Below are 144179 nucleotides of genomic sequence, written 5' to 3' on the forward strand. Positions count from 1 at the left end.
CTGCTGTAAGTTATAATTCTATTATCACTTTGCAACATACTAAATTGATTACACAATAGTGTTTCTATTTTTTCCCCACTCTCTCAACCATACTCAAAGGTGTTTTAACAGTCAATAAAGCAGCAACAGAAGTGGCCACAGCTTGTTGCTGCTAGACAACATTTTGAATAGGATTAATTTCACCTTCAGTGGAAAGGAACAGGGTGATGCATCCACTACTGTGAAAATTTTCCTGCCAGGGTTAAGGGTATGGAAAGGCTGACAATCTTAGTTTGGTTACATTTTCTTTTTCTCAAGCGAAAAAAGCTGGGATCAGTTACAAGTGGGTTGCACAAGAAGTTTTTTCTATGTGTCCACTCCAATTAACATGAATTACACTTTAAGCCTTGGCCAGCATGAGCTTAAAAAAAAAAAAAAAAAAAAAACCCACAAAATTTATTCTTATACGAGACAGACAACTGATAGCTCCTTACTTTTCTAATTGAGCATTAACCAACCATACTCTGTCATAAAACTTAAATTTCCTCAAAGACAATCAGAATGGGTCATGAAACCAATTTTTACTTCAGAATTGGAAGTTACTTTCCCTACAGTTTAAAACCAAAGGTGATTGAACCACTGAAAAAATCTAACAAAAGGGAAGCCCTTTCTTTATTTTTACAAAGACCTCACGTCTCAAACTCCATTTGGTAAAATCATGTATATTAACAGTTTAAGGTTTTATTTAAGAAATCATTTTTTTTACCATTCATAAACAGTAGAAAGGAGGCCTAGAATAAAAAAATAAGAATGAAAACTCTGATTGGAACAATAGAATTATAGAATCATAGAGTAGTTAGGGTTGGAAAGGACCTCAAGATCACCTAGTTCCAACCCCCCTGCCACAGGCAGGGACACCTCACACTAAACTGTCCCACCCAAGGCTTCATCCAACCTGGCCTTGAGCACTGCTAGGGATGGAGCACTCACAATCTCCCTGGGCAACCGATTCCAGTGTCTCACCACCCTAACAGGAAAGAATTTCCTCCTTATCTCCAATCTAAACTTCCCCTGTTTAAGTTTTAACCCATTACCCCTTGTCCTGTCACTACAGTCCCTGACGAAGAGTCCCTCCCCAGCATCCCTATAGGCCCCCTTCAGGTACTGGAAGGCTGCTATGAGGTCTCCACGCAGCCTTCTCTTCTCCAGGCTGAACAGCCCCAACTTCCTCAGCCTGTCTTCATACGGAAGGTGCTCCAGTACTCTGATCATCCTCGTGGCCCTCCTCTGGACTTGTTCCAACAGTTCCATGTCCTTTTTATGTTGAGGACACCAGAACTGCACACAATACTCCAAGTGAGGTCTCACAAGAGCAGAGTAGAGGGGCAGGATCACCTCTTTCGACCTGCTGGTCACGTTCCTTTTGATGCAGCCCAGGATATGGTTGGCTTTCTGGGCTGCAAGCGCACACTGAAGCCGGCTCATGTTCATTTTCCCATCGACCAGCACCCCCAAGTCCTTCCCTGCAGGGCCGCTCTGAATCTCTTCTTTGCCCAGTCTGTAGCCGTGCCTGGGATTGCTCCGACCCAGGTGTAGGACCTTGCACTTGTCATGGTTGAACTTCATGAGGTTGGCATCAGCCCACCTCACAAGCAAGTCAGCTCAGAGTCAGCTGTCTCTCTGCTTCTGCCCACCTCTGTTCTATTTTTAGACAGTATCTTAGGTTGGTCTCATTGTGTCGTGGTTTAAACAAAGTCAGCCATAAATCACTCAGTCTCTCTCTCACTCCCCTCCTTCTTGCCCTCCCCCTACTCCTGGAGGGACGGAGAGGAGAATAGAAAAGAATGCAACTCCCACAGGTTGAGATAAGAACAGTTTAGTAACTAAGGTATAACACAAACCACTACTGCTACCACCAATAATAATAATGATAAAGGAAATAACAAGGGAAGAGAATACAAGACCTCAGCACCAGCCAACTGATAACTCTCCCAACCCCACCCCACCGAGCACAGACCTGTACCTCCTCCAACCCTGCAGTCCCTAGCCCTTCCGGGTAACAATAAACTGAGCATAGTATATTCAACAACTGAGAAAAATGGATTATATATTTTCTACTTTGATAACCATAACTTTAGCAAATAGGGATTAACAAGGTGATTAATGGGATGTGCAATGAAGGCAGAGTAACAAACCCTTAGAAAAGAGTAGGATTGAGAGGTGTTTGATTTTAAAACGGGGGTGAGCAGAGCGGAGAGAAAGATTCCGAAATGAATATTTTTATTTTTAATGATTTTTTTTTTTTTTACTTTTTTACCTAAAAAAATAAATAAATTCTTGGAGACTTTTGTATGTGGAATGTTTTCTACCAGTGAAACATACCATATGTCTGCCTGAAGCTTTACTTGAGAAATATGTGAATTGCACTGAAAATGTCAAAGGACACCTCAAGATTTTGACTTTTGCTGGCTTCTGCCCTCTGGACTTATGCTGGCATCTACTCAAAATGGATATTCCTTTGCATTGCAAAGATAGACAGCCACCATGTACTACCCATCCATGCACACACATGCCAGCTGCTGAGGTATTTCTGAGATAAACTGATGGATCCCCTAGGTGGGAAAAAAAAAAAATAGAAAAAAATAAAATAAAATAAAATAAAATAAAATAAAATAAAATAAAATAAAATAAAATAAAATAAAATAAAATATATAAAAGGCAGCTCTCAGCTCTCCAGACATGCAACCAGTAGGGATACTTACATAATATTCTGCTTAGAAATCCAAATTGCCTTAACACAGCCCTAAAATGCCAAACAGCTTTTTTACTAACTTGCTGCTTCCACAATATTCAAGAAACCAAGCACTTTTACTATAGGAAAGCATAGACTTTCTTCTTTCATATTATTGGATAATGGCAATAACACTACAAATGTTTCCCATTTTAAAAGAAAAGAATTTCTGACATTTTGTTATTGCAATTGGCCAATTAGTCATCAGTATAGGAGTGCATCTGTTACTTTGCTACTTACACATCTTTAAAGTGGAAAACAATTTAATGAAAAAATACTTGGCAACTCAGACAACAATCTCATCAACTCTCCTTTTGCAGTGAGAAAAAATAGTCTATAAATGCCATTGTATTGTACAGGAAACAAAAGTAATAAAACCAGAAATGTTGTAAAAGGTTCATAAGATTGCTAAAGAAAGTATAAAATATAATAGCAACCATTCACTGCCTATACTGTCATATGATTTTCCACAATCCTGAATTCAGCACCTTCATTGTTCCTCCAAAGGACTACACATTTTCAAAAGAACAATAATTATTAACTGTGTTTAAGACTAATAATTTAAAAAGTGATTAAAAAATAGCCAAATTTTCACCACCAAGATTCCACAGAATAGGGTTTCTACTCTTTTTTATTTTTTGCAATGAAAGCTTTCTGAAAAAGAAAGAAGAAAAAAAATAATTTAAAAATAAAAAAATAATTTAAAATAATTTAAAAAGAAAAAAAATAATTTAGCAGTGAGTGTATGTTTTTCAGGAGTCTAACATGTCTGCCACCTCACCACAGAGACAGACCTGAAGCTGGAAGCAAGGGCACCAAGGTGAGAAGTACAGGCCATTCAGTCTCACCTCAGTGACCAGAAGGTCATGGAGCAGATCCTCCTGGAAACCATGCTAAGGCACATCACCCATAGAGGGTGATTGGTGACAGCCAACATGGCTTCACTAAGGGCAAATTGTGCCTGGCAAATCTGGTGGCCTTCTACAGTGGTGTCACAACATCGGTGGATAATGGAAGAGTGACCGATGTCATCTACCTGGACTTGTACTTGGCATTTGACATGGCCTGGTACAGAATCCTTGTCTCAGAATTGGAGTGGCATGGATTTGATGGATGGGTCACCTAGTGGACAAGCAATTGGCTGGACGGTCACATGCAAAGAGTTGTGGTCAATGGCTGGATATCCAAATGGAAGTCAGTGATGGGTGGTGCTCCTTAGGGGGCAGCATTGAGACCAACTCTGTCTGACATCCTTGTCAGTGACATGGACAGGGGGATCCAGTGTAACCTCAGTAAGTTTGCCAGCAAGCAACACCAAGTTGTGTGGTGCAGTCAACATGCTGGGGGGAAGGGATGACATGACATCCAGAGGGACCTTGACATGCTTGTAAGGTGGGCCAGTGCCAACTTCATGCAGTTCAATAACCATGACAAGTGCAAGGTCTTACACCCGAGTCAGGGCAATCCCAAACACAAATACAGGCTGGGCAGACACTTGGTTGAGAGCAGCCCTGAAGAGAGGACTTGGGAGTGTTGGCTGATGAAAATCTCAGCATAAGCCCAGAAAGCAACCATATGTTGGGCTGCATCAAAAGGAGCATAGCCAGTAGGTCAAGGCAGGTGATTTTCCCCCTCTGCTTTCATGAGACCCCACCTGGAGTACTGCGCTCAGCTCTATGGCCCCCAGTACAAGAGGGGTGTGGACCTGTTGAAAAACAGATTGTTACTATCCTGTTATTTAAAATGAACAGACCTGACTCACTTTCTGCTGTAAGTTCACTGTAATTTTTGCTCACTTAACACTTGTGCATAGAGTCCACAATCCTCTAATAGTACTTTCAGTACTTGCTTCTTGCAATCTGACTTAGAACATCAGCTGCTTCTTGGAAGACAGATACTAAGTCCTGCCCCGTGTATTACCAGACTGCATTAGACCTCTTTTTCAGAAAAAGAAAGGAAATGTGACATAGTAATGGGCTCTTTTCCCAATTCTTAGAAAATACCAGTATTGCACTCTGAAAGGCGTGCTCTGTTAAGTGTGTCTGCTTTCAACAGTGACTTATCAGAAAATGTGTTCTCTTTTCTACATCATAGCACTAGAGTGCCAGTATATTTTGGGGGTTTGGAGATGGACACAAGAGTTACTTCTTTCAACAAGTTCTTTGTACTTGCTGAACTTCATATACATCTTGTACCCAAAGATGCAGGTTGCATTGTCACACTGTTCCACTCTCAGATCAAAACCAACACATTTTTTAGCTAAGCTTATATAACCTCTTTTTCTGTTAAAGCTGTATACCCAATCAGATGCAGATTTACGGCATTACTCTTTCTGAGTTTCCTTCTGACACACTGGAGCTTGGCTGTAGCTCCTTTATTGACTGAAGGTACTCCTTAGTCTTTACTCCATCAAATGGCAGCTCCTGAATTGATGACACATCTTATATGTTGACTGTTCAGTTTAAGCTGAGTAGAAGACAGTATTTACTTTTTCATTATAGAGATGTATGCCCCACAAAAGACCTTTTATTTTATCACAGTGTTGCAGATGTTCATGAAGTTTTTGATAAATAGGTAGACTGACGCCACAGTCATCAAAAGCCTAATGATTAGGGGACTTTTATAAGAAAATCTATGTTCATACCTGTGTTATACTTAAAATTGTGCCTTCTGAAATCCAGCTGGACATGTACTTGAGCCCTGTGTACCAGAGCACATGTCACCCCAGTTGGCTTCTATAGGTTTGGCTGCAGATCCTGGGCCACCTCGAAGAGAGTGCAGTGGGTGACCTTGGGGACAGCTGCTGGCCTTGGGGACAGCTGCTGTGAAGAATCCTAGAACAAGCCTTAGCAATGCCTGAACTGCTCTCTTAGGAGCTGCTTTTAAGATAAGGCTTTTGCCCTTGCCCCCCACCTGAGCTCTCTATCAGGGGTCAGTGCAAGATGCCTTCTTTCTAAGGCTGGGGTGCTGGGAGTCTCACATGAGAGCAAGGCAGGCAGAGGCTGGGTCCTCATCAGCAAGAGCCCCATCTCATCATATGAGAGCCAGGAGAGCCTGGCAAACCTTGTTAAAGCCCATGTTTCAAAGGAAAGTTTAGATGGCAATGAACTGGCATTTTCCAACAAAAAAGAATAATTATTAAAGTCTCTTGAACAATTCCTGACCACTCCTATTCATAGATTTTTGATAGATCTGAATCTGGCATGACAACTAGCTATCATTAGACATTAATAGACTCCCACAACATCCATTGATGTGGGCATATTTTTATATGAAAGAAAAGATAAAGAACAGCTTTAGTTAGTAAACATCTGACATAAGGGACTTCCATTTTTGACAGCTTCAGTTTGTTTTTATTCCACCCCACGATTTCTCCCCAAACACTCATCTAGAAGTTGTCATAAACTAGCATCTTTTCATTCTTGGTCCTGGACTAACTCTTCCTTAATTTCAGTCAGATGCTACTACAAAAGAAATAGTTTTCCACTCTGAGAAGTTAGGTAGTTGTACTCTGTTAACACTTAACTTTTGCAGCTTGTATTTCAGTCCTGGTCTTCTCAATGGCTAGTTGTTTGAATCTTCATTCAAATTTACACAAACTCTCATGTCAGCTGAAATATTTTTATGTCCTTTCCAGGTGTGCTGAATTCAAAAGTTGAGCTTTTGTATGGGTTACTAGAGGATTTTTTTTTGCACAAACTCCTCCAGGACAAGTGACTGGAAATGCTAATTTGACATCAGATTGTCTCACTGTTGCAAGTCTTTACTGATTACAATACAGTATGGGGCCTGCAGCTCATATTCTTTGGTCATATGTTATTGTCAACAGTTTATATTTTGCTCCTAACTGTTTTACTAAAAACTCTAAAGACTATATATCACTTTTGAAATCTCTTGACTGTCTGTACCTTACCTCCCCAGTTCTCAGATTTTTATTGCAAAACATCAGCATTTTTTTAATCTAAAAGGTTTATTAGCATTGCTAGGATTGCATTACAGCTTTCTCTGAAATCCTGCTCAAATGAAATATTTCAATTACATATATCTGAAACTATTGCAGAGTTGTAAATATGGCCAGTGAAAAGCTGCCAGCCTCTTAAATGTGTTCAGTCTACCTGTTCAGCTTATGGAATATTTTTTTCTTCATTTTGGACATAAAAACTTAATGTGCAAATGCAAAGCAGCTATGTCATTATCACAGAAGATTATGCTATTTTCTAGTTCATGTATGCTACTGTTAGTAACTTCCATTCTAAGTTCTTAGGGTGGACTTTTGTCCTTTGAGTCTGAACAGGTTTTCTGTTCTTGTTAACTAAAAAACAAGATGTTAGCCTCACCAGACTGCCCATTATCACCACATTTTATTTAATATGCGAAGTAAGTAGCATGATGTCATGGTTTAAACCGATCCACACAGCTCGTACACTCCCCCCACCCCCCCCCAGCCCCGACCCTCCCCGCTCCTGGAGGGATGGAGAGGAGAATCAAGAGAATGTAACTCCCACAGGTTGAGATAAGAACAACCCAGTAACTAAGGTATAACACAAATCACTGCTGCTACCACCAATGATAATATTGATAAGAGAAAATAACAAGAGAATACCATACCACTGCCGAACAAGTTCGACCCCCACCCCCCACCCCGAAGAGAGACCGTGCCCTCCCGGGTAACTCCCAGTTACCTCCCTGGGCATGACGTGCTGTGGTATGGAATATCTCTTTGGCTAGTTTGGGTCAGGTGTCCTGTCTCTGTCCTGTCTCTGCTTCCTCCCAGCCTCCCCTCGTCCCCGGCAGAGCATGAGACTCACAAAGTCTTTGGCTAGAATAAACATTACTGAGCAACAATTAAAAGCAATCAGTGTTACCAGCTCTCTGCCCAGGCTGGAAGTCAAAACACAGAGAGTTACTAAGAAGGAGCAAAACGGCTCCTGGTAAACCCAGGGCACATGAATAGACTCCAGGAAGTAGAATAATGGTAGAGAATGTAAACTCACCGACATAAGCATTGCAGCTGTCACTGCCTTTCTAGTTTTGAGTGTAGAGACTGATTCCTTGAGAAGCTAATTAAAAGGAAAGAAAAGAGGATTGGGGGTGTGGGAAGAGAGGCGCGGTCAGGGAAATAAGGGGAAAAACGACCACAAGAAAAATGCATTTTGGATGATATCTCATAATGTCCTGCATAAACACATACCAGTTCCCTTAAGAGGAAGTGTACAGTACATGGTAGTGAGGAGAAAGTAGAAGAAAAAGGAGTATTCTGGAGATAAATGTTTCAGTAAAATGCATACCTGCTATTACTTCCAAGAGACAGTACCAATCTTAAAGTGTCCAAATTTCCAGTATTATTTGGTTCATCTGTTTTTTAATGGATCATTCTGTGAATCAATGCTTTTTGTTGTTGCTGTTGTTGTTGTTGTTGTTATTTAGGGAGCAATTAAAGCTAGGTTATAGTGAAATGAAGTGCTAGGGCATGAGACTAATGAAAACAATGGTAACATAACTTACTGAGATGTCATGACATACTACACTGCTCATACATAATGGTAATGCTTTCATTAGGAAACATCAGTTCTATACAGCACTTCATAACATTAACATTTCCGTCCTGTGAGAGAAGAAATAATTTGTATTATATTGTAAATACAGGTCTATCAACTGTAATTCACAACATTTTGTCTTCCCTCCTTCACAGTATTATATCTGATGTCTCCCATCTCTGGCTGGGGATCATGATTAAGATACACAAGAAGCAAATAAAAAGTTATACTTGCTCTTTCCAGTGCTGACTTTGACTTTAGATGTTTGATAAAACATCGTTTAAATTGTGAAAATTCTACACTAGTGCCATCTGTAATCATATTTAAAAAAAATAAAATCCAAGATGAGCTGTGTAGTGTTTCAGAGGTGTTTTTCATGATACTGGGTGTGTTTGCTTTCTAGCAATAAAATGCTGTCAAGAAGAAAAAAAAGTAAGTGTATTCACAGACATAATTTCAGGACATAAACAGATGACCAGCTGGAATCAGGAAGGAATTTGTCCCTATAGTGTATTATTGCAAAATTAGGTACATAATGTAGGGTTTATTACCTTCTCCAAAGCTTTTGTCATTGACCTCTGGCCAGCCGGATGGACCTACTGGCTTCTTCTGCTGTAGCAGTTGCTGTGTGCATCTACATGTAGAATGAGCTATAGGATGCAAAAACATCATCTGTAGCCAAATGTCCATCATCCTGCCCTCTAATGCAGGTGCAGGACCTGTTGACCATATTTTCCTTTTGTGCATTCCCAGTATTAATTCCACCAGCTCAGACAAAATACAGCAATATTAATCCAGTCTCACATCATGCTTCTAGACCTATAATTGCTAAAAGATAAGTCAGAGACATTCTGCAATTTGCCTGTGTTCACATTCACAAAGGACTATCTAACACCTAAGCTGTGATTCAGAGTCTGTTTACCCACTAACTGAATTTATAACATAAAGGATTTAGAAACAGTTTGCAAAGCTTGGCAACTTCTATATGAGGTCAAAACCCAATTATGTTTAGATCAGTATGGAACTCCCAGAAACTTTCCTATGTAATAAGCAACTAGCATCTGTATGTTAGGAGCATATCTGAATGGTGCAATACACTGCTGCATAAAAACTTCTGAGCTAGATAAGGTTCCAGCAGAAATACAGAACTATTATGGCATAGCTTTGCAAGGACTAATTAACTTAGGCTATGCTATACTGAAATACAAAATAATGTATTAGTATCTTGCCTGTCATCCAGAAACAACAAGAGGAATATGGCCTAGAAGTGTAAGCAAATCCTGTTTTGACACAATGTAAGGTGGCATTCCTTACGTCAGAAGTTAGGCAATTACCATTTAGAAGATAACTTCATCCTGTACTTATATTGCAAAACTTTTTCTATCTACAAGTTTTAAAAGTTTTAAATATTTTTTGAGGAAGCTTTGCTATCAGTTTTGTTGTTTTGTTGTTTGTTGGTTGTTTTTTTTTTTTTTTGTCTTGTGTCTTTTTTACGTGGAGTAGGTTATAAAGCAATGTGAGAAAAGGTTATTGCTCTGCTCTAAGGGTTTTAGAAATTCCATTCTGATATGCTCTATGTGGGAGAAGTTTTAATTACCTCTGGTCTTGAAGGTCCCATGTATTGTCTTATTCAGACTTCCCTTGAAACCGTAGCACTTACTGCCCTAGGTAGTTTATACTTCAGAATAAGGAATACTTTTTTTTTTTCTGCTGCAGAAGAGTGCAATGTTAATTTCTAATGGGACCTACTCTCTGTCTTTCCTTTTTTTACTTGAACATAGCTCTGGTTTCAGGGAAAGAAGAGAAGGTGACACGAGTAAAAACAAATTCAGAAGGAAAATAGTGTAGCCATCAATCAAGTAATATCTGCAGCTATCTCCTAAGGGTAAAACTGGTGTGGTTCGGTTATATCTCATTTCAGTAACGGCTGGCATAAAAAGGGGCTAAAAGGAACCTAGAAGACATGAGAGAGAGGGGGGGGAAAGAGAGGGGAAGAGAGATATTTAATCAGACTGACTGACAAAGTTAATATATATTCTCTATGAAAGAGGAGTCTCCAGGGTCATGGTTTCAGTGTTGAACAAGAACTCCAGAAAGTTTAGAGAGCTGGATTGAGTCAGAATTGATTTTTCTCTGTTTACTACATTCCCCAGGTGAAAAGTTAATGAACCAAGGCTAAAGCATAAAAAAGGAATAGGTTACTTGGAGGGCTGTGATAAAAATATCATCCAGGTAGATCGGGGATGAATGTTCATGCTCCAGAGAAGGCATATCACTAACCACAGAAAGGAGAAAGGAAAAATCTATTGACAAAGCAAAGCACTCTCTGTGATGATATGCTGTTCCAACCAGAAAATGGCAATCTCAACAGTGTAAGCACTTAAGGTTACCTCTTTACCTGTAATAAGCAGGTATTTGACTGCATCCTTTTGACTGGTCCATGAAGCCTGAGGTAAAGGATTTAATATCAGAACTACAATTTATAGAGAGAAATGCCAGGAGTCAGAAGCCTGGGCAGTTAATTAGGAGTGAAAATGAAAGACTCAGGGCTCTGAATTCACTAGCTCTGTGAAATCTGTTTCCGTAGTATAATATAATGCTTTCCTCCCACCATTGCCTCTTCTTACTTGTCCCCAACAGAGACACCACATGAAAAGACATGTGTCTGTCAGTCCCAGTATTTCATATTTAGTCTTCACCGTACCAAGCAGCTAGTAAGGCTCGGACCCGGCATTGCATCATGTTTATGGAACCCTTTTTTGTTCCTTTTCCAGCAAAGAACCTGGAACAAAACAGCTGACTTCTTTTACTGTTTCACTCTTGCATTACAAAAACTCCAACATTTTATCTCAGAGTTTTATGGATCCAGGAAGAGTGAAGAAATTGGTGCTGGAAGATCAAACTTGACAGGGCTAATTTTGGGTGCTGGAAATAAGCACTGAAAAAGTTGCTGACCAGGTATGGTAAAGACTTTTCCAAGTTTCATTTTACTTCTGCAGAATTGTACAATGTATTGATGAACACTTTGTTGGAAGATTTTTCATTATCAGTGTCAAAACTAGAGAACATGAACAGACCAAGCTCTGCCCCAGCTCGTGTTGAATTATACTAGTGGGTTAAGTGATTAAAAAGAGGCACAGGCTCCAAAGCCTTATAGTTAAGACATTAATGCATGATACCCAATACACCTTATCCTCTGAGTACTGAGATCTTAGCACAGAGTACTGAGATGTTAGAGTGATTTTGAGCATGGCCTGTCACTTTGTCTCACATATTCTTCAAAAACACTTCAGCAGATTCACTTCCATACTTGGGCTAAACTGAAAACTATTTTTTTTTCTGCAAAAATCTCAAAATCATATGTTGGATTATAAAGTTGTTTGAATTTGAGGTTCCCTTTGAATTTAGAAAAAAAATGCAGTGCTAACATTTTTACCTTGAACAGGTAAATGATAGGAGGGAGAGGGCAAATAAGTAAATCCTAAGTATTTCTTCTGTTGCCTCTGGTATTCATATTCCTTTGATTTGTCACTGGCTGGTGCAGTCCACTTAAAATGCTTTTAGGATACCCATAAAAATTTCAGGGATTGGCTACAGGAAAGAATTACAAAGCTTCTCAGAATAGAAGAACAAGAAGCAATAACAGGACTCTAATGATGATATGTCTGCCCATACGAAATACATGCGATCAACAATATGAATCTATTAACAATATTTGCTTAAAATAAGGAGACAGGCAGGCAGGAGACTGAAGTGAGTCAAACAGAAGTTCTGCACTGAAGCTGGACAGAGGATTTAAGAGATAGTGTCTTCCTTTATACTAATACTTCTTTTTTCTTTTGTGAAAAAAAAACAAACAAGAAACAAGCAAATCTTCTATATAATGTCATAGGACATATGCAAGGAACAGTTAAACACTTGAAAAGTGGTGACGTATGGAGCAGCTAATGCTATTTGACACCTTCAGATTGAGCCAGGAGGGTAGTGGTAGCGACAGGGGTAGCAATTTTGAGCACTATGGTTTGGGAATTGGAAACCCAGTGTAGGAATTCAGAAGTACATTGGAAGACATCATCAAATATTAATCTGCCAGTGCACTGAGCTCTCATGTTACGGAGAAATGGTAAAAGCAGTCAGCTAGAATGAGCCTACATGGTCTTTGACGGAAAGCAGATAAAAGCTAGACCCACAGGAAATATTCTGCCCTCAAAAAAGACCACACAGGTCTAACATACATCTATTTTATTTATATATTTATTTAATTTCATTTTATTTTATTTTTTCACTTCAGCAAAATGACCTGCAAAGGCTTACAATGGGAACCTTACTGGCCAGTAGATATGTCTAACCATACAAAAGACATGTGAGACGCAGGATGCTCACAGGATACCACTCTTTTTTAAATGAGCCAACCTTATTTTTTTAAATAATTCTTAAGTCTCTGTCGTGACAGTTTGCTTTATGATGTCATGCCTGGGCAATTATAGAGCCATAATTGCATAGCTATGACTCATTGCAAACCAATCAGTGCAGTCAGTTTTCTAATGCTATTTTTTACTATAACATTGTTATTGTAAATGCAGGAATTCTTTAATCATCAAATTGAATGACTGCCAAGAGCTCATTTTATTGACCATTAAACATGCTTCTGTTTAGAAGAAATGCTACAGCATCACTGTTTCCAATAGTGGATTTTTTTCTGCAGTGTTTTTTCACAAGACAATCTGCAACCATACAATAGTTGAAAAAAAAAAATGTTTATCATCTGCAAATGTACAGATCACAAATGAAAATCCTAATCCAAACAGTATTAATGTCTCTAGAAAAACTTACTTTTTTTAAAAAATATTGTATCAGACCCCATGCAAGTAAACAACAAAACACATATTTTCATTGACAAACACTAAAAATTCTCAAAGATGACTGTTCCAAAAAATAAAATTATGTCTGCACCTGAACACCACTGCTGCCTGTCTTTTGATTTTTGGCACCTCTTGGTAATTCAAGTGTAATTTTCAGTAAGGTCACAGTTTTAGAAAAGTGAAAGGAAACTGGTAAATCCACTACTGAATCATGGGAACATTTTTTAATGACAATATTACAGTTTCCTCTCACTGTCAAAGGATTCCATAGGAGGCACAGCATGATGTTGTTTTATTCAGAGTATAATTTTCCACCTGCTGGAAAGAGGTATCTTGTTGGCAGATACTTCAATGATCTGAAAATTGAGACGAAATAAAAATATATATGTAGTCATACTCACTTTAGCGGCAGAAAGGTGGGTTGGTTCACAATTTTTGGCAAACCTGTACAAAACCTTATGCCAGTACATAAATATTTCTACAGCTTTAATTTCTGAGAATACTTGCAACCCCATTCAGAAAAAAAATACCCTATTTACAAAAATACATTCTCTTTGGACAGTTAGACAGTGAAAAAAATCCCATGAAATTATATTACCTTTTCTCTTTAAACACACAACGAATCTAAAGTCTACAGGAATAATCTCACTGCATTGACCTGCCAGTACCAACTAATGATTTCCTACTGTTTGCCTTTTTTTTTTTTGTTCTGTTTACAAAGAAAAATGTGCAGAGAACAAAACCAAAATAAAGCCTTTTTCTAAGGCAGTAAAAAAATCGAATACTCTTTTACAGCTCCGTAAACATCAGTAGAATCATTATAATATTTGTCACTAAATAACCAATTCAATCAATGATAAAGAAGGGGGAAACAGTGCAGTCTAGTAATGTACTTAAAAAAAAAAATAGGATGTGCTTTCACAACAAGAGAAATCTGATTATGTGAGCGGAGGTTTTGTTCTTTACCAATTAGCAAGCTGAAATACCCTTTTAACTGTCATGAAAAGTAAAATAAATATTATTAGCAATAAGGAAACACAAGAGAAAACAGTAAGAAAACCAAGAAAAGACCATTTACATGCTGGAAAAGAAAAGAAGGGTGTAAGACATGGCAAAAGAAGGGTGCGTCTGTGGCATATATGTTCTGAGAAATGCATCCACATTTTAGTGCAGACATGTTGCATGACGACAAACCAAGAAGCAAGTCTGATATATTTCAGTGAGTAATCCAGTATTTTGGAATGAAAGTATCAAAAGGCAAACCATTTTGGTCAGTTCATGCTGCAGGTTAGGTATTACCTGGTAAAAGAACTAGTATTTATGGACCAACAACTCACTGCTGAAACTATTAAATGATGCTGAAAGTGGGGTTTTTGTTTGCTTGCTCTTCAGTGAAGGCAGCAGGACACAGGTGTCTCCATGGAACACTCGCTGGTGCTTTATACCATTTCTCTTTCTTATTTCCCCTCTCCAGGAAAGCATAAAGCGGATAATGCTTTTGATCACAGGGGATAAGCCAGTACTGTCTCCTAAACCATCTTGATGTTGTCCTCAAAGCCAGAATCAATATCTGGCAGATATCAATATTTAAAATCCCAAAAGGATACAGCTCTCCTCTCTAAGTGTACCCAGTGCCTTAGTAACCCAGTGCTTTTTTATCATAGCAGACAACCGTCAGCTGAGTGCCAGAATGCAGATGAAGAGCTTGGTGTTTGCTATTAGTCATAGGCCATGCTAGGTTACCCAGAGCATTTAAAGAATCCATTCACACCAGTTCAATTGGATTTTGCTATATGACATCCAATTTTCCGTACTTTCACCCATGTGAATTTGGGAAAACACACTTTGATATAAAGATGTATCTAAAAGCAATTGTGTCACATCAGTCTCTGCTACAGGAATCCAGGGTACCTCACTGAGTTAGGACTAGTAAAACTCTATCTCTTTTGCAATGTTGAAGTTCTCTGCTTGCATTTCAAGCCCACAGACAGCTGTCATTTGGACACAAAGAAAACTGCAGATATTAAGTTAAACATTTGAAGGAAAAATTTCACAAATGCAGAAATAATGTTGTCACACTAGTGACTGGAGCAGAAACTGAATGAGCAGCATGGACAATTATATAGCTCTGCTTCTTGCAGCAATTTTCAATGCTAATCTTTCATGAAAGACACCAATAAAGGAACTGGGCATTGCCAATATTCTTCAGAAAAAAAGTTTATTTATTAGCACACAAAAAACCTGACAAATAAAAAAAGACACTTTCCAATACCTGTTGTTCTCCCAGAGTGGTTGGTTACCCTTTCAACTAATGTCATCCAATCATCACGTCTTTATTTAATTCACATAGATATTTTATAAATATTTTTAGTTTAAGGTCTTGTATAAACTTAAAATTATGTACTCAGTTTTGGACATTCGAATAAATATTTTGCAAAGTTGCTAGCCTCACTTTGAATTTACGGTGATCTAATGATAAAAGGGTAACATCAAGAGACTTGTCACCAAAGTGTATAAAAAATCAAAATACAAGTCTACAAAAATGCTACCCCCAGCACAATACCCTAGACACTCCACATTGTAGTAGGTTTCTTATTGCAGGAATGGCATGGTCTAGTTTCTAAAGCTTGCACTGAAAGGACAGAGGAAAAGATTCTGTGAATGAACAGTAGAAAACAGAAAAAGCTCTATATCACCTAGAACTTCATCTGAAATTTTGAAGAAGTTTGCGACATTACCAGAAAATAAAAATTTCCTCGTTGAAATTTTTTCTAATCTTAGCTATAAAATCTTAAAAATTAGCAAAAATCTGTACTGTAGGAGACCCACAATTACTAAGTTGTTAATTTATTTTACCCAATTTCAGGCAAACACTTAAAGACATACTTTTATGATTTTTAATAAAAACCTGCAGGCTTTCTAAAAAAAAAAATACTGCAAACTTTCATCTGGGCACAGTTGTATAATTATGTAAGCATCTAAAGCTGTGCACAAGCTGGAAGAGTCAGTATCCAGCCATTCAATTTTAACAGGAAAATACTGCTAAACACGTATTTTAAGATAGGCCAGAGTCAAACCGCAAATGCAGGCTTTTTGAACGCCTGCAAAGCAATGTTTAGAAAGCTGGTGAGTCCTGCTCTTTCACACCTACAAAGTGAGCTGGACTTCCTCTTTATTAGTAACATCAGTTGTTGCTATTTCATTCCTCCTTTGCAGCTTCCCCACAGATTCTGTAGCATGATTTGGGAAAAGTTTTTCTTCTGTGTTATCGCAAAAATTTCAGACTTCACCAATCACCCAAAGGATGTTTTCTTCCTAATCTGCCATTATTCAGCGAGGACAGTCCTTTGGGATGTTTTTCAGCAGGGTAAGCAGTACCTGGGACTGCCAGAAAAGTGACCATGAAAAAATGGGCATTATGTCTCGCCTGGTAATCAGAAGTCATTAGTAATGGTTCTGTTATACAGCTGAAGAAAGAACCATTTGATTCGATGAATGCAAATTGAATTGATGGTCATTCCTGTTTGATGTCTCAAAGGTCTGTACTGGTCTTTGCTCATATGAATTAAAATATGTTTTATTGCTTAAAAAGTGTATTTAACACCAAACACACTCCAAAAGCTAAATTGGCATTTATTAACAATACTAAGTTGTCTTTGAGAGAACAAATAAACCTTTAGAAGCCTTGCAACCAGCAACCTTTTTCTAGCCTCCTTCCTACTTATACCCTGTCTGTGCTCAGCCTGACACACAATTTCGTGGAAATGAAAACACATGGGGGAAAGATATGCTCACCTATCCACTGTTGCCAAAAGGCCAATAAGGAAGCCAGGAATTAGTAAACAAGGTGTTGACAGGTATTTCTTTTCCTATACTGAACTTCATCAGCTCCTACCTCCTTCCTCAAAAGTCCTTTGTAATTCATTGTCAGATTTCAAGTCAGAGCTCACTAACTGTAAAGTTTTTAATTATGTTCATTATTTATCTAGTGAATCTCTGTTCAGTACAACCAGCTGAATTCAGGGAGATTCCTTTTGTCTTCTCCCTCTTTCCCAATGCTCTGCTTTTCAAAGCAACCAAGCTTGGTCCATTTTTCTAAACCTTTTCAGGCTGCCGAGGAGCTTGAACCTTCATATTGCCATCCTGAGGAAGTGTCTAATGACCTCTGGGTTAGACAAATAAGAAGGGGAAAATATGAAAATCTCTGTGTGACAACAAAGGTCTGAAGCCTTAAGTCTAAAAGGCAATTCACCAAAAATAATTGTCCAGTCCTATTGTACAAAAATACTCTGTCATCCTGAGTGTCTTTTAAAGTTTTGGGTAACCACACATTTCTCCATTGTAGAGATGAAGATACAAAGTTTGATTTAATTATTTCTTTTCTGCTTACTGCTAAAAACTAGGAAAAACCTGTAAAGTTCCCTTGCATTTCAATTACCTCAATGCATTAGGTAAAACTCAGACAATTTGCCTTTTAAACCATTAGTATATGTAACAGAGTTTTTGACTCATATTTTTATTATATTTCTGTTGCTTACAGAGTAGCAATATATTTACAGATCTCCTACCCATCACCATTTTCTTTTAAAAAAGCTTAGTAAACAGGCACATCATCTTCAAAGTCGCAAAAAAATGAATGTAGTAACTCACATCATATTAAAAACATCTTAGAAAACAGAGTATGTATAAATACAAATTAGGAAAAAATCACTGTGAAACATAGCAGTGGAAGATAAATACTACCCTGAGAACAGACGCCCCTATTATGTTCTTTGCAGAATAGATCAATGCATGTTTGATGCAAACACAATGCTTAGTTACAAAAGCATAAGTCCTGCAGTTGACTTCCATAGACAAATTCAGCTGCCCTCTTGAAGCATCATTGACTTCAACTGACTCCCACGCAGAGTCAGTTGCAGAATCAGAGACTCTGGTAATGACCATGCTATAAGGCCTGAGTCCTTGTCCATTAAACTCAGTGTGAGATTTTTCAGTTGGCTTAGTGGATTTCAAATCTGAGAGTAAATGCAGATGGATAAGAAAGTGTAAGTAGTTTGAATGCATTTCTGAATTAAAAGACTTTCTTTCAGCCACTGCATATAAACGTTAAACTCAGCAGCATACATCCTTTAAAAGTTCATTCATCTCTGTTACGAGAAAGTAAATAAAAAGGAATGCAAGGAAAGCTTACATCCTAACTGTTTGAATTAACCTGAAAAAGGGTGAAGGTCTTATTTTTTTCTCAATTTTCACAGCATTCAAACTCTTCTCTTCTACTACCATGGCTATGTGCAGTGCATTTCACCTTAAAAATATCCAATAATTTTCATTGATAGTTTTGTACATTTACAGTATAACTCAATGTTAATTAAAGTCAGTCAGTGCAAGTGAAACAATTATAGGCTCTCTTTTGGATTTTAATGTTCCACCACTCAACAATTACAATTAAATGTAATTAATTTTTCTGTTTACATGGGCTACAATTTTTGACATTATAATTTTAATGGCTTTACAGTGGAAGGGGAAAAACCACCATAATCCCCAGATTTCCTCGTATGTTTTTATCCTATGTTACTTTCACAATAAGAAACACTGATGAAAATGCTTTCCTTAGTAAGAGCTAAGAGTCTTACTCTGCATTTCTTACCTTACAGATGCTGAAATCTGCTGTCAGTGAGCCTGGGTCCCATCAGAAGAATTATCTATTTCAAAAGCTTATTGACACTAATTCTTTCCTTTAAGTAAGCAAAAGAGGCAGATTTTTTAAAGTTAAGAACAATAAAGGAATGTAAAAAAAAATACGATAGATATTTGGGTTTCTTGTGTTACTCCAAATAAATTTTTCATTTTTGTGTTTGTAAATTGCCAATTTTTTCAGACAAATGAGGCAAGATCATTACTTTTTCCTACATTTGCTTCATGCAATAAATACAAAATATAAATTTATAAATAAAAGATAATACTGTAAATGTTGGATATTCATACTGACTGTTTTTAGATTACTGCATTCCAGAAGTGTTACTGTCTCTTACAACTCACACTACTATAAAACAAAATTAAGGACATCTATCTTCAGTAGATAGACCATAATATAAAATTAATGCATTTATGTACTAGCAGGCACCTTTAAAATAGTATTTGAAAGCATCATCTACAGTATTCAGTTGCTGGAGATGAAACACTGTCATTCATATAAGCAATGTAACTGGCCCTGCCTGATGGAGAAATTGACCAAAACCTCTAATGCCACAACTTTGTTTCTTTTAATTTTGCTAATTGACTTGTAGGCGAATTTCTCATGCTATCCACGCTAGCCATTTTGTGAGGTGGTCCGGAACCATGTGAGCAATTTTGTTTGAATATTAAGGTGTGTGTTGAGTTACTTTTAGCTAAATCCACATAACTTCTTTTTTCAGCTCTGGAATGATGTGGAGAATTTTCAAAAATGTGGTTTTATTAAAATTTTGGGATGAGTCCTGCTATTATGAATGGAACAATAATGCTATGAACAAATAAGCCTTGTCTCCTTGCAAATTGCATGGGAGTTACTAACCAATCCAGACAGTGGAGGACCACATTAATGATGCGTAGGCTCCCTGGATTCCAGCAGTTCCTAATATCTAAATGTTTGACTTTGCAACTTGAACAATGATTAGTGCAACAGTTTGCTATGCTGCATTTGTAATGCACCATCGTTGTGAAGTCTGAATGCATTACGGAGATTAAAATTATCAGTTATTGTCAGTGGCACAAATCAAACTTCTCCGACTACTAATCTCAAATGGAACAGACATAGTCCATCCTTCCTAAGCCCTCCCTCATGTTTTTAGGTGGAAGGTTTTATTTGCTTGCTGCCTCTATTGCATACAATATACTCTTGGAAATTCAGGTTGCAAATATATGTTCTATATCAACAACAGGAAAAACTTTGTCATGCATTTTCACTCGCAATTGAACTCTCTGGACAATATGAGATCAAAATAAATTGAAAGAAATCATAAAAATGCTGTCACACATCAACACCCTGGTAATACATGGAAGTTGTCAAAGATGAATGCAACTTCAATGTCAATGGAAAGAAGGGAAGATGAGGGGTGGCACAGCTGGTACACACAATTCAAACTGTGCTCCATAGAGTCTAGACTAGTGAAGGTTATTTCTTCATGTCCCTTTCATTTAAATCTGCCTTGTTCTTGTGCTTGTCTCTGAGGTTAGGATAAAGAAACTGAGTGGGCTCCCCTAGACGAGTGTAAAAAGGGACTGCTTAAAAATACATTAAGGAAAAGTAAAAAGGGTTTTGCCAACAACTCTAAAATTCCAAGCTGGGCTCAGAAAAATAGAAATGCATTATCATCTGGAAAAAGAGAGACACCTGGCTGAGCATTGGAGTAAGTTGCCGAGACAGGCTGAGGGGTCTCCTTCCCTAGAGTTATTCAAGAGCTGTCTGAAAACAGCCCTGAGTAATGTACTCTATGTGACCCTGTGTAAGCAGGGAGGTTGGACTAGATGACCTCCAGTGGTCCCTTCCAACCCCTACCATTCTGTGATCTTACATTTTAGCAAAAAAGTAAAGATATATTTTTGTCTGGGAGTGGTGAAAATAGGATAACTATAATGCTTTTGCTAACCATTTGAAATTTTATTTTTAAAAGGTGCATACAAAGACATAGAAAAAGACATAAATATATAGATAGACAAATGTAAGCTGTTCTAGATGAAGTTGGAGTAGAAGAAAACTTCAGCATGGCTGTGAAAGATTTATAGACACTTTTCACAAAATATTTGTTCTGTGTACTAATGGGTGTCTGTAGTCCACCTCTAATGCTATCAGCTTTGGCCATTTATCAGCATATAGACTACAAAATCAATCAAAATAATAAAAGATAATTGCCATGATTATCAAGGCATTATAACCAGGGTCAGAGGGAATGCTGGCTCATTTTTTTTAAAGATTTTGCGTTCAGATTTTGAGGGCAGCTCTGTTTATTTAACTCAACATAAGAATTTTATCCAGTGAGCTATATGATTTTTTTGGAAAATAAGCGTAAGCTACAAATATAATTGTAACTTTGAAGAACTCTGTGGGTTGTAAAAGGTATACACATTTTCTGGATCTGATATCTCATACGTGTTTTTTTCTAACCACACAATTACTTCAAGACAATAGTGTTAGTGCTTCTACTGAAAAAATAGACTTATTGCTATACTAGAAATATGAAAGAAAGATACTTTCTGGATTATGTAACTTCCACTTTTATTCCCTCTTCCAAAACAGCCAAAAAGTGTCAAGTGTCAGCTAAGATATTCTCATCCATTAGCTCTTGGGGTTCAGAGCAGAATGGACTTCAAGAAAGGACAGTTAGGAAATAGGTATTGACAAAGTACAATTTTAACCTAGTGTAGCTAACGTCTTTAGGCTCTGTCTATAGTCAGTGGAGTAAGATAGTCTCCTATAGAGGATGATTCAGAGAAGAAACCTAATTTAGCTTGTCTGACTCACCATCCTCAGAATGAATCAGCAGGCACTCTTCACCAACATTACGCCTGAAAATTGAAAATGCATTTCCTCTAGCTGAGCACATATGACGCACTATTCCCAACCAGAAAGAAATACATATCTCTACAGTACCTACTGTAACCCAGTTAAAATCATGCTTTCCTCTGGAAAACACTAGAAAGAAAAAAGAATCAAGAAATGAACAGAAGAACAAGACAGTTAAATAGTTGGTCAAAGCAACCTAAGTCCTTATAGCCACAGCTGATACAGCAAAAATACAATCATGGAATCATGGAATCATAGAATAGTTAGGGTTGGAAAGGACCTTAACAGCATCTAGTTCCAACCCCCTGACATAGGCAGGAACACCTCACACTAAACCATGTCACCCAAGGCTTTGTCCAACCTGGCCTTAAACACTGACAGAGATGGAGCATTCACCACTTCTTTGGGCAACCTGTTCCAGTGCCTCACCACCCCTGAAGTAAAGAACTTCATCCTTATATCTAACCTGAACTTCCCCTGTTTAAACTTAAACCCATCACCTCTTGTCCTATCACTACAGTCCCTGATGAAGAGACTGTTTCCAGCATCTTTGTAGGTCCCCCTCAGATACTGGAAGGCTGCCATGAGGTCTCCACGCAGCCTTCTCTTCTCCAAGCTGAACAGCCCCGACTTTCTCAGCCTGGATTCATACAGGAGGTGCTCCAGCCCACTATCATACTCATGGGCCTCCTCTGGACTTGTTCCAACAGTTCCATGTCCCTTTTATGTTGAGGACACCAGAACTGCACACAATACCCCAAGTGAGGTCTTGTGAGAGCAGAACAGAGGGGCAGGATCACCTCCTCATCAAGTATAAATTTATTTCAAGTTATAGGGTCTATTCAATATGAAGTGGTAACATCCCTAGCCTACAGTATCCTTTTGGGGGTAAATCTGTGATTTCCTTTGTAAACTTGGGCAGTGCTTGATACAGTACAAACTTGACTGAAAGATGAACCTTGTTCAGGATGTTAATTTCAAGTGGAAAAGTCAGATACAACAGATTGGCAGAAGCAAAGGTGACAGAGAAAAAAATACCCACAGGTATCCACTTTCCTTACGTTCATATTCATAAGTATTTTTTTCCAAGCAGAAGGAATGGAAAGAGATATTCTTGAAGTGTACAAAAAGGCAAGAGTTACCAAGGATATTATACATTTTTAGGCTTTAATGATTCACAGTTATATCAACCACCTATGAAAACTGCATGTTAATTAGAACTCATAACGTTGGGAAAACTCAACTGAGTAGGCAGATTTCTCTGAAAGAAAGAAAATATTCTTCAAGTTGACTAGAGTTGTAATACCAGAAAGCAAGATTCTTTGATAATTCACTTATGCAGTTTTTCAGATATATTCCAGTATATATTCAAAAGGGCAATTTTCTTTAAAGATTTTGTTTTATCAATATTAGCATTCATAAAATGTATAAATATTCTGATTTGACAGAATTTTATTTTGTTAACTTTTAGAGTAGACATTAACATTTATGCAAAGCATTTCCATCAGGATTTTTTTATCTAATCTGCAAAGAGTGTCACAGGTCCATTCACACAACAGCGTTACAAAAACTGATCTTAGGGAACATTTTACAATAGTGTTTTATCAGCTAGCTGTTGCCATATTTGTCCAAGTGACTTTGATTATGAACAAGTCTACATACTTTACACCTACAGAGTAGCAGTAATATTACGTTATGCTCACTATAGCTGAGCTAGCTTTAAACCAGCTTGGCTGCTGCTCTCCGGCTAGCAATAGCCTGAAGGCTCTAGATAGACAATAATTCCAAATATCTGCTTTGCACATTAGCAGTGTAAGTATAATTCACTGGCAGCAGAAACTGCAATCAAGATGTTCTTGGATAAAGCTCTTGTTGGAAAGGGGGCATAGTTATTTTAGCATTTTTAATATGCTATGTTTTCTATTTCAATTATATTCTTTAGCATCCAGCAGTTATTGACAGTCATTTCAACACATATTTATACATATACCAGCCACCTGTTAAGGGTCCTCTGCTTTTTAGTTCTCTCTGTTCTCTGTCACTGTCACATCACTCTCCGGGCAACGTGCTCAGCATGAAACATGAGTGATACCTTTCGGGTTTATCTTATAGGGAGAGGGGAAGGACTGTAGCTGTACATTGCTGAATCATAACATTTGTATATATGCCTCATAGCATCTCATCAGGTGATGACATTGCATTTTTGCGTCATGCAGTCACATTCAGATGCACATCATCACACCATGATACTGCATTTCAATGCAGATTCACCTCAGGAGGCCTGAAATAAAACGGTGGTGCTTCTAAGATGTCCTGAAGCCTAGAAAATTGAAAAACTTGCTATAGAGCTTAAAAAATTGGGAGTGCACTGCAAGTATTAAGAAGTTCATTGATCTTGTAACCATTGTTATTTTATACAGTGAACAAATCGGCCAACAGCAGTGTATGGGAGTTCACTGTTAGTTTAGGGAATAATATTTTGCTTGCTTGCTTGCTTTTGGCTCACTAGCTGTCATGAGCTTAACAAAATAAACCAAACTATTGAGCAAGCAACAGTCAGCTTAAACACTCTGAATGACTTGTTTACCACAAATCCATTATCTAGCTAATGGTTAAAGCTTTGTTTCTACTTTAATGTCAGACTAGGCATAAAAGGTTAAAGCTTTGTTTCTACTTTAATGTCAGACTAGGCATAAAATCATCATGGTAGAGGCTTATTCCAGGTGTTTTGTGTTGTTGAATTGAATCCTTATCAGTTTATTTTTGTTTCTACCATATTAGCCTCACAGAGGTGTTACAGATCATGCCCAATGTGGCATAGAGACATCTTCGTGTTATAAGACAGACAAGATTCCAAACACTTTGGAAATGGATTAGCAAAACACAATATAGGATCTAGCCATGTGTTTAAAGAAGCTGAAGAAAAGATACCTCTATGCTCACTATATAGGATTTCCTTAAACGACATTACACTTATTTTTCACACCAGATTTACACATGGAGGTGGGACAGGGAGACCTTTGCAGGGACCCTGGACAGTTCATGGAAGACTGTACGAAACCAAATGCCTTTGAAACTACACTAAGATTGTTTTAGACATAGCTTTAAATAGCTTTAATCATGTCATTTAAACAGCCCCATTGTAAGTTATGCACACTGTGACTTCCTGACAAATGTTCCTGGTTAGGTTCCTGTAATCCAGGGCAAGAAAAAGGGCAGTGAAAGGCATGTTCTCCTTCTGCATTAGTGTCTTCTCTATTCTGTAAAAAAAAAGGGAGTTACAGTGCTTTCTTCCAAATGAAATCATTTTTACACTGGGAAAGTAATCTTAGCTCTGTGCTAAATGGTTCTGTAACCTGGGACTATATGATAGAAGTGACCTATTAGCATGGATACTGACCAGTCCTGTAGATGGTTCACATTAAATGTCTTTATTACTAAGCACATCTAAGACGTTTAAGCACAACCAGACATTCAAGTTTAGCAGGTGTTTTAGTTTTTCTTGTAAACAGAAACTGAAAAGGATTGCTTTTCCTGCAGTTTTAAAATCTGCAAAAGCAGACGGTCCCACATATACCAGCAGAAATAGCTAATGCTTAGAAACAGACACCAAAGGGAGCTGAAAGTGTAGAAAGGTTTGTGTATGCACAGAAACTGAAAAGACTAATAGACTTATGTTCTTACTCATCATAAGGTCAAAAAAGATGTTTGCCTCATTCTTCTTTTTTGTTGTTGTTTTTAGTTTTGTTTTCTTTTTGATAAAAATTCTGAAAACAGCTAGGGTCAGAGACAGGTTATTGGAAAAGAAGTCTGCTTTGCAGTGATCAGTCCTGCTCTGCAATCTTACCAGTAAGTGAGAAAAAGAAAAAGCAGAGGTAGAAGTATTTTAAAGTTACACCCAACTTGTTTATGGCTGTGGAACACAGGGCTGTATAACTTACAAAGTCTTCACACTTCCTTTTTGGGTTACACAGCTTTCAACATATGTTAAAGTCTATTTCTTCTCTACGATATGTTGCATGAAAGTGTCAGAAGCAGGTATTCAGGCACTGAAATTTACATTAAGAAGCTGCTATGCTCGTATGTGTTTAAAATTCGAGCACAAAGAGTTCAAGTTATTCAGTTGAGAAAAGACACAAAAGAAAGAAAGGACAGAAAAGAAATCTTCCCACTGGTTTGTTCAGTTTTCCTTTTGGGTGATACAATCACCAAAGCAACCTAGGTAGTGATGAACAACCTCTGGGGACACTATGTGGCAGCACAGAGATGGTCATCATTTACAACCAAATTATGTACACAGAGATGACACCACTCCAGGAATATGTCAAATGCAAGGTCCTACACCTGGGTCAGAGCAATCCCAGGCACAGCTACAGGTTGGGCAGAGAAGAGATTCAGAGCAGCCCTGCAGAGAAGGACTTGGGGGTGTTGGTCAATGAGAAAATGAGCATGAGCCAGCTTCAGTGTGCACTCGCATCCCAGAAAGCCAAGGTCGAAGGAGGTGATCCTGCCCCTCTACTGTGCTCTCCTGAGACCTCACCTGGAGTATTGTTTACAGTTCTGGTGTCCTCAACATAAAAAGGACATGGAACTGTTGGAACAAGTCCAGAGGAGGGCCACGAGGATGATCAGGGGACTGGAGCACCTCCAGTATGAAGCCAGGCTGAGGAAGTTGGGGCTGTTCAGCCTGGAGAAGAGAAGGCTCCGTGGAGACCTCATGGCAGCCTTCCAGTATCTGAAGGGGGCCTATAAGGATGCTGGGGAGGGACTCTTCGTCAGGGACTGTAGTGACAGGACAAGGGATAATGGGTTAAAACTTAAACGGGGGAGTTTAGATTGGGTATAAGGAAATGAACATCCCTGGCAGTGTTCAAGGCCAGGCTGGACAAAGCCTTGGGTAACATGGTTTAGTTGGAGGTGTCCCTGCCCATGGCAGGGGGGTTGGAACTAGATGATCTGAAGGTCCTTTCCAACCCTAACTATTCTATGATTCCAAGATTCTATGAATGTGACTGAAGAAAGAAGGTAAAAACCAGACTGGAGTATATTATAGCAGCTGCTGTCCTCAGTGCAGACTCTGGTTTACACAACTTAACTAATATGAACTGCTGGAGAAGCCATATATAATCTTCTTGGAAGCCATAATTTTCAATTTTTCTATTTGTTTAGAAACAGGAGAAGAAGGAGATGGGATTCAGTAAGGATTTCTTTCTTTTACAGCACCATCAATTCAAGGCAATCATTCTAGACCCATTCCTTTTCACACTTGTCTTTTCTCAGCAGCAACCCCTCTTCCAAAGCTCCCACTAGGACTGTTTCTCTGATTCTTAAATTGTTTCACTACTGCTTGAAAAAAAGGTCAGGGATTATTTTTTCCCCAGTACCACAATTATAATTGGCAGCTGCTGTTCTCATCATACTCTGAACAAAGATTATATATGCTGCATAAAATCAAACATGCATTTAAAGAGTGGAATTCGCTTTGTAGTCAACTCAAAAAAAAAAAAAAAAAGAAAAAAAAGAAAACCAACCAAAAAAACCTGTCATGATGTTTGGTCTAAATGTTTTCTCCTGACGGTGCTAGTATCTCCAAGTTGTACCTAATTGTCACTGACCAGTAGGTCAGACCATCTCCCTAATATTCTGGATCTTTAAAGCAAGCATGGTGAGCTTGCCGCACTTACATGGCATGCTGATGTAGTACTCTGACTCATGCTAAGCAAGTGGGTCAAAAGAAAATATTCTTCTATGCTCACATGAGGTTATGGTCACTGCCTGTCAGATGGGCATCTCCCATTACAGCTCTGGATCTCATGAAGTCACAGCACTGTATGGACTTCTGCAGTTATTAAAATGCTCACTGCCCAGGAGGAATACCTAAATCTGCTATTAATGTAGGTCATTCTGAGAGCCCACATTCCCACTCCCAATTACATTTGAATGGGATGAGAATCGGTATAATTAGCTGACCTAGTAGGCTAACAAATACTTTCTCCTTACTTCCCTAAATGATGCCCCCCCACAATGTTCAAGCTCACATTTTTATTTCATGAGGCTATTTGCAAGATCACTGCCCTTCATCCTGAGATTGTTAGTACATGTGGTTTCATTTTAATTGGTTAACATGTGCACATTAGAATCCCCATCACCCTCCAACTCTGCTGCAAATATGCCTCATCTATTTTCAGGGTCTTTATTTGCTACACTATTCATCATCCATTATGCTTCTGAAGTCTGTGCGCATGTTGCAAATAATATAATGCCTCTATTATGGCAAAACAGCAGAGACATTTTGGAGCACATGTCCAGTAGCTCTAATTTCTTGAGACAGTGGAGAGAGAATACAATGATGAGTGTCGTATTCAGCATTGTACTCTCGTTCACTGCAGCTTTCTTTTTTTAGACTTTGCTGCAGTTCCTGTAAGGAGCTGTGTGACTTTCCCACCTCATGTTCATTTGAACTCATTCAAAAAAGCAGTCATTAACTGTCTTGTATCCAAATCATGCAGGCTTAAAAATAAATAAATAAAGAAGAAAAAAAAAAGTAAAAGAAATCATGAAAGAAAAAAAAACAGTATTTTTATCTTTTTACCATATGCAAAAGAAACAATGGGAAGACAGACATTTTGTACTGCATTCAACACAAAAAAGACTGATTTTTTGTACACTAAGCCATATTTTACAATGATAAGCAATGACTGGACAGTGGCTGAGATTTGAACATTGCAGCAGTATCAATCATGCATCAGATAAACACATTTCAAAGTGTATATTAAATACAGGCTTGAGCTCATGCAGACTGACATACAGTATTTCATTCTCAATGTGTTCTTTTCCTACCAGCAGAGACTTCTTTGTTCTTCAGCTCTGTTGCTTAAACTGTTTTCTTTCTGCAAAGCAATTTTTGAATTTCAGAATAATTTCTCTTAAACCTATTTTTGAAAGTTGAAGTTTAGGTCAAATGCAAATATGTATATAGTTTTATCTTGCATGCATGATTTGTAGTGTGTATGAAACTGACTCATCTGTCTTCTGTATCTGGCACTCATATGATGAGCTCTCCTGCTAAGAGTGACCTATTCATCCTTCAAATAAACATCCACAGAGGAAGAAAAACAATATGTACAGTTCCAAATAAGGAACGACATATTGTGCTTCATGTGATCTACTCATGTCAGTTCTGTCTATAGTATTTTGAATTAAGAATCTCTTATTCAGAAAACATTTAGAGGTACTGGGTAGTATCTTCTGCACTTGAGCAAATCAAAACTCAGAAATATCTGAATTTAACTGTTGATGAGGCATGGGCACTTAAGACAACCTCTTGGCTTAGTGATCTTAAGCTGAATGCTTTGGATAATTAAGGTTTGCAGAAATTTTGCAATCTGAGGAGTTATGGGCTATTGCTGCCTTGAATGAGTGAAGTATTTGCAACTTAACAAATATTTTTAATAATTATTTTACATATATGACCAACCCAATGTAGCAAAAGTGTCAGCTGACATTTTATATACAAGACTTAACTGTTTGACTAATATGCTTCCTTCTGTTAGTATTTAAGATTTTTTTAACTTGATTAGCAACAAGAATCTTATTACACCCAGTCAAAGACTAATATTAAGAGTATTCACATATTATGTGCACATAACACAGAATTAGAACTTCATATGTTTTAAGTAACCATCCAGAGACCAGACTTCTAGAAATCTGACTGCCACAAACAAATGAAAGTTGTTCGCTCGTCTGGAAGTTGAGTGTATTTTTTAAAAAAATTGTTAACCTGTTGAGAAGTTCTAATCAGAAAATTAGAAAATATTAAGAAAACTTGCAGTCTGTAGATGATTATAAGAAAACTTTTAAGTTAGCATCTAGGAAAAAAGATGTTTTCAGTAGAATAAAAAAAACTATATGCAGGAATTATTGACCCCAAGAAGTAATCTATTAACATTCATACAAACTGCACTTTTACCTGATAAATATAGGTGATAAAAACGAAGACATGTTTTCTTTAATTTTTGGCTCTGATAAGTTACTATTTCAAGGTAAATAGATTTACATTTCTTTTTCCTTTACAAATGAGCCCTGAATCAAGTGGTCAGGAATGGTTTGTTTTATCATCTATTTTACACCTGAGCACAGTTGTCTGCATGAAATCACTGACTGCATTCACACAACCCATCAGACTTCTGACTATACCCTCCTTAGATGGTAAACCCACAAGGGTTTATGTTATCACAAAGGTGCTACTAAGAGCATAATAAAAATACGAAAGATTGTAGAGGTGTCCCGATAGACCTATTCTGGCCAGCAGCACCTGCATTACTAATAATGTTGAATGCAATATCTAAACCAAAATCAAAACAAAATCTTGGCTTAACTCCCAAATCTAGGGAGTGCTCACAGGGCTGGCTACTGGTGGGGTAAAAATAACAGTATTTTCTTTCTTCAGCTGACAAACAGAACAAATTTTAGCTGGAAATCAGTAGGAAAATGGATATAGAACCCATAATGTAATTTTTATTTTATCATTTTATAGGGTGGAACTAGCAGGCTCAGGTTTTGACAGGTTGTTTTTTGTCACTTAGCACATTGTGAAAAATTGTTTTACAGACAGGCACAGTCAAAGAAACTAGTTTACTAGACTGGAAATTTAGCAAAGCACACTTAACACTGCAATTAATTAGATCTTAAAATTTGTCTGTTTTTTCTGGGTTTCCTTTGCAGACAACCTCCAGCAGTTGTCATGGCATTGCTGGAGGTCTCATGTTTTCTTTTGTTTTGGGAATTGTAACATCACATCCCACCTCCCAGTCTCACTGAAACATCTTCCTCTGAAATTGCTTCTATTTCCTCACCCATTCGATTTAATTTAAAACAAAACAACACAACAAAACAACAGAAATATAGAGTGTGATTTAGATGACTAATGAGAAGAAGGGTCAAGGAAAAGGGCTGATGATATCTCTATTCTTTTTAATAAGGTTGTCAAAGGAGAAAGAGAAAGAACAGAATAATGAGTAGTAAAACTTCATCTCTGTGGTTTGTTTGGAAATGAAGTATTTTCTCTCATCAGAAATCAAAAGTGTCTATTAATACAAATATGAAATGCTTTGCAAGAATAACTCCTAAATTGCTATTTCTAATTCTGTGTTTGATGTGTAGTTATATCACTGTCTGTGTAGTCTATAGTAGAGAAAACTCTCTTGAAACATGAGAAGGTAGGTCAGATGGAAGCCAAAAAGAACATTCTTATATTGTTCCTGGCACATACTGAGGAGGCTGTTTAATGGGGCATTGACTGCACAGCCCAGACTAGAAAACAGCTCAAAGTAATGTGTGCTGCATTGACCATGATACTACCAATACAAAAAGTATTGTGTTATGAAGGAATCCAGTGTGAAAATTTAAAAGCACAGGGACACTGACTTTTTAAACAAACTATACACCAAATTATAAATCTAAACCAGAAATTGTTCTTAAAAGACACTAGTTGTTAACTGTTGTTGTCAGCATCAAGATTACTACAATATGACAACTGTAGCTAATGATTTGGAGGAGTCTAGGAGCAAAATATTCTCAATTTTTTGGGCAAGGGGAAAAATTTTTTTTTTGTTAATGAGCTCCTTTAGCAAATGACACATACATTACGCAGATAGAAAGTCTAACTTAAAGAATTAGTCAAACCCAGGAGAGTCACATAAAGAGCACAATAATTTGTTGATGTAGCACTGTGACAATCAGCTTGTATTGCACTGTGATTTATGGGGAGAAATGCTCCACTTCTGCTGGGGTGTTCCTGTGCTATTGGTTCAGCAGGAGCTCAGATCTTTTCTCTCTTTCAGGTTATTCACAATGTCTTGCTTCACTGATCAGGATGGACCATGGATGAACTGGATGTTAGATGTCCCAGCCGTTGATCCTCCTAAGCAGTGCTTGCAGCTGAACTGGAGTCAACAACTTCCAACCATATGCAGTTGCATGCCAGTCACAGAGGTTGCTATACTTAAGTAAATGCATGATGTATACATAATCTTGATATCCGGAGGCCTCAACAGTTAGTTACCTATCAGATTTAGACTATGATAGCCAATGATAAACCAAACACAGGATTTTAAAGCTCTAATTTTAGACTTGCATGCCTGATATGTTTGTGAATCAATTTAGAAAGATAGTTAAGTGTCTCTTTTCCAAGTCCTTCTCATATGTCAGGTCTTGACATGTCTGATCCCTCTGCACTCCCTCTGCAGGGGCTTGTAGCAGTGGCAGGCCCCAGAACTGTGTGTGTGTGTTTACCAATACAGCTAAGATAGGAGGATACATGTGCTAGAAGGTACTCTTTGTCTGGAAATAATTCCTTGGGTTGGTTTATTGTCCCCTTTTCCTATATAGTAGCTTTTTCTTCTCTTTTCTGTTTATTGAAGTGAGGAAACTAGAGTCTGCTCTCAATCTGTAATCCACATGGCAGCTACAGCAGCTAGGAATCTTTGTCTTTCTGGGAATGGGGGCAAAGAGATATCTAGAAATATTGTTATAATTTTCTTCATCTTACCAAATAATCTTTTATATTTTCACCTTTACTACTACTTCATTTTTTCTGCTTTTCTAAAACATTCTTGGACACTGCTGCACTGAGGTTCATTATTATGCATTTATTAGAATCATAGAATAGTTAGGGTTGGAAAGGACCTCAAGATCATCTAGTTCCAACCCCCCTGCCATGGGCAGGGACACCTCACACTAAACCATCCCACATAAGGCTTCGTCCAACCTGGCCTTGAACACCGCCAGGGATGGAGCACTCACAACCTCCCTGGGCAACCCATTCCAGTGTCTCACCACCCTAACAGGAAAGAATTTCCTCCTTATATCCAATCTAAACTCCCCCTGTTTAAGTTTTAACCCATTACCCCTTGTCCTGTCACTACGGTCCCTGATGAAGAGTCCCTCCCCAGCATCCCTATAGGCCCCCTTCAGGTACTGGAAGGCTGCTATGAGGTCTCCATGAAGCCTTCTCTTCTCCAGGCTGAACAGCCCCAACTTCCTCAGCCTGTCTTCATATGGGAGGTGCTCCAGTCCCCTGATCATCCTCGGGGCCCTCCTCTGGACTTGTTCCAACAGTTCCATGTCCTTTTTATGTTGAGGACACCAGAACTGCACACAATACTCCAGGTGAGGTCTCACGAGAACAGAGCAGAGGGGCAGGATCACCTTCGACCTGCTGGTCACGCTCCTTTTGATGCAGCCCAGGATACGGTTGGCTTTCTGGGCTGCGAGCGCACACTGCCGGCCCATGTTCATTTTCTCATCGACCAGCACCCCCAAGTCCTTCTCTGCAGGGCCGCTCTCAATCTATTCTCTGCCCAACCTGTAGCTGTGCCTGGGATTGCTCCAACCCAGGTGTAGGACCTTGCACTTGTCATGGTTGAACTTCATAAGGTTGGCATCAGCCCACCTTACAAGTGTATCAAGGTCCCTCTGGACGGCATACCTTCCCTCCAGCGTATCAACCGGACCACACAGCTTGGTGTCATCAGCAAACTTGCTGAGTGTGCACTCAATCCCACTGTCTGTGTCAGCGATGAAGATGTTAAACAAGACCAGTCCCAACACCGATCCCTGGGGGACACCACTCGTTAGCGGTCTCCAGCCGGACATTGAGCCATTGACCACAACTCTTTGTGTGTAGCCATCCAGCCAGTTCTTTATCCACCGAGTGGTCCATCCATCAAATTGATATCTCTCCAATTTAGAGAAGGATGTTGTGTGGGACAGTGCCAAACGCTTTGCACAAGTCCAGGTAGATGACATCAACTGCTTTACCCTTGTCCATCAGTTCTGTAGCCCCATCATAGAAGGCCACCAAATTGGTCAGGCAGGATTTCCCCTTAGTGAAGCCATGCTGGCTGTCACCAAGCACCTTGTTGTTTTTCATGTGCCTTAGCATGCCTTCCAGGAGAATGTGCTCCAAGATTTTGCCAGGCACAGAGGTGAGACTGACTGGTCTGTAATTCCCTGGGTCTTCCATTTTCCCCTTCTTGAAAATGGGGGTTATATTTCCCTTTTTCCAGTCGTCAGGATCTTCACCTGACTGCCATGATTTTTCAAATACAATTGCCAGCGGCTTAAAAACTTCATTTGCCAGCTCCTTCAGGACCCGCGGATGGATTCCATCAGGTCCCATGGACTTGTGCACATTCAGATTTTTAAGATGGTCTTGAACCAGATCCTCTCCTACAGTGGGCCCAAGGTCTTCATTCTCACAGTCCCTGCGTCTACCTTCTAAGACCTGGGTGGTTCAGTCAGAGCCTTTGCTGGCGAAGACCGAGGCAAAGAAGTCATTCAGAACTTCAGTCTTCTCCAAACCCTGCGTAACCAGTTCTCCCGAAAGCTTCCTCAGGGGGCCTGTGTTGTCCCTAGTCTGTTTTTTGTTTGCTACGTACCTGTAGAATCCCTTCCTGTTATCCTTAACATCCCTGGCTAGGTTTAATTCTAATTAGGCCTTAGCCTTCCTAACCTGGTCCCTAGCTTCCCGGACAACATCCCTGTACTCTACCCAGGCCGCCTGTCCTTGCTTCCATTTTTTTTAAGCCTCTTTTTTCCTTCGAATTTTCCTTATCCATCCAAGGAGGTCTCCTGGCCCTTCTGCCGCACTTCCTTCTAGTTGGGATGCAGCACTCCTGAGCTTGTAACATTGTATTGCTATGGTGCTGTAAATAGCTCCTCTTCCTTATTCAGCTTATGCTCTAGCCTATATCTTTCAGTCATTTCTTTACAAGCGGTATTTAAAAAACATCTAAAGATTGTTTTTCTGTTGTTTATGCAGACATTAGAAGCTCATGGTGTTTCAGCTACCGGGGCATTGTGAACCTTTTCCACCTGTTGCAAGCAGATCCTTAGTGTCAACTTTACTTGACCCTGCTGATTGTTCCCTGCTTATAGGATATGAGGCAAATCCTGAAAGAGGTAGAGCACAGCACAACACTGAAGACTGCATGAGACCCTTACTGAACCCTGCAAACAGCAATCAGAAATGTAACCTAGGGACCAGTAAACGGAGGTGACAAGCAGATGCTGGAAAAGGAAGTGAAAGAGATGAACCATGTGAATGATAGCAACATTTTTTAAAAAAGTCCTCTTTTCCACAAACTCTTAAAATACCTGTTAGTCTGAATGAGTAACTTGGTAAAGAAATAGATAGAATTTAGATGTAATAAATATTTCTAAATGCTATACTATTGTTATTTCTTTATCTAGCCTCCAAAAGATGTAGTAGGCATCTGACACCTACAGTTATAATGCTGTGGTTCTCAGAAGTAACTGGCAAAATGTTATATACATTTTTGCTTCTGTCTTTTACAAATAAATGTAAAACAGCTGCAAGGGCATTTAACAACTGAGTTTATAGGTGGTTATGCTTAACAGAACAATATACTTCCTCTGTGTGACTATTAACTTTATTCATTATGCCTGACAGTGGATCATGCCATACAGCAAAGGGTTAGGTTATGCCAGTCTTCTATGTTTACATAAAGTTCTGGCAGCTATTTTAGAATGCCTGCCTGCTCTGAACATTCTTATCCTGGAGTTATAGATTGACAGCAGGGTAAAAGGGGACTCCTATGGTGAAAATATCCACACAGATAGACCTGTTTCCTGAACCTTATTCTGTTTGCTCATTTTTTATTCTAATTAATTCACCAATTAATTCCCAGCAGTGTCTCAGCATTTCATGCATAAGACTCAGCTAGTGCATCAGTGGTCTGAAGCTAAACACCTGAAGATGGCAGCTTGAAGAAAATATTGATTTTCAATGCCAGGAATTTATTTAATTCAGCATTAGCTTTATAACCATTCCTTCCTTATCAGTATGGGACCACAGGATGCTTGTCTGGTTTAGGTAGTCTGAAAAACCAAGTGAGTAAATTCATAGGAGCAGCTTGCTCCCTAAGTAGGCAGGAAGAAAGAAGATGAAAGGACTCCACCTGCAGCTGTGGGTAACAGTACAGCCTCTTTCTTCCACAGACCACTCTCATGAGTGCAAAGCAGAAAGAATGGGACGGACCAGCTGCATGATGCATCCAAATATGGGAATTCTGCAAAGGATGATCTCTACTTGTAGCACTTCACAGCATCCTTCCTTGATGTAATGTAGCTCACCTACGCCTATAGTGATAACAATTGTCAGGGACAACATGCTAACATTTATTTTTCTAGGTGATTTCATAATAGCTGTGGAGATATTATACAAGGTGAATTTGCTGTACCAGGGATTACAGAAAAAAGAAAACAGAAAAAATCCTCATTGGTGAAGAAGCAAAGGAACTGCTGCACACATTAAATAAGAAACAAGATAGAGATGCATTTGTCAAAGAATAAAAATACAGCTGGGAACTTTGACTTCTCTAAGACAATGTCTGCGCCATCAAATTACAAAATGATAGCAATCATTTGATTGTGCACCTAACTGCATGAAGGACATCACAAATCATATGTCCTATAGAGAAAACCCTGTGAATAAAAAAGAAAAAAAAGAAAAAAAATATTTTTTTACAGAGACTTTTCCTTATGAGTTTATTCATTGTGTATGCATTACAGTGTTCCATAAAGTTCAACCATCCACATTATTTTCCCAAATAAGCTATTACAGAGTTTGAATAATGAGAGTTCAAGTGTGATTCTTCACCACCCACATGTAAATCTTCATCTATACAAACTAAGTGGAAGGAAAAATCAAATCCAAAAAAGTGGGAAATATTGGATTTTACCACTGGATCTGCACAGTGAGTTCTAGAAAAGATGCCATGGTGTATGTAGACCCTGATTCTTTTCATGAAGCACTATAAAGTAATCTGTAAAGAACTTTTGTGAATGTTTCAACTCTAAAAATAAGCATAGTCTGGAGTAATGAATTTGAAGTTTGCAGTGACATAATTAAGATTCAGTGCAAGCCACTATGAAATCTTGTCCTAAATAGTACCACCAGGAGCAAAGACAAAAACAAAAAAAAATCCAAATTGATCTCCAGAAAAGAGTATGCACAGTAATGTGACAGTGATACCAGAATTTTCATAGCCGTATCACACTGGTGGTATAATAAATCCAGTATTTAATCTGTGCTTTTTCAAAGAAAAATGTAAGAAATCCAGAGAAGGATTATTCTTCCCCTAGGAAAAAATATCTTCACAATGAAAACCAGATCTCTGTTCTGAAGCTTAGGGGTCATGCTTCATCTTTTAAGGCAAAAGAAAGTGTGATCATACAATCATTCTAATGAGCTAGGGAAACTACAGAAGTTCTCATTATCTATTAAAATGGATAATTATTCTTTGAATTCCACTGAGCCTGGTAGTGTCTTATGGCAGTTAATTCTACAGATTCATTTTATATTGACTTACTCTACTTTTTAATAAAATCAGACAATAAATAAGGAAATCAATACTCCTCATGTAAGAGTGTTAAAAAAAAATCCAAGGGTTAACCCTGAAAACTCATTAACTTGGCTGCTATTCAGAACAGCACAATTAAAGACAGGACAGAAGAAAAAGAGAGGAAAAAAACATTCCTAAATGTTGGTAATGATCTTTAGCTATCGGTTCCCTTTAAATAATAATCAACGTACTTTAAAATATTTAGATATTTTTCTGTGTTTTTTTAGACTGAAAGGGATTTCTGCTTCTGGTTTGTCTTTATTGCCGTTAGGTCTTCCTTTTCTAATAAATTCTAATTCACAAAATGCTTAATGTATCAAATTGATCGTACGCATTTCCAAGTAAATATGCTTTGTTACTTCCACTGAGTAGGGCATCTCAGACTTTCTCAGTGGGTTTTTTAACTTCTTTAAGCAACCCTGCCTGTGACAGCCTCCCTCACCTCTGCATTTTTTTTGTTCCTTGTCCTACTAAATAATCAATCGCTGCATAAAGGTTTAGCACCAAACCACTAAGTTCAAAATAGAATGAGCAACAGATCAATAAAACACGAAGTTTTCTCCCACTTTCAGATTTAACAAAACAGTTATTTCAATAACTAACCTTGCAGCCAATATTATTACATTGCTGTTTCTAAGGCCAGAAAGGTTTCTAGATTGAGAAAGATACAACAGTTCAGTCTTGGTAATAAATGAGAAGATTTAAGTCCCACAAGATTGACACTTCTACTGAGTAACAAACTTCTCCCACAAAGTCTGATTTCCTCTCACACTGCACAAGAGAAAAAATGAGAAGCACTGGCTAAATTGGCACACTCCCTAATTTAAACTACAGGAACAAACGTCATGTATGAAGCAGCTTTTCCATAGTATTAATTTCACACAACAGATACATGTCTCAGCAGATATTCCTGCGTCTTCTCCCTTCAAACTGGGGATATTCATCATTGGCAGCAGTGCCTCAAACCTTGGCATAGACAAATAAAATTCACAGAGAAAACATGTCCCCATTGAGATGGTCTACACTTCTTGCAAAAGCGGCAGAAAGAAAGACATCAATTTGTGTAGCAAAGGCTGACTACTGGTACTTAGGAAATAGGGAGATTTAAGACTCAGTCCCATACTACAAGGCTGCTTTTTCACTGGTAAACAGTGGGATCAAGGACGTACCTGATCATGGTGAACTTAGGATCCGTGTTCTTCTACCTCATATTGCTCGGGTGTGTGGAGACAAGAAAAAAATCCCAAGAAAACACACGAAACATTGTACTTAGGGAAAGCTGACCTAAGGATACCTTCAGGTAGACAAGGGAAACTGTTCCTAACTTCAAAATTTAAGTCTCCACATGTGCTAAAAACATGTTGAAGCTCTACGCCTCCAGAGTGCTGCTGACCATAGGGAAGATCAATACTGACCATCCTGCACAAACAGATGCAGTGGTCAGCAATGTGAATAGTTACCAGATTCGATCTTCAGAACAAGCTTATATTAACATAAACCCATCCATATCTGTAGTTCATGTAATTACTGATCCCACAAACGTAAGTATTAACATCTGTAAGCAGTTCACTAACTGTCCAAGAGTAGGATTGTGCAGAAGCTAAACACCTTCAACAGTTACTGTAGGATCACAGATGCTGAAATTTACCATTTCTCTAGTAGTAAAAGTCCAATTGCAATGTTTATTATCTGCTTCACAGGGGGTCAGGAAGATAAATCTATGAATATTCGATAGCTGTAAACAGAAATAGCTGTATCTGTGCATGGTATCATTACTATATTCCCTCAGTGGTGTGAGAAGCATCATTATAATGATTTGCATTCCAAAGGAAAAATCCCTTTTTGAAGATTTACTTGCATTCCAGAAGATGAATTCACTCTCAGAAAAATCAAAGAAAAAGAAGCAACAGAGTTTCTGAGCACACCTTTGTACAAGGCTGAATTTCTTCTCTTCAGAGGCTTTTTTTTTTTATTATTATTATTATTATTGGCTGTATGGAGGGCTGAATCTGTGGGATGGGTCCTCTTTTCATTCTCATTTATAAAGTCTTACTGACAACAATAGATTTAACAATTCATGAAACCAGAAGGTGAAAACAACAGTCCTCTTGCCGTGAAAAACTTTGCCCTTTGAACTACTTTTTCTCTTCATATTTTTCCCCATTCCAACTAGTTTTCAAGTCCACCTTCTCATCATGTGGTATTGTAAGGTTATTCTCAGTTTTTTCAGTCAAACATAGTGGCTATTTCTTCTTTTTAAAAAATAATTTTTGCGACACAGTGAAACAAATGGTTTCCTGCTACTTCAGCCCAGGCAGTATCTGGTGCAAACTAGATATATATACAGGCTTTGGACCAGTGACTGAATGAGAGTTGTATGCACAAACTGCTATGGTCCTTATGCTAGTTTACCTGGTTGCATTAAGTAGGATTCTTATGTGACCCACCGGAGCAAGAGTTTTGGCCATCCCAGTATCCCACATATTCTGGAGACATTCCCTGGCCATGTTTCACTGTCCATACCACCTGCAAATGGGGATTGGGGTAGCTTTAAATGGCAGTACATACCTACACTCTTCCCTGTCCCAACTCAGACAAAGCTGCTGTTCTTGACTTCAAAATAAAAGCTGGACTCAGCGAAACCTCTCCTTTATACCACCATTAGTTGCTTCTACATTTTTCAGCATCTGCTAAAAAAATTCTCACCCAGCTGTGCTGTTACTTCTCTGCTGAAATCATCTGAACTATTTCAGTGGAGGCTGACAACTGAACAGGGATTTCCCTTACAAAGGCAGACCACAGCTGCAGGTATAGCACCACAGCATCAGAGAATTGACATGGGAATAATTTAAGCACTAAGACTAACACACATCATCCACTAAAGATGAGTAAATGAGGGTTTGTCTGATTTCCTTCTTATGTGTATGGTTCTTTTGTGCGGAAGAGACTGGTAATCTCATGGCCTGGGCAAAAGATTTGACTCTGCTCAAGGAGAGGTACGAGGTGAAGATAAGAAGTAAAACACATACATTGCTCCAACCACAAATGATACAGACTACTTAGATGGTCACTCTCAAAGATTATGATTTCCCCAGAGCTCCCACTCATAGTCCTGGAGGCTTTCTGCACTCAGCATAGCTCCTAGGGAGTTAGCTCCACAGAAATTGGCCTTGCACAGGATACTTCTGTCTCTGAATCTTCTAAGCTTTTCATTGTGTGACTTTGCTACTTTAACGCTATTTTAAAAGGAGTATTTTACAGCTTGTATATTCATCTCAATAGATAAGCCCATCTGCCTCACACCTTTAAGCCTTGGCCTCCTGTTCTTCAGGACTTTCTCCTTTCTCTCCCATTTTCCAGTCTCAGTCTCCCAAGATCAAAATTTGTCCAGCAAGTGCAGTCAGGTGCCAGCTGTTCTCCAAGCTTCATCACCTTTTTTTCTCTCTCCTTATCAGTATTGTATCCAAATTCAACATTTACCATAGCTTATTTTCACTCTCCTGCTAAGTCCCACCTTCTCCCCTGTCCCATCTCAGCTTTGGTTTTGAATCATTTGATTCCTACTACAACAGAAATTCATGTACTAATTAATTACTTAGCCTTAAATACATTACATCTTCTAAGGATGAATGAGATTTTTTTTCCAGTTCAAAAATATACACTGTAAGAGACTGTTAAAACTTCTCAAAAATCTTGGCTAATAATCTCAGTTCATCTTTTGGGAGAAACTAGCTGTTAACTTCCCTTCTGTGTGTGTCTCTTTCTATCTTCCTATATACCACAGATGCTTACATCGTGTTCATCAGTATGCTTACATCGACTCATTGCTATGCGATTTTGTAATTATAGTTGGCATAGATATCACATTCTTCCCACTATAAGACATTTTCTTCAATTGCTTAAAACTTTGTAAAATTTTAGCAATTGCAGGTGCTTTCAAGAAGTTACTTTTTTTTCTGAGATTATTATTTAAACCACACACACATGTACACATGCACACTCATAACTAAAAAATATGGGGTTTGGAGCAGGGAAGTGCAAACTTGTGACGAGTGATCTTTCCACTGGTGATGTTTCCTTTTCCATACTTTAGCTGTTTTTCTCAAATCTCCTAAATAGTGTACTTAAATGTTAGCAACTCAATCAACAGAGATTGCTTAAAGTAAGGCCAATGAATATTTGACAATTCCACCAAAACCAGATAGCATGCAACCTAGCAGGACTTCCCTTCAGATTCTGGCTGCTCAAAAGTCAAGACCTGCCATTTTCTCAAAGAGAAGGCTTGAGAACATCTCTCTTGTGCTGGTAGTGTAACACTGTACTTGCCATTCCTGGGCAGAAGGAAGAAAGCGGGAAGTTCTCTACTATAATTTGGAAACATAGGGATCTGTGTAAGGCAGCAAGATGTGTGAACTGTGAGAAGAGAATGAGGGTGATTGACTGTGGAAAATTTGAGAAAAAAAAAAAGAGGGGGTGGGATAAGAAGAAGGACTGGGGTCCCTGGTATCAGTTTGATACAGAGAGTTGAAGGATGCAGGAAAAAGGATTGTCACTGGAATCACCTCTGAACATTGCTAAGTCATTCTTGCACCATCACACCTTGGTCTGTGCAGAGCAGACATCAGTTACTGGAGGAAGACTGAAGAGCAGGATGGAGAGTTCAAGACTCAAAAACCACAGCTTTTTAAGGCTGGATATTTCCACATATATTTCATATTCAATGGCTTGTCTAGTTAGATCTGTTTCCCCTTTCCATCTTCTGCATTTCATCACACCAGTTCCCAAACCCTAACCTGCCTGTATAACCATTTTACCCTTCAATGCATTATTTTCAGAGACTGAACTTAGTGAAAGAACTAGGGAGGCTAGAGCCTCTATTACCACCACCAGATACAAAACATGTCTACTTGATGAGTGAAAAGTTGCATTGTTTTTCTTTCCCCACTTTAGGTGCACCCAGAATCACTGTTGATCCTCATGTTTGCTAAAGCATTTAAAAAAGATTTGACAATATCTTTGTATAGTATAGGCAGATCATATTTACTGAATGGATACCTATTCCATATTCATGCCTACCCTCTTCTGCTGATGTGTGACTTTGGGTGTCATGTTGTTGCACTCTGAGGTATATTGAAATCCAGCTGTCAGTATTGATCCCTGAATTCCTCTGTCCTGTGAATTTCAGAACAGCCTGGGATTAAAATGCTTTTCATTCGCTAACAAGCCAAGATCTTTACCCCATAACTCTTACATCACAGAGAGTGGATTCTGAGAAAAAATGCACAGGGTTTAGTCTGAAATTCTCATTAATGACACTGTTAGGTTTATGTTCAAATGGCATTGGTTTATTTCAGTCAAGAACAGATTCAGTAGGTCAGGAACAGCTTTCCATCCAGTCCTACTCCCAAGAACAGCAGCTCTCCCTTCAGCCCTATGCCACGTGGCAGCTGCCTCCTCCGCTGCACAGCTCTGAGTCCTCCCCAGGACATGGTCCGTCCTGGGGAAAAAAAATAGCACGAGATTATGTAACAAAAGACAGGCTCACAATGTGCATGCACAAGAGGGCAAAATTAAGGTCATGCAGGCAGTTCTGTATGATTTCTGATTGCTTAATTTCCCCTCAGCACCTACCCTGCTCCTACCAAAAGGCCCTGTTCCCCCTCCCCCAGCCTCCACTATTTTGTTTCCTCAGCTTCCTCCTTCTTACCTATCCTTTCCCGTTTACAGAATCATGTTTCTATCTCTGTTTCTATCTCTTGCCCCTATTTTGATACTTTCTGTACATATGGCTCTCACTCTCCCATTTCTCACTGCTGTTCAAACAAACAGTTCACTGCCTAAGGCTGCTGTCTCCTGACAAATACAACGTCTTCCTCTCCACACTGTCCTCATGTCTGACTCTACCTTCTCTCAGACTCTAAGACAAAATACTTTCAGATGTACAGAAGACTTTCTGATTTAATTTCCTCTCCAGACACAGAGGGGAATTATTTGAAAAATCCTGATTAGACATGATCTGAATCAACTGAGCCAATACAATGTACACATAGTAGTAATCATACTGAACATTTATACAGAATATTTAGCCATGAAAGTGCTTTACAAACACTGAGTGATCTTTCAGAGGTCCTGCGCACTCGTTGCTCAGTAGCTTTAGCACATTTTTGTAATTGCGCAATGGTTCTGAAAATGAGAACCCGTCTTATTAATGTTTTAGTATTGCTAAAAAAATAATCTTTCTAGCTATCATTTCTAGTAGAAATATAAAGAGCACCACATGCATCAAACCAGGGTGTAGGACTGCCTTTTTATTTTATGTTTGGACACCAAAGACCTGGGGCTCTATACAGAGAAGGGCTCAGCTCTCAAACTGATACACTAGGTGTCTACATCCATAAAGTTTCTTGAAATCTAAGTTTCTGGGGATGTAGTTACCTAGATTTCTTACATTTTTACAAGAGTCAAAAAAAGTCAAAACTGGTTGTTAGTTTTGAGCCTTACAGAGTGGAGAAGTAAGACGAATATGAAAACGAGTGTCTGCTTTTAGTCAATAATTCAATGGTTAGAGTGCTCACCTGGATTGTGATTTATTTTAGTTTATTCTGAGGTTTGGCATCTAGCAGAGAGTATAACAAAAACATTAAGATATTTAGCCTCACAGGTGAAGAAACCAATTCCAAAGAGGGATCTAAACCCGGGTCTTCTAACTTCATACAAGAACACTCCTAACTAGGTTAGATATTTTTGTATGTTGTTTTACATGAACAAAAAAGGCTGTTCTAGTTTACTTGTATCAGGAAAGTAAACTGGAACAGGGAAAGGTTTCACACACAGTCTCAAGGGAGGGAGACTCCCTTTTCCCTTTGCAATCTGGTGTAGGACTTTTTGCAATGTCCCAACTTCTTCTCATAATTTCCTGCTGATTGGCTTCAGCAGTGCTCAATTTATTTAATTGCTTTCCTCTTCTCCCCTTTTAAACATTAAGCTCTTCCTATACATAGTGAAGAACCTGCAGAGCCATCCCGTTTTAGGCACTCTCCTTGTAATGCCTACAGCCCACATGGATTTAGCCCTTGATATCTAAGCAACACCATAAACAGAAAATATCAACAACTCAAAGTTCCTATCTCCAAAAGCCACTTAAATGAAGTTAAGTGGATACAACTCCAAAGTTCACTTAAGAGTTGGTGCAGTTCAGTCCACATAATTTAGATTTCTTTTATTCAACAACCATTCTCTGAAAAAAAGGGCATATTCTCTATTATTTAGAGTGAAAGGTTTTCAGATGAGTGAGTCAAGGATTTATAAAGATTACTAACATCTGATAAAACATTCCAATCTAATCCTGGTCAGTTGATATGGGTAGCCCTGAGGCAGCTAACAGTAATTTTATACTTGCAGCTCTTGACTGTGATGATTTGGAAGTCCACTATCAGGAAACCTTGAGTGAAGTCACCTAAACCTGTAGATTTCACATCATTGATTTCCTACATCAAAAACCTTGGGAAGTAGTACAATTTCAAGTAACTACACAATTGCAGTTTCTGACATTTTCAGCCCAATGTAAAGCCTTATGTAGCATGATCATGTAGTGGTGCTGTGCATTCTCATAGGATATGTTAGAGATAGTCTCTCGATCCTCTCTTTTAAGTATGCCTGACTGGCTTTGTGATTCAGCCCAGTGGTCCTGCTTTTCTTGAATGGTACATCAGGTTGAACTTGATATGTAGAACTTAGTTGGTATCTCCCAGGAACTTTGAATTTTTCCTTGATTCTAGTATTTAGAAGGGTGTTCAATAGCTTAAAAAATGAGACTTCCCTTCCCCCAGCACCAACCCTCCCCGCCCCGCGCTGTCTCTTAGTTCAATTACTTTGTTTTTCAGACTTGCAAGAGATCCTAAGCCACAGCAACTTCCTTTGCAATTCCAGTAACTCCTGCTCAGAGAAGCAGATCTCACTGACGGGGCTCAAGCACCTTGTAAAAAAGAAAGAAAATTATCATAAAGCCCAGGTTGAAAGCTCTGATGGACAGCTTGTCACAGGAAGGACAGAATATTGTCAGTTTTGAGAAATGAGCTTAGACTGCGAAGAGACTGAGCAGTGCAGTGGTTCTTTATTTTGCTGTATGGTACTAGGAGTCTTGTTTGTTAAAAAAAACTTGGCAAAAGAAGGCAAAGCTGAAGACAGTGCATATGCATATATTACAGTTCATTTCTTTAATTTTGATAGCAATTAATACCTTTGAATTGTTGTTTCTTATGTAGTCCTGTGTTTTTATGGGTGTGCATGCATATGCATGGATATGGATATTTTAATATATATACGTGTTTAAGAATGATTTTCAAAAATAAAAAATAGTTTTGAAGTTCTTATATAAATTCCCATTCTTTGAAGATCTTATGGGAAATTTTCATGCTTGGCAAATCCTTGGAAGAAGGTCTTTTTTTTGGTTTTCATAAGTAACTTAAAATTATTTTACAAGTAAAGCTAACATCAGAACTCAATTTGCCCAAATTCACCTTTCGTAGAATTAACAACCTACCTACACCAGCATCTAAATACACAATCTAACACTGCACTTTACTCATTAAAATTTTCAGAATGAATATATGGTACTTTTACATAAATATAGTTTCCTTTATGTTCATGACAGTTTTATGGCTCCCTGCCTTATCTGAAATTGCCTCACCTCAGATTCATTGTGAAGCTGCTTTATTATGACATCATGGCAACTTTCACCAACCATTTCAGTTTATCAAGATACTTTTAAATCTGCAGGAAGCTGATTAAAACCCCATCACCCTTTTGATTTCTGGAAGTAGTCTGCACTTGCATCCCAACAATTTCCATGAGAAAAATGTCCATTTCGATGTAATGAAGCTTTGAGATAAAATAGATACAACATTACATTCTCCAGCATAACTGTCTCCAGCCTCAAAAGTTTGGGCTTTATTCTGGTTATAGCAAGACCTTTGTCCTTTAATGGAAAGCAACACTGACAAAGAAATTAATTCTGACATTATGATGCAAACCCAATACAACAACATATTTCCCAAATTCAACAACGATTTCCCAGCACTGGACACTTTCAGGATTCAGCGGGGCAGGATGCTGGGATATCTAGTCTAGGTCATGCTTGCCTGGAAATGTTGGACCAGATGATCCTTGAGGTCCCTCACAAGCTGGTATTCTATGATTCTATGAATATACATGTATAATGTGTATACTACATATATATGTAAAAGAGCGCATATTTTTCTTCCTCGATGGTAGAAAATCAATTATTTCCTAGAACACCTGACATTTCCAGTAATATCTTATATAACAGCTACTGTCTTTAAAAATACATTATTTCCTATCATATGCTATCAAATGTAATATATAATAGTGGGGGAAATCCCCAGCAAAACAACGTTGCCATAATTCACAACCGGTTTGCTAGTGGCTTAACTGCTTTCAGCTTTGCCTTGGGCCATTAACTAACAAACCAACCATTAACTGCTAGTAATGACCATTTTTTCGCAGAGATTATTGCTTAATTGAGCTCCTGTGCTGCGTTGGTTATTTTCATGCCATCTCACAATGACTATGCATTACTGCATCTTCCTAGTATATCAAGCACCTACTGAAATAAACAAGATAAGTGTTGGAGAATTGGATCTTCCACTGTGTACACTATTTAAAATACATTACTTTAATGAACAGCTTTGATGTAGCAGACGTGCTTTTTCATTTTTCCTGTTCTCCAGAGCATATGCATCAAGTAAGTTAGACGCAGAATTAATGCATGCTGCTGTTCAGTAATGTATACATTGTCAAGGCGCTGTATTAGTAAGATGTGTTATATATTCATTTGAGTAAGACATATTTGATTATTAGCATTCTGTTCTTCAGCAACACGCCACATGTGCTGTCTGTTGCCATGGCAATAAATTAGGAAGGATAACCTGACTACTTATCAATTTTTATTAGTGCAATCATCCTACCTGCTTAACCCCTCAGTAACAGTAGCATATTTAAATACCACTGATAAAATAAATGCAACTCTGGGGGTGGGTGTGAGATAAGCTAACAGGGTGGGGAGGAAGCCAAGGTGCTGTGGAGATGGGGAGTGAAATACTGACTTATAATGTGATGCTGATGTGATTCATTAATATTGCAGGATCAAAAATGTAAATGTTTCTGAGGACCTTAGCACAGTGAGGCAAGATGAAAATAAATGCAAAAACTTAAGACATAAAATGAAAAGTGCTTCCATACTGCTGTGTTTCAAGCAGTATGTACAAAAGTATATGTTAAACTATAATAAATGGAATCAAAACATGTACTTGCCCAATGTTAGAAGCATCATATACTACTAAAGATATCCTTTAAAGTAGAAGAGAATGAACTTATAAGAACATCAGCATGGTTTTCTGTGAAATATTAAAATTATACCATTGGTCTGTAACCTTCAAGACTACTGCTAACACCCTTTCAATTATCACCTGTAGAAAAATCAATTATTCTGTAGTACTCAGAAATAAGAATAAGCTTCCTATTCATTCCAAGATTGTCCTGGGATCAAAAGAAAAGTTACAACAGATTTATTCTTATTCTGAAGTACCTCATTTTGATCTAAAGATCTTACTGTTCCTACCGAGCTAAGCATCTTTAATCCGTGTTTGACTGCTGTAAGGCTGACTATTTAAATTTCAATATTAGCATTAATGTTATTGCTGGGTTTGCACACCACCAAAAAAAAAAAAAAAAAAAAAAAAGCTTTGCAAATCTTGTTTGCTTTAATGAAACATTGCATCCCACTACTCTGAATGCAGGGTGTGAATAGACAGCAGAGCAGCGAAGCCTTGTGATGGACCTCTTTGGGTGTGCTCTGTATGCATATCTGTCCTGGGTTCAGCAGTAGCAGTCATTTTTCTCTTTCTTAGTAGCTGGTGCAGTGCTGTGGTTTTGACTTTCAGCCTGGGAACAGCGCTGACAACACAGATGTTTTCAGTTGCTGCTCAGTAATGTTTACTCTGACCAAGGACTTTGTGAGTCTCATGCTCTGCCAGGGAGGAGGGGAAGCCGGGAGGAAGCAGAGACGGGAAACCTGACCCAAACTAGCCATACCACAGCACGTCGTGCCCACTATATAAACTGGGGGCAGTTACTCTGAAGGGCTAGACCACTGCTCAGATCTGGCTGGGTATTGGTCAGCAGGTAGTGAGTGGTTGTATTCTCTTCCCTTGTTATTTCCCTTATCATTCTTATTATTGGTGGTAGCAGCAGTGATTTGTGTTATACCTTAGTTACTGGACTGTTCTTATCTCAACCCGTGGGAGTTACATTCTTTTGATTCTCCTCCCCAACCCTCCGGTGGCAGAGGGAGAAGTGGGGGGAGGGAGTGAGCATCTGCATGTTTCTGAGTTGCTGGCTGGGCTTAAACCACAACAATATCCTTGCTGGGACAAGACATGGTCTGATTTGCTTTTGGCATCCAGGATGAACCCACCCATCTCCTCAGTCTTACTGTCATCCTTTCACTGTCCACAGGATCTGAGTTGTCAAATTCAACTGTACATCTGTGGGCACAGCATTATTAGGTTAGTGAAAGGTTGACAATTCAAAACTTTTCCAAAGCCTTAAAAGAAAAGGAAATATTCAACACAAATAACTCTTTACTTCAGCTGGGAAGTGTTAACAAAACATTTTCCAAAACACCTAAACCCTTAACTTAGAATGGTGCCAACTCTCATCTTTTTAAGAGCCATGGAGGAATCTGAAGAGTGTCTGATGGGTGCTAAACCTTGTCCCCTGGAGGAAGGAGCAGCTCTGGCATGCCAGAGGAAAAGCCCCATCTCCTAGGATTAAGAGGTTTCTCCACGGGAGAGGAAGACCTTTTTCCTCATCCCTTTGCTGGCAGCTGCTGTTCTTGTTGGGACAGACAGGGGGCTGCCATGGGCAGGCTAAATTTTATTTCCCACCAGGAGCTCGCTTCACTTACCTCAGTGAATGAAAAATACCTCCCAGGAGTGGCAAAGCTGCTGATGGGGCAGACATGATGTGGAAATCACACTGACAGGAAAGGTCTGAGTCAGAGGCTAAAGAGAAGCCAGGACAGGGAGCAAGTGAGAGCCCAGGAGTTTGAAGTAGGTATCACTGCTGGGAGAGGAGCGAGCAGATGTGGCATTTGAAGCAGCCTGAGCTTTGGCAAAATAGGACATCTGGAAGGACTAACACCTCTTTTTTTATAACTCATCCCTACATGAACTGTCAAAGAAAGTTAAAATAGGTCACAGTTAAAACCAGTGCACATTTCAAAAGCATTTGAAGTCTTTTAATCTGGGGGCAAGTTGGACAAACTGGGGTTTAAGTTTCTTCCTAAAATGATGCACAGTCTTCCACATCATTTAGGTACTTAAAAATACTGAGTTATATAAGCATAAAGTCTGTGCACTTTCAATGATAACAAGACTCTTAAAGTGTGTTTGACAAGAAGTCTCAGGGTCAGAATATTTTTCCCTGCAACATTTTAAATGTTATAAGAAGCTTGTGCCTTGTGAAGCAATTTGTTTTAGAAGGGATGGTTAAAGTTCTCTTTACAATCCCCAGTAAGCTTCTAATCAGATATGCCAAATTTTTTCTCCAAAATGCCAAACTACCAGCCAGACACCAGTCAAGGCCAGCTGATAGTTCAGAAGTATGAATATATAAAAGAATAGAGTATCCACTGGTCATAAGCTCTGTGCATGTGTGTGTTTATGCATTCAGTAACAACAGGATTCGGTAAATCTGGGAGTGTTCTCACTGTGCCTCCTGTTCTTTGCAAGATTCTCAGCTTTCTGAAGGACAAACTTCAGATTGTCACTATGCTTTTCATACGTGAGAAGATGTTAAGATGATCCATTTCATTTCCATAGCTGAAGATGTGTTTTCAGTGCAACCTGGCAGTGGTGCCCAATGTCAAAGTTCAGAATGAATTGATGGTTTATTTACCCTGTTCCACTCCAGTCATGGTTTGTAAAGGAAACAAGGCTTTGCTATAAATGCCTGCTTATTGACAGATTTCCAGACATGCTGTTTCTGCAGACCTCTCTGGAATGAATCCTGTGTGCAAACAGACCTTCTCCAGTTGGAAGCTGAACAAATCCCAAGACTTGTTATCTCTCAAAAAGCTCAAACTTCCCTGTTGGTACATCACTAGGAAGAGGAGTTTTAAAACTCTGTATCTACCCAGACTGTTTCCAGTAAACTGTAACGTTAGTGTGCATCAAAATAATATACCCAGGAGCATTCATAAATGTTGGGTTTTGAGCATAAATCTATTGTCAATAGCAATTATCACTTTAACAACTCAAATTTTCACAATCTACACATCAAGTTATACTGATTGGACTAAAATGGGATTAGAACAACAACAGAAGTTTATTCAAGCTACAGAGTCTCGGCATCACACTGGTGTCCAGTATGACGTTCTCATGGGTTTGGCACAGTCTGTGAGAAGGCATATAGCTCATCACAAGCTGGGATTCACATGCAAATCAAAGAAATCACAAAAATAGATACCAGGATACCATTAGGTGCTGTAGAAGAGTTCTGTATTTATGTTTAAGCAGGGAACAAATGCTTTTGATAACAGAATCTCAGACAAAGGACACAATATTGTAATCCTGAATATTGCAGGTAAGGCTGTTTTGAAGACAAGTTCTTCAAAACTGGAAGGGGAAAGAACAATTTCTCTAAAAATCCCCAGTTTTCTGTCATCTTAAATTGACATCTGAAGATATAATTCATAATCCAAAATAACATTGATGCAGAGAAAAGTGAAGAAAAGAAGCTAATCACGTAAAGGTAAGACTGCAAAATAAATAAATATGGGCCATGCAGTGGCTCACCTGTGCATGAATGAAAGAAGCAAAGCTTTATTTTGCTTCCCAGTCCCTGCTATTTTCAGACTCAGCAGCGAATTGTAGTGGGTATCTTTTTCATATGAGTACAAGACCATGCAAAATGCGGACCTTCTCTCCCTGCTTCCTTCGTACAGCTAGGAAAACAGTTCCTGTTGAAGATATTGCTCTGGCACCATAGCAGATGACTCCTGCCTTAGCAATAAATCAGGCAAGCAGCTGTGAGTGACATTCTGTTCCAATCTCCTTCTGGGACCAACAAGCATTCCTAAGAAGGTAATAAAAGGATAATTTCTCTCTCTATAAATAAATTAAAAAAAAAATGTTGTGATAAGTGTCTATCGTGTTTCTTGGTTTTCATCTTCTGTTTCCAGGATAATTCCACATTTGCTGAAGAGCTTAACTGAGCAAACTATATCCCTGAGACAGGAGCTGAACAGAGTCAGGAGAGAGAAAGATATTGTAGAGAATAAAATGTTTTCAAAGGAAGATATAAGTACTAGAAACATATATATGTATAGATATAAATACCCCATAACATTTCTGTAGTTTCTCTAGGAAGCATTAAAAGTTCAGTCCTCAGTCCATTGTATACAACTCACCTGTAAGAGGCAGTTGAACTTTCCTAGTGTCTGGTTTACAGTAAAAAATAGAAAGCTTAATAAGAGAAATAAGAAAAGCAAAAACACAAGAAACACTGAGAGTTACAACCAGTGAGCAAAAACCCAAATCCCTGCCCAGATAACACCAGTGCAACTAAAATACAACAGATAAAAATGCTTGTTTATTTGAACTTTGTTTCCCTTCTCTAACAAAAGCACACGATGTGGTAGAAGAAGTCAGAGATACAGGTAAAATTTTTCAGTAATGACAGTTCAAACATTTTTTTAACAAATGACTAACACACAGAGCAGCGTGCACACTTTCTAGCTGATCTAAAAGTCTTGCTTGCCTCGCTCAGTGGCTTGTACTTTACCATAGCCACTCCATAGCCTTTAACTGTTTTCCCAAGTAAAAGCTTTGCTAATGACCAAGCCTGGGGAAAAGGATATAGCCACAGCATTCTCCAGAGGCACAAAACCTCATGAGTTTGACAGATGGTTTTATTCATTTCTACTTCTCTGTTTGTACTGTACAATTGTGATTCTTCTTTACTGTTCCTTTTGCACTATTGTCAACCACATTCTGCACCTTAAATAAATCCTCAGCTAAACCTCCAAATGTAAAGACCACACATTTTTTCCTCTGAACTGTAAGTATTTTAAGTATATCTGTAATGCTTTTAGTTCTACAAGACCCTTTACTTTTCTGTTTTTAATTTATACAGTTCCTCCAGAGGAAACATCAGGTGCACAAGCAAGCAGCCAGATGTGGAAGTTGTAATTTTGTATAAGTATTAGATAAAATATAATTGAATATTTAGACTAAAAAATAGCAAGAACTCAAGAGAGACATACCTACATGATGTGAGAGCTGAATACTTAGTCAAACATTTAAGACATACAGTTTTGCTTAGTTCAAACACAGTTTACAAAGTGGCTCCCCAAGCTCCAAGAATATGGAAACTAAGTTTCTTATGGATGTCAAGAGTCTAAGAAAATATACTCTATTCTTGAAACTTTTCCAAGGTTGAACATTCATAAAGTATTTCTCATGAACATGAAGTCTTTTGTGTCTCATAAAGGCTGAATTCACAGTGCAGTTTTTCCCACAGTTGGAAGGGAATTGATACCCACCTGCCCCCAGTTTATATAGTGGGCATAATGTGCTGTGGTATGGAATACCTCTTTGGTTAGTTTGGGTCAGGTGTCATGTCTCTGCTTCCTCACAGCTTCCCCTTCTCCCTGGCAGAGCATGAGACTCACAAAGTCCTTGGTCAGAGTAAACATTACTGAGCAGCAACTAAAAACATCGGTGTTATCAGCACTGTTCCCAGGCTGAAAGTCAAAACCACAGCACTGCACCAGCTACTAAGGCGAAAAAATGACTGCTACTGCTGAACCCAGGACACCTCCTTTCACAAAATCCTACAGGAGCTTGATAATCTGTGTAAACTTTACGTTTCAGTCAACTAACTCAAAAATTGTTTTGTAGGTGTGGGGCACAAATGGACAGACAGTTTTGATATGTGCATGCAGTTGCATGTAGCCACACACAGCATAACCATACAAGCCTTGTATTCTTATGAAACTGGATTATAAAATAAATGAATATTTGACAAATTGGACTTAATAGTTTCTGTACCTGTCAACAACTGCTTTTTTTTCCTTGAGACTGGGCAAATAAGAAATATAAACTTTGTGGTGGGCAATGCTAATAAACTGTGAGGGGTGAAAGACAATCCAGGAAGGGAATACACTTCAAGGTTCAAGTCTCCTTTGCTTTTACACGAGGGCACCACTAACGTCTAATTTTTACTGAGGGAACTTCAGTCTAGGTCCCTCAGTTCTGCAAAGCTGTGGAAGTGTCAAGTTGGCCAAGGGTTACATTTCAAAACAGTACCTAAGTGCTGAAGGTTTTATAATGTAAGAACAAAACCTGGAGATGTGCTTTCTGAAACCAATAACCCTGTATTCTCACTTTCAAATGAGAACATTTGAATTCAGTAACATGAATACCATACTCAATATTGTCAGTATCCAAAGGACCTGGGAAATCACTGAACGTTGTGTGAGAGACAGTGCGAAGATATCAGATGAGTTGCGTGCATCTCAGAAGAAACAGGAAGACTATTCAGAAGGAAGATTAAATAAATAAGGTAAAAAAGCTTGAGCTTTTTAGCTTAATGAAGCAAATACTAAGCAGGGCCACGGCTACAATACATAACTGTACCAAGATGGACAGATATTTAAATTGAAGGACAATGTCAATGCAAGGATATCGGTCCATGAATAAAATAAAGTTTGCTGTTTTCCAGCTTTAAGAACACTGAGATTCTCTTTGGCTTCCCTGTATATATAGTGTTTTTTTAAAGGTCAGCTTTTATTTGGCAGTTGATCTGTTTATGAGATTTTGTGACATCCTTGCATGAAAAGAGACTGAATGTGAAGATGTGGGTGATGTTCACCAGTCTTATCTTCCTGTGAAATCATATGGACTTTTGCATTACCAGTACCTAAATGCAGCAGTCTGAAGAAATGTCAAGGGATAAATTATCTGAGTATTGCAGTATTTCAGTAAACAAAATATTATTTTCTACTTTGAGATCAAGAGGAAGGTTAAAAGTCCCCTCCTCACTCTGCCTGTAACTCTGTGTTGCAAGCAATCAACATCTCCGCAAAAGAGATACAAATATGACCTCATCCAGCTCTTCAGAGAGGTTCTCTGTTTCAGCACTATAATTTCCCTTTCACATGGTTTGATCTTTTAAAAAACATCTGCAGCTGTGGTTGCTTTTTATTATTATTCCAAAGAATGCTGCTAACTATCAACACTTCATAGAATTATAGAATCATAGGATGGTTGGGTTGGAAGGGACCTGAAAGGCCACCTACTTGCAACCCCTCTGCCATGGGTGGGGACACCTTCCACTGGACCAGGTTCTCAAGGCTCCATCAAACCTGGCCTTGAACACTGCCAGGGATGGGGCAACCACAACTTCTCTGAGCAACCTGTTCAGTGTCTCACCATCCTTTTAGTGAAGAACTAATATCCAGTTTAAATCTACCTTCTTTCAGTTTAAAGCCATTCCCCTTGTCCTCTCACTAAATGCCCTTGTAAAAAGTCCTCTCTGGATTTCTAGTCTGTCTGTATGCTCACTTTTGTTATTTTACCAAGCAACTTTGCTCCAGTTACTGTCCTAAAAACCTCAATAAATTCATAATACATTCACTGTGAAAATTAAAATCCTACTGCTTGCAAAAATGTTATGTTTAGTGTTTGTGAGCCTGATCTTTGCAGAGCAGTACAAGGAACTCTGTGAAGTCAAGAAGTATATTTCCCAGCTCAAAGGCAGAATCAATTATACTCCATTTTTGCTATGACTGATGAGCTTTACATTCTCAATTCCCGAATTTTGATCCTATCCAACTAGTAAGTTGCAATCATCATGCTGACATGAATTTCTACAAGTTAAACATATATTTAAACAAATTATTTCATTTGTAAGCATTAAAGCTCTTCTGATGATTGCTAAATCAATATTTAAAAAGCTGGAAACATTTAAGTTCCAACCACCAGATCTGAAAGTTAAAGTATTCTGTTATAGTAGTCATAGATTTAAATTTATCCATTGTAATTAATAATTTTAAGACATAGAACATTGTTTAGCCCAGGTATACAGTTTTATTATCCTTTCAGACTCCTCAATAGTGCAGAGATACACAGTTGTCTATTTTTAAATGAAAGGTTAAACTCTTGGCCTTTTAGCTGTGTGTGTCCATGGCTGTTTGAAGAAGTGTGAACTAAATAGCCTGCTGAAATATTGTATTTCAAAAGCCCAGGAATGGGCAGAATTGGTGAGAGTCCTTATTATACATGAACTAGATGAGCACTCCAGCTGCATTCTGCTTTCAATTACTTTTGAATAATCCCTAATCCCTGGAACTAAAATGTGATTTAGAGAGGAAAACACAGTTTGAATTCTGCATTTAGGTAAGACAGAGAAAAGTCAACATATAGAAAAACAATGTTAAAAAGGCGTTTTTAGATTAAGTATTACTCTTAGACTGAAGCAAGAGCATCTTTCATGTCCCAGGCTAACATTATGAGATGTCTGACTGAGCTTTTTCATAATAACAATGTTGTGAACCTGGACTTTCTTAAAAATAGAAGTTTGTTCTTTTTTCAAGAAAACAATGAACTGTTTTGGAACAGATGTACAGGATTCAGGGAGATGACTCATCAGCTGCTCAGTTACTGTGGCTTTATCTGTAAATGCATATAGACGAAAAGCCACTCAAGAGAGTTAGTAAAAGAACAGCTGATCTACTGAGAGCTAATCACACTGGGCTATTCTTGGAGGAACACAGTGTTTGTATGTAATGCCAACAGTTACCAATTACTGCCTCTTCTTGGAAGACTTAATAGATATGTGCAGTTATTTAATGGTACTCTCTGCAAAGACCCTATTTAAAGTATCCGAACCTGCAATTGTCTAACACTGACCTGATCCAGCAGCTGAGCACTCTGAAGTGTGAAGGCATATCTGCTTAGTTTAAGCTCTATTTCTCCAGAGGAGACATCCAGTGGCTGGCATACTAAGATGCGTATTATAATATGTTATTTGCATAAGGTTGCATTAAAAGCAGGAAAATGAATTAAAATCTGCATTTTAATGCCAAATATTTACATGATTTGTCTACCTTATGAAGAAATGATAGATTTCAACTGATGTTAATAAATGACACCAACCCTAAACATAAGGAGTGTAGCGGTGAGTCATACCTTTATAACCGAAATAAGCATTACAGTCTTATTCCATCTCATCTACAAATTAAGAGCAATTTTGTGTAGAAAGTTTTGTTTCACAAGTGAATACTGGCAACATAAAAAAGAACAAAATGGAATATCTTTTCTAGCAAATCCATAACTTCATTTTCAAATCCAAAAATTCTGCTGTTAGCTAAAATAACTCTTTCATGATAATTATTGAAAAGTTGGGGCATCACCTTTAAAGTCTTTCAAAGTCAGCTGCTGTACATAAAAAAGGCATTATGTGCCTTTTTTAACAGATGTAAAACAAATTATATGGATTTGAAGGAGGACATATGGTAAAAGGCAGGCAAAGAAATTTGTATGATTTATTCATATAATTTTGAAGTAGCATATTTAAAATCTCGTCCCATTAACATCCATTGCCCGCCTAATTACTGTAAGTAATTGACAGCTCTCATTAGGAAAAGACAAAACTAAAGGGAATTAAGGTCTTGATCTTGCAATTGGATTTCCATGATCTGATGCCTTCATTGTGTGGAGCCTCTTTGGCATATGTGGGCTCGATCTGGATGCAGGAGTCCATCTGTGCAAATGTGATTGCAAGATCAGGCCCTAAGTGATATCATGGGAATTAAGCAGATTCTGTTATTTGGAACAGATCTGCTCCAAATTACATAGTAAGTTAAAAGTTATGAATTGGTCATGAAACAGAATAAATGGATGATAGTTCATTACCTGAATTTGGAAAGTACTGCGAAGGATGCATTCTGTTAAACCAAATCTGAAAACAGAAGAGAAAATAATTTTGTAAACTTGTTCTTTACATTTTCTATGCCATTACTGTGACTTTAAAAAGTATTGTTGTTATTGAGAGCTTTTAAATGCTATTTGGGGAGATAAATACCAATTTCATGTTGACAATAATAAGATTTATTCATTGAATTGCCCACATAATTCTTTGCAAATTTACACCTCAAGCTTTAATCAAGCATTTGGGGAATAATATTTTTTTTTATTCATAGCCAGTTTTAAGATCAAATGTACTGTATCATACCAATACAAAACAAGTTAACTCCTAATTTACCTATGTCCAGCTGGGTGGATGCTGTGGGCCAAATTTACCTACAAACTCAGCAAGTGTAAATGCCAGTGGAGTGCTGTGACTAAGCAGTAGAGCATGTTACATGTGGCAATAAATTGCTAGGGAAAGAAATGAAAGTGCTGTGCCAGAGGAAATACATACATAAGATAAAGTAGTATGAAGAATGTGTGCAAGGAGAAGCTATAAAACAATCAAAGATAAAAGTACGTTTAATCTGGTTCCTGGCAGAGTAACTGACCCCACACACTTCTGCAAGCACTCCTGTCTTGCAATGTTCCCTTTTAGAATCATCCCCTTTACACTTTCTCCCTTACTTTCATAGTATGTACAACCTATACACTAAAGAGATGTGCAAATTGATGCAAAATTAATTTTGATAGATTTGTTTTTATACCTAATATTTTACTGATGGTGATACCAGTATTTAACTGAAGATTCTTACATCTGAAATAACAGAGTTTTGTTTGATCAGGCAGGCAGCTGAACTCATGAAGTTTGTGGTTTTGTACCTTACTACAGCAATCTCAGGTTAAGGACAGTCTGCCCTGTCCCGTGCCTACCCAGCTGCAGCTTTTGCACCATTCCACTAGACTTTTACTTCTTCATCTGCACCCTTCCACTAGACTTTTACTTCTTCATCTGCATATCAGACATAACACAGCCTCCCCATTTGTTCACAGCTTCATCTGATGAGCCCTACCCGTTTGATATTCAGCCGGAGATGTGCAAGTATTGATTGGCAGGTGACAATCACCATGATGCACATAACAACTGGGAAAGTGGTTCTTTTTCTCTGGAGCAGTTAGGTATTATGTTCAGCTTGCATTTTCCTCTCATGGGGCTTTGCTTCAGGCCTGTCTTCTCTACTCAGCCCGTGTAGCACAGACAGAGGACACAACCTCACAGGCATTGTTTCCTTTCCAAAAAGATCAAAATGTTCCCTGAAACAGTGCAAAACTGGGGGGAACATGGTCTCTGAAACTTCTTTTTTTAAAAAAAAGCCCCATAAAGGTCATATTTTACTCTTTATAAGTTTCCCAGTCTTGTGTTTGAAAAGGAGAAAGCAACTCCCAGAAAATAAATAGTGTGGAATTTCTATTGTCCATTCTGTAAAGCCACTGCAGACTGGGTAGCCAGCTAAAAAGAAAAAAAAAAGGGGGGGGGGGGGCAAAAAACACTTTTCCAACACTCTATGTGTAGGCCATGAGCAACAATAGGCTGAATCATGAATACCTTCTTTGCAGCTGGGAGTGGAGAAGAGAGCTTACTGACTGAGAAGAAAGGAGTTTATTATATTGCACGAAATATGCAAGAAAATCAGATTTTGAAGCAAGACGATGATACTCACTGCAAAAGCTCTATGAATAACTGCTTTGGAGTTTGCTGGCAGAACTGAAAAATAAAATGCTCAACTCTCATGAAAAGAGATGCTTAATTCTTGGTGAAATTGATGACCATTTCACATTATTTTTTTTATAAATCAAGCACTAAAACTCAATCATAGCATTTAGCTTAAATCATGTTAGTCCAGATAGCCTTCACTTTTTATCCTGAGTATTAATTTTGTTGTAAATAGCAGTTGAGATAACTGCTATGTACACTGACATACATAAAAAAAATCCTGTAGTCAGATACCATTACTATTGAATATATATTAATAAAAATAGTAAATATATATATTACTAAAAGAGTTCATTTGCCGGGGAAAAGATAGAAAGAAATTTTAAAATTTTTAAAATGGAAAAAAATCATACACAATGTTTTTCAAATCTTGGCTAGGAATTGCCACTTATTGCAAGACAAATTGCTAGCAGGTTAAAGAAAAGAGGTCTTGATCCCTTGCTGAATGGCACTGCTATTGTGAATTTGACTGAGAGGGTTACCATTATCTCTTCTAAATCAGAAGCCAGAAGTGCAAAACAGGACTTCTGACCTCCCTAGCCCTGTTTTAACATTCAATTTAACAGGTCAAACATAGCAGTCAGAACTGTAAGAAAGATATTTTAGTCTGGCATCAGATTTTTCTCTTCCCTTACTTTCTTACTATTCTTTTAAATCTTTGATAATAGAGGGAGTCCAGCAAATATGTTTCAATTATAAGAGAAATCCACAGCAACATGAAAATCCATAGCTTCCAGAAGTTAAGTGTTCTTGGATGAGACTCCTCAGGCTTCCCAAAGGGGAGACAGATGCAGCAAAGTAAACAGCTGGGAGGCCTCCTTCAATAAAGCCTTTCTGTATTCTGTACCTCGAAGTAACTGCCTCATCTCTCCCCATACTTAGGCTGTGTTTCTCTCTTTTTTCAGTTGAAGCACCTGAGCCAACCTGGGATCAGTGGGAGTGCTGGGGAAAAAGTGTGGGGCTGCCAGGCTGCACATGGGGGTAGGAGGGCAAAGCCTACTCCAGTGTGTTGGCAGGGATCAGCACAGAATGCAGGGATGCAATGAGTAACAGATTAATTATATGTTCCTATCTCTTCCTTGGCTGGGAAGTCTGTATCATACCACTTTCAACATAGCCCAGAAAACAGCATCACTGGGGTGTGGGACGGAGAAGAGATCTTCAGTAATTCTCACAATTTTTTAAGACTAAACACGACTAAATAAAACCTGTTTTTTTTGTAACACACTGATTTCAGAATTCACTCACTGAGTAAAAATGTCTTTTACTGTACACAAAATTTAATGTACTGCATATGTTCCATTATACTCACACATATATGTTTACCTCTCTGTAGCATGCTCTCTATCACTCTCTCTACGTATACCTTACAAAATCAGTATATATTTAAAATAAGTTCATACTGCAGAGTTCTGACATTCTCCATAATCTGCCAATGTGAGCAAGTAACAGGTTCCAGTTCAGGTCTCAACCCTGTCCTAACACCCACGTTTCATTTTTCAGTGTGCAATATCATTACCTTAATATACTTCAGGGATTAGGATAATTTAGAATGTTACTTCAGGTATGCTATGTCCCATGCAAAAGTTTAGGAATCTGGCCTACCATGGCATTATAATTTCAAAGAGTTTACACCAACATAAATCAAGAGTCATCATGCTGTGACTATATAAATATATATTCATTCCTATGAATGCAAAATGGGTTCAATCTGTAGGCATATGCACATCTGTTAAATGAAATGGCAATCCTTTTCTCTGCAAAAGTACAAAATGAGTGAAAAACACATATACGCATAAGAAAACTTAATGGTTAACTGTGTTCTATCTACTGTCTGCATAAATCCACTACATTTTCTAATGAATATGGCATGATATTTACCATTCACACAAGAATGAAGCAAGACATAGCTTTAATAGTGTTTGCGAAGTGATATATAAGTGCAAATGATTGATAAAGCCAGTGAATGGCAAAGAGCCAAAGAATATTTAGACTGAGAAGGGATTAATCCAGCAACCTTTAGGGAAAATGCTTCACTTCAAGCTTTTTCATAATTCACAAATAAGGAATTGTTGAGCAAAAGTAGCTTTTTCATATTCTTAGATATTGAGAAAATGGAATAATTTATCAGCATGTAGTTTATGTATTTCCCTATCATTTGAGATACAATAAGGAGATAGACATGTGATCAGTAACTATTACACAGCAAATTCACTAGATTTTTCCCTCTTTCTATTAATTGATGGTCTCTTTTCTTTGACTACATCCTGTGGGCTTGTACTATTTAGTGACATTTAATACTGCAACATTTCCCTCACTTCTCAAATGTCTCAAATCAAGAAATTCCTGGTTAATAAAATAAATTTATATAGCATGAGATAAGTCAAAGAGGGTTTTTCTTAAAAGAAGATAACACAGAAAAATTGGTAATTCCAGAGTTAAATATAACTTTCTTTGATCCAGTAACATCTTTAGAATTCAAGGGCTTTAAAAATTGCTTAATGTAATTTATAGTCACAGCAGCAAATTCTCTCAAAGGATTTGTTTTCAGAAAGCTCTAACTGTGTAAACTTTATCACCCACACAAAATCACACTGGCTTTCAGGAAGCTGCTGTTTCAGTGTGGAAGATACTTTTTGCCTTTTGTGTTTCACACAGTTTTGTGTATTTTGAGTACATGCAGCTTTCACTGCAAGGATTGCTAAATAAGGATTCTTTTCAGAAGCTTGATTGGGATTTAATCCACTAATTTTGTCTCTGTGGTACAGCTTGCCACCTAGTTTGAAAATGCTCTTAAAAGGTAATTATGGAATAGAATCACCTATACCTGATTAAGCAGTTTTCCACAAGGCAAACTTACAAGTTTGAGGAGTGGCAGGAGGCAAGGGGGAAGAACAAAGAAGAGGGGCTAAGTCATTCTTGACATGATAGGAAATACATATTAACACATCCACATCTATCATGGTGAAAACTCTGCTGCCTGCCACTGTGTAGATACTTTGCAGCCATCATTGAAAGAATGATTGTCACTAGCAGTTAAACCAAGACTGCAGTTCTTCCATAGTAAGGATTTTGGTGAGAGGCAAAGATAACATGAGAAGAACACTTACTTAGAATGCAGAAGAATAAAAGATTAAATCACTTCCCCACTGGTTCTGCAGAAAAAATTGAAGCAGGTTTCTTTCCAGAAGTAAGTGCTTTGGAGTGTAGTGACATCTCTCTTCCCAGGACAACATAATGACCAGTCAATTATTAAATGAGATGGGATAGTGCCAACCTAATATTTTAGAAGGCTGCCTTTACAGGCTGGTGCTCACAGCACAGGGATGTAGAAAAGCCAGTGTGGGACAAAACTGAGCCCAGAAATCTTCAGATGATTTGGTAAAATTGAATTTTTGTTTTCTGGCCAGCCTAAATAACACACACGGTAGTGTCTCATGTCGTATTTAATCTAACTCACCCGTTCAAAACATTTTCATGTGTCTTATACACATTTAAGCCGTGCCAGCTTAATAGCTAATCATTTGTTTATGACAACCACCGTGAAAGGACCTTTAAAGCCTAGGAAAATGAAAACTTTTTTTACTTTTGGTCTGAGATTCAGATTTTATCTAAAAGGTGAAAATCACAACAATTTTTTTTTGTTATAATAATAATATGCCACCATTACTAATTACTATCAGCAGCTACTATTACTAACTTAGAGATGACAAGAATAAAAAAGGAACCATAAATCGTAATGTCTTAGGGAATAGATAAACTCAATATAAAGTAAGAGTAGAGTATGAAAGATCTCAAGATGTGAGTAGCATCTTCAGATGAAGAGTCATTACAAGAGAAAACACTTAAGATTACCTTTGAAGAGGAACATGGAGATTACAGGGGTTCAGTTTCATTTTTGCCAGGATTATTTTATGTACATATGTGAGCTGTATATGTACAAGGATCCTCAAACATAATAAAAGAAGGAAAGAAGTTTCTACAAAGCTCTGAGTATACGGATTCTTGGCCTCAATGACTGCAGATCAAATATCTGTAGGACATTAATCAAACTTTTCCATAGCTTTCAAGCTGACAGTTTAATACAGGTAGTGCTCCTTTTCAAACAGAAATTTTGGCATAGGTTAAGCCTATTAGCAATGATTGTCAATCACTTTGCAAACTTCTTTCAGCTAAACACATTCCAGAGACTTTAAATACACTTAAGACTCATGTTACACCCAAGGTTATTTTAATCAAGCATCTAAATAGGACCTTTAGTATTATAGATCTCAGTGCCAGGAACGTGTCCTTCTGTTGTGGGCTTAGGACAGGGCAAGAGCACAGTAGCCTACATCCGTCAAGCCTTTTCTGAAGTGTGCAGTGGAAGCATGCCACCACACACAAATTAGTGGTTACCTTCACCAAAAAACAGAAACAATTTTAGAAGTAGACAGGGTTGGGTTTTCCTCTCCCTCCTGAATTCCGATCTTGCTGGAAATGTCTCTCTGTGCAAAGTGAGTATTATTCATCAAAGCACAGAGCTAGCAGAACAGCTCAGGAGTGATTGCACAACATACTCTATATTTCCAAAGTGGGCACAGGCACTCCTCAGATAAATCACAGTTGCAGCAGTGACAGGAAAAATATACAGAAGCATAAACGGTATTGTTAAAGGTTTTAGTAAATCATGAGAGCCTTAAAGTTGTTTGGGGATTTTTGCTCAGTGCTGTTAATGGCTGCTGACTCTTCTGTAATTAAATAGAAAGCACAGGGCAAATTCAGTAGCTGGATGCTTGTGGGCAGGTTCTAGTCTGGCCAATTGCACACATATTTATGCTTTCTAGGGAAGGTTTTGTCTCCAAAGGAGCTGCCAAAATCAGTGTGATTCTTCAGCTGGATCACTGGAAATTCAAAGGTCTCCCTGTGTGACCAGCAACAGAAATTATAATTGTGTGAAAATAATTTAAAATTCGGTTCTAAGACAATTTTTTAAGAGCAAAACCCCTAACTACACTTCCAACTCCATGGCACTCAGACAAAAATAGAGAACAATCATCCCCAAACAACAATTCCCATCTTACTCCACCAGGCTTAGATGGATCAGCTAATAATATGGGAAATATGGTGGTGTTTTCCCTTTTTTTATACTCAAATACATGAAAAAACCCACAAACAAACAAAGAACAAACCTGGATTTCAAAAAAATGCAGCAGGGTTCAGAAAAACACTTCAAGAATATGCAGTAAGAACACACATTTTGAGAATTATAAATTTAAATAACATGATGATAAGTGAAGAGTTTATTTTTTGAGACCCTTGTTTCATTCATGTATTAGACATAGCCACAAAAATGGGATTGCTGCCCATTCATAGCCCTATCTGTCAGAGTGTAAGTACTGGAAGTCAGTTTTGGTTGCTTTGGAAATGCTGATCTGGATGAGACTTGGCTATTGTTGACAACCTTGCATACGATCAGGTTGGACTTACTGAGACACTTCCTACAACTTTGTAAGGTGTAATGAAGCAGACCATTCCCCATTTTCTCACAAGAGGTACTGTACATCCAAAACATATGCTGCCTTATGTCATCACTAGTCTTTGCCCACCAAAGTGAGGCAGCTTGACATCCTAGAAAGCTGTATGCAAAAGACTAAATTCTTCAAAATCCTTAATATACAGTATATACAAAATTACCTAATGTACTATACTGCTGAAGTTCACCAGTGTCACTGTGGGTTAGAGGTTTCACATGAGTTGTATTAGACAGCAAGACAGAACTGTTTTCGATGCAATCTTCAGGGAATCCTTCAGGAAAGTGGAAACAATGACTCTGAAGGTTCATTTCAGTGCCAGCTAGCAGGAATCTTAAAGATTATTCAATGTTACACATATTGCATTGCACAGCTGATTTGAATGCTAAAAATGTGCAAGAGTAATACCCTCCAAAACAGTTTTATTAATAAAAAGTAGAAATGCATTTCAAATGGGCTGATAAATTGAATGAAATATATGTGCTATGTATATTGAAACAGGGAAAACCTATGTACTAAAAACAGACTAACAAGTTTTGATTAGGCTATTTGATAAGCTCATCTTCAGCATTCAGTACCTGTGTAACTGCTTTAAGACAACAAATGGAAAGGAAGTGCACTGTTGTTTAATCTTGAGAGTAACTATCTGGTCACAGCTTTAACAAAAGGTCTTAAAGAATTTGTCTAGGTTACTAACAAATAGAACTTTATTCCCAAATACTGTTATAATTTAATATGAAATAATTTCTAACATTGATTAAAAAATCTTTCCATAAAAACATACAGAAAAGCTACAATTGTCAAAGCATGGTTACACAAAAGGACTACAGAACACTTTCTACTTTGCTACTGAATAGGGAAGTTATTTTCTTCTGGATAAATACTACCAGTTTCTTTCACACATGCTGGCCTATGAACATGATCTCCACAGCTCTAATCACAGATCACGGTGTTTGCAGGCAACATCCAGCTATGCAGCCCATTCATTGCATAAAATACAGAATAAAACAAAACTATGGAAAAGGAAAAACCTTCATGGGCTGTATTAGTTGCAAGGGTATTTTTGAATCCATATGGCATTTGTAACCTGCAGATCTGTAACATTTACAAAGTCATTAACCAAGCATCTCTCTCTTTCTGCCTCTTTCCTCTATCACCAGTCTGCTTTAAATCTCCCTGAGACAGTTCTCTGGAGAACCCCATCATGTACCTCAGGTTTACATCATAAAGTAAATTCTTTTTCCCAGTGTGCACCTGCCTGCCTGAATTGATTCAGGGCTATCACAGTTTGGCCCTTCTGCAGCCGCAGATGGACCTTCTGGATTCAATCCTCAGATCTGAAGCCAAAAGAGGAATGACACACATTTGATTTTCTGTCTTTTTACATTTAAAATGGTATATTTCTTTTTGATGGAGAATTAGCACTCTGTTCCAAGGCTGTATATATTTGTGAAGTCTGCTTGATCTAGATCACGTTCAAGGTTTAATGATAATTTTGAATTATAGATGCATTTCTATGCTGTGTTCCTCCTGTCAGCTTTACACCTGTAAGGGTACTTCAGAGAAGAGAAATAATGCTTAGCACACACTGCATAATATATTTTCTACAAGAAAAGCATATAATCATTTTGGTTTTCTTCTTTTTCTTCTGTCACACAAACTTACAATTGCCTTATATTTCTGGCTGATACTTTGGAACAAAGTTAGATAATAAAGATTTTCTTAAGTGTGTCATCAGTCTCAGTGTCACTAGCACTGTTATGCAGGGCTGTTTGAAAGAGGTTTATGAGCTGAGGGGGGAAATACAGCCTTTGCAGAAAGTGCATGTGGATCTATCCTTCTCCTGTAGGATTTTGCCTATTCTGATGAGCTGGGTAAGCTGAATGACTCCTATAAATAGACAGCTTGCCAAAAACTGTGCTTCTATTATTAGCTGTTAGATAGATGACAACTAATCAGCATTCACTTATCTAATTGCACTGCATCTGGGTTCTTGAGTCCTCTGTAATTGTGTCTTTTAGGAGAGGAAAAATGGGAAACGAAAGCTCTGGCAGTCTTATTTGCACGTCTTTGCCAAAATCATGATTTAATAGCAATAAAATTTTCAACAGCAAGGCAATTTTTCCCTGTTTTTGTCCCAAAGTCATATCAAGTGAACCTGAATCAATGATAAATGTCTACGTTAAAACCATCATTGCTAATAGTATTCTATATCATTCGTCTTTTGTTCAGTGTGACCAAATTACAATCAGCACATGACTATAGCTACTTGTGATTAATGATGGTTTTACTTAGTAACTGACAGTGAAGCTTCTGGGAGGAAAATTGTAACATATTTCAAAATTTCAGGCTATAAAATTTTTTTGGAAAAAACTCTATTTTCAAAGCTGTTAATGTATCTGTTGCTGTTTTTACCACTGTCAAACAGAAGGGTTCAATGTTGCTTAAATTTTGAAGGGATTATTCCCCTCTTCTCATTGTAGGAGTTTTTGCTTAGGGGTTCTTAAATCCTTTACTGACTATACACAATATTTCAGAAGAACTAGAGAGTATGCAGGGAAGAGTGTTGCAACTACTCAGACAAGAAAAAAAGATAAAATTAATGACGTGGCATAAAGTCTCTCTGAGAGCATGGCAAATTAAAAAATTATAGATAACCTTTATGAATGAATTAGAGAGTAGACTTTGTGAAACACTGGGGGAAAGCTGTAAAAAGCTTTCACTTGGGAAACGCTGATCTTGATAAGGTCAGAAGTGGCTAAAAGGCTTTCTACCATCTGATGGCCACTCAGCAGCTTTAGGCTGCTGTTTCTTAGTCTTGCACAGATGTTCACATGAAAACAAGCACTCCTACTGACAATCTCAAGAGTCTGAACAAGCAAGGAGACTTCCCAAGCCTCTTGCCTGCAATTATTCTGATACAGAGCAGCTGGGCAATGTATGAAAGACCTGTGTTGCCATTGCCAAAACTATTATAAGATTGAGAAACCTCTGTTTGTTGAAACATTATTCTGTTGAGTTGTGCCAAAGCTGTAATTATACAAAATTGCGAATGAAGTAAAAAACAGGTATGTGTTTTAGGTGGGACATTCTACAACATTTATCAAAGACTGAGGGTTACTTTCTACCCCTTGAAGGAAACGGCAAAATCCATCTCTGCCCCACTGGCAGCAGAGTTCTGACTCAGAGAAACTTTTTGGAAAGCCATATGAAGAACTTTCTGAAAAGCCTACTTTGAAGGCAAAACCCTGGTGCTAAAAGAAGTCACCAGCAAAACTCCAATGGGCTTCAGCCAGTTTATCATTGTACCCTAAATCTCCCTATGCAAGAAAAGAAAGCTTGCTTTTTTCCATCTTATTCACAAACTTCAGAATACATGCAGAGCTAGGAGAAGAGCATATTAACTGCCTCTGTGGTCTTTTCCTCAAATAATTTTTCCATCTCCATTTTCTGATAAGTTAATTTGGGATAACTGCATTTACCCTGGTTCATGTAACTGCATTAACAATTTTATGTTCACAACATCAGCATGCAACCTAAATATGTGACTGCTCATACTGGGTTTTCTTTTCCTATGGATCATCTATATAAATCTATAAAAACATGTATTCTTCTCTCTCCCCTTCCTTCCCTTCCTCTCTCTCTCTCTCTTTCTCTTTCTGTCCCTTTCTGTTTACCTCCACACACATTATTAAGAAGTAGAACTGGAAAGCATGAATACTTTTTCCATTTCTGAGCAAATGAAAATATCATTATCCACTGGTCTTTCACAACATTTGGCCTTTCTTTTGGAGTTCTTGACAGCCAATACAATCAATGAGCTAAAGAAGTATTACTTTCAATTTGTGGCATTTTGCTTACATTTAAATTGTACTGGGAGGATAATTGATATCCGCTTTTACATGAATGCTATGAGTAACATGTAACTAAAGAAATATAATTTCTGAAATCAATCATCAGATCTTTTAAAGTTAAATCCTATTGTGCTTAGAAAATGACATCCAGGAGTTCTGGGAAGCTGCTGAATAGTACAGAAGACATTTTGGTGCCATTTTCCTTTTGTAAATGGTAAAGTCACCCGGGATCTGTGCATCAATCCAACAATTTTTTGCATGTGGACAATCACTGTTATTCTAACTCCACTAAATTACGTTACTAGGCATGTACAAAAGAAGCTGGGTTGTCTGTTTAATACACTTGAGTCACCACTAATGCTGATGAAAATCACAGCACACCTTACTTTTTCAAATCTCAGGAAGAGTTTAAAACTACAGAAATGCAGTCATACTAATTAGTAAGACATTCCTGTAAACTGAGCAGATTTGATCTGCAGATTATTGAAACACTTTTGTATCACAAAACTCCTCAGAGTAAAATTGCTTCAGTTAATCCTGTTTCCTTTAAAAATTAAAAGCATCTTTACCCTACGTTGCTAAGTTCCAAAACTGTCACATAGTAACACAAATATGACATTGTTAAAAATAGATATTTTGCTATTAGGACTATTTACATAACGTTTATTTTTAATTTATAAATTCATTTCTTTTTACTATAATTTTGATGAGATAAAAATCAACAATGTAAGCTAGTGCATAAAAAAACTATAGATGTTGCCTGCAACTATTTTTATGAAGATAATAAATACTTAATGACATTCAGACCTTAATGCAAATCCATAGAAAGTGACCTTTGCAATGATTCACAGAAATTTAAAACTCCAAGCTAAATAATTGAAGTTTACACCTATTTACTTATTCTGATTCTCCCATTGAAAGTTTTACATGCAATAGAATATGTGAAAAGCACACTCTTCTCCTTCTGATGGAGCTATTCACAATGATTTTGTTTCACCTTTTTGTAGCAATGACATATTAGAGCATCTTAGGAGGCAAAGCTTTTTCTCTGGGATTAGTTAGACAATAAACTCCATGGTGATTAGGTCAGAATCTCAATTTAGCACATCTGAAAAATTGTACCAGCTTTATTTTCGCACCTTCAGACATCTAATATACTTCAATTCTGCAAGTATTTTTCTTCTCCCAATTAACCTAGTGGGATCTTAATCATGTAGTTTGTCAAGATCAGTCTGACTTTTCAGTTTACTGCTATATTAATTCTCTGATTTTTAATACTTTTCTGAAGAATAAAAAATAGGTTATAATAATTGTGTAAAGTTATTTGGTAAATATTAAATGATCATCATTAGTTAATATAATACAATGCCAGCTAAACAGTCTATCACAAGATAACATACTCAAACATTGTAAGATTTGGCTTCCAGATTAGCTATCAAGCACATAACCAAAACAGCAGTTTATAGTCTGATAAGAAAAAGAAAGGGAATATAATTAGCTTGCGTCTGCATTGCTTCAATAGTTAAGTTGTGGAAAAAACTGAAAAATGTCATAAAACATTAGCAATTATCCAGAGTTTGAGGATTTTTTTTTAAATATTGTCTTCTTCATGATTTCTTTTATTTTGTTTTTCTTGCCAAAACTGAGGCAGAAATATTGCCTTCATTACTACATCTAGAATTGCTCTGCTATTACAGATTAAAGATTAAGATCATGAATTGAAATCAATGTTAATGAATTGCTGTTTCTTTGCTATGCTATTTTTTTTATAACTTTCATTTTCATCAGATCTACATCTGTTAGCAGTTTCAGAGCTTTCATACTTGCTCCTAAAAAATGTCTTCAAAACACCCATTACTTATAACTGTAGTTGGAATATAAAAATTTTTACTGTGAGGTGAGTTAATTTAACCTGAGGTCTTATTTTATCAGGTTTTTTGGTCTCAGCTTCCTGATACCAATGCCGTCAGCTTCTTTACTGCTTTCAATTGAGAAAACACATATTCTTGTGACTAAATATAATTACCTTGTACAGATATAATAAACTGTTAAGTTATGCCACATGTATGCAAAAAAATGACAGCTGATCTCAATTTACTAGTCCTCATTCATGGTAGAAGATGCACAAAATGTATAACTCCTAAATGCCAGTCTTGTAAAGCATTAAAGAAAATTAAGTGTGTAAGTATCCTCACTGAAGGCAATGGAGGTCACTTATGTCAACAGCACTACTGAGTGCTTAAAAGGCAGATAAACGAGTTTGTCAGTTTGGGGAAAATGGAAAAAAAGTGACACCTATTTAAGCTCCATGCATCTGAGGCCTACTTAATAAAAATGAGTCACAGAGCAGCTTAACCATCTTCCTCCACTGGGACAGAGGCGGTGATAGACAAACTACAATGTAGAACATTTATGCTTAGAAACTGTCACCTCAGCAGCAATAGGACACTGTTCCTCTGCAATAGGAAAATCAGTAGACAAAAATAGTAGTTATCACAGTGATTTAAAAGAGCAAGAATTATATTTTCTCTTCTGTGTGTGTGTGTGGACAAAAGCTGTGTTTTCATCCCTAAACAATTTCTAATTTCTTCACATTCCCTTTCAGAATATTCTTATTTTGGTCTCTTAATAATAATTATATTATTGATAGCTCATGAATGTGTACTTTCACTAGGATAAAAGACTTAATCCAGATAAAAATTTTGGCTTAGGGCTCCTTACTTATCTGGTACCACTTCATTTCTCTTTCTTTCCTGTGCTAAATTTCTGTATTCCCGGAAAGCTGCCCGTGGCACTGAAAATTTACAATTTGGATTTTGTATAGTTTTTTACTTGTTAATATTGTATCCATTGGTTTTCAAGGCTTATGGGAAAAAAAAATGCCTCCTCTTAGCGTTTTCATGTGTAAACTTCTCTAGAAGATAACACTTGAGACCATGATGAGATATGGAGCCAGGTGAGTCTCTGAAATGTTATAAAAAGCTCCAGAAATTTGCAGAAGCACTCTACCTTGCCCCTGGAATGCTCTGTGCCTTGGCATAGCATTATTTCAGATGAAAAGGTCTCAACACCTTTTTATCCTGGGCTGCATCAAAAAGAACGTGACCAGCAGGTCGAAGGAGGTGATCCTGCCCCTCTACTCTGCTCTTGTGAGACCCCACTTGGAGTATTGTGTGCAGTTCTGGTGTCCTCAACATAAAAAGGACATGCAACTGCTGGAACAAGTCCAGAGGAGGGCCACGAGGGTGATCAGGGGACTGGAGCACCTCCTGTATGAAGACAGGCTGAGAAAGTTGGGGCTGTTCAGCCTGGAGAAGAGAAGGCTGCGTGGGGACCTCATGGCAGCCTTCCAGTACCTGAAGGGGGCCTATAGAGATTCTGGGGAGGGACTCTTCATTAGGGACTGTAGTGACAGAACAAGGGGTAACGGGTTAAAACTTCAACAGGGGAAGTTTCGATTGGGTATAAGGAAGAAGTTCTTTACTGTTAGGGTGGTGAGGCACTGGAATCAGTTGCCCAAGGAAGTTGTGAATGCTCCATCCCTGGCAGTGTTCAAGGCCCGGTTGGACAGGGCCTTGGGTGGCATGGTTTAGTGTGAAGTGTCCCTGGCCATGGCAGGGGGATTGGAACTAGATGATCTTAAGGTATTTTCCAATCCTAACTATTCTATAATTCTATGATTCTAATTAAAAAGAATAACAGTGAGGATTGAGATCCAGAAGTTAATCTTAAGGAATTCCATTAGATTTTGTTTTTATTTAATTACGGAAATTTGGATACTATAGAGACTTTACTTCCCAGTGGTGCATCTGGTAGAGCTTTCCCTGCAGAGGAGGTTAATACTCCTGGAACAGAGTCTCTTTTGCCCCTGCCAGTGTGACTCCTAAAGGAGCATTATTCCATAAACTACAAAGTATAAAGAAATATAAGAAAATATTAAGGAAATTTTAAATTTTCTCTATTTCTTTGGGGTATTCAAGTATCATGTTGGTGACAAAGAGATACCAGAATATATTAAAAAGAGCATAAACTATTGCTATATATAAAAGGATTGAATAATCTGAAAATGCTACAAGACAGAAAAAAAAAATGAAGAAACTATTCCAGAATAGCAATTTGTTCTCTTTGTTGTGGTTATTACACTTGCACCTTGTTTTTATACAATTGTCAATATTTACATAGAAAATGTCATCTGTTTGTCTTATATCTTTGCTAAATTAATTGAAAATCTAAACAAACCTGAAACTTCAATGTAGAGCTTTACTCATGGGTAACTGAAGACAGAATTAAATCTTAATAGCTCATTAAAAGTGAAGCCATTTGTCAAACCCAATGAAATTAATAACTTCAAATGTCCAGTTAACACTATAACTTCCCAATTCATTTCCAGGTCACCAGGCAATACATTTAATGTCTCAAACAGAAATGTGTGCAAGAAAAAGCAATATAATTACTCTAATACTTTGCAAATGCTTAAGTTTTTGTTCTATACATTTTTACTTTTTCCTTTTCTTATTTTTTTAGTTCTATTTTTTTTTTCTGTGTTAGCCTGGACTATGCACAATTCTTTAATTGCATGGATATGGGCTATTTTAGCTTCAGATGGATGTTGAAAACAAAAAAATGCTACCCACGCAAGGAAAATATTGTGGCTTTCAAGTCCCCTTTGTAGCAACATTTGAGTTTAATATTGGAAGTTAGCCTGCTCAAATTATTCAAATGGAGAATGGAATGGGTATTGCACAAACACTCACAAGTGTACCTGACTTTTCCATGGAGTAATGCTCAAATGGGTAATGAAATCTCTCATACAGCGCGGCCAGTCTCTGTTAGAATGTTCACCTGAGTCTCCATTGAAAGGGTCCTTGCACAAGTATTTTCAGCAAGACTGGGAGCTGGAGACCAGCTGGTCCATGGTGCTGCATGACCACTGCAGTGTATGCATGATCCATTTTCTATTTATTATCTTAAAGCATGTACAAATCACCTCTTGGTTGTCTTAACTGTATAGAAAAGATTGCCTGATGTGATCATTACTGCATCTGCAAGAACAATTTGTGCTATTTCAAATTACTTATAGGCAGTTCAGTCAATTCTATAGCAGGAACTGACAGGGGAGTACCTGCCATAGCCAGATTATTCACTCAGAGAGTTAATCGACACATCCAAATCATAAAGATCGTGCCTATCACTTGATCCAGGGGCAGCACGAGCTGCCTGTGGGAATTTCCAGGGTTGTCTGAGTTCCTATAACAGTAACTCAAATACTTTACTGTGAAGCTGGTTAACAATGCAGTCCATCACCTTATTTCAAGTCAGTCCATTGTCTCAACCTACAAAGCAGTCACTGGAGCGTTCCTGGGCTAACAGACAATTGCTAAGCGTCCTGTACGTGCATGTGCACATGCATATGATACTGGATGTTCATCTACACTATAGCTGTAACAAGACAAGTTTCAATTTCATCCTTACGTCACCATTATAATTTATAATCCCTGTATCTTGTGTCACAGGTCAAACACTGCAAAACTAGGTTTGCAGTATCACCAAGTTTAACAAATAGTACTGCATGCTGTCAATGCTTCAAGGAACTGATATCTTGTTTTCTGAAAATACAGTTTACAAAAAAAATATACAGAAGGTTTTACCAAGAAAATATCTGCGTAGCAAGCTTCATTGGACTAAGCTTATATGCAGTCTAGACTGAAAATAAGAAATATGAGAATGTGAGACAGTGACTAAAGAAGTAAATACACAAAATTGTGAAGAATCCACAGTAATCTATTTACTGAAATAAGAAGCTATTTATTTAATAGCTTTAACAGCAGGAAGTGAGTGAATATCTAAGCACATTAAGTATAATTTATAAAGTGAGACTTCAGATGTTCAGACACTGTCATGTATGCAGCTAATTCTGCATATGTCATGTGAAGTTTTCTCATTCAGACCAGTTGAGGAAGAAAGGAAATAAGTGACAAACTCCAATCAATAGCAGAGATGCTTCTAACAAGAATCCTCAGTCTGTGCTTCTTTCCTGTCTCAGGAGCAATTGACCAACCTACACAGCTACTGCAGTCAGCTTAGTTCCTTCTCTTACTCAATCATTTGCCACCATCCAAGCTAAAAATGGCAATGTTCTTTTCACAAGTTCCTATATTTCAGTTCCCATTCCTAGGCAGATTTGATATAATGTGCTCAGACTAATGATTTTATTTCTAACAATGTTATGTTCTTGAAGCTGCTCCAATGTCTGCCACTTTGTTCCCCACTCCTAGCTAGTTTGTGATGCACCAGACCTAGGCTCTTCCCACCACCAATCTTGAAAGATGATACAGTGCTACTACACCTTCTCAGCCTTCTAAGAGTATTTTCTGCACAATTTCTTTTTTTTTCCTATAAGACCAGCTGGAGAAATACCTTTTTTTCTGAACCTATCCAAAGTCTTTCAGCCACCAGCTCATCATTTCTGCTCAGCACCACAGCATAACTAATTTTTCTGATTATGGTACCATTTTATTTTTTTTTTCAATCATTCAATGTGTGGTAATGGTAATGTAAGGGACAGGGAGAGAGGAGAAATGTAAACATTCATCGAATTCAGCTAGCTATGACTGTCTTCATCTTAGACAGAGGTTCACCACCATTATTTAGACTAAGTGAAGCCCCCTTCTTCTTTGTCTACAATAGTCCCAGCTAGACATTGACCAAACCCTACAGTGTTTCAAACCCATCATCACTGTTACTGCTCTTACAAGAGGTCAAAAATTTCCTCTTTCTACTCCCATGGTTTCTCAGAAATGCACGCATATTTCATGACCTGAAAAACCCAGCCACATATTAGAGTGGATCTTAAAAATATAAAAATAGACCATATCTTATGTAATCTGTCCTTTTGAGAGTAAAGATCTTGAGCAGCCTGTTCAAATATGTCTGACCTGATCTAGTTTAAAAGCTAAAGAAATACTGAAAAGCCCCTGCAACAATGGTACGTAGTTAATGTATGTTAATTCTTGATCATTCTTAGACACATAAGGAAGAGATAATCATTAGATAACCTTGCCAGACTACTTTAGTGACCTCTGCCTGACAGTGCTGTGGTTTTTTCTCACATTTCTACGCCCACCACTGGATAGTATGCATCATCGTTCTCTGAGTGTTGATTTAAAAGTGACAAATAAGAAGTTAATATTATTGTATACATCCACAAGGGAAATTCCCTGACTTTTTACTATTTAATACCTTCAACATCCACAAATCAGAAAATCTACTTTTTTGACAAGGAGGAATGTAAACTGTCAATATGGGAAGAACAATTTTCTTTATGATGTTAAAATAATTCTAATCTGCTTTGCTCTAATGTTTACTTCAAATGATCTAAGCTATCTTCTTTGCTTTGTGCAAAGCCTCCATTTGAAATGATCTTATAACAAAATCCCAGATTTGAAAATTTTAAAATAAAGATAAATTCAGATCTAGAGACATTCAGAATTCTGAGATTCCTAGGAACCTTAGTCTTATTTTTCTGGATCTGTTCATGACTGAAACCGACCTTTCACTATGAATCTGCAGATCCTCTGAGCCAAGAGTTAAGTGTTTATTGACTGATTTACATACACAAAGAGGAACCTCAAAAAGTCCAGCCATGATGTAGATAAAATTTGTCATCTTGCTGTTCCTGCTGCATATTTTATCTTCATTCTGACAAGGTGAAGACTGATGGCTGCAGATGAAGAGCTAGCAAACAAGAGATGCAGAGATTTAAGACCTGAATGACTCTATCCAATAGGTCACAGAAATTAATATAATATGTAACATTACTGACTATTATAAGTAGTACAGAAAAAAAAGAAAAAGTGAGTAGAACATTTTCCTCTTGTAACACAATATTTTGGAGAATTTGAAATTTTCTCCTAGAAAATGAAGAATCCAAAAGTACAAGTGACTGGATTTGTGTAGTATAACACAACATAATATAACTTGGGAAACTCCTATAAAAATAATAAAATCTCTATTTTAAAAAATACAGTATGTGTATTTCTGTCTTTCAGGGAATCAGTATCAAAAGTGATCTTTGTGTGATGCTGATTTTTGATACTGTGCCTTTTAATTACTTTACATTAATCCTACCCATGACAACCAATTTGTCACAAATATCCACACCTACTATTAGATTTTTTATTTTTTTTTTAAGAAACACCACTGAAATATTCTCCTCACAGTAACATGATTCTGACTTTTTTTCTTACATTATATACAATATTAAACCCAGGATAACTTCTAGAAAAACTCCAATACATAAAGATCACTATTTCAAGCTTTCTATGATTTTTACCTTATAGAAGGATACTTTTGGTTGGTTGGTTGGTTTTGGGTTTGTGTGTGTGCGTGTGTGGGTTTGGTTTGGTTGGTTGGTTATTTTTTGGTTATTTTTTGTTGTGCAGCAAAGTGCCTGTTCTCTCAGAATGAATGGCAATATGAGAATTCTCAGCTATACCACATTTCCCACAATGCTTACCGTATCATGAAATTCTACGGTTTGTTCAGTGCAGTATACATTATGACAAGAGTTTCCTCAATTACAGTCATAAGGCAATATGCTAAAAATTCTTGTACAGATTGCTGCTGAGATTAGTGGTGTTTTTGCCTTTTTTAATTGCTAAATATATTGTGACTGGTCAATAAAAAAAAGATTGTTGCAATTCAGGTAGCTAACCTTCTTTTGTTGCTTACAATAAAAAAAACCAAACACTTTCATAGGGAAAAAAACCCTTTTTTTCCAAGGAAATTATACATATAACATTAACTGGAAGCTTTTTCTATTAAAACTACAAAATGTTTAGAAACTGCATTTTTCTTATAAATTAATTCCATGGAAAATTCCAGAATGAATCTCATTTTTATTGACATCATTATTCTTCAACTTTACTTTCCATTTTCTTTGCCTTCAGCTTCCACTTATCACTATTTTCAGTAGAGTACATTCAATCTTATTATTCCCTTTTCACTTAGCTCTTACTACTTGTCTACTACAAAACCCTTTTGATAAATAATCTCCCACAGGTGGTCCAATCTTTTCTGTTTGCTGCCCATAAAATGCCAGGTAGAACTGAAGAAAAGCAAAATTTTTTGTGTGAGAACACTTCTTTTACCCCTGGGAATATCACCCACATCATCTCTGTGATAATGGGTGCTTAGAAAATTCCCTGAAAATTAACTAATTTATTTTTCTAAACACTTCTCTGAAAAAATAATCTTGTTATAACAGTTATTTAAGTTCTTTTTGCACCTCTACACGAAAATGTCATACTTTTTATGGCTTTTTTGCAACTTACTGATGCAAAGTTGATTTTTCATTGAAACATCTTTAGCAGGTTAATTCTGGTGTTTTACAGAAAACTCTTACACCAAGGTGCTTTCTATACCTTATGATTTGTTCTACTTTGTAGAATTACTGCCCTGCCAGAAACAGTGGGGATATTTTTCTTATTTGCTTTCTGATCCACCTCTTGTAATATTTACTTACTGTGACATGCACAGTTCCTGCTAAAACAAAATTTAGACAAAGAATTAAAATGTCTTTATGGGTCTTTTACAGGAGGAAAATATTTTGTCTGAAATACTGCGTACATTAACACTGCATCACATTTCCTGTCTCTTACACACTATCTTTTTGATTTAGCCTTCAATATTGGGTCATACCACTTATCATTTTTATTCTCTATGGCCGAATTTTTCCATCTCACTCTAGCTTCCTTACCTTCAGTATGATTCTCATGCTTCTTTCTACTCTTACCATTACATAGTCCTCCTATAACCTTGACTTCTGCACTGTACATAATTTTTAATGTCTTTCCACTTAACAATTGTGTCTACTGATCTACGTTTCTCTCTTGGTACCACTAAGCCTTCCAACTAACAAACTACAAGGTTGGATACATGAGCAACATCCATTATTTTCAGCTCAGTCTTATTTTACTAAATATGGTATTAGAAAGGAGAAGGGTTGAGCAGGAATCACAGCCAAAAAGCAAAATGTCTTGGAAATATTTTTTAAAATTTGATTTTCAGTCAAATGTAATGTTCTCACCTGAACCTGAATTATTCCTTGCTACAAATATTGGCACAGACGGGTTTTGCTCATCTCAGTTTACCCTAGTGATCTCTTTCTATTTTTCTAATGTTAAAAATCCCTTTCCTCACGTCTGTTTTATGGAAAGATTCTTCTCTCTGTACCTTTTACATGTTTCTGCTCTTGCTGAGTTGCATGTCAACCAAGGCAGATGTTTTGGTTTCATTCGACAAATCTTTGATATTTTCTTTTCTGGATATCTTTGGAGATAAGGAATTGTTAAAATACCTCATGAATTTTGACATTTGTTATAACTTCATTCCATTTAACATCTAGAATTTTGCTTAGGCATTTGCTTTCAAAGACACTTAGATACCTGTCTAAAACATTTCTGGATTTCAAGCTTTCACGTTCATATATTAAAGTGAAAATAATGTTTGAATGTAAAAATTGTATATGAACAGCATATTTTCAACAAAATTTGACCAAATGAGACGTCTTTGTATAATATGAAGATGGCAAAAGGTTGTATTTAGAGCTCTGATTACAAAAACATTTTACAGAGAGAAAACCAATTCAATTTACACAATAACTAGAAAAGCAGCTCTACAGATGACTTCATAATGTAAACAAAGTTTCTCCTTACAGGAAAAAAAAAAAAAAAAATTGGCAAGTAACTTTTTAATAAAGATGGGTGACAAATTTAGCAATGTACTTATGTCATCTTTAAATTTTTTTATGAGTTTGTCAGTACTTTAGTAAGTTTTTTCCCAGTTTTCTCAATAGAAAATTAGTTAATGCAGTTACATAAACCTGAGGAGACCTAGATTGAGCTCCTTTTTCTAAGGGAATTTGCACCAACACTTTGCCTAGAAGGCATTATGAAAGGCAAGTTCCTCCTCAAAAAGCTCTTCCATTTCCCACTAAATATCAAAAAATTCCCTTCATCTTTGTTAAAGGATATTTGGTTGGTTGATTATTTTTTAAAGTAGAACAGCATGAACAGAGAAAAAAAAAAGAGATCATTCTTTCCCAGAGTACTTGATAATTTGGTGATTTAGCTCTTTTATAGCAAGTACTTATTTGATTTAGGTGCAGTTGGTCCTGCTTTAGGTTGAGAATATTGAAAAGAAGATCTCACATCTTTCCACCCTTTTTTGATGAGTATTCATTTCCCCTGAAGGCAAAGGTACAAATTGAACCAAATCCTCTGTAACCTTGGTGAATGACTCACTGGACTGTGGTGAAATACCATGACTTATTTATGAACAAAACTCCACAATTTTCATTGTGTTTTTTTATAACTTTCCAGAACAGAAGCACTTTGTTTTTATGTGAAGTGTTTCTTAAGACAGTAAATAAATTTTTACCTGACACCATTTCCAATCTTTATTTTTTTTTTTTTTCATTTTCAGCATCAACTGTCACTTACTGAAAAATTGACTCTATCTACTGCTCTGTCCCTAAGGATAACAGAGGGAGATTTAAAAAAAAAAAAAAAAAAAGAACAAGAAAGAAATTCTAACAGCTGGAAGCTTAATCTTGACAGATTCAAATCTAAATGTGTCATAAATTGTTACCAGTGAACACGATTAACTATGAACATGAACTGCCAAAGGGTTGTTTATCTGTTGATACCTATCTATTAAGATTGGATGCCACTGTGCCAGACATACCAGTTAAATGTAACATTTTCTGGTCTAAGTAATACAGGAGGTGGGAGTACCTGATCTAATAATCTCTTTGGTCTTACTGTATGTAATTTTATGTTATTGAGAAGATTTTTTAGTCAGAACTGAGACTTTTTTTCCTTAAACAGCCATCCAAAATATTTCCAAAGATAAGAGTTGTGAGGACATTTGTATTGTTTTCAGCCAGGAACAATCTCACTGAAACTCAGAATGATCCCAGTGTGATTCCTGTCCATTGAAACCAAAGAGCTAAACTGAGAACTCTCTTTATCAGAGGCTACTTCTAAGCTACTTCTATGCTACATCAGTCCCAGAATATCTACACGTCTTCTTCATATCATCCCAGTGTCAAACAATATCTGTTTTGCTGCTTTGTAACATAGAAGTGACTGATACCTAGGTGACATAAAAGGACAATATATGATGTATTTTTATAATGTTATCTTTTCTTATTATAATCAAATTAAAAAGTCATTTATCCAGCTATTTCGTCCAAACATAACTTGATTTTCTGAAGGACTTCGATCACTTGGAAAAATGTCAGAAATTGAGTGTTTTGAAAATGGAAATATGCAATAATACAGCAGCTCTTAGGTATTTCTATCTGTAGTGCTATTATTTACCATTTCCTGTATAACAGTTTAATCCATGAATGCAGCAAGTCTAATGCAGCAATGTTCATATATAGAAAAGAGATGTATCATTGTTCACTGTTTTGACTGTTCATTTTTGCCATTTTCAATTTTGCATACTTCTAGTTGTTAATCTTTTAATCCCAAAAATATTCAAGATTTATCTCTATATGAAGACACTTGTATTTATTTCATTGGTAGCAATGTTAACTTTTAGGTTCTCAATAATTTCTATGTTCTAGTTTCAAGGTTCTAGACTTTGAACAAGTCCTGAATATTTAGTCCTAATCTTAATCTTGTGAGCACCTTCCATGTATTTAATTATCTACATAAGGGGCAGTCTAATGCCAGTACTCACAGGAGGTGGGAATTTCATACACAGTTATTTGGGATTTTTTCTTTTTATTAGCATTAAAATGTTAGTGGATCATATTTATATTACACTGAAATAGGATGTTTACTTCTTCTCATTTTTTTTGTACTTCAAAATTAAGTGCATTTATGAGCCAAATGTTTTAGCTCTTTGACTATTGGCCTCAATAATTACAATTAGCAATTTATGATAAGAATATACATAATTTTGTGAAAAGAAAAACATCTTCCAAATCATATAACAGTTTTCTTCTGTATAGTTAGTATATGCATGCCTGCATAAAGCTGTTTAATTTGATATAAACACAGTTTTTCTTCCTATGGAATTCAGCCACTCTCAGCTGCTACAATCACTGGAAACATCCCTGAAACTGCAAAGAAAACAAGTTTGTTTTCTTTTCCAGGACATTGTTATACTGTACAGCCATGCTTTTACTCGTTCTGTTTTTTTCAAAGAACTGAAGTGGAAGTGAACTTCTTCTTAAAATGAAATGTGTATACACACAAATGAAACAGAATTTGTATGTGGAAATAATTTTCACTGCTATAAACTTAAATGCTCAATAAAGAGATATACGTTGGGAGTACTAAGTGATCTGCAATGCTACTGTCACCAAAATGCCAGCACTGTCAAGGCAGGTGATTTTCCAGGTGGCCTGTCTTCTCAATATGTTTCTTCTGTTGTTCTAAACTTCTTGTTGTCATCCCACCAGCTGTCAGTTACAGGTCTGAGTGTTCACTGGAGACATTGTTCCCTTCTTCCCTGGCAGTTCCCATATCTCTGCCACTCTAAGTAATCTCAAAGAAGTGCCAGGCACCATCCCCAAGGACCAAGAGCTGAAATCTGACAATCATCTTGCTGGAGAGCCTCTACAGCACTGCCATGTCCTCTGAGACAGTGGCTCAGTGCTGGGCCAGTCTCCCTTTTGCTCTCCCCCTTCATCAGAGGTTTGCAGCACCTGCACAGAGAGAGAAGGGAGAGGCAAAGAGGACTCACTGTGGGTATCTTACCTCTTTTGCCTTGCCCATGCTGATGACACTTTCTGTCTCCTATATGCAGTCACTTGTATGAAGGGCTGAGCAAGAAGTGTAAAGCATAAAATTACTCAAGCAAGGTTACAGACATATGCATGTTGCCAGCAGAAAAACTGTGTGTAACCTTCCAGGTCTTATGACAATACTCAAATAATCAATGAGACCATCCTGTGATTTACATTGTTTTATAAGAAATATTCTGTTCTCTTAAATAACCAAGGAGTATGAAAACGTTAAGTAGCAGTATTGTAATCTGTGAAGAGCAATTCTTAATAAAATCCTTTAGCTCAAGTTTAGAAAAATCATTTAAGTGTATCAGATTTTGTTTCAACATTTCTGCAGTCAATCAGTCTTTGGCTTCTTCATCTAATGTGGTAGCAAGGATATCTGATATTGCCAGTGGGGCAATGACGTTTGTAGTGATGATATTTGTCCAGGGGGATCTGGATAGACCCCAGTTGCTTGCTCAATATAGCTTTCTCCACTGCCACCAAGAACTAACTTTCATTCCCTGCAGATTTCAAAATACTAATGTAACAGTGGATTTTACATGTACTTAATAGCCTTACGCTCAGTTCAGCCTACAATACAGCAACTTTCTTAAATAATATCTGATTTGCTGGGTTTTAATAAATAGCAGGTATAAATGGTTACTATAAATAATAACACTGATTAGCCTGTGTAATCAAACTCTTCACCTGCTGTGAGACGCACCACGCTTATGCAGATCAGCTGTAGGCTTTTCATCCATGAAATTATAGAATGTATAATGTGATGGGCCATGATATATTTAGTGTACTGTAATTGGTTATTTATAAAAGAGCTATCAACAGCCCACTTTAAATAAATTCAGAAATCACCGTAGGGCATTTCAAAATGAATATTTTATATGACATTTCTAAAAGATTATGAGCATTTCTTTGAACAGTAAAATTAATGGCTGTTTTGCTGTTTAAAGTCATCCTGTATAGATTCAGGATAATGGCATATAAACTGTAATTACTGTATTTGTGTTTTAATTAGGAATATAATCATCTACCTCTCATGCTGCAGTTTTCTGAAATTAATATTGGGGAGCAATTTAAAATGGTCTGTTTACTAATAGAATGGGTATAAGAAAGTGAAAGAATTAAGCAGTAAGATACATAATGTGCAGCTCAGTTCTAACAAGAGAAATTCTGCAGGGTCATCTTGCCTGTCGCATTTTGAGAAACACTGGCTGATCTTCACCCTTTCCTGTAAATAAGGTCTAATGACAACAGAAGGTGTCAGCTTTGCCTACCTCCTTACATTTATCACCAGCCTGCAGTGTGTCTCCACGAAGATAACCAAGTTCTGTCCTTTAGGCAGCAATGCTACACTTGGAAGGGGAAGGTATGAAAGGGGAGAAAACAGATGCTCTAACAGAGAAATCTAAAGCTTGCAAAACCCTTACTAATGTGAAGGCTAGTTAGGCTTCTATTCATTTTGACAGACTGAGAGATTAATAGATAGATGGAAAAGCAATTTCATACTTTTAGTGACTGTCAACGCCTATTTCATTTACAAATAAAGCTTGAAGGATAGAAATGCCCAGAGCCTAAAGCTGTTGTTCTTTCTTTACCTGCAATAGAAAATGAAACTGATTATGTGTTCAGCTAATGTGTCACAATACAGAATTCCAAGTTTTGAAAAAAAAAAATCTGATATTTTATTACTTTTATGGTTTGATATTCTAGTAGTCAATTGGTGTTCCATTAAGATTTTCCACAGATGAGGTATTTATTGAGTCTCATGCAGTCATGGATTCTCTAATACCTAAGAAGGAATTAGTTCATATGGCAGCATTTCTCTTAAAAGGAACATTAGTAGGGCCTCTTGTGTCTACCAAGACACATATTTCAATGAAAGTGAGAGATACCACTGACAGTAAGATCATACACCCTATCTATCAAATGTGGTTGAAACTGGCAGATTTGGCTGAAACTGCAGATATAAATGTTTAAAGGGGTGGAGAGAGACAAGTAGAAATAAAATAAATAAAAAAATAAAAATAAAAATAAAAAAGTGACTTTTGATTTACCAAAACTGGCTCATGTGTCCAGACTATTTTTATTCAAGTGACCTTTTCAGAGGCTTTTCCTGCCTGTTTTACATGCTGTCCATGTGATTTCGTTAATGCATGTAAAATGTATTTGTTTCCTTTTTAACATTAAATAGAATTATACCCTTACAGTATACAGGAACAACAGCTAAGATATACAGGTGATGGAAAACTCTTCAATGATGTGTCTTGAACCAATTTCCCATTGTTTCTAGCTTTACAGTGCAGGGAAATCTGCAGTCACTAGACCATCATGAATGATGCATATTTTCACAGTGAACTGGATCAAAGCTGTTTTGCACAGATGTTTCTGTAATTGTGATGCATTGGGGAAATTTACTCTTCAGTGTCCCACAAATACATATTTCCACCTGTGCAGTGGTCTAGTAGGGCAGCTGTGTCTATAGCATAAAAAATGTAGTTAAGATGACTGGCACAAACCCAGCTAAAGATAATTTCTTAGAATTGTCTGTGTATGTATTCCTGTAACCATATTCCTTTGTTTTTGCAGCTGGATTTCTGGCTTTTCTTCAGGGAGAAAGAAAAACAATCGACAGGCTAATGGAAAGTTTTTAATTAGTTATATAAAGGGGAAAACATGCATTTTAACCCATTATTTTATGGGTTTATTTATTTATTATTTCTTTTATATTAATAATAGAAAGGAAGTCAGCATAGACCTCAGTACAGACAAAACCCTCACCCTGACACACATATTCTAAGTTTGTTAAAAAGTCCTAAGTTAAATATGTGTGTGGTGTAAGCAGTGTCTCCATGAGATGAAGTCCTTTCTAAAAGGCACCTGAAATGAAAGCACTGAGGAAAGTGCTTTTAATCCTGGTTGGCATCATTAACTCTGTGTCTCTGATTCCTCACAAAATAATCATCTTTCAGTACTCGTAGTCATGAAAAAAAAGAAAAAATCTAGTTTTTTTTCTTCTCCAAAGCATTTTTTTTTTCCAGTTCAAAACATGTGCACCTTTGAATACTAAAGCAAGGAGAGTTCAACAACTGCTGTACTAAACAAGAGACATTTTTAAGTGGGCTGAAGAAAATAGTGTGGGAGAGTCATGATTTAATCCTCTCTTTGATCAAGAAGAAACATGTTGTTCTTCACACAGTCCTAATTGCAATCAACTTGAGGGCATATTTGTGGTTTTAAACACAAAGGAGAAAAGCACAAAATAATAAAATCACATTTACAGTTCATACTAAACCATATCATTTAAACCAATGGCAAGCTGCAAAGGGAAGTTGGAAAATGCACAGAGCTACAGCTATCCTAGCAACATCAGAGCAGTGATACCTCATGTCTGAAAGTATTTGCCCTTCCCCTAGCAATTAGGATTAAAAACTCATACTAAGATTAGAAAGATTAAGATTTGTACCATATTGATAATTGATAAAATAATTTTTGATTGGTTTTGGTGTTTTTTAATTGTCTGTTCAACTCTTTAAAATGAATTATTTTAATATAATGCTAACAACCCTACTATCTTAATCTTGTAAATTTTTCTAACCTCTCTGAATCAGTATTCAAAGGCTACATTTTTATCATTGGTCCACTGTAAATGTTAGGATCTCTGATTCTCCCAGATGAATCTGTTCTACAGTAGTGTCACTTCATTGCTTGCCAAGGAATGAGTTATGATTTACAGTGATGTATGTGTTGAAAAAAACTCATGCCTTAATAAAATAATAAAGATTATTCAGAATGTGTGGAAATTTATAGACTAAGAGACCATGGAAACAACTGACTGATAGAGAAGTAAAAAAAAAAAACAAAGTTAAATATATAAGAGTGAGAAGGACAGGATAAAGAAGAATTTGGTTTTAAGAGCTTTCTCTTCATTACTTCCATCTTGGGATTACTTTTATTCTGTTTTCATGGTCCTTGTAAATCAGCACTAACATTGCTCAGGCACTACTATACTGGCTGCCAAGAAGACATACAATCAACAGCTCCCAGGTTAAAATCCTGACCAGCAAACAGAGGTATTTTTCTGGGATGGATTATCCAGGCACTCTTTGCCATCCCACAACTGCCTTTGGCTGGCATTGCCCAGGTGCCTGATCACTCTCAGCTGTGGTGAAAAGGGGTATGTTGCTGCATAGCTCCTCTCCATCAATGGAACAGATGAATCCTCACCTGTTAAGCTGCTACTAATCAAGGTCACCCCTCTCAGGATGCAGTTGAATCATCCATCTGCCTTGTAGTTCAGTAAGGTTTTTGACATCCCTGTAAATCTTTATAGAGATGCTGCAGGGGCTGGAGGAGAAAGTGGGGGGGATTGAAAACTGGCTGAGATCTCTGGGCCCATGAAGTGGTAATCAGTGCCATGAAGTCTAGTTGGAGGCCAGGGTGTACCACAGGGCTCGTTGCTGGGTCCAATCCTATTTTATACCTTCATTAATGATGGGGCAGAGAGAACCCTCAGTAAGTCTGCTAATTATACCAAACTGTGAGGATTGGCTGCTGCACCAAAGGGTTGCCATCCAGAGAGTCCTTGACAGGCTGGAGAAGTGGGCTTGCAGGTGCCTCATGAAGTTCAACAAGGGGAAGTGCAAAATCTGCACCTGAGAAAAAGCAATCCCATGCGTCAGTACATGCTGGGGCCAATCAGCTGAAAGTGGGTTGGCTGAAAAGGGCTTGAGGGTCCTGACGTACACCAACTGAAACGAGACAACAGTGAGCCCTTGTTGCAAAGAAGTCTAATGGTGTCCTGGGCTGCATCACGAGGAGTGCTGCCAGATGGTTGAAGGAGGTGATCCTTCCCCTCTAATCAGCACTGGTAAGACCACACCTGAAGTACTGTCTCCAGCTCTGGGCTCCTCAGAACAAGAGAGACATAGACATACTGGGCAGAGTCAACCAAAAAGCCACCAAGATTATTATGGGACTCTAAGCTCTTATATAAGGAGAGGCTGAGGCAGCTAGGGCTGTTCACCCTGGGGAAGAGAAGACTCAGGGAGGATCTCACTAAAATATGTAAGTATCTGAAGGGTTTAAAACCATGACAAAGGTGTAAAGAAGTTTCTTTTCAGTGATGCTGAGTGACATGGGTACAGACTGAAATACAGGAGGTTCCTCTGAGCATCAGAAAATGCTTTTTCACTGTGATGGTGACTTAGCACTTGCACAGATGACCCAGAGTGGTTGTGGAGCCACCCTTCTTGGAGATTTTCAAAAGCCATCTGGACATGGTGCTGAGCAACCTATGCTAGGCAACCCTACTTGAGCAGAGGGGGGTGGACCTGATGACTTTCAGACGTTCCTTTCAGCCTCAACCATTCTGTGACTCTGTGATCCCAGAGACAATCTCAGTAGTGTCTCACTAACATATTTTTGCAACTTGGAAGGGAAACATATTCACTAAGTTGACACATTTAAAATTATTCCTTAGAAGACCCTATCTTTTGGCCCTGAATTCCTAGTCACCCACCTCAAAAAAAGATTAATGTAACATTTGCTATGAAATATATACATTTCTTTCTTCAAAACATATTCCTTTGCCAAGTAGCAAGGCATTACTATGTCTGAGAAAATAATCTATCCCATACTTACTCTGTCCTTAAAATTCTCCTTTCTGTCAAGGAAATTTAACCCTGTGTCAAAGAAAACACAAAAGCTATGTACCTCTTCTTTTTTTTTCCCACTCACTTATAATTTCAAGACTGTAAATTAGTTGTGATGGTGCACTGCTGTTTGTATAGTCCTCTGCCATATATCAGCCTGTATGAATGTCTGTACTGTCTGGAGCTGATCAGACACAGGAAGTATATGCAAGGTCCTTTTTATTGTATTGACAGTAAATCAGTTTCCTGTTGCCAACTTCAGCAACATCTTTGTAACTCTCAGAATGCTTAAAAACTGAAGAAGTGCTCTGTCACAAACATTAATATACCCAGTTAATTATGTCACACTTGTTATGAAGCAGTAATTTTGCTTTCTGGCAATAATACAATGACTTTAAAATTAAAAATGAAAATCAAACAATTGGTTTGTGAAAATGATAATGCATCAAATCAACTGAATACTGTGAGCAGCATTTTTTGAGTGCTATAAGTTTTTCTCCATCCTCTTTTTCTTCTTCATATACATGCAACATACTTGTAAGGAAAAGCAAGCAGGGTTCTTAGACTGTTAAAGACACCATCAATCATTGTCTTGCTTGGTAATGCTTCAACTACTCTGGAAAAATACCGCCGTTTTCATGGCTACAGTCTGATGCATGGAAAATCCCACCCACTCCCTCCCCCAAACAGTAATGTTTGCATATAAGAATCGTAGGCAGTGTTGGCAGGATGATGAACCATTAATAAACCTTTCTTTGTGCCTCTCAAGTATTTGCAAAATGTACTGTATGACAGTCAAGATCTTTATCAGATTAACTTAATGCTTTGTCACTTTATACTTCCTGCATTGCTTTTTCCTTTTACAGCTTTTCTACATTGCATATAACACTTGATGCTACAGTAGGTATTCTTGTAGCTTTTCCACTGTAAGTTGCATAAGACATGAATAGTAGAGCCATTTGGTAAGACGTAGGACTGATGCTGATCACTTGGCTATGTGAAAATTATATCCAGTATGCTACTGTCCCAGACTGTCAGAACCCACAACACTACTGAGGGTTTCAGGTAATATGAAGTCACCTACATACACAAGAGGAGAAAAGAAAACATTTTGATGTAAATGAAAAAGTCAACATATTTATTCCAAAGAAAAATTGAGCCAAAATATCTTCAAAATGGAGAAGTAGAAACGGAAGGGCAATGGTTGAGGGGAAAAGGAAAGAGAGAAGAAGAAGAAGAAGAAAGAAAAAAGAAAGGAAAAGGAGAAAGTGAAAGGAAGTGGAAATGGAAAAGAGAAAGTGAAAGGAAGTGGAAATGGAAAGGAGAAGGGAAGGGGAAGGATAGGAGGAGAGGAAAAGGGAAAGGGAAAGGGAAAGGGAAAGGGAAAGGGAAAGGGGAAAGGAAAGGAAAGGAAAGGAAAGGAAAGGAAAGGAAAGGAAAGGAAAGGAAAGGAAAGGAAAGGAAAGGAAAGGAAAGGAAAGGAAAGGAAAGGAAAGGAAAGGAAAGGAAAGGAAAGGAAAGGAAAGGAAAGGAAAGGAAAGGAAGCTGGAGAGTGATGGGGGGAGGGAGAAGGATGGCAGGACGGAAAGGAACCAGGAAAGGGATTGGGGGGAGGGGGAGGGAAGGTAAAAAGCCAGACTAAAATTTAACAATAGTAATAACTTGGCGAGAAATGTAAGTAGAACACAATCAATTGTGGATAATGTTATAGAGCTACATTCTCTATGCTCTGTCTTATGTAATTTTTTTGCAGGTTGTGCAGTTTCATGTTAGTTTTATCTTCCTTCTGTATGTTCAGTAATTCATTCTATTAGATCTTGATTTTAAATAGGTCTTAAGCCCTTCACAGCAATAACCGTTGCACATTAGCATAGTATGTGATTGAATGAAGATTTGATTCTCAACAAGAACCTGAGATGACACTTTCTTTCAATAAATAATCATGAAGTGTTATTTACACTAGTGAGTTCCTGCACCATTTCACTAGGTTGATCATTTCCTGTAAGATACTGCTTCCTCATCTGTCCATGTGTTTACTACTGCAGTTGTCAGATCTTTGACCATTTATTTGCTCATTCCAGATACCTGTGTACCAGACTTGTATTCCCAAGCTGAAATTCATATCTTTGGTGGTTTTGTTTTTTACAATACAGAGCAAACTATTTTTGCTGCCAAGTGTCCAAACTGGCCTATTCATCTGTAGTGGGTTGACCCTGTTTTTATGCCAGGTGCCCACCAAAACTGCTCTATCACTCCCTTCCTCAAATGGACAGGGCACAGAGATAACAAAAGGCTTGTGGGTTAAGATAAGGACAGGGAGAGATCACTCACCAATTACCATGATGGACAAAATAGACTCACCTTGGGGAAAGTAGCTTATTACCAATCAAATCAGAGGACGATAATGAGAAATAAAACAAAATCTTAAAAACACCTTCTCCCACCACTCCCTCTTCCCCGGTTTAACTTTATTCAGAAATTTCTCTACCTTCTCCTGCCCAGTGGTGCAGGAGGACAGGGAATGGGGGGCAGGGTCAGTTCCTCACACTTTATTTCTGCAGCTCCTTCCTCCTCATGGGGAGGACTTCTCGCACCCTTCCCCTGATCCAGTGTGGATCCCTTCCATCAGGTGCATCCTGCAGGAGCAGACTGCTCCATTGTGGGTCCCTTCCATGGATACAGCCCTTCAGGTACAGACTCCTCCAGTGTGGGTCCCTTCCATGGGGTTCATACTTCAGGAACAAACTGCTCCAGTGCAGATCCCCTGCAGGGTCACCAGTCCTACAGCAAACCTGCTCCATTGTGGGCTTCTCTTTCCATGGGTCTAGAGGTCCTGCTAAGAGCCTGTTCCAGCCCAGGCTCTCACAGAGTCACAGCTTCCTTCAGGCATCCTCCTGCTCTGGCATGGGGTCCTCCATGGGCTGCAGATGAGTATCTGCTCCAGCATGGACCTCCATGGGCTACAGGGTGACAGCCTGCCTCATCATGGTCTGCACAACAGGGAATTTCTGCTCAAGGGCCTAGAGCACCTCCTCCTCCTTCGTCTTCACAGACCATTGTGTCTGCAAAGCTGTTGGTCTCACATTTTCCCACTCCTCTCTTTGGCTGCAATTCCTCCCGCTCAGTAACATTTCCTCCTTCTTAAGCATGTTATCTCAGAGATGTTACCACCACCACTGATGGGCTTAGACTTGGCCAGCGATGGGTCTGTCTTGTAGCCAGCTGGCATTGGCCCTGTTGGACACAGGAGAAGCTTCTACCAATTTCTCACAGAAGCCACCCCTGTAGTCTCCCCACCACCAAAACCTTGCCATGCAAACCCAATACATTACCTGATATTTTCAGCTGTTAGTCTGTGTTGTCAGTGTCTTTATGTGCCCCCATGTGACCCTGGAGCAGACAAATTGCTATATTTTGTTGTGACTAACAAATACCATGGTTTCTATCAGCAGGTCAATACGATTAACTTAGTGCAGCCCCTTTTCCTACAGAGTCCTGGAACTATAGAATCTCTTCTCCCACTTCTCCACAGCATGTACAGAGTAGCCCTTTACAACAACATGACTCCATACAGCACTATTATTTTAACTGTGCAACTTTGTATGCTTTGCATGCAGCAAAAGGGGACAGAGGAAATATCATATGTAAGCCAGATAAAAGTAGGATGTTAAGAATTTTACCCCCCAATTATCAGAGAATAAATAATAAGCCAAAAAGTCAGATGTAATGATGTAATTTCTTCCGATATATTATAGAAGAGCAACCTATTGGGAAGAAGTACAAAATCAACCTCAAAATCTCTCTTATTTTCTCCCTTGGCTCTATCTTCTTGTAACATGCTTACTTCTATTCTGCCACATTCACACTGGTACAGACATAGTCTGGGTCTACTTTGCACATACCATTTGAATTCAGAAGTAATAACACCTTGATTACTTTATGCATGTTGCTGTTCATCTCCACTGGACTTGAAAAAAAAAGAAAAAAAAAAGAAGACGGAGCATACTTGTTGCTTTATGGAAAGCATGAAACTTCATCCTCATGATTATTTGGACAGACACCTTAGAGTCACACTGTGAACATCTCAACAAAAGCAATAGAAGAGATTATTACTGTAGATGTGATAGACTACTTCCTATAAGATTTCTCAGTTAATTTTATATAGAGCTTATATGTATATTTATACACAACATTCAGTACTATTCTTCTTCTATTTAAAACACAGTGTCATATGTAAATATCATCACGAAAACAAAAACCAACACCCATTTACTAATAGAAGCAATCCATCAATACACATGGCTTATATGCTACTGAATGCTGTGCAAGTCATATTTGGCTCCTGTCTAAATTGGCTGAAGTAATTTAGTAAATCTAAACAGCTTAAGTAAATCTATATTCAGATTCAATTTCTAAGTGAGCTTTTTGGCTGAGTCATATATTCTAACTTGACCAGTGTCTTGACACAAAACGTTAGCTTGTTACTTCCCACATATTCTCTGTTGAAAACAACGGGAATATTGAGAGAGAAGAGTCTTGTTTACTTGTGAGGCTGGCCAATGGTCACCCCACAGAACTGGTTTTTTTTTTTTTGTCCTGTACTGGTGTGAGCTGGGTTTTATAACACCATTTCTTTTAGGAAGTATCTTCAGTCATACACATTATACTTTTTTATTACCAGTACTGCCAGAAGCGCATTGCCATTACTCCTTTACCTTTCCAGATTTTTCTTCACCAGTAAGACCACTCACCTACCCCTGGGATTGTCCTGGTTTCCTCGATCTTTAGCTGTAACAAGGATATACAAAACAGTCAAACAGGGAGGGAGCACAGAAGTATTTATGATTTTTTTTCTTCTGGAGATGCACACACTGTACAAGATTAAAAAGAACACAGATAAGGAACTTGACAGATTGTTCATTTCTGCTGATATATAGTAAGATGAGGCTGTGATGGTGCCAATACACTGTCATTTTGTTTAAATGATGGAAATAGAGGGAATTTGTTTCAGTATTTAAGACATTGCAAATCTAGTTAGCCTATGTAAAGGCATTTTACAGAAAAGGTTTCATGGTTGTTATTGTCATTTGGGCATGACAAAACAGTGTAATGATTTCACGTTCAAGTTTTTATAGGCTTCCCTTAGGGTGTAGACAATATATTTAAAAGCCACAGCTAGCCTTGCTGACAAAACTTGTATGGCTTTTTATCCCAATTTGCATCTTCCGCACTGCAGAAGGAGTGACAGGAGTGGAAGCCAAAAGTTAAGTTGCAGTTACTCATTGCACTTTAATAACATTTCAGTTAATTAAATATTTACTAAACATTCTGGTCCCAAACCCCTTTTATACACAAGCTTTAGCAGGGGCAGGCAGCTCCAAGGAGCTGAACAGCTCGTTAATTCAAACTCTTTTAGCCCAAGCACACAGTCTCTGAAATCAGTGGCAAACCTGCACGCTGGGCAGGTTTCTACCCACCTCAACATGTCCAGTTCCTAAAATTCTTACTGTGCCCCGGTATACAAATATGGAGCAGACACCTCCAACAGGTTTACCCTCCCCCTCTCAAGGAAGTCAAAAGCAAACTTCTGCATATATACATATGCCACCTCGAAATGCCTGGGTTTATGCATTAGAAGTCCAATAGTATGCAATGGTGTGAAAACAATGGCTGTATTAGTCACACACAGGGAGTCATGAATGAGTTAAAAAGGTTCTCTAACCCAACACCAGGTTTATCAACTTGAGCAGAGTACTGTGCTTAAGCTGCCACCTTACCTGTAGCATGGTGACTAGGCTGATGTCTCTTAGCTTTGCTAGCAGTCAGCTAGTTTAGTTATATGGAATGGACATGTATGGAGTGTAGAAACACCCTTGTAAAGAAACTGCAGATAACATTTTACATGCAAAACAGACACAATTTTACATCCAAGCACTTCAGCTCAGCCAGACACATCATCTTGCAGTGGCACATGACTACCTTTTGGATAGCAGAATGAACTGAGAACATCATGTTAAACATATAAGTTACAAAAGACTGCAATAAATGACCATGAATTTTAGTTGTTTTAGCCATATCTCACATAGACTGTTCACAGGAAAACATCTCACGCTTATTTTCTGGTGAAATACAATGACTTAGAAAGCAGACAAACAGCCCAAATAGCAGTTCTTTGATGGTGATCAGAGATTTTGACTACTAAATATATGAGTGGTGCCTAATAAATTATATTTATTACATAGTCCACAAGCTTACCAGATAACAATAGTAATTACGTAGGAGCACATCTAGCATATAAATTATACTTACAAATAATAAATGTAACTAAAAACATATAATTTTCATAATATTTCTTTCACCCTTTCTAAGACATTTTTTGTTCTCTGCCTGTGTTTGAATATTTGTTCTCTTACTCAACTGAGAGGAATATACGCTCTTCCTATTCTAAGTGAAATTTTGGTGATGGCTTGACTTCATAAACAAAGATTTGGGAAGGGCTTTACCCACGCTTACTACAAGCACACTGATGGCTAAAAAGCCCAATGTGGGATAAGTAAATCCAGTAGCAAAAAGCACAGTGAAAGGTCTCCTTGGGTGGTACAGATGAGGCACGATTCTTTCTATGTTGTCTTTTCTCCTCGAGACTAATTCTGTATATGCTCTCAAATGAGACAACAGCATTATGTATGGTGTGCCTCCAAGTCTCCTGATTAGAGGCTAAGGTGGACCACTGATGGTAGTCAATATGGCCAAGGCTAAGGTATTGTTTCAAGGAGTCTTTATATCTCCTCTTTGAGGCATTTCTCTTGTGGCAGCCGGTGGCAAGTTCACCGTAAAACACAATGGTGGTGATCTTCCATCCTGGAGACATGCCCTGCCCAGCACAGCCGCGATTTCAGCAATATGGCCTCAATACTGGTGAGCCCTGCCTGTTCAAGGACAGTAACATTTGACACACAGTCAGTACAATGGATGTTTAGAATTGTAAGGAGGCAGCGCTGATGGAAGCATTCAAGGAGTCGCAGGTGATTTCAGTAGATAACCCATGATTCAGACCCATATAAAAGAGGAGGCAGTACAATGGCTCTGTAGACACTAATCTTTGTACTTTTCTTCAGTTGTTTTTTGCACCAGACTCTTTTATGGAGTTTTCCAAAGGCTCTATGTGCCTTTGCTATTCTGTTGTCTATCTCTTTGTCGATCGTGGCATCCGAGGAAACAATGCTTCCCAGATAGCTGAACTGCTTAACTAACTTAAGCTCTGACTCACCAATGGGAACGTGGGGATGATGGCAATCTTCTTGTGGTGCAGGTTGGTAGAGAACTATCTTCTTCAAGCTGACTTCCAGCCCAAAAAGCTCAGCCACCTCCGCAAAGCAAGATGTTAAGCACTGCAGAGCTGCTTCTGTGTGGGCAACAAGGGCAGCATTATCAGCAAAAAGCAGTTCACGGACAAGGTGATTTAAGGTCTTAGTGTGAGCATTCAGTCACCTTAAATTGAATCCCATCAGTACGATATCAAATATAAATGCCGTTTTGTTCATCAAGGTCTCCTGCAGCCCTTTGGAGCATTATGCTGAAGAAGATTGTGAATAAATTTGGTGCGAGAACTCAACCTTGTTTCACACCATTGGTTATAGGGAAGGGCTCAGAGAGTGCATCACCATATCTGACTTGGCCGCGCTGATCCTCATGTAACAGAATAAACATTTTGAGGAACCTGGGGGGACAACCTAATAGTTCCAAGATCAGCCACAGGCCTTTTCTGCTCACAGTGTCAAAAGCTTTGGTGAGGTCAACGAAAGTTACATAGAGCCCCTTATTCTGTTCTCTATACTTTTCTTGCAGTTGTCTGAGAACAAATACCATGTCTGTGGTACTTCTATTAGCTCTGAAACCACATTGACTTTCAGGTAGAAGTCATTCTGCTATAGCGGGTACTAATCTGTTCAATAGTATTCTTGCAGGGATTTTTCCAGCAATGGAGAGCAGACTTATACCTCGGTAGCTTGAGCAGTCTAACTTTATACCTTTTTTCTTATACAGTGTGATGATGATTGTGTCACTAAAATCTGATGGTAATTTACCTTGTTCCCAGCAGCGCACAACTAGCTCGTGAAATTTAGCATGAATTTCTTGGCCTCCATGCTTCCAGATTTCGAGTGGGATTCCGTTGACCCCAGCTGCCTTGCCAGTTTTCACCTGCTGTATGGCCTTAAGAGTCTCTCCCATGGTAGGGGCTAGATCCAATTAATTTTTCACCGGATGTTATAAAATGTGCTGGATTCTTGCGCCTTGGACTACACAGCACTAAAGAGTGTTTGAAAATGTTCAGACCAACGATTCAAGATGGAGATTTTATCTGTAAGAAACATTTGGCCATCTACACTAAGTAAGGGGCTTTGAACCTGCTATGTGGGTCCATACACTGTTTTTAGAGCCTCATAGAATCCTCTGTGGTCACCCAAATCTGCGCATAGTTGAATCTTTTCTGCGAGGTTGAACCACCACTTGTTCTGGATGTCTCAAAATTTCTGTTGGAGTTTACTGCAAGCAGGATGAAAGGCTGCTTTTCTTACATGGTAAAATGGCTGAGCGAGGTGTGCTTGATGGGCAGATCTCTTCTTTGTCAGCAATTCCTGGACCTCCTGGTTGTTATCATCAAACTAGTCTTTGTTTTCCTTTAAGTAGAACCCAAAGGATTCTTCAGAGGACTGCAGGATGCTATTTTTAATATGTTGCCAAAGCACTTCAGGAGAAGATTCTGTAAGATGGTCTTCAAGCCTAGTTTGAAGGTTAGCCTGAAAGCTGTACCTCACTGCAGCTATTTGAAGATTATTAACCTTAAGCCTCCTCCTCGGAATGCCGCCCCTCTTAGATTTGGGCTTAAAGTGGAGGTTAACTTTGCAACGGACAAGGCAGTGGTCTGTTTGACATTCTGCGCTAGGCGTCACTCAGGTGTGGCAGATATCACGAACATTTCTCTAGCGCACGAAGACATAGTCAATATGGTGCCAGTGTTTAGATTGTGGATGTCATCCAGGTTGTCTTCAGGCTGTCTTTCTGCTTGAAAATAGTATTGGTGATGGTAAGCTGCTGCTCTGCACAAAACTCTAGCAGGAGGTGTCTGTTATCATTGCAGCTACCAACACCGTTCTTGCCTAGTACTCCTTTCCAGGCTTCAGAGTTCTTACCTACTCGGGCTTTGAAGTCACCAAGGATTACGGTCTTATCTGTAGGAATCTTTTGAGTGAGGCAATGCAGGTCAGTGTAGAATTTGTCTTTTTCTGCAGGGTCAGCTTGCAATGTTGGAGCATATATGCTGAAAAGAACAACATGTTGCTTATTGTGTAGTGAAAGACATAAGGAGATAATACAATTGGAATGACCTATCATCAGATTTTCAAGTTTAGAGACGATGGAGTTTTTAATCATGAAGCCAACTCAAGAAAGATGAATTTCAGTTTTGGATTTGCCTGACCAGTAGTGTATAGCCGGCACTATATTCTTTAAGGCTACCATCCTCATGAAGGTGAACTTCACTAAGAGCAGAAATGCCAATGTTGAGTCGTGACAGTTCGTGGGCAATTAGAGCAGAACGGCGCTTAGGACACCCACTGTCCACTGTATCAAGCATGGTTCTGATGTTCCAACATGCGAGTGTCAATCTGGACACACCTTTGGAGGCAGGTGTATGCCTTTGTCTCTTTGTCCTTGATTGCAACAGAAGATGCCCATTGGCCCTGGCTAGCCAACCAGGTGGAGGGGAAGATGAGCTTTGGTTAGGCCACCTTTTCTAGGCCTCTCTCCATATGGAGCAAGCAGTGCCCTCGAAAAAAGGATGCTTGGTCATTCAGGATGTTGCCAAACAGGACTGTCATCTCCTGGGTCAATCTCGAGCGACCAATGTCCTGAACCGCCTGCATGCAGGGTTAGGTCTGCAGCTTCCAGTGCACCTTATCACCTGCTGTTTTGTCCCTTGCCTGTCGATACAGGGCTTTGCAAGTGTGAGTAAACCCTTTGGGCTTGAGCAGTGGATGTTTTAGGTGAGGCACAGAGTGAGCAGAACTGGCCCTACCGTCTCCACCTGAGGTTTATCTGCAGGGCCTAGAGAGCTTGGATGGTAACAGCAAAGGCCTCAGGTCATAGGTTTGGTTAGAGTGTCCTTCTCTTAGATGGAAGGCCTTACAGGACTAAATGAGCTCCATCTGCCAGGGTTTGAAGTTAAAGTTGTCCTTCTCCTAAGATGGTTGCCCAAAGGCTAGTGAGCCCGTCCTGCCCATGGACACACTTTGTCTGACCCTTCAGTTGAGACTTGTCTGGCACGGGGAGACCCTATCGCAAGCATGTGCCACCACCAGCATAGTTCTCAACCTCACAAGGGCACACAAGCTCTTTCCCCACGACAAGGGGTTGTCCTTGAAAAAGGAAAGAGGAAATTTTGGTAAAAAAAATTTAAAAATAACAACAAAACAGATCTCCACCATTCCTTCATTTTTTTCTTATTCTCCTGAAATAAATTGCTTTCAAACTTTTAGTATTCCTACAATACTTCTTGGATTAAAACTATTAGGAATTAAAATTTTAAAATGCTGTGAAGCCCTACTATTTTTTCCTCAGACAAATAGAATGTCATATACTAGTTTCACATCACCCAGTGGGCAGGCCGTACTCGTGGCTGGGTAGTGTGGTTCAGTTGATACCCTGGAGGGAAGGGATGCCGTCCAGACGGACCTTGACACACTTGAGGGGTGGGCTAGTGCCAACCTCATGAAGTTCAACAATGCAAAGTGCATTACAATTACAAGGGGTAATAAGTTCAAACTTAAACAGAAGAAGCTAAGGTTAGATATAAGAAGTTCTTTACTGTGAGGGTGTAGAGGCACTAGAACAGGTTGCCCAAAAAAAAGGTAAATGCTTCATCCCTGACAGTGTTCAAGGCCAGGCTGGACAGAGTGTAAGGCGTCCTGGCCCATGGCAGGGTTTTGGAACTAGATCATAAAGTCTTTTCCAACCCTAACTGTTCTATGATTCTGTGATAATATGATGGTCAGTATGACCTGTGAAATTAGGTGGGATATAGTCCAGTGGCTGATGGAAAGGCATTTTCTTCCAAATCTTGTCATTATTATTACCAGAGGTTGACACTGTTTCTGAAATCATGAGAAGATATGTCCAAGTTCTAAGTAGGAATAAACAATATGCTTACACCTGAGAGATGCTCTACATAATATTTGGTTTGCTGGTGGAGAGGAACAGTAAAGAATATAAAATCAGTGCTTTTTCCGCCAAGAAATGTGACAGCAGAGTCCTTGGGTTCAATCTCACCATTGTTACAGGAAAAAAAAACCTGAGTGATTTACAAAAAAATTACACTTAAGTCAAAGCTTTTCAACCATCCACTACTTAGTTTTAGGTATACATACAATATGGAAGCATATTGTTCATAAAATGCAAGGTTTGCATTTTAATACACAATAGCCACAGTAATACATTGAAACGTGCACATTCAAGCTGTAACTTTCTCCAGATTTGAAACCACTTCTCACCCTAGTTCATTCTTGTATCATACTGTTCACTCAAACCTCCTTCCTACAGCAGCATATAAAGCAGTCTGGGACAGAAAATGTGGAAATCACTAACCATAAGCTCTGATAAACCAGCCTCAAGGAAAGCATGTATCATCCACTGTTAACAGGAATTGCCCTCCATTTTCATCTCAAAACGTCTGTGTGTAATTACATAAGATTGGGCTTTGAAGATAGAGCACCTTTAACACTATGAATTGACTAATTGAAAATCCTCCTTTCATTGCCACATCACACACCCATCTGTGACCATTGCCGAGGTGTACATCCCCTCCTATGCTACGTGAAAATGATTCTTTTCTTTGTTTTCTTAAAGTCATAACACAGTCTAAAGCTTTCTAAAGTACTTCAACCCGCAAATGATTTAGACTTCAGTAAAGTTAAAATGAAAGATCACAGGTTTCTTATAGGGGAAAGCTTGTCAGAATCGTTGAAGAGTGCTTCTGCTCAGTCAGCACATCCGGACACTCAGTAATATTCCCAGACTACCAACAAAGTTAATGAATGGTATGTTTTGTCATTGAATTACAGTTGTATACCATTATTATCCAAGCTAGGCCTCAGAATGTGTGTTTTTCTTAATCTAAAGCATCTGTGTAAGTCTGAACAGCAGAACTGAGCTTGAAGTTCGGCCACACAGCACACAGTTCTTGCTTACATAGAATAGTCTCCTTCGACATGTCAGGAGTTCACACTCATGGTATGCTATGTAGACTAACCTGAACTGCAACTCAAAGGAGCAGCAAATACTTCACCTGGCATGGTCAGCATCAGCTACTGTACATCAGCAGGAGGAGACTTCTCAAGTAGAGGGCCATTGCCTTACTCTTTTACCTTTCACTACTCACCCATCTGTCAATGAGGGCTGTGCCTTTAAACTCCTTTAATCATTCCTATCATTCCTGCCTGGCAGCACTAAAGAAAAGCCTCAGCTGTTTTGCTGTGATCTTGTCAACAGTGCTATAAGAATAAGAATTCTGAATCGGGTGCAAACTACTGATTAATAAAGAACACTTTCAGGAAGGGTCATCCTTTTATGGATGTTATGATGGACATGAAGAGACTCTTCCTTCTGTGCTCTAGACTAACTACAAATTTCATCTACTGCTTTGCCTGATTTCAAATGAAAATGTTATTCTTTGCGTCGTCTCCTCTCCTAAGTCCTCTGAACATATAGGTGGCCTGAAAGCAAAGCTGAATAAAGTGGTCCATGATAAATATTTAAAAGAAAATACCTTGCAAAATTGTAGAAATTCAGTTAAGTATTGGCATATTGGTATGTCAGTATTTTTCCACACAACCCACTGTTTTCCAACAGCTTCTGTACATAATTTTGAAATACTTGTCTTTTAACATGGCAGCTGTAAATAACTATATACCTTAGAGTATAGAGACTTTATACCTTAAATACATCACCAAATATTTGTATACTTGATTAATAATAGAGAAGTCTCACTACTGCCTGATGATTCATTTTTAAATGCACTCCTTAGCAAACCATATTTACAAAAGTATGATTTCTTAAAGGTAGCTCAGTGGACAATGCAGCTTATATAATAAGGACATTAAATAGTAGAAAAAATAAATCTTTTAAAATAATCCATTGTGTTATGAAATATGATTTGCTTTAGTATGCAAAAGTCATATTCATTGAATGGAGTTTTAAATAGGCTACATTATATCGTATTTTACCTTCAGGGACCCTGGGAGTTTATTCTTTCTAATGAGCTGTGTACTATTCACTTAGAAGCTTCGTTTTTATTATTGTGTATAAGGCTTTTTTTTTCTGCTTTAGCAAACAAATCCATTCTTTTCCTAGGCATTTTGTTAACTGCATGGGATTATATCTGAAATGCTCACAGTGTTTATAATAGTTTGAAAAAGATATATAATGTTTTCAAGCAGACTATTTACATTAGTGATATCCTCCACTAGAATAGGATTGTCCCTTCTGGCCCCATTTTTTGTTGTTGTTGTGATCCAAATAGAGTTTATTTAGTGAAAAAGAAAATCCCATTAACAATAATGAATCCTTGTTTAGGTAAGTTCCAATGAAAAAGAAAAAAAAAATAGGGTGTGTGTGTGTGTGTGTGTGTAATTCATCTTGGGTTATTTTTTCCTCTAATGGAAAGCAATTTCAAAGGTAGAATTGCATTTATGCTGTCATTTAACCCTTGCAAGACACTCACAGAATGAAACTAAGGTATCTTAAACAACTGTTCTATATTAAGCTTACTTATAATTTAATGGATGGAAAAGGGTTTGGTAAACTACAGTAGCCTTTAATTCTCATCTTATCTATACAGAAATATGTGTGGTGATATTTGTCAGGATACAAGATTAAGGTGTTCTGAAAGATGGGGTTTATATTTATTTGGAGCCACCTTCAAGGTTATCTTGTAATGGCAAAGTCCATCACAGTTTGGATAGATAACAGTTCAGATACACACACAGATACACAGTATACACACAGTTAAGATACAGACAAGTACCAAATCATCTTCCACTACACAAAATCCTCAGATCATTGTCTTTTGCTTACTCTTTGCTATAGAGTTCACCACAGACATGACTTTCATCATGACATTTTGGTCTCTTCTGCCACAAAAATTAAGAGAAATCAAATAAATGCCTTCTTGCAGTCATCAGGCTCAGACAAACTGGAGGCAGCATTTAGCAGCTGAGCTCAATGATCTTAAAGGTCTTTTCCAACCTAATTAGTTCTCTGATTCTATGATTTTGTCCCATAGCACATATTTAAGCCTTGGACCTGCTTGCAGCATTGTGATTCATACATGTACATGGATTTGGAAACCATCTGAAGAACATCATGGAAGAATACTCAGTCTCAGGCTACTAAATACAAAACCATCATCTCTTGCTTAAAAATTTCCTGGGCTACATGTCTTGAGGCTAGGAGAACATAGAATGATCTCTATCTGCTTACCCTGAGCTTCCACTGAGGCTGTTGCTCTGGATGGGTTTTTATTCAGGCTCAGTAATCACAGTATCTCTATTCTCACATTATTAAAAAAAAAAAAGAAAAAAAAAAGAGGGAAGAAAAAAAAAGGCATGAAATTATGAAATTCAGAGTGACACTAATGCCTCACTGTTTGAAACTAATGAAGAACAAATGCACAGCATTTTGGATGCTCTCAAACATTATTGTTACATTCAAAATTAGGAACAGACTCTAATCTGTGGAAGTGTGAATTCCTCAGTATTGCTAAATGCTCATTGCTTTCTCCTGCTGTGTGCAGTGCCCTAAAACTGGTCATGCACACAGACTGCTCTCAGGTTGGGGCTCCTCCTCAGCTATACAGGAGAGAAGGCAGGAAAAATCCCTCAGATCTGGACAGCAGGAGACAAGAGTCCTCACTGCCCTCTCTTGCTCACAACCTATGGAAAGAAAAGAAGTGAAAGCAATGCTGCACAAGGGTCCTGCTTAGGCTAGTAGGCTGGGCAGAAGCTCTGCCCTGGAGATGAGCCAAGGAGATGGAGCAGAGAGGCAGTTGGCTGGATGCAGCAGTGCAGAAGAAAGTCACAGCCAGGAGTTAAAGACCATAATAAAATTTTGGGGAAGGAAAGCACCTTCCTGCTTCACATGTGTTTGAAAAGCAGAGAGTGGCTTCCTGGGACTGTTTCTTGGAACTAGAAGAGTAGTCACAGGAACTTAGCTGCTTCTTTAGAGTACTGTTCCCAACCCTCATTGCTGACATGCAAGTACCCCTCTCTTGAAGAGAAGCATTTAAAGCACATGAACACTGATTTCTCCCACATGAGAGACATAATTTTTGAGGCAGTCATGGCACACAACTACAAATGAAAGAGTGATTTTTTTCCTCTGTAAGTTCTTGTATATATGCAGATCCATCAAATGTCCTTTATGACTGAAGGCAGTTCTTCTTACTATTATGGAGGTTTTTTTCTTCCCTTTTTCCTTCACAGCCCTATCACTCCAGTTCCTATTGGAGTTGTTTGACTTTCGTCTTTTTCAGAATAATTGGACAGCTCTTTGTAAACAGTTCTGAGGAAATCCAAAACTTTAGTAATATCACCCTGTCGTTATTTCGCAAATTCAGCTAATTGGTCCACCTGTGATGAGTTTAGACCAGATTTGTAAATCCAAAAATAATAAATCAAAAGAAATAAGGCTTTTCTCTCCTCTCCCTCTCCTCTCTTTTTCTTTTCCTTCCCTTCTTTTTGTTTTCCTTTTCTGTTTACTTCCCTTCCTTTTCTTTTTTACCATCATTTTCCCAATGCAATGAGAAGTAATAGGATATAAAATGCAAACTCTCATTTCCAAACCCATAAGATAACCATGTACCTTCTGCTGTTGCTGCTGTTCCTGCTGTCAGCACTGTCAGTAGCTCCAGTGCTTCTATAGCAACAACTACTTCCCACTGTGCAATACTCGCAAGTAATGTAGGTGCATAAGACAGAAATATTTTAGTGAGGACTGCATGTTATACACTTGAAACACAGCATTTGTCAGTAAAACCTAGAGACCTCCTCTAATTATAATTCACCTGTATCTTTCCCAGCCATTCACCATACTTTGCTGGGAAATATCAGTTTGCAAGGAAATTTTAGGAGCAAAAAAAATCACCACCAAAACATCAAATATAAGCAGACCAAATACACAGAAATCGAGCATCCAGAAAAATCATTCCAGGTAGTTACTGACAGATAAGCATAGGTATCAAGGCAGGGTGACCATTCTAAACAAACAAAAAGCAGCTGGAGCATTTCTAGTTTGTTCAGGAATCTGCCTTTTTCCTTGGATTATGCAGGGGGCATATTTCATCACTTTGGAGTCTTCAAGCTGCCTGAACAATAATCTAAATCCCAAAACTCTCTTGGCCAATGTTTGGCTATTGTCTGTCATCTAGAAAAGAACTCTAGGCAGGTACAGACAGAAACATACTTGAACAGACCTTTTTCCACTGTTAAAGATTACCTCAAATCATGAGAGAAACATGGGGTATAACGGTAACATAGGTTCATTATGCATTTGGACACAGTAGCATGAATCATTTATTTAGTCATGTCACTACCTGGGTTTTCCATCAGTATAACAGATCAAGAAAAGAGTGCATTTAATAGGAACATAAAGTTGAATCAAATAGTAATATTTACTGGGCTTGGTCCACATCACGCACACAAACACTTGAGTCTAGCAGTTCTGCTTACTTTGCAAGGCTCTGTAAACTCCTGTAAATTGTAGCTTCCCCTACAAAGATCAGTAAACGTGAAGATTTCACACAGCACTTCCAGAGCTACCAGCTGCTACAGTATTCAGTGGGGATGTCACCAAGTGCTGCTAACAGGGAGGCAATTTAAAGCAACAAGTACAGTAAATTACTGAAATACAGATCATAGCATGAAAAAGGTCCCTGTTCCTGATGTCCTCAGATTCGTTTTGTGCTCAGTTTTATCCCCGTACTGTATGTAATCACTGCCAGCAGCACTCATACACTTATACACATTTACTGGTCCAGCATAGTATTCACTCTCTAAGTTTTGCTTGTGTTCCTGGATTCCTACCCACATGGACAAAATTAATACAAAAGTGCATGCAATGGAAAAATCCTTCTAATTGAAAATTGAAATTGTTATTCACTCCTGAAAAAAAAGGCTGAAAAATCAGATAAATATTTTAAACAGTGTGAAAGTGACATCTTCCTGTTTATTTATCTTTAGACAAACCTCATGCCACTTCTCAGTGTAGCAGCCCATTAAAAACCACATATCTGCTTTTTCTGATAGAGAGACAGTGTCAGACTCAAAACACTCAACCCTTACGTACAACGAGCGAGAGGAAAAGGGCCAAATTTCGCCTTCTGGCCAATAGAGGGCAGCTTGCCTCCTCCGAAAAAGGATCCATTCCGGGTAAGTGTACCCATTTGGCAAGGCACCTGCGGAAACTCGTTTTATCACCAGTTCAGATTTTACCATCCCCACTCATTATCCTGAATCACTTCGCAAGAGAGAAGACACAACCTACTCACCACGGCCTAGACCATACGCCTAACAAGAAGAAATGATGCATTCCTATGGCGAGAAGATTACCAAAGCACAGATTGTCTCACCAAGCAAAAGACAGAGACCTGGTTGTCATCAGCCTGTAAGAGGTCTTTGTTGCAGTATGTAGACTTTCTTGCTGTGACCAATCCTGGGCTGAGCCCTGGAAAACTGAACAAAATCATAGATTTCCTATATAACCTGCAAGAATTTCAAAAGTGAAAGAAACACATATCCGCCTCAGAGGTAGAGGCTTAATTAATTTAAGTCTTAATTAAGACTCTTAAGTTCTGGTTTGCAACCTACAGATCATATTGGCAAGTTGTGCAGAGCATCCAGGCAAAGTGGGGGAAGCAGATCTTGTTAACCCAGACATTAAGCAAAATAGGATCTTAACTGAGGCTTACATTTGACAGAAGTTATAAATCCTGTAGACAACTGACAACAAATGCAAGAAAGGGTAACCCAAGCTGTCTGCAACCATCAGTCTTCTGAGAAAATCTAATGAAAAGGATTGTTAACGAGACTTCTCTGCCTTGGCATTGTTAACCCTTTTTGGCCCAGATCACTCTGCAGAGTGATTAAATACTGTAGATCCCAATTTTTGTTGGAATCACTTGTCAGCATGTGTGAAGAGACCACAGTTTATTAGCAGACAGGTCCGCCTATATTAAAGTTTGAGGGTTTAGTTCAGCTCTCAACTTTTCACCTTCTGTCCTGACACAGCTGAGAGTCTGTTTGAAATTTGTTTTCCAGCACAGCATTTCTAGCTTTTCCTCCCACTGCTGCTCACAGTCCTTGGATTCTCATCCCCTTACACACTTCTCTTTCTTGTTTAGAAGCCTCTACAGGCTAAATGCTCAGGTTCATCTGTCTTCCCACCCTAAAACTGAAGGAAAATATGAAATGTACTTCCTTCCTCTGGGGGGCTCACCACTGCATTGTATCCTGCTAAATCATTCATGTCAGGAACTATTTATCTGTGTGCCTGAGAAAAGAGCTTCTCCAGATCAAATGCTATGTCTTTTTGGACTTGTACCTTCTAAACAGACATAAAAGCAAATAGGTGTGATCTTCACATCCTCCCAGTTTGTTCTGTTAACTTGCTCACCTGTTTCCAAGTATGCAAGTAAAACATTGTTCTACGCCATCAATAAATTCAGCATCATACTTTCTGGAACAAAGTTAAACAATTTCTCACACAGATCTCTCAATCTTTTTTCCTTCTTTTTTTTTTTTTTTTTTTGGCCAAGTGCCCTTCTCTGGCTTCTTGTCTCTCAGGTAGTATTTTTCTTCAAGGAAAAAATAAACATATGTGTCATGTCTTAGCACTGTTCTTTGTGTGTATGTACACACACACTAAAGCCTAGCTTAGGAAGAGAATATATAGCATTGTTATTTTCAATAGTGATTTGAAGACATAAAGACTCCCCAGACTATTTCAAACTACATGCAGAATATCAACATGATAGACAAAGGAACTAATCTGGAAATGTCAAGAAAGCATACTTAATACATTTTTGGAAAAAAAAAAAAAATAATTACTTTAGTCTTTCACTGAATGATTTGGACCTGAAAGTATTCCACATACTATTAAAGAAACACCAAGGAGATTCAAAAGGCTGTAACAAAGAATGGAAACAACAAGTGTCATGCTTCATAAAAGACCAGACATTTGATTCAAATAGAAATTATTATAGAATCAGCTAAGGCAATCCCAAATGTTCAGAAATCATAGAACCAGTTACAAAAGAATAATGATATTTCAACTAGTCATGGAAATCTTTTTAATGATAATGTATTGTATTTCTTTTTCATTTGTGTGTGGCTTTTGTATCTTTAGGGTACACTCTGCTCACAAACATACTTCTCTGCAGACTGAAATGAAAACCAGAACAGCTTATTGACGATGCAGTCACAGTTATACTTGCATACTTGGAAAAACAGAAGAAAAATGGTCAGAATAAAGTTGCTTATTTAATCACAGGATCGCATCAGCTGAGACTTTAATCAAAATACCAAAATAAAACTGTAGAAAGCAGTGAGCACTTACTAGGTTTAGTTGGCTGCCTTATAAAGAATCTGTCAAATATGATACAATATGTGCAATTGAGGGATGGTTGCAGAGCTGGCCCATTGGTGGAGGCTTTGTCTCTAGGGAACAGTGCCCTTCCAGCACCATACTGGTGCCAGTTCCAGTATTGGAACGCTGTTGCTTCACCCTGCATCATGCTATCTAACTTAAGGGATGAAAAGCTGTCCCAGCATGGACACCGAAAACCACACACAGGTCACTCACTAGCTCATTTAATGCAGATACTAAAAATAGTATGATATTTGCATCCCTTCCAAATTTCTCATTTAAGAGAGAAAATTTGTTCTTTGTCATTAGTTACCACAATCTAAAGCTCATTATTGACCCTAATTCTGGTTTGCATTTGATCTTAGTAATAAACCAGTGTGTTTGCACCCTCCTACTAAAGCCTGTAGGGCAGCCAGCCAAAAAGCAAGCTGACATCCTGACCACAGTTTGATACTGTAATCCTGCCCAGCATTTTGCTTTATTGCCACACATGCAGGCAGAATAAAGTTGTGCAGACTGTAACCACACAGGTCTTGTTCTGCACGAGGTGGAACTGCACTGAAGCAGTCCCATTGTTCAAAAGTTTCTGCTTTCCGATATTAATGGCAACGTTGTCACAGACAAGCCTGAAATACCATGTGTGGTGAGGAACTGACATTACTAAAAATGAGTGTGAAGACATTTCACTCTGATTCTGTTCATTTCTTCCCCTGCTTCAGGTGTTGTCAAGTTTGACAATGCTGACAATGAAGAGGTCGGTGCTGACAGATGACAACAATGGACTACAGTGAAAAGAGAAATCTTCCACATAGGAGTCCAGTAACATTATGTGTTTCGGCTCTGTGAGCACAAATGATTAGAACAAGGGAATAAATAAATCCCAATGTGAATAGCTGTTCCCATATCAGAGACTCCGCACAAATATATTCAACACAGAGGAGAGAACCAGGCAGCGTACATAGGCTCAAGACTGACTTTCTGTGTTTCCTCAAGATGCTAATCATAAAGACTTTGCCAGATTGATGATAAGTTTCCACTTTAAGGTAGTCACAAAGCCAAAAGTTCGGGAAATAATTACTCTTGTTTTCAGATCACAAACAAAAATAAATTCCTCTGGGATTTGCTCATGATGAAGGATAACTTAAGGGTAGTTTGCTAATTGCTGTAGAAATAAAATCAGACACAGCACCTTTATACTGAAGCAGTGAAACAAGTATATTTGTTTCTGTATGGCCTTGGATGTTTTGCCACCAAACTTTTTGAAGAGGTGCAGAAACATGAAAAGCTGAACAGTCTGACAATCTTGAATATATTCACAGTTAGTTGAGCTTGCACGGAAACTGAGAGGAGGTGATTTCAAGGAGGTGCTTGATACCCACAATTCCTACCTAGTAATTATGCCACCAGTTTGGTCTTATCAGAAAGCAGCATTAAAAAGTATAAGAAGAGAAAATGTTAGGAGAGATACAAGCATTAAATCAAAAAAGGTAATAATGATACTGTAGAGCTCCTAATTCTCTTTTTTTTTTCACTGAATACCCTTCCCTCATATAGCCCACTTTAAAATGAAGAAGTGGCAGCCGCTGTCTCCATGAGTATATGTGTAATTATAGATAACTAGCTTACAGGTATTTCAATCCGTATTATGAAACTCATCAGCTGAGAGTTGTTTGTAAGACTCACTCACAAAGAATTGTCCATTTATAATGACAATAATTAGTATTCTTTGACCACAACAGGCTTGAACACTTGAGCTAGTAGCAGCACTCAACCCTTGCCGTAAGTGACTTAAAGAGCTCAATCTATGTAGCTTATCAAAAAGATTGAAAGGTGACTTGATTAAACCATGTAAGTACCTTCACAGGGAGAAAATACAAGGGCTCTCTAATATAACAGAGGCATAACAAAAACTGGGAGCTGAAAACTGAAGTCAAGTAGATTAAGCAGTTTCTTAAGCCTAAGGAAGGCAAACCACTGGAACTAGCTCCAAAGGAAACAAGAGATTCTTGAGCTCCTACAATCTCAAGAACATTATCGGGTGCCTTTCAGGAAGTTATGCTTTAGCCAAACACAGTGTGCTTCAGCTGAAACACAGGTCATTGTGCTCAGCTACCGGGTATCTGAGGGAAATTAAAGACCTGTGATAGGCAATTGGTCAAACTTCAACATCTATTACTGTGGGAGAAGTAGTATTTTTTTTACTATGCCAGATGATGCTGCTGCAAAACAAGCAGACTTTCAAGCACACAAGGTTTCCTTTAGCTATGGCATAAACTGGAGTAGCAAATTACTAGGCTAAAAACAAGTTGAAAACAATTGCTCTAAGTTTGACTTTTGTTACTTGTGTTTCACATTCTGAATTAAAATTACAGGGGGTAAAAGTGAGGGATACCAACGAGGAGCAGGGTTCTTCTTCCTGCACCTTTTTAAATGAGTGCTAGTGATAAGGGAATAGGCTAGAACTGGCTTTTTAACAACAAAACATGAACAGAACAACTGCTGCCTCTTCTATTGCTGATCCCAGGTGCTTTGTTAGCTTTGTTAGAACCTGTGAGAAGAATAGGGAAGTGTCTAAACCTATTCAGTCCTTTCTTTGTATTTTGAGAGCAAGGAAACACACTGAAAGCTTTCTGATGAGATCTGCAGTGCTAGGCTCAACAGCTCTTCCCTACTGTTCAATTAGATCTTGTCGTGGCAGAAGGAGGCCATATTTAAAGCAATATCAAAGGCTCCATTACCCATTATTAGTATCCTGAACTGTTTAGTTGTCATCTCACACAAAACTTCATTGGTTATAAGCTAGTGGTCAGACAAATCCTCATCAGAAGGTTTGTAAGCATTGTTCCATTGTACCAGTGAAACTATGTTGATGTATGACAGCTGAGAAAATCCGTAAGTTTTGCACTAGTCATTGTCAAACACGATTTTCCCATGGCCCCATCTGCTATGTTTTCACCTTCAAGGTTAAGCTATGTGTCTAGTATGACAACAATAAGGAAAAAGTATTTCAGTCATTTTTGCTATGATGCTAACAATAAATTTTACAGCTGGCAAAGTAGTTAAGCCACTTACAGGCAAATCAAACTTTCAAACTGTCTTTATTTAAGTGGGGGAATTGAGACTAACTATGCTGTGGTAAATGCCAAAAAAAGAGACTACCTCACCTGCAGATTTTCAGCAGCAAAATTTCACTGACTTCAACACACCTATACCACCAATGAGGTACTGCATAGGCATGCCTCATGGTTTATTATGGTTTGTAACCAGCCTGCTATTTAACTTGGTATTTAATGATTGCCAGGTGAAGCAAACTCTTTGCTGATGCAACATCAATGAGTTTGCTGTACTAGCCTAAATGGGAGAACTAACTGATCTCTCTTAAACTGTGTAACTTAAGTAACCCCCTCAGAAAATTGTTCTCAAAGCTCCTTAAGTAGAGCATGAAGGTTTTTAGCCTGTCTTCTCTAAGTAAGCCTTCTACAGATCACTGATAAATACCAAACAAAAATTGGTAAAAGCAAATACAATGATCTAACATAGAATGACAGAACAGAGTTATAAACTTGCACTGCTGACCATCTTCATGGTACAGACAAACCTTCCCCTGTCCATCACTTATTCACATTTTTTTCTTTACTGTTATCTTGTGCCCTAATTTATGGGCAGGAGAAAAGGGCAACTTTACAGTCTGTTTCTACAAATAAAGGACTATCAGAAGTATAGCGAACTTCAGCTCTCCTTGATCCCAACACAGACTGTCCAATTAACGTCAGCAGTGCAATTAAAGGACATTTTATGAAGTGAAACCAATCCATAGCTGTTCTTCAGCCAATAACTGGTACAGCTACTGACAACACAGAATTGAATGGACCAGGATAACAACGTAATAGTAACTGGGTAACAAGAAGTTACTGTGCAAGCAACTGTGACTTACTGTAATAGCAGCTCATAACAGTAGGTGCTTACAGACAGTGGCTTTCATTTAGCAAAGATGTTTAATTAGAACTTGAAACACTTGCTTAATAGAGTGCTACAGCATAATGTAGCAGGGATGATTTACGAAAAAGACCTGTGCTAAATGTATTTTAACCTGTAAACAAAGGTAGGAGAAAACCCCATCAGCCTGCAAAATTCTTCTGTGGTCTCTTCATAAGCTCTTTGTACATAGACCAGAATGTCAGCTTCTGCTCTTCTGCTGCTCTCCCACCCTAGTGTGGGGAGAGTGAGTGAGAGGCTGAGGTTGCTTAGTTGCTAGCTGGGTTCAACACACCACAAGAAGGAAAAAAGTTCAAACACAGAAATCACGGGCATAGAAAAGGAAGATGGCGAGAATGACTGACAGAAGACACAAACTGTCCAGTTCTTGCATTCACTAAATCCCATCCTGCCTGAGGCAGAGAGGACCTGGCTCTAGAGTACTAACTGAAAAACACTGTGCATTTCCTTTCAGATGACAGGAACAGAAGAGGGAAAACAAGCCTTTCAGGTGATGCTAAAGACATTTCAGCTAGTTTAAAATCAGCTAGGGGTTTAAAATCCAAATTCAAAATGTCATCAAAAGCAGAATGGTTTGATTGTATCTAAACTGAAGAAAGTGTAGGGAATGTGACTAAAGAAGAAAGAAACTTGCTGAGCTGAATGGAGAGGTCAGTTAACCATGTACCTTAACACCCCCACCACCCCCTACTTTATTCCTGCAAAGTTAGAAACATGCACATCAACTTCATAACTTTTTCTTTCTTTTTTTTTTTCTCTTAAAACACCTTAAAGCAAATCTTACTGTATGAATGGAAAGAATTTAAATCAATTCCTTAGCACTTAAAGCTCTTGTGACTTTCCTGAGTAGTCAATACTGCATTCCCAAGTCTCCATCTGCCAGGCTCAATTGCTAGGGCAGAGATGGTTTCCCTTGGCTCTGAACCAATTTTCCAGAGATACAAAAATTTGGGAATGGCACCAGTAAGAATAATTAAAAAAAAATAAAATAAAATAGAGAAAAAAAAACAAACAAACAAAAAACCCCCAACAATCTAATAAGCTATGTATGAAAATACTATTCACTATTCACCAGCTCACAGGAGCTGTGTTGGATATTGTAAGAGACATGCTACAATTTCCCAAGTCTTTCAGTACTTTGGGACACCCTAGGTACGGCTATGGGAAGTCATCCCCCTCCGCACTCAAAGCAAGGTGGCAATTAGAGAGCTACAGCACCATTCCTAATGTCATTCCTTTGTTCCTCCTGGAATGTAAAGCCTCTAGGGCTCTGCAGTACAGTGATTTTAGAAAGAAAAATGAGCTGCAGATCTTTCTTTGGGACCACTCAAAACAGAGTTAAGAATAATTTCCGTAGCCTAAATCACATCTTTATTCTAGTACCCCCTGTTCTCCAGAGAAAATTAGAAACTAGGTTACATAGAAGAAACTGTTTGCTGTTCTGTCTTATCTTCTCTAAAAATAATAAATGTGTTCACCTTCAACCTTGTATTACTTCCCGCACTTAAAATATATTCCATGTCTCAGCACCACATGTGAGAGAAAGTAAGAAAGTTTTGCTGAAGGCTTAGTTGTCCCTTTTATGTCTATTCACAGAGAAAATGCTGGCATCTTTTTCCTCCTAAAGTACCCAAGATCTAATCACAGAGTTGCTTTGTTTTTATTAATCAGTGCTTCACCTCTTTGTACTTTAGTGCCCAGTGTAGCTTGTTTTTATAACTATCTGATCACTTCAGAGGATCCCTTGTGACAACAGAACCACAAAATAAAGTCTTCAGGAAGTAATAGAGTATTTGTAAACCAACTGTGAGAGGCTTTATACTAAAGAGATGAGGGTTAACAATGGGCAAATTGATCCAAAATTTATTAATACAATCCTCTCAAACATGCCATTTAGAAAAGATAAATTTTGCAGAAATACACATCAATGAAACTTATGTCCAGAATGAAATTTCTGCTTAAGATGACATAGTGTAGAGTGTTCACCTGTGTGTGAGAGTCCTTGCTTCAAATCCAACTAAATTAATGCAGGAATATATTTCTAGGTTTTGCAGCTGCCAAGCAAGTGTCAAGCTGATAAGATACAGACCTTGTATTTTATAAGCACAGCAGTTAAAGGTGTTGCATCTGGATAAAGAAATTATTAGGCTATGGATGAAAGGAGAAGTATACATAGATATCAGACAAGTATGGAAACAGGAGCACAGTTCATCCCACTTGAAATGAGACACTGAAAAGAGACTAGGCTCTTATTTTTCCCCAGTGACTGTAAAGAAAGCCTTAGGTCACTAGTTCAGATACAGTATATATAACAGAAAAGTAAATGCAGGTGACATCTTCCTGCTCTTTAGCTTTGCAGTCTGTCTAAATGAATCTAACTAGATCATTAGAATCCAAAATGAGTCCTGCAGGTGTATTTGGGGGGGGGAAGAGGGGAGTTGGAAAAATTAATGTCTCAAAATTGCTTAGCATGGGAACAGAAAAAAAATCAGATCTTGATAATTTGGGGAGGAAGAATGATTGTTATATTTCAGCAAGACTTACTAAAGCTGAGTAAAGACTACTGAAGAAATCTGCAGGATTTGAATTAATATTCATTATACAACAGCAGTAAAAGTATAGATGTGCCAAAGACCACATGACTTAGGAGACAAACCGGCGATGCCTAAAAAATATTCAGGTGGCAGAATCAGTCAAAATCAGGTCTAGCTGCAGGCAGGAAAGATGAGGAACCTGTCCCATTTTTCTCAGCTACAGAGAAGGAAATGTAGCTTTCGCAACCTCATATATGTGTGTCATCCAGATCCTTAGACAGTCCAGACTACCAGACTGATAATAAACTTCTGGTGAAGCCAAGCAGAATATTTTCAGAGAAGATGATAAAAATATTTTAAGTCAATTTCTCTTAACTTTCTTCCAGAAAGGCAAAAATAGCTCTTATTCTTACCTGCATTATGTCTTTAGGAACCTGATACAGAGCAAACTTCAGCCATTTGCTGAAGCAAAGAAAATAAATCTATTACTTCACCTCAGATTTTTTTCTATGAGAATGTATTTGTTCATGAAAACCAGAGAGGTTTGGATCAGGACTAGAATTCTTACTAGAAACATTCAGTTCTATCATTAGAATAAATATTTTCTAAATAGCAGTCTTCTACTATTACTCTTTCTCTAATTTTCAAAGTTTAATTATTTGCCTCATGTAAGGAGACTGATTTACTCTCCAATAGATCTATAATTTCCTAGAACTGATTGACAAAGGACTTTCACTTTAAAAAAAATAAATATGGATGCTGGTGGACTTCAATAAATTTGTAACCTTGGCATTGCTGCAGATCATCAATGAGAGCAGTAACACAATATCTTACAACTCTGAAAATAATCTTTCATTTTCTGGACATATGGAAACCTCAGTCAGTATTGCACATTTAAAAATCAGTATTGTTTGTCCCTCTGGGACAATAGTGTATCTGCTTTTTCAGCTGCAAAGGCTGTAAGATCTGAATGCCATGCCTGCAAGTAGGCCACCAGCAGAAAAAAAAAATCAAACATAAAAATTTCTGTGTGGTTTTGAGCCTTTATAATTTAAAAGGAAGCATTTGTATTGCCTAGTTGCCAACACAGGAGGAAGACACAACACCAGCCTGAGTGGAAGAACAGGTTGCGCTTACAGAAGGGTAAGCTTACGCGCAGCTTACAGAATTTTCATTCTTTTTTACTCAAATAAAGACAAATATTGGGTATATGAAGATATTTAAATTTAAAGCAAAAGATAAATAGGCATGTATAAGTAATAGTGTATGTTCCAAGGTGGTTACAAGAAATAATACACATCTCCAGTAAACAGCAGATTGCAGTGCTCACAGTGCTAGTTATGGAGGCTGAGTTCAGAATACGTGCATTGCAAGCAACTGCATTTCAATTATGATGAATATGTGTGGGTAGTGTTGAATATGCAACCTTAGACCTTAAAGAACTGTGAAACCATCGGTGGTGGACTCTTCTATGGTGGAAAAAATACACATCTGCAAATGTATAGAAATAAGAAAGAAACTAAAGCAGAAGTGTGAAGTTTAGAAACACAAACACACAGAATCTTGGAAAGAAGATTTCGGGGGGAGTGTATCACTTTCTACAACTACCTGAAAGGAGGTTGTATTGAGGTGGGCATCAGTCTCTTCTCCCAAGTAACAAGTGATAGAACAAGAGGTAATGGTCTCAAGCTGCGCCATGAGAGGTTTAGGTTGGATATTAGCAAAAAATTCTTCACAGAGGGGTGGTCAGGAATCGGAACAGGCTGCCCAGGAAAGTGGTGGAATTACTGTCCCTGGACATGTTCAGAAACCATGTAGATGAGCCCCCAAAGATGTGGTTTAGTGGTGGCCTTGGCAGTCCTCGGGTAGTATGGATCTTAAAGGTCTATTCCAACCTTATTGATTCTATGATTCTAAGGGAGGGAGGGAGGGAGGGAAGATGGTGGAGTGCTTTAATGATCCCAAAGAATCTTGTCATGAAAAGAGCAATGTGCTGCTATTGGTAAATTCTTCTGGCCTTCATGGGGTGGGTTTGAACTTTTTGGCCTATGCATCCTGATGATTTTCTGAAGAATCATTTGCTGCAGCGTACGTTATGGATGTTATTGTGTTGGTGCTACATAAAGTGAGAAACACCTGTATTATGCCATAGCTTACTCACAAGCTAATTTGAAAAGTCAGTAAAGTTAACAAACAAACAGCATATTTTCAGCTGGACAGGATTAAAATTCTTACTATGCTGAGATGTAACAAGCAACCAGGTAGAAATGTACTTATGAATTACATTAGCTCGTTTTCTAGAGACAAGGAATCCCCACAAGACAAGTCATCCTATCTACGGAATAAACAGACAGCAAATGCCAGAAAAGATGGGCATCATACCAACATATATTATATTATGTACCCTTATCCTAACAGGGAAACAATAAACATCATCTTTGTTCAGAAGTGGGCCTTCCAGAGCCCACTTCCACTAACATGCAGAGCAGTCTGACCCTAGGCAATTCAGAGTAATTCAGAACAACAATGCACGATACAACTTGCCCCTCACCTTTACCACATTAATTTCTCCTAACCCTTTTATGGCAGAGAGTCTGAGGTGGGTTTTTTCAGTTTATTTGGAGCATACATGTATATTTTTTCATAAACAATATAGGATAGGATATGTTCTTGCTTACAGATCAGATATGATGGTTCCTGTCATTCCTTTTTCCTCACTGCATTTGTCTGCCTTCTTACACCTCCACCTTACAGATGTAGCCAAGCTGAAATCAAGACAGCTTTCATACTTGTTCCCAAAGGGTTCAGTCTTCTTCATTTTGCCCGAATTCAGATTAGTCCATATTTTCTTTTTGCCCTTCCCAGAACCATCTCTATAGTGCACAGAATGGTTGAAAAGAGGTGGGATCATAATCTATAGCCTGTCCCTCTTCTCCACCAAATGATTAGTTATTTTCATAGTTTGTCAGAATGAGGGAATTTAACAATACAATTCTTATTAAATCAAATTGCATTAAAACAACCCTCTTTGAAATTTATGAATTTAAACTAGACAACATTAAATTCAAATTCCTGGCAGCGCTGATTGTTTTGCGGTAGATCATGTTGTCATAGCCTGTCTTTTCTCTGTGCCTTCTAATAAAGAGATAGCTATTTCTTGTGTGGAAGAAAAAGTGTTTCAATAAAAGGTGAATCAGTTAAAAATACAATCCTTTAAACAAAGCAATAAATAAAAATTGCACTCTTGTTCTCTGAGGTTTTTTATTTTTTACATATTTTTGGTTGAAGAATAGTGGGATATGTAAATGCTGCCTGCTGTGTTCTTTCTTCAGATATTGATACGCACAAATTCAGGTACTGGAAGAAATGTCATGTGGCCATTTCAGCTCATGTCATGATACTATAAATAGATATCCACAGGCATAGGAAGGAACCTTGTTGTGCTGCTGTTCACAATGATGACTGACTGTACTAATGTTTTCCCTTTTGGTAATATAATCTTAGATAATGACTGCTTCCCTCAGTACTCTATTTTTGGAAAGATTATTTAATTATATGCCTGGTTTATCATTTCTTACATTAATTACATCTAGAGGTCATGTGATAGCACTTTTAATATTTCATGTTTTGAAAATAAATTAGAATACATCATTTCAGGATAACTAATTTCCAGATATTACAAAAAGATTACAGAAACAATGATGCTCTATGTTGAAAGTCTAAAGGACTTGATGGCTAAATGGAGGCTAAGTCTGTCCTCTTTAGGATACCAGTTCAAAACTATCTGGTTTACCAGAGACAGGAAGCCAGTATTGAGTATGTGTGGTTGAGCCATTTGCTGGAACAATGAAACAGATTTAGGATGTGATCTTCAAGGCTTGCCAGAAGTACCGAATCCCCTCCGGTACCTCTGAAAATTCTAGTCTTGGCTCTTTTTTCACTTCACAAAGTCATTCGCAAAGTGTAAAATCCTACCTCTATTAAAATCAACAAGAATTCTGGTCTTGACTTCAGCAAGGCTAGAATTTAAACTATTCAGGCCAAGTCTTACTTTGCTCATTTCTGTTTTATAGCAGCCAGTTTTCAATGAGAGGACTGACTGTGTTTGAATTGCTGTTTCCAGACTCTTCAGGATTTTTTTATTTCATCCCAACTTATGTATTATTACTTACTAACTTTGTGAGTAGGGTAATGATGGGAGGCAACCTCAGTAAGAAAAGGCTGAAAACAAGAAAATGATCTGAGTATGAATAACACTGAATACATCCATTTTTTTAAAAACATTCTCCAAACTGTTATTCATCCTGTAATAGATTTTAGAAATCCCAGTGTTGTTCATGATCCTAAATTCTGGCAATGCCTGTAGCAAGTCACAGTCTAATATGATTTGTAATTAAGCTAGCTAGAAAAAATAGGTGAAAGCTGAATATTGTTACTCCTTTTTACAGATGGAGAGCTAAGGCACAAAAATCTGAAACAGCTTTTCAGACATCATATAAGACGAAAGCAAACAACCCAAGAGCTTCATTAGGTCTTTAAAATCCTCATCAAGTATGGCCATTTAACCGGTCTGTTTACAGTCATATTTTCATACAAATACTTTCATGCTAAAATATTATAATTTTAAAATAATACATCAGAGTATAAGAAAAACATCAAAACAAGTCATTCTCAGAGTTTAAAGAAATGGTGCTTTTTTAATTCTATTGTAATTCATTTCTCCTGAGCATGAAGGGCTCAGCAGGATCCTGCTGATGACACTAAACTGGGTGGTGAGCTGAACACATCAGAAGGGAGAATCACCTTAGGAAGAGAACTGGCTACCAAGAACAGTACGAAGTTTAACAAAGTGTGAAGTCCTGTACCTGGCTCAGAATAACCAAAAAGCCCAGTATAGGCTAGGATCTACGTGGCTGAGGAACAGCCTTGCTGAAAGGGTCCTGAAGGTACTGGTGAACAAGCTGAACAGGAGTAAGCAGTGTGCTGCTGCTAACAACAAAGACAAATAGAATCCTAGGCTGCATCCACAGCAATATTACAAACAGAATTAGAGATGTGATCATCCCACTTTACTCAGCACCTGACAGGCAGCATCTGGAGCACTGTGCTCATTTCTTGTCCCCACAATTAAAGAAAGACATGGATGGACTGGAGAGGGTCCAAAGCAGGATGACAAAGATGTTCAAAGGGCTAGAGAACCTGTGCTGTGAGGAAGGACTGAAGGAATTAAGTCTTTTCTCCCTGGAGAAGAGAAGGCTTAGGGGGAACTCATCACAGTATTCCAATACTTAAAGGGCAGCTCCAGAGGACAGGGGTTCTCTCTTCACAAGGAGCCACAAAAACAAAACAAGGTCATTGGCAGTGGTTTCACCTTGATGTAAGAAATAAATATTTTACAGTAAGAACAACCGTTCACTGAAACAACCTCCCCAAGGATGTGGCGGAAGGTTTTCAAGATGCATTGTACAGGGTACTAGTTAATCTCATCTAGGCTGCATTTCCTATGAAAGGTTAAACAAGATAGCATTTTGAGGTCCGTTCCAACCTGTGCTATTCTGTGATTGTATGATAAGTTAGAAAATCACAGTTATCAGGAATCGGTAGTGCTGAGATAATTGTCATGGATTCTAATATTTGTATGTCTGAATATAATTCAATATTTAAAGATTATACACTAAAATCAACATCTTCAGTATGTCCCAGCACTTCTGATTTTCACTGAGATAATTTGAAAGTGTTATTTGTCATCACCCCAGCTTCTTCATGCTTATTTACCCATTTGTAATGCTTTTAGGAGGTGTGCTGGCAAACTGTGACTCTTCTGGCCTTGCAGGAGATAATCATGTCCCCAAACCCCCATATTTTCTACTGTTCTTGGCAATGGGAAGCGATTTCACTCCAGCCACTTGCAACCCACTCACTTCTCTGCAGGGCACGATTATATTTTCTGCTCATCCCTGCTGGAACATGGTAACAAGAGAAAAACCATAAGCCAAACTAAAAAAGGTAATTTGATTCAGGCAAAAGTAACTCCCCAGAAACATCTGACCAGAGCTCCCTCCATCATCCTGGTATATCTCTACCCAAGCCTATTATACAAGCAATGTTTTCCAGTACTTGAACTTTTGGGGACCATATTGGACTGCTATTCTGTGACAGCACACAGTGAATGCCCAGACACTGAAGCAACAAGCTAAGCAAATGCTTTGAAGTATAAAAAGGTTGTGTGAGAGGGAATAAGAAGAAATAGAGTAAAAGCACAAGTGTGAATATAATTGCAGTTTCTCCGCTGAGGCCTCTAAGGGGAAAATGGAGATTTTTGCAAAGACAAATCGTGTCTTGAGGGAATTTCCAGAGACTTCATTTTGCTTTCTGGGACAGAAAGTGGTTCAGTTATCAGAATAGATCTCAGACAGTGGGAACTATTTTGCTGGAATTATTTGCAACCCAGAAAGATTACCAGATTCAGACTTGTACATTCATCTCCAGCAACAAAGCCAGATGAATTAGGACTGTTGAGAGGGAAAACATTTATTGATACAAACACACTAGGACCATAATATGTGAGGAGAGATGATCATGTAATTTTTCCTTCTAGCCTGACAACTTCACACACTTTTCAGGTTGAAATGCTGTTTTGAAAACACCTGCCTCCAAAGAATTGACCACAGCAGCGATTTGTCAAAAGTGGTCAATACAGGATAAGGAGAAATCCACTCTGACTTCTTGAGTCTCATTAAGACTGTTAAATTTCCAGTGGGTAGTGAATCATCCAGTTTCTGGCTGAAATCAAACTGGATTTCAGCAGACTGTAAAGAACTTTGACCTGCTTGCAGATAATGATTTTTATTTCACAGTCAAAATAGTTAAGAGCTAGTTCTTTGGAATCACTGGGTTTGTTCTGCAGCTCTCTACAATGAAAACCATTTCCTGGAATATTTTTTCTGCCTTTGAGAGTACCTTATATAAGGATCCCTGCACGGAAAGAAGGCTCTGAACTCTGTCTAGCCATTAATGATTCACCAGGCAGGTGTGAATATCTATTTCATTTAGCATGCTATGTTGTCCAAGTCCCTAACATGACAGTCACTTGATTATGTTGATCTTTGGTATACTGAGCACCAGATATTTTTGTGGCTTGTGAACTAATTACTCAGCATGTATTGTACAAAAACAAAGGGAAAAATTAACCCAGGAAAGTACTACCTGGCGTAGTCAGTGAGAAGTGGGCTGAAAATTTTAAGATAATACAGAAATTTGTTTTAGTTCTGGATGTAGAGTCAGAGGGAAATACTGCTGACACCATCTGGCCTTCAACACTCAAATTCTATGAATAAAGCATTGTGTTAAATTCCTACCTCATTAAATCAGCTGTTTAGCTCTACTGTGTTCTGCTACTGCAACTCTGATCAGCATTTACAGTCTTGCCTGTAATACCTTGTAAAGCAGACAAGATGCCTGAACTGTGAGGTATAATGTAATGCAAAAGTTGAGCCAGCTACATTCTTGTCTAGTTAAATACATTTTTATATTCTTTATATAATACTTGTTGAGCAGTATATTTTTTTAAGTGCAGTGTTGGGGTTGTGAGGAGCAATCAGCTTTCCCAAAAATTCAGAACAGTCAAAATTACTCCGGAGTTTCATAAGAAAGATTTCCTTGTCAGCACCCTTCAGGATCCATTAACTGTAGGAACATGGAAAAAAGTCTAAAAATAAGACCATATCTATCTTTGAAACAGAAAGTTGCTGTTGAAAGGCCTTAGATTGGCATCACTGGAGATTTTGACGGATGATTAAGACAAATACCATCTGGACAAGCAACGGCAAAGTGCCCCCAATATGCTATTGTCTATCAGTTGTGGCCCTTAAACACCAGCTGTGACTGTCAAGATAGGATGGGTTCTGTCACAGGCCCATTTATTCCCCTTTAAAAGGACAGAAGACTTGGCAGTGACTAGGTTCTCCAGAAAAAAAATATTAAAAGAACTGTTCTTTTCTCAAACTTTTCTTTTAAATGTGTCTCCTGGCTCCTGCAGTGAACTTGGTTAACTAAGCAGCTGAGAAATTGTATGCACTGCTTATTATACTGATCACTAACATTTTAGCCCTCATTGCAGAGATCCAAGTTTTGTATCTCATCTTATACTTTGAATTTAAATATAGCAGGGTATTTTTGTTCTGTTCTTGACGTGCACGGCAAAAGAGTGGGGCGTCAGTGTGCATAAAGAAATGAACAAGAGCACATGAATAACATCATTTTATGCAAACTAACAGAACACTAAATCCATTGCACTGTTCATATAAAGTAGTCCAAAAAGTGATAAGACAAGAACAGTTCTGTTCTCTCCTAAATATTGATCTTTCTGTGTTTGCAGAATTTTGCCTAAAGCCTTTGGTTTGTGATAGAGTGTTAGGAGATAAAAGACAGTTTGAAGAGTGTGACTCAGAGGGGAAAAAGGATGAACTTTCCAGAAGGTCCCTCTAAAACATTCTTTATATCTCCTTCTATCACTGGAGAAAGAAAACTGTATTTAGTGACCCTGCTGATCCTGCAAGTACTTTGTCACTGCTTCCAGAATTTCAAGTCTTTACACAGATATGAAGGATTCTGTGCACTCAGGAATGTCCCTTGAACACCAATGACAAAATTAAAAGGAGAGCAGTGGTTACATTTTCCACATTTTTTTTGTATTTCACTGCCCTTATAATTAGTGCTAAATCAGAATTGCCAGGCTGATTTTTATTCATGAAGCTCATATAGATAATCTTTTTGTCTCTAAAATGCAGTAGATTTTATTAGTAGTAGTTTCCTAAAATATTTGCAACCTCTTTCTCAATCAAGTAATACAAATAGAATACAATGCTAAACAGAAACACACTTACTAGAAGTTTTTCAAGAGGTGCTGCCTCTTTCTTTGCTTATTAAAGAGTATTTCTGTTTGCTTGCAAAAACAAAGGAATACATTTGCCATTCCCTTGATACATCTCTGCAAGTGTATGCGCCTGATATGAATTCTGTCACAAGCCAGTGGGAAAAATTGTTGTTGGTGCCCATTGTGAAAAAATTGGCAGCACATCACTGTCTGTATCCCATTATGGGTCCTTGAGCTGCTTATCTTTCTCAAGTGCTAGCATTCATCTTAGGTAAATCCTACATCCTGCCACAACCATACTGCCCAACTTGGGTCAAGTCACCTGGGGCCAGACTGAGGCACAGTGTGACAATGCTGAGTACAATGGTCATGCTATGTGATTATATTTAATCCAGTATGTTCTCTCTGACCGTTGCTACTAAGAGAGTGAGGTGCAAAATCTTATGGTGTGAGAGGGATTTGCCTTTCTTTGCCACCTCCCCATGGTAATAGGAATGGTGTCAAAAAACAAGATAAAGGAAAGTGAGAAGAACAGAAAAATAAGTAAACAAATAAATAGAATTTTAGAACACACAAATCAGCCAATACATTTCAGTAGAAGTGAGAATGAAGAAAGAAAACAGAAAAGAAAGAAAAAATACAGAAGCAAGTAACAAAGAAGAAGCATTAAAGAATGATAACGCAGCAATCTTTGATGTGGGATTCAATTAATCTGATTGAATAAAGGTGTTTCAAAAATGCATAGTTGGATATAGTCAAGGTAACTACTCTACATCTGTAATCTTATGCCTCAGCCTGGCCATTGTCGCAGCCATATCCAAATCCATTATATCCAAATTAAGACAGAGGATACACATCTCCATGACTAGCAATCGTGGGCACTGCAAGTATGAAGAGTCTTTGTATTTTTACCTGAAGACAAACAAATTGAAGCCTCAATGACCTTGCCTCCTTTGTTTAAACTGAAACAGACTAACAGAATTGCTCACAAGACATCACCAGTTTTAGGGGTAGGTCAACAACTAACAGTTCTGTATACTCATCATTCACAGTCTGTTCACACTGTGAGGGTCTGAGCTCCCTCCCACTTTGTCCCCTAGGCCATTCTGGCAGGTGACTGAGGTGGGGATAATGACAGATCCACAAATATTAGTCAGGTTTTGTGTTTAAAGTCAGTAAATAGTGACTTCAGGGGCACACAACACACTTTGCCTCATACCCAGGATAAATACTCAGCAAAGCTACAAAAGCTACAAATAATACCAAAAATCATGGTTTGTGAGCCTCCAACAACCATTTACAGATCCTCAGCATTAAAGAAAAAAATGCACAAAGAGACTTAAGGTGGTAGCTTAGTACCAATTTCCTCACTGTGAAAATGTCCTTGCTCTCACAGAAGTTCATCAAATCTTGGACTTCCATTTAGCACATTTTTATAGTAATAATAAAATTATAATTTCTACAGTAAAATAAGATTTTATAATTCCCACACAGAAGAATAAACAGAGCAATCATATTAAAAGTGTCATCATTTGCATTCATATAGTGCCTTTTATCAAAGAATCTCAAAATATTTTTAAAGGGCTAGTCAGTTTTTCAGAGGAGAAAGCAAAGAGAGACATTGTGAAGATTACACTTTTCAACTTGGATATTTTGGGGGGAGTGGGGGAGGGGAAGAGGGGACTGCCCAGCTTCAGTCAGAAGAGAAGAAAAAGCATATGTGAGAGCAACAGCTCTGCAGACAAGGTCAGTGAGGAAGGAGAGGAGGAGGTGCTGCAGGCACCAAGCAGAGGTTCCCCTGCAGCCCGTGGTGCAGACCGCGGTGAGGCAGCTGTGCTCCTCCAGCCCGCGGAGGTCCATGGTGGAGCAGATCTCCACCTGCAGCCTGTGGAGGACCCCACGCCAGAGCAGGGGGGCGCCTGTAGGAGGCTGTGACCCTGTGGGGAGCCGCGGCTGGAGCAGGCTCCTGGCAGGATCTGTGACCCCGTGGGGAGATGAGCCCACACTGGAGCAGGTTCGCTGCAGGACTGGTGACCCTGCGGGGATCTGCACTGGAGCAGTCTGCTCCTGAAGGACTGCGCCCATGGGAGGGACCCACGCTGGAGCAGTTCATGGAGAACTGCAGCCTGTGGGAGGTACCCATGTTGGAGAAGTTTGTGGAGGACTGTCTCCTTTGGGAGGGACCCCACACTGTAGCAGGGGAAGAGCCTTCACACTGAGGAAGGAGTTAGAGAAACAAGTTGAAATGAATTTACTGAAACCCCATTCCTCATCCTCCTGCACCACTGAGTGGGAGGAGGTAGAGAAAATAGGAGGTAGAGAAAATAGGGAGTAAAGTTAATCTCAGGAGGAAAGGAAGGGTGGGGGAAGGTATTTTTAAAATGTGATTTTATTTCTCATTATCCTATTCTAATTTGACTGGCAATAAATTAAACTAGGAAGGAACCCACCTCTGTATTTGCCTTCTTAGGGATTTTTGGTCCATCCGTTGTGAAGCTCTATGCTACTTTCTCTATCTCTAGCTACAGAAAAAATAGTTTACATTTGAAGTAAATCTTCACCCAAGTTAATGTGATTATCCCAGCTAAACCTTCAGTATCTTTTAGCACTTGTTTACTCACCATCAATTTTTGTTGCTGTAATTCTTTATCATAGTCTACTTGGCAAACTGTATCTATTAAACTGTCAGTTTGAGGTCAGGCAGTTCAAGGAGGAGGGAAATAGTCTTCCAACTGAGAGTGCAGACTGTAGAATAGATGGCAAAGATGTTAAAAAGTAGCCTTGTCATTAAAAGTGGCAGCAAGGTACTGAAGTCTATCCAGACTGTCTGTTAGTAAAACTCATGCTCATGGGAAAAGTGGAAACAGCATCTGTCATCCACCCTGTTTCAAAAGACCTTTGCGGTCTGCAGCATTTGGAAAAACTATCAATTTTCAAGAAAGCTGCCTTGATTCATCCCAAATTTTGCTGTACCTGACCATGTCCCATGCACAGGGCCCAAGAAAAATAAAAACCAAGTCAAAAAGAGGAAAAACAATTTATTTACTTCCTTTAACACGTTATATTAGCATTAATTTATTAGTTTGGAAACATAGAGTTTACACCCAGCCAAATCCCATCTGTTTCCTCAACAGGTTTTTTTCAAGCGGTAAATCCATTATTATAGGACACCCAAATGGGTTTTTGTTGTTTGGGGTTTGGTTTTGAATTGTTGTTTTGGTTTTTTTTTTCTATTGTCAATCATTTCTACTATTCTTAAGTGAAATGTTCCAGCTCAGAAACAGCTCCCAGTAGGCAATTGCTGCCCAGGCATGACCTCAGAACTGAGTGCTGTCATCAGTGAAGAGCTGCAAACACTGGAGCTTTCTGGCACCAGTGTTTCAGAAGGAAACATGACTTGTGTATGAGACTGTGGCAAAGATCATATATAAGTCAGTGTAGCAACAAGTCCTTAAAAAGCTAGTAACAGTTTGATTTCTTGCTGAAGGTTCTCAGTCATTCTCAGATGCCAGAAATGGAATCTTCTGCTTCAGTCATACACTGTTCTTCTTGAATGCAAATATTTCAGCCATGACCAGCGCAAACTCAATGGCAATATCAAGCTATTTTAGTACAAATTCTAATGTGTATTTAAAGCCAAGGAATGCCTCCTATTTCAGTTTGATCCTTGCAGAAAAATAAGCAGGGGAACGTGGTGTTACAGTTCTGTTTTCCCCTTGCTGAGGCAAGACTGATAAAGACATTAAGGCATCACCAGTGCTATCTGTCTGAAAAGAAAAATTGTTCAGAAGCAATGCTGACAGATGAATTTGAACATTTGCTACCCAGATATTAAATAGTTTGTAAAGCATAGGAAAGTCTTGTCACAAAGATCATTACTTGCTGCTCAGCCAGTTCAGCTTTTTCCTCCTCCAGCTGTTCATCAGAAATTGAAACTGTGGCTATCAGATCCTGAAAGATATCTCAAGGCAAACTGTCCAGGTTTATGATCAATGCTAATGAAAAGGTTAGCAATCTATGCCGAGGACAGCTGGAAAGTTCACCCTGGAGACAAAACTGTGACCAGCTTGAATGCATAAGCTATCTTTTTGCTAATGTTGAATATTAAAAATGTAGGATGAAGAAATTTGCAAAGGTAGAAAGAAATGTTTGTGTCCAGATTTCACTGCATTCAATTCTCCTTCTCATACATACTAATCAACCTCTGTCAGCCCTTGAGTAATAATAGCATGAGTGTTTCTTATGCGCTGAAATGAAGGGCAAGGACAGTATGAGGAATCTTTAATAGGTAGAAAAGTATTTACTAAGACACTGCTGTACAAAGTTAGTTTCACTGATTTAAATTACACTAACATTTTATTAAACCCTAAAAGCTGCCGTGACCTGCTTACTACATGTATGCTGTACAAACACCAGATAACTGTGCTTGTAGGATCCCCATCCTTAACAGATAACTTTCACTGATTTTGTTCTTTAGCACTGGTTTGGCCCAGCTCAATTCTCGCTGTTTTCTCACAGAATTTTGTTCAACCACAGACACCTTTCTTTGTTGTGCTACTTCCCATCTGCAGAAAAGTGACATTCATCCTCCCTGAGAGGAGTGATGAGGAGACTACACTGGGTGCAATCTTGGCAGATTTGCTTTCTTTCACAGCTTTTTTCTTTCAACTTCTCTGTGCGTTAGTGGCAGTGCCACAGTACTAGAGCGGTAGGTGAAAGCCATCTTAGATTCAACTTTCAGATTCTCATAACAGTCAACATCTTTATGGAAATCTTACACCAATTAACATTTATCAGTTACTGATGATCAAACCCCTTAATGGAGAAGACTTGTTCTTACCAGTAATGCCAAAAAGTGGAAAAAAAAAGTTACCATGCTTAATTTTATTTTATTCAATACAAGAGCTAAATTCAAGCTTATGATTATGTTGCTGTGGTAAAATAACCATGATGTTATTATGGTAAAAAAAGACTCTCCAGAAGCAGAAGAGTAATGAAAAATGCATAGAGTAAATTTTAGAAGAACATTAAAAGCATAAAAATGAAACTATGGAAAGAGTTCAAAGAGTGCTAAAAGAAACTTGAATTTTCCTGTAGAATGAGACACTTGAGGGAATGGGGAAAAAAGCTAAACTAAACTATGAATAAAACAAGGGAACAAGGAGGAAGTAGATAATCAAATGTAAAGAAAAAGCTTTTGTGAAGCCTTCCTATCATTTAGTGCACTAGAAAAACAACAATGAACTTCAGCCATCTTTGGAACCCCTTATTTACATCAGAGAGAAAAGAGCAGTTCCATTTGTTTCAGATATATGACATAAATAAGTGCTTGTCTCTATATATGGTTTATCTTTTAGAATTTTCACTTAATAGTTGCTCATTGTTGTAAAGAAAAATGGGTGTTATGAGGTTTACAATATTTAGAATGACAATAAAACCAACAAATTCCTAATATAACATATAATGACTTTGTGCTGGTAAACTTTCTTTCCTGTTAAGATATAACTACTTGTAAAAAAAAGGTAGAGAAATTTATTTGTCTGCCGCTTTTTAACACATGAATGCATCGCTTGCTTTAATATTTCTAGCACAACTTCTGAAAATAATTCTTTTGGTATGTATCACACACTTGTCCTTCTGCAACTGCATTTGCAGTTTTTGTGCTCCACCACATATTCTGGATTTCTCTATCCCTATTGAACAAAATGTTACTGAGCTTTGCATTTCCAGACAGGTTATTATAAGGTCAAGTAGCAGAGTAGCCATCCAGTAGGAAAAGGTTCTCTTTGGGTTAGGTTATAAGTGGCTGATTTCCATTCACCAGACTCTTGGATAGTGTGACTTTGTTATGCTTTAGAAGTCCTCGAGCTTAATGTAATTGCTGTAGATTCTGAGGTGGAAAGAAACTTGCATAGACATTTTAACTAGCTTCCAAAAGTTGGCATGCTTCCTCAGCTGGTGTCTTGCACAGCTACATGTGTTATACACTTGTCTGGTGAGCAAGCTTCATTAAGTTCCACATCCCATACTTCATCTACTGTATTACATGCGTTAACAGTTCCATAACACTCTGCATATTTTATCTGGCAATGCTTTAAGTTTAGGTTATGTTACACATTAAGAATTCTTCAAGTCAGGATAAGACTTTATAAAACTCACTCAAGATTTTGTAATGTCCAAGTGTCTTTCAAATGCAGGACATCAACTGCCTAAATTACATGGACATCTTTGAAAATTCCCCTTTTTTTAACATGCTTACTTACTGCTCAGAAGGCCCTTTATACTGATTTATGCTTTCAGCACTGTCTGGAATAGGATGTTACATTTTTTTAGGAGTGATACCAAAGTGTTTGTCACTTCCTACAGATCTGTGAGATACAGGGACATAGACTAGGGAGGCATTTGTCTTGTTTATTATGGAAACAGAAAAAGGAGAATAAACTCACACTTTCTTGAAATGCTACTGAATACCGTACAATCTTTGCTGAGTTGTTGAAGGAGGTACTCCCCATATAAAAAACAATCAGTGGCTCACCTGAACAAGTTGTCTGGCCCCTTCCCTGTCCCCATTCTTTCAAGAAAACCTCTCAGAAATGAGGACTTCTGATGAGGTGCTCTGAATTGCTCTCTTTCTTTGACACATTTCCACAACCACTTTATAATAAGGAGATATCTGATGTCACATAGCAATATGTAATCAGTGTCAAGCCACTGCTTATAAATTGGGTTGCCTCCTGGACCATGCTGCACAGGTCCTGAAGCATGCTTGCCTGCTCTTTTGCATGACCAGATGTGTGCCCACTTGTGCGGTTAAAGTATGAGTATGTGTGTTTGCACCCATGCCGACCTGCATGTTATCATCCTTTAGATCACATAGGAGTTATACCAGGAATGCCTCCACTGTAGTAGTATATGCTTCTTAAGCTCACAAGATGTGTATCACTGATTAAGGGAACGGTTTGATTTGTTCAGAGTTTATGACTGGAACTCTACATACGTAGTGCAGCTTTTGGATCTGGACACACACAGACTAATTTAATCTATATATAAATCAAACATGCAACTACAGTTTTTTACAAATTAAAACACTGGCTTGTTGAAACCAGGAGTTTTGTCTTTGTCTTTAATGAATACATGGAATGAAATCTTGGCCCAAAGTGCTTTGTTGCAGGCTTAAACACATGCTTAAGTATTTTGTTGAGCCAAAGCCACATGTTAGGGACACAAAGAAGATTTTAGACCACAGTTAATATGGTTTTACTGATTAGGTTATATACAAATGAAATAAAATGAAGTGTTATCAATTTTAAGGGTCAATTGGCTAAATCTTTATGGAAGGTCTAAAGAAATTAACAGGAGAGTTCCACAACAATATGAGATTTAAATTTCAACTAGTCAGACATTAATCAACCAGTTTATGCTGTGAGCTTGCACATACATGTAATTATCCTGAGTCCCTTTTTGAGAAAATTTATGGGCTAAGTTTTAGTTCTTAAATAACTAAAGTTACTAAACATTAAGAAAATGAAACATATACATAAGTTAAATGTCAAGAGACAGATCTATGCGGCTTCATTGTAGCACATAATACTATAATATCAGTTCTAAAAGCAAAACATTTGGAACAAGATATAAAAAACTATCTAATTATTGGCATATTAAGTTGCTTCCTAGCTAAAATATAAGTAAGAGAAAACAAAGTGACTTGACATTTAAATTAACATTAAGAGGACACACAGAGATGAGCTCAGGTGAAGAAAAAACACTGTTTAATTCAGGTCTTTGGTTTCCAAACAACAAACTTCATCTTACTTTTAATAGATTTCCTTTGTGGTATTTGTAAAGAGCAGCAAATCAGACATGCCAGTTCTTAGCCCCAGAAACTTTGCCTTACAACTTGTAAAATTATCAAAATCTTCTGGCAAACTCATGATGTATTTAACCATTAACTTATCCAGATGGCAAATACCTGACCTCCCAGTTTTTTAGCTAATTAGCAGGTCAAATCAACTGCTGAAATTAAGAATAGTTAATACTCAAGAGTGCAAATCAGCATTGTCCAACTACTGATAATAATCCCTTATGTAACACCTATCTCGGTATTTCACCAGTAATGGTTGAACAGCCTCATTTATGTATCGACTGTTTTAGAAAATGTTCCCTAACATGTCCCAAAGCACATATACAGAATGCAATAACTTGCACAGAAATAATGCCCTACAGTGTAATAACATACATGCATAGGGAAAAATGTATGGTATGTAAAAATCATTCAGACGGTAAAATGTATACCGATGCAGAATTTTTTTTAGCTACAGCTTTATACACTAGAGGCTGACTCACCTAATCCTACTAAGAATTCAGAACACACCCTCTAGGGAACACCTAAACACAGCAGATCCTAAATCAGATAGATTAACTGGAAAAAAAAAAAAGTTCTCTCCTACTTCTGTTTTCCATGAACGCTTGCCAGGAATTGATACACTAGCAGCGAATACTCCATGGGGCCTAATGTTTTGCCTATGTAGATATATGATATATGTGGAATTATCAGTGGAATAACTTTTCAACACAAAAATGTCTTGCTGGTTGAAATTTTTATTTCTTATAACATTCCTTATCTTCACTTTTTTCTTCATTTAATGGCTTAGAAATTTTCTGTTGTTCTCTTCAGTGATAAGCATCTTACTACAATGAGATCCAACAAAAGTATTTTGTTTTCTTAATAAAAAATCCCTAAATACCTTGACATCATTCATTACAAATGGTGTTGCAGTTTTACATCACAGCTATATTATCCCTAATACTTCTAGGTTAAGAATTTTTTCCCATTTTTTTACAGTTATATTTTCAAGTAATGCAAAAGGAGGAAAAAATACTTAATGGCATAAGCATCAAGAAAAAATGGAAATACTTGCATCTTTAAAAAAAAAAAAAAGATAGGATGACTACAGGAAGAAAATTGAAACTACAGCACTTTATTTTTAATCCACAGTGGTCTTTGAGGCTCAGATATCCTAACAATAGCAACCCAGCAGACAAAATTAAAAGCAACACTTTCCTCTGTCATTGGTTTTGTTGCCATTCTCACAATAGAATCAAAACAGGTTACCATACCATTGCAGCAAGAGTACAAATTTTCATTTCTGATGTATAACAATCATACAATAATATATATGAAATTAAAACCATACTCAGTCCCAGCTAGAAGCCTTTGTAGACTTTCTATCATATCTCTCTTATGATTATATTTCCATTTTACTGATCAATAGTGATGATACTGATCAGTTATGCCCCACGTCCTCTCCTCTCAACACTGTAGACATTATGTCAGAAAATTTAGTCCTGTGTCTTAGTGTCTCAGGAGTTTTTTAAGCAATTCTCACTAAATTCTGTATACTTTGAAATATCAGGCGAAGCTCGTATTTAGATGCTCTTTAGATAAGAGTACCAGGTAAAGATCCATGTTACACAAAAGTCTTCAATTCTATTTCAATTTTGAAAGGCATTTTCACAGAATCAGCTGCAAGACTAGAGGATCAAAAGTGGTCAGAGCTTTTAGTGCAACTGTTAACCCAACAGATGTAAACATCTATGGATTTCCAGAATATCTAGTACCTAGGGGCATTATGGAGTGTCTGCAAATACACAGAGTTGCAAATTATCTCCAAACTGTGCTAGTATACCACTCTGAGTGAACAGTATCAACTCTGACCTTTCCAAGGTGATAGTAATGTTTTGGAGATCTGTCTTATAATAAATGAGAATCAAGTCAATACTTGGATGACTCCATTTGAGACCTGTTTAGGATGCTAGCCATGAGAAACCAACAGATCAGTTCTCTGAACTGTCCTGTCTGAATTTTCAACACTATTTGAATAAACCAGGTTCCCATGTTTTAGCAATGAGCTTAAGAAGTTGAGCCTGCAGTCTCCAGCTAAGAAAGAAAGATAGAAAGAAAAAGAAATAAAAGATAGAAAAGAAAGAAAGGAAGAAATGAAGAAAGGAAGAAAGGAAGAAAGAAAGGAAGAAAGAAAGAAAAAAAAAAAGAGAGAGAAGGAAGGAAGGAAGGAAGGAAGGAAGGAAGGAAGGAAGGAAGGAAGGAAGGAAGGAAGGAAGGAAGGAAGGAAGGAAGGAAGGAAGGAAGGAAAAAAGAGGGAAAATGTTGGTTTCAAAAGCATTGGTTTTCTGCCAGTTCCTCATTTTAAGTGAAAACAAATGAACTCAAAGAGACAGAAATTCTTCACTAGAAATCCCTTCCCATATCAATTACTCAGTTACTAAGTTCTTGCCATATTTTCCTTTCTCTAGTTCTTAGAATTTTTTTCTCACACAAACATCTTACTTCTCAGTGTAAAAATAGATACACAGGAAAATCACATCCATGTATTGAAAGTAATGATAATTATCCAACAACTTTTTCACATACACTTTCAGATACACATTGTGAAAAAGAAACCTCAAAAGGGAGAAGAACAAGCCCAGATCCTCCCATTTTCTGGTCACCTTTGAAAGGCATCTTTCTCCATACAGGTGGCTAGATGCCCTTAACATATTGCATCTGTTATCTTTGATATGCTTAGCACAGACTCCTGTGGAGACATTTTCTTAATTGTGAGCCAGAGAAGCTCTTGGAATCCCGACTGTCTCTTTTACTTTATTTAATGTGACAGGCTCATTTGTCCTAAATACTTCACTTTGCAACCCTCAGAGTCATCCTCTAGCAGTATCCTATAACATGTGTCACTCTTTCCCTACTAATATCCAATTAGGCAGTCATCCATCTTTTGCTATTACTTTCTTTAATCAGAAAGTCATATGCAGAGATGGAAAAGATTTATTTTACCCATCTCCCTGTCAATGTAGATTTATTCTCTAGAGTATATTTTCTAGCATCATGTTTATTTAACTTAGATTACTACAGATTTTCAAAATAAAGTTTGAGCCAAATAATACGAACAGCTTGGATTACACCATTTGGGAGTTATATGATCAGTAACCAATGCCAAGAGAATCAATAGACAGGAAATGACATTTAAAATATGAGCAGGGAAATAAATGTGCCTGTTACTCTACAACCAAATACATTTCATAGAACTAAGTATTAGTTAAATACATTTTAGTGGAACTCTAATAGTTCTTTAGAAAATTGTATCTACCTACTCTTGGCAACCAAGTGGGAGGCAAAACAGAGACAGTCATCAAGGACCAGAGGTTTTACATTATCTACATTACCTACAAATTTATCTCACTAAATATTTGACTTTTTTTTTCTTTTAAGAGTCAATGACAGTGTGAAATAGCTGAACTTTTGAACAGAAGAGCCCAGCTTTGTCCAGAGACAGAACATAGCCCTGACCACCGACTGCTCAGTAGGTGAGATCAAATCCAGAAACCTGTTCTGTGCATAAGAGGCCAGTTGAGACTCCCAGTAATGCCAGCTAGTGACAGCTACAATAGCAGTTATTGTGATGTAGTCACTTGCCCACAAGGATTTGGGCTAGAACGCCAAACTTCATGTAGTCACTGAGCAGCTGTCAGATAACAACTTTAGGTCATCACTCGCTTACAGCAACAGCTCTTCATGCTCTCCTCATGCCAATGGGCCCGTCTTCCCGTGTTATTCCTTCTGCGTCTTCTCTCACCTTGTGTGTGCAAGGCATGTATCACGGCATGCAAGCAAACACAAGATGGAAAAGTATCAGGAAACCACGTCAAACCATCTCATACTGGGGACACAAACTGCCCTGCCTAGATTATCTCTACTGGTGCAAAGGAGGTCACAGCTCATTAGAACTGAGAAGAATTGCTGTTCAGAGAACTAAAAGAGTTGTGGGAGAAACAAATAAATAGAGGGTGATGGCACAGAGAGCTGTTCAGCAAGTACCCTAACACAAAGATGTGACTACACCAAAGCATAGAATTTCACTAGATGAACGCTAGACATGACATAGCCAGATTTAGTGTTAATCTGTCCTGTAAATTAATATGCAAGTTGATGACATTTCCACTTAGTTTTGCCTATAGAAATAAAAGCTGTAATTAAATAATAAAAATTGATATACAAGTTTAATTAAAAAATCATAGTCACTCCAACACTTTCTACTTAGCCTTTTTATAGAAGCAGTGAAATAAATATGACATAAACCCTTAAAGAGAAGCATCATTTTCTGCTGATGAATATCAGCAGCTTCGTACACTGTCTTAATTTATAATAAGGTCAAGCTGCAATAAACTGATGAGAAGGACTTCTTAGGGAATAGGCAAAGGCAACAATACACATATAAGGAATGGGCACACTCATAATCTTCAATCTCAATGAGCACATCTACACTAGTAAATTAAATAACTCTACAGAAAGTTCCCAAACACTGGGATACTGTCTGCTGAATTATTAACACTGACACTGATTTGGTTTTGTTGCAGGCCGATAATCCTGTCTCTTGATCAGTTTTCAGGCACAGCTCAGGTGCTATTTGGGACTCTGAACAGGTAGGCATCCTCTCTCAGGAACCAGGAGAGCAGGTTAGTGTGTGCTAAGGACGTGGGCTAAGGCTGTGGGCTGCTCCTTTCAGGTTGGCTTCAGGAAACAGATATATTTAATTTTCTGTCATAGATTTGGCATCTGGAAGCACAATTCAACCCAGAAAAGAAGAAAGGAAATGAAAGTCCCTAGTCTTTGTTTTCTGAGTGTCTACATTAAGAAGTGGTATGGTTGTCAGATATACTGCCATATAGGTAGTAGTATCACATTTTTCCCATGCAGATTGAACTCCAAGTGAGGAAGAAAAGATGCACTGTGTGGAGAATAGGCGTCACTGTTCCTACCCCATGTGCTGCTCGCTGCCAGTGGGAACCATTTTTGCTGTGAACTGTAGTACTGTTTCAATAAATAATTCAGTCTTTTTTCACCCTGTCTTCAGGGTGTCTTCTTCCTCCCTATCAGATTTGAGGCTCCCGGTGTGGTTTGCATCTGGTGAAAAGATAGCATATTTAGTTGTCAGGAATCTGAATTCCATGAGACCAGAGAAAACTTAGTGTTAGGATGGCAGGCAGTAAAGAGAAAATTATGGGTGCAGAGGGCATTCACTGACCATCTGTACATGGCAGAATGGTCATTCTGGGCTGGGGAAAAAATAAATCTGAATTATGATGCAAAGCTGGGATGACTTCAGACTGGGGAGACTGCATTTTTGGTATTGCATGAGAAGCTTGCCACATCCCCCTAGCAGTGCCACGTTAAATCAGAACTATTTTCAAGCAGGAAAACTCAGGGAGTTTTATCTGTGGTGTCCATAAAAGTAAGAGTTGTCCTGGTTAATTTTTAAGCTGCACATGCTGTTTCCTCTCTTACGTAAAGCCATTAACTGGGTCCTGCAAAACAGTACCCTTTTAATCCTCTACTAAACAGGAGAATTATGTAACAGGCTGCCTTTATTCTAATATTGTTACTTAGTCCTCAGATTTGCCTTTGCATCTCAGTGCCTTCACCATCGAGGAATTCTCACAGAAATTACTGTAGGTGGTCAAAAGACAGTGATGGTGTCTGCAGTAGAAGGAATTCTACAGGGCTGGAGTACAGTTACAATGCCACCGATGAATATCAGCATCCTTTGACCTACCCTTGCCTACAAAGCTGTAAAATAAGCTCTAGAACTGCAGCATGAAGAAAGCCTGCAATCTTGGAGCAGGCACAGCCTGTTTTCAAAATACAGTTTGGTAGAATAAAGGCATTCAGAAAATGCACTGCAAGGCTCAATCTCAGCATTTCAGGTGTCCTTGTCATTATTACTGAAGTTTGTGACCACCTGTGAAAAGAGAGGGGAAGAAAAACATTAGAAGTGAATGAGATAAAAAAGGCGTGGTATGAGTTCACTGGGGACAGCTTGAAGAGTATATTGACTGTCCTGTTTTGTGGGGTTTTAGGTTTTATTTTAAATGATTGGAAAGATACTGTATAACTTCATGAGACAAATGTCTTTCTGGGAAGAATGAATATTTTGTGAAGCAAAGCAAAATACTAACTTCTGAAAAGTTAATATATAGAAAAAGCAACAAAAATGCCTCAAAACCATTTAAATTGGTACATTCCAATAGCTCCTACTGACTTGCACCTCTGTAAGTGCTATACCTGCAGATTTTTTTATTTTTTTTTTTCACTCTGAGGCTGAATGTTAGAGCTTTCTTGTTGTGTTACACCTGAAACTAAGTTGGAGATAGCAAAGGAGCTTTTCGCTGTTATTCGTATTTCATGTCGGCTTCTGGGATACAAATCTTTGCATTTTTCTACACCATCCTTTTTGCCACCTGCTTTTTCTGGCACAGGAGTTACATACTTGAAGAATCTTGAAGTAATTTCTTACATTTCTTTTGGTCCCTTTCATTCATCCCCCCTCGTGTATCAAAGGTCACAGGCTCATAACACCTTGGAGCATTTGACAGACATTTCCCTCCTTCTTCTTTTTATCTTCTTTTGACATAAAATTGGTATTTCATTCATTGTGGGGAGGATGCCTCTTTACAGATACTGCAAATGAGGTGAATGGTGAAAATAGATTTAAAAAGATATTTTTAGAGATTTGACAAATACAAGAAGATTGGTGAGAAAATTTCTTAACATTTTCTGTAAAAATCTTCCCAGAAATAACAAACTGAAACAAATATCATGGTGGCTTTTCTAATAGTAATTTAGAGTCAGCGAGGTGAGTGCAGGTGTAGTTTTCTCAGCTACAGATAATGATGGGAGTTTGTGGGGCATCCGGAGAATTAAGTTTAAAGTAAATAGAATGTAAATAAAGAATGAATATTTCCAAGACTAAGTCTGTTAAAGACTGATCTTAGCTGATGTGTCTTTCAGGAAGATGTTAAAGGCTCAAAGCTGCCAACTGACCCTGCTAAAGACCTAGAAATGATACTCTCTGAGCAGACTGGAGAAGGTCAGAGAAAGCTGGTTTACTGATCTACAGAGAAAGGGATTCTTACAGAGAGATCACATCTACATGGATGTGGATGGTCCATGGCAGTCTCTGCTCATATTCCCAGAGAGCCAAGCATATTCCACTTGTGTTTCAGAAGCCCTGTTACCAGGATTGAGGGGCTCTTGGCTCAACACTTGCTGCCTCTAATTGGCATTAATGCAGATATACACCAGGACAGGTTTTCATACCCACCTCTCAGAGCAGAGATCTGTCTGTGCATGTCCCAGAGAGATGTGTCCCCAGGAATATACAAGCATGGTTTGAACTGCTTGAAAATATTTTCAAGGTTATGCTGGGAAACAAAAGGATTCCTGTGCCAAGAAAAATCTGAGGCTTTGCAAATGGGGAAGGATGACCAGGCTGGTCTCATTTTGCGAGCCAATTCAAAGCTTCACCCTCTGACCCAGCAGCAGCTAGCTCTGTGTCCACCTCAGAATTCAGACACAGCATGCAAATAATTTGTTTTGGACTCTATGGCTGGAAAGCTAAGGTATTTGGGGTTGGATATTTACATTATAGGTTTGCTTTACAATTTTATTCATAAAAACCCTGCAGTCCAAATAACTGGTTACTGCATAGCTTGCAAGGATAATTTTAAATTGTCCATGTATTTTATTTGAATGTTTAGGCATGATTTTCAGTAATGTATTGGTTTATACTGCTAGAAATTCCAACTCTCTGCACAGCCAAAAGCATACATTTGGGAATAATTGCAGATTGCTAATAATATTATCTTCCTTTTTTTCTTCTTTTTTGCTTTTGATTGCCCATGCAAGTTGTACTTGTAAATTGGCAAGATCCAAAGGAGCTTTCATTTACTCCCTGCTGTCAGGCACTGAGAAAGGGAAGCAGGGAGGATACAGTCATGCAAATATAAACTTTATTTCAAGAACCGCCATGGTTTAATCTGATACCTTAAATGAGTTATTGCTTTATCCAGGCTTACTTTATCTGAATCCTGAAGGGCACCTAGGATGTGCAGTATCTTTGATGCTTGTCCAACACTGTTCTGCTGCCTGTGTGCATTTCAGAGCCTCTCTGCCTCAGGCCATGCAAGATGCCCATTGTCACAAGGTTCTCATGCACATCCTAGCACAGATGGCACACCATCCTCCACACCCCCAACAAATATGAGGTGATCTCAGATATTTCATGGGTTTCCTTTGCAGTCGGCTGGTACTGCCCCTCTCTGACCTTGCTCCATGTTCTGTCATTTGCCAAGTCCTGCACTTTTTTTTTTATTTCAGTATCCTAAACTGTTTATAATCCCAAAGATTAAAATGCACTTGCCTTGTCCTTTTTCTTCCCTGGCTGAAGTACGTAGTTCTCATATCCTCAACAGCAATAGAGATGGAGCCATATTCACACATGCAAAACTAAACTGATGAAATACCTTCTAATTACATCAAAATTAGGTCAGTGAGATGGAACAAGAGAGGAGCTCTTTATTCATGACAATAGTGTCCTTCTATGATGGGGCTACAGAACTGATGGACAAGGGTAAAGCAGTTGATGTCATCTACCTGGACTTGTGCAAAGCGTTTGACACTGTCCCACATGACATCCTTCTCTCTAAATTGGAGAGATATCAATTTGATGGATGGACCACTCGGTGGATAAAGAACTGGCTGGACGGCCGCACACAAAGAGTTGTGGTCAATGGCTCGATGTCCGGCTGGAGACCGGTAATGAGTGGTGTCCCTCAGGGATCGGTGTTGGGACCGGTCTTGTTTAACATCTTTGTCGCTGACATGGACAGTGGGATTGAGTGCGCCCTCAGCAAGTTTGCCAATGACACCAAGCTGTGTGGTCCGGTTGATATGCTGGAGGGAAGGGATGCCATCCAGAGGGACCTTGACACACTTGTGAGGTGGGCTGATGCCAACCTTATGAAGTTCAACCACGACAAGTGCAGGGTCCTACACCTGGGTCGGAGCAATCCCAGGCACAGCTACAGGTTGAGCAAAGAAGAGATTCAGAGCGGCCCTGCAGAGAAGGACTTGGGGGTGTTGGTCGATGAGAAAATGAACATGAGCCGGCTGCAGTGTGCGCTCGCAGCCCAGAAAGCCAACCGTATCCTGGGCTGCATCAAAAGGAGCGTGACCAACAGGTCGAAGGAGGTGATCCTGCCCCTCTGCTCTGCTCTAGTGAGACCTCACCTGGAGTATTGTGTGCAGTTCTGGTGTCCTCAACATAAAAAGGACATGGAACTGCTGGAACAAGTCCAGAGGAGGGCCACGAGGATGATCAGGGGACTGGAGCACCTTCTGTATGAAGACAGGCTGAGGAAGTTGGGGCTGTTCAGACTGGAGAAGAGAAGGCTGCGTGGAGACCTCATAGCAGCCTTTCAGTATCTGAAGGGGGCTTATAAGGATGCTGGGGAGGGACTCTTCGTCAGGGACTGTAGTGACAGGACAAGGGGTAACGGGTTAAAACTTAAACAGGGGAAGTTTAGATTGGATATAAGGAGGAAATTCTTTCCTGTTAGGGTGGTGAGACACTGGAATCAGTTGCCCAGGGAGGTTGTGAGTGCTCCATCCCTGGCGGTGTTCAAGGCCAGGTTGGATGAAGCCTTGTGTGGGATGGTTTAGTGTGAGGTGTCCCTGCTCATGGCAGGGGGGTTGGAACTAGATGATCTTGAGGTCCTTTCCAACCCTAACTATTCTATGATTCTATGATTTCTATTATTTATGAAAAATCAAAGGTAATGGAACATGTTGTGTAACTCTACATAAACTCAGTAGCTATATGGGACGGGATGTAAAACACACAAAAACAGTAGTCTGTGCCCAGGAAGAGTTGGACAATTGAGGGAATTCATCTTTTTTCCAAGCAACATTTCCCCATTACAGGTCTCACCCCTCAATGATTGAGTCTGCTTCAGTTCTTTGAGATACTGCTGCTCCCATGTGCTTACACTTTCCATGCTGAGTTACCTGTCAGTAAGTGTAAAGGCAGCCTGCAGCTTACAAGAAATTACTGGAATGGGAAGGATGTTTTGTTTATCCAAAGGCCCATAATGGGTTTTAGCCATCACTAGCACTATGGGGTTTGCAGCACTGTTTCAGTCTGGCAATGGCTTTCATGAACAAATCTCAGTTGAACAAAGTTGGGAATGAAAGCAAATGAGAGGGCAAAATTTAGTGGTAGATCGAGCTGTAGCCAGTTAGATTTTTACAGAATTTGAATGCTCAGATGTCGAGGTTTCTTCTGCAAAAGAACAAACTAGTTCCAGAAACAATTGCTTCAAATTCAGAAAAATTAAGCCTGGAGTAAGTAACTTGAAGGGGTGTTTCCACTACATCAGCAGGTAATACAGAACTCAGCTTTGCTCTGTTTAAATGGGCAGCTGTCATAATGGTGTCTATAGTGATAGAGAAAAGATTTAACCAATGTTAAACTATGTTTTAAAAGAGAAATGTAAAATTAGTTTAAAACTAGGAATTAAGGAAGTTTTGTTTAAAAACTTATGTTTTAGGGAATGAGGAATGCTTTCTGGGTATTTGAGCTCTGCAACAATATAAGCAGGTATGCACTCTGCATACCTGAATTGCTGGCAATAGGCTGATTGATATAAACACATATTTATACATTGCTTTCCTACTTTATAGTTATCAAAGTATTATGTATCTGTGTTATGTTAGTGACCAGTACTCCTCCAGGGAACTTAACTTATCCTACAGGGTTTTCTTCATAATAGGTCAATAAAAGAAACCTTATAGATTTCATGGTAATGCTGTAATTCAAATATTAGCTACTTTAGTAAAGATGTTCTAAAAGAATTTAATTACTCCACAAGATTGTTTACACAGTAGAGCCATTATCTCTGGACTCACAGTGGCAAATTTTAAACCTTGTGAGGGAATGCATCTCGCAGACTATATAAGTAGTGTTTGTCTTATAGCACTTACAGCTACCTTTCTGTAGGTTGCATAGTTGTCCATTGTTTCCCCTGGAGTGTCACAAAACGGTAGTAAACATTCTACAGACAGAAACTTACAGCTCTCTGTTTTACTGAATTTATCAGATGCTGTTTCGTGTACATCTAGCATGTCTCTGATCTTCATGGATTTGCCTCAGAAGTGTAGAAAAAAGCACAGATGCTTTCACGGTTGTGTGACTAGCAACAAATCCTGCAATTGTGTCTAGTCCAGCTGATCCCGGATACCACAGGGATTGCTTCAATGTCCAGGACTAAAGTCTTCATACATGTAAACCATGTATTTTAATACAGTTCAGTATCCCTAAGTTAATCAGGATATTCTGGCAGAGAAACTGCCAAACTGATAAACACAGGGATTCAGCTCCAATCTTTTGGCTGGGACAAGGCTTTTGCAGTCTTTTTGCAATGCAGCAACGAGCTCATTACCTCACTTCTCAGCATGAAAATGAAATCATCAGCTCATTTTTAATTCTCTTTTTTATCCATCTTATTTTTGGCATAATATTATATCTGGGTCATCAAGGATGGGATTTTTACTTTTGAGCTAGTTGTCATAACTCTTCTTAGTCAGGAGGAAGAAACAAATCTTCTAGCAAGCAATTCATTTTATCTTAAATGAGACATCTAAACTAGGTTATACAACTAGTACCCAAAAGCACCCATTTTTTTAATTCCATCAAAGTAGTCTAAGGTGACTAGCATGACAGTAGAAAACTGTACAGTGTTTATTACAGTATATATCTGGGTTTGATCACATTAATCCCAGTCCCCCTGTACTTTTCTGTGGCTATGGTGAATGAACTAGAAAATAGACCACAAAACTTGATACCAGATTTCTCCCTAACAGAAATTTAGAAACAGGAGTAAACAGTCTCTCCTGAGCATTTCAAATGTCTGACTACATCTTCTATGCTTCATAAGAACAAAATTGTATGAAGTCAGGCTTTTGTTCAGACAGTAATATCTCCCAAGAGGTCTACACACTGTTCTGCTTCTATAGAAATGCAGAATGACAGGATCACAGCATAATTCCAGTCTCTAGTTAAACCTCTTGCTCAAAACAAGTTCAACTATGAGGTCAGACCATGCTGCTGAATCACAAAGACCAAGATCATTCAATTGAATCCCCACATCCTTCTTCCTTCTTCATAGCAAATAGTCTTATTACCTTAAAAACAGACTTACGTGTCTGGAGTTCACTACCTTCATTTTATGAATCTTGAAAAATGTGAGATCAAGTTTTTCTTCTACAGTATTCAAGAAATGATTTATTTTTTTTTTTATTTTAGATCTTCTTGGACTCATAGGATTTTCAGAGAATCCCCTTGCAGTGTAAGAAAGACTGAGGTAAGAGCACTGGAAACGCTAATTCATTAAGTATACCACTACAGTTATATCTGAAAAAGTAGATGCATTTAAAAAAAAATGATTTCTAATTGGTCAATGTTTTCCTTAGGCATTTTTATGTATCTTATATGTGCTTCACACTCAGTTATATTTACAGTAAACATTATTAAGCACACATATAAAACTATAATGGAAAAATGCAACATAATTTATCCACTGGCACGGATAGTAAAAATACTCTGATCAAATTCTCTATGCATTTCCATTAACAGTCTCAAGTGAAACTCCACTACTCCCTCTGTGCCTACAGTTTGGGCCTCTCTGAAAGAAATAAACAGGAGGCAACACTGATATGTATACACCCCTGTGGGAGGACCCCATATGATCTCTTCGGGGCTTGATTGATCCCAAGTGTTGCTGACAATTGGATAGTGCTGTGGCATGGGTCACTAAAGGCTATAAGGGACAAAGACACCATACCTAACTTCAACTTCCTGAGTCGCAAGCGATGGTATGGCAGAGACAATCTGGAGGCAAATGTCAATGTGTGCTTACCCTTGTTGAAGTTTACCCCTATTAGCTGCCATGAGGTGGGAGCCTGGGCCCAGCTGACCTTTGATCTGAGTTGATATCACTTTTCTGCCTCTCACTCCTTGCATACCCTTCTAATACATCCTAACATCCTTCCTTCTGCACTGTTTTTGGAAGCTTGGCTTCACGCTGCGTAAGAAAAGAGATCTACAGAATTCTCCTCTCACCATTGCACGACTGCTTTTTGTCCAGTTCCCAGTGACTCAAAATGGGAGACAGTGTGTGCTAAAAATTCTCCCCGAGAATTCAAGTGGAGTTTAATGTCAATATAATAATTCATCTTAAAACTAAAGACTCTTTAACCTGCATGTGACAGATCATCCTCTTCACAGCTCCCCTTCACGGGGAGATTACAGTTTAATGGCTTTGAGATTGATATATATATATAGTGGCACTGTTCTTAAGCAAAAACCTGTCATCTACTGCTCCATCTAATAAAGACAAGAGATTCTGCAGCTCTCCACATCAAAAGATACAGCCTGATGTTT

This window comes from Lathamus discolor, chromosome 5 (assembly GCF_037157495.1).
Source record: "Lathamus discolor isolate bLatDis1 chromosome 5, bLatDis1.hap1, whole genome shotgun sequence".
NCBI lineage: Eukaryota > Metazoa > Chordata > Aves > Psittaciformes > Psittacidae > Lathamus > Lathamus discolor.